Source organism: Patella vulgata, chromosome 3, assembly GCF_932274485.2.
Source record: "Patella vulgata chromosome 3, xgPatVulg1.2, whole genome shotgun sequence".
NCBI lineage: Eukaryota > Metazoa > Mollusca > Gastropoda > Patellidae > Patella > Patella vulgata.
In genome coordinates, this window is record NC_065881.2 from 44,478,841 (window position 1) to 44,599,929 (window position 121,089).

At 35.4% G+C, this 121,089-nt stretch overlaps 5 protein-coding genes across 6 annotated transcripts; 2 read left to right on the forward strand and 3 right to left on the reverse strand.

Moving 5' to 3' along the window:
• Nucleotides 1-2,092: 2,092 nt before the first annotated feature.
• On the reverse strand, nucleotides 2,093-30,022 carry LOC126815215 (fibrillin-1). Its single transcript, XM_056099269.1, has 17 exons — nucleotides 29,709-30,022; nucleotides 28,696-28,783; nucleotides 27,856-28,050; nucleotides 27,466-27,585; nucleotides 26,908-27,027; nucleotides 26,472-26,588; nucleotides 22,347-22,472; nucleotides 19,622-19,744; nucleotides 19,061-19,183; nucleotides 18,466-18,588; nucleotides 13,621-13,740; nucleotides 12,082-12,207; nucleotides 4,989-5,123; nucleotides 4,092-4,184; nucleotides 3,145-3,240; nucleotides 2,556-2,651; nucleotides 2,093-2,325 (listed from the first exon to the last, which is right to left on the reverse strand). The coding sequence occupies exons 1-17, from the start codon at nucleotides 29,820-29,822 to the stop codon at nucleotides 2,093-2,095; spliced, it is 2,148 nt and encodes a 715-aa protein (XP_055955244.1). The 5' UTR covers nucleotides 29,823-30,022.
• A 1,104-nt stretch (nucleotides 30,023-31,126) lies between these two features.
• On the reverse strand, nucleotides 31,127-36,936 carry LOC126815806 (cytochrome P450 3A18). The gene is made up of 11 exons (XM_050541765.2): nucleotides 36,857-36,936; nucleotides 36,567-36,663; nucleotides 36,373-36,425; nucleotides 36,075-36,171; nucleotides 35,063-35,182; nucleotides 34,249-34,492; nucleotides 33,989-34,101; nucleotides 33,282-33,545; nucleotides 32,026-32,252; nucleotides 31,662-31,824; nucleotides 31,127-31,426 (listed from the first exon to the last, which is right to left on the reverse strand). The coding sequence occupies exons 1-11, from the start codon at nucleotides 36,904-36,906 to the stop codon at nucleotides 31,334-31,336; spliced, it is 1,521 nt and encodes a 506-aa protein (XP_050397722.1). The 5' UTR covers nucleotides 36,907-36,936; the 3' UTR covers nucleotides 31,127-31,333.
• An 8,400-nt stretch (nucleotides 36,937-45,336) lies between these two features.
• Nucleotides 45,337-50,922, reverse strand: LOC126815803 ((E3-independent) E2 ubiquitin-conjugating enzyme UBE2O). The gene is made up of 7 exons (XM_050541759.2): nucleotides 50,739-50,922; nucleotides 50,053-50,184; nucleotides 48,901-49,102; nucleotides 48,451-48,640; nucleotides 47,922-47,970; nucleotides 47,077-47,279; nucleotides 45,337-46,249 (listed from the first exon to the last, which is right to left on the reverse strand). Exons 1-7 carry the CDS (start codon nucleotides 50,820-50,822, stop codon nucleotides 45,940-45,942), a joined length of 1,170 nt encoding a protein of 389 aa, XP_050397716.1. The 5' UTR covers nucleotides 50,823-50,922; the 3' UTR covers nucleotides 45,337-45,939.
• Nucleotides 50,923-51,157: 235 nt separating this feature from the next.
• Nucleotides 51,158-77,859, forward strand: LOC126815797 (integrator complex subunit 8). 2 transcript variants are annotated; one of them, XM_050541749.2, is made up of 29 exons: nucleotides 51,158-51,244; nucleotides 52,619-52,821; nucleotides 53,087-53,194; nucleotides 55,647-55,697; nucleotides 57,069-57,168; nucleotides 57,877-58,029; nucleotides 58,221-58,286; nucleotides 58,792-58,852; nucleotides 59,098-59,268; nucleotides 59,989-60,081; nucleotides 60,354-60,500; nucleotides 60,703-60,800; nucleotides 61,340-61,472; nucleotides 61,853-61,917; nucleotides 62,082-62,263; nucleotides 63,610-63,746; nucleotides 66,331-66,447; nucleotides 66,816-67,023; nucleotides 67,306-67,415; nucleotides 69,101-69,185; nucleotides 69,481-69,611; nucleotides 70,432-70,491; nucleotides 70,602-70,663; nucleotides 73,988-74,106; nucleotides 74,548-74,651; nucleotides 75,632-75,682; nucleotides 76,002-76,140; nucleotides 76,437-76,480; nucleotides 76,908-77,859. In XM_050541749.2, exons 2-29 carry the CDS (start codon nucleotides 52,698-52,700, stop codon nucleotides 77,025-77,027), a joined length of 3,039 nt encoding a protein of 1,012 aa, XP_050397706.1. In that variant the 5' UTR covers nucleotides 51,158-51,244; nucleotides 52,619-52,697; the 3' UTR covers nucleotides 77,028-77,859. The 2 variants fall into 2 exon arrangements, with proteins under 2 accessions (XP_050397706.1, XP_050397707.1); XM_050541750.2 differs by having other exon boundaries at nucleotides 52,677-52,821.
• A 17,887-nt stretch (nucleotides 77,860-95,746) lies between these two features.
• LOC126815808 (calmodulin-A) lies at nucleotides 95,747-119,509 on the forward strand. Its single transcript, XM_050541767.2, has 7 exons — nucleotides 95,747-96,164; nucleotides 112,190-112,229; nucleotides 112,727-112,870; nucleotides 113,773-113,882; nucleotides 115,341-115,431; nucleotides 117,130-117,186; nucleotides 118,221-119,509. The coding sequence occupies exons 1-7, from the start codon at nucleotides 96,051-96,053 to the stop codon at nucleotides 118,310-118,312; spliced, it is 648 nt and encodes a 215-aa protein (XP_050397724.1). The 5' UTR covers nucleotides 95,747-96,050; the 3' UTR covers nucleotides 118,313-119,509.
• The last annotated feature ends 1,580 nt before the right edge of the window (nucleotides 119,510-121,089 follow it).

Sequence of the window (121,089 nt, forward strand, 5' to 3'; positions counted from 1 at the left end):
AAATACCCTTTTAGATAAGAATTTTCCCGTTTACTTTAGATTTTCTACTTTTTACTGTTGACTTTCTGCTTTTTACTGTTGACTTTCTGCTTTTTACTCTAGATTGCATTTTGAACCCGATACCCCGCCATATAGGCTAACACTGTTAGATATACTAATACGGGTACCTATAAGCAGTGCACTCATCCCAACCAAATCTTCCACATTTAACTTTATAGGTTTCCCTCATTGGTTGACGTCTACCTCTCTTAGTAGTTTGTGTGTACGTTACCACTGGACAGTTACTATAATGTAAAACCAAACATTTAGACCCATATAAGACAGATGGTGCCATGTTTAATACATGAAAATATAAAAGTAAGCCGAACACATTTTGCGTTTAAACTAGAGTCTTCTACGTTCATGAAGTCTCATGAATTATATGTTACTGACCATATTACAATATTTTGTAAATCATATGTAACTGAAAATGTACCATTGACTATTTATTTATATATGTAGGAATGGGCTGTTAAATTATGTTATATCTACCTTTTCTGGCATCTACGACCTTCCGTACCGTGTATACAGGAACATTTGTTCCCCGCCAAACATGTTCCACCATTTTGACACGCAGGTCGACATGATGGACCCCCTCTTGCTGCCGTTTAAATTATATACATTAATAAAAAAAAGAGAAATATACGATAGATACAGCTAAAAATATTTGTCAAATTTTATTATGATTTTATGAATACAGTAGTCTGTGAAGAAATGAGTTGTACGACCAAATTACGGCCCAATATGATTAGAAGATCACAATTAAACTGAGTTTACAGCAATGGATATTATTTTCATGTTTTTATTCAAATATTTACATACTTTTAAGATTATTGTAGGTCTGCAGTGTGATGTGGTGCATATTCACAAGAATTGGCAACCATTGTTTGCGCTTTTGCAATTTTGTCCATATTTCTATATAGATCATATAGAATAGGGTTTCAGTCTAGGCGCTTTAATATGCTCGGAAATTAAATGAGTATGTTTTTCTATTAAACATACATTATGCAAGAGCTGAATCTGCCTATTGCAGGTCTTTCGTTAGGCCTGAAATAACTTTTAATTAGACAATAATTAACTTATCCAGATCATAAGCAACTCTCGATGACATCGCTAGCCTGCGATATTTACTGGATTTGGATACATTTTGTGATAAGTGATTTAACGTCAAAATGAATAATCGAGACTTTGTTTTTTTTATCGAACCGACTTTAGTAATGATGATCGATGCTAGGTCTAAAATTCTATCGTTAATATCTCGGTTCAGAGTTGAGCAATTTGACTGAAATTTTCAGCAAATTCTGTTATCTATTTTTTAACTATTATAGCGAGAATTGTCAGCTCTTTATCTAATTTTACCTCATGCCCCTTTAAAGAAACGAAGTTGGTACTGATTTATTTACACACACTATTAATTAAATGTTAAAGACAAAAAGGTCTACTAACAAAATTGACATCGGTTACCCCTGTAGCCTGGTGGACAACGACATCTGTTGATTCCAATACATCGTCCGCCATTCTCACAATGGGTGTTACATGTAGATGGTGCTATGATAGAAAATACACCAATTAAGTATACGAAAACAGTCCTTGAGAGATTCACATATCTCCTCATTTCGACCTATTTAATACCCAAATTAGACTTGGTGAGGTCCTAAGCTATTCAAATTTTGGAAGCCCCTGGTTAAATAGCTACATGAGAAGGTCTCACAAAGGGCATACCAAAACATGGCCTTGGATCGCCATAATTAATTGACGCCCCTGCAGATTGTGTGGAAACTGATCTTGTTTTGATGCGTCAGTAATGTTCTTATAAATCAGTAAAACATTAGAGATATGTTGTGAATAAAAGACTATTTTCTGGTAAATAAGACAACAGTGTCATCAATATCTGTATCCATTATATTCCATTTGTCCATTAAAAGCAGATTTATCAATCCCAAATAAAAGAATAAATCTATTGACAACATATACATTAACCAAACCATAAACAAAGTAATAATGGCATATATACACTAAATAAACCGTAAGCCAAATAATAATGACACTATTATTACTTACATTGAGAACATCGTGGCCCACTAAAACCATTCTGACATAAACAGACATTCGGTTGACGACAAATACCACCATTTCTACAAGCCGGTACACAAATAGCTGCAGTGTAAATAAAATTTAAAATGCATCTTTTTAAAAGCCTTGTGTAGTAATTTAGGTTATAATTTCTAATTAGTAATAGCGGATCACGTTTATGGGGCACAATATGCTTAGCCGGTACACAAATAGCTGCAGTGTAAATAAAATTTAAAATGCATCTTTTTAAAAGCCTTGTGTAGTAATATAAGTTATAATTTCTAATTAGTAATAGCGGATGACGTTTATGGGGCACAATATGCTTAGCCCTTTTCGAAACATCCGATGCCACTTTTCTAAAGCTTTCGCCAGTTAGAAAACCCACTTATTATAGCACAATGTTTTCTGGATATTTTTGTTACGTTAAAATTGAAGATACTTACGTGTTTCACATCTTGAACCAGTATAGCCAGTTTTACACTGACATGTTTTCGGTGCTATACATTTACCACCATTGAGACATCCCGGTCTACATACAGCTATAATAATCAAGTTGATAATATTGCATGCGATGCATCAGTGTGTTTTCACAGGTGATCCATTTAGACAGGTTAGATTAATTTGACATGTGGTGCTTTGGACGATGTCATGGCTTGATTCAGGTCTTACATAAATAAATGTTTGTATAAGACGCGATTTCACCAATTTGTTTTTCTTCGCCTGGTTTGGTAAAAATAACAAAGAATGTTATCTTTTATTGGTCATTTTGTAGTACTGGTTTGAATAACCTTGCGGGTCAATAATCTAACTTCCAAACGAAACATTTAGCTTCGTAAACAGGGAATAATTCGGGTCTCTATATGTTTGAAATCTCGAAACTCCCATTTAGACTAAAAGGCTGTCTGAACTTCACTGTCACTGGGAGGGGGTCTAACTAAAGGAAGATCTGGTTTACAAAGGAAAAGAACCGTGGCACATTGGGTGGCACTTTCCTCTCCTCTTATTGCACAAGAAGCAATAACTAATACGAACCTGTCAGACAACCAGGATCAGTCCAGCCAGGTTGACAGATACATTGGTTGTGACGATGACATGCTCCACCATGAGCACAAGCTGGCTCACATCGAGCTGAAACAATAGTCAACGTTTAAGAAAGAGATACCGTGCCCATGAACATGTCATAGAAATACATATATTTAGGACATTTGGTTAATTGACTGAATAGCATTGAATAACGTTTTGTAATTGATGATCATGGGGATTACCGATATTTTGTTCCGTAATCGATATAATAGGCAGAAATAGACGTGGGCTTGCAATGTAACAGCTAAATCGTCCAAGCTTTGAACAATTCTATCAAGAATTCCTCCCTGTGACGATCGATCTAGTTATTTTATTACCTTTTAAATATTCTATGACAATCTGATGAAGCCTGCTAAAGTATTGATAAGAAATTGTGGAGCCGCGATATGAGTATATAATAACCAAAACTAAAATCTATAGTGTTAACACGGAATAAGCAGAACATCTAACCACTGACTAAACGTAAGGAGCATTCGGGAATATTGCCCCTAATTCGTATAGACAGATTTATGCCCAAATGGAAACTCGGCTGTATAAAACTTTGCAATGAAATGGGTTGTAACACAATACCTCGGACATTTTCAGACGATCATAATATGGTAATTTTTTTTTTATGGTTTGCGAAGATAGGGGATTTCCTCTGCACTTCCGCTTTTGTCATCTGCTATGGTTTCTTTTTTCTTGCACGCAAGGTATACATATGGATCTAGGCAGACTTTCCTTGAATGACGGGCTTGAAAAATCCCGGAGGTTCGTCCCATACCCCTCAGCAGCAGCGACCCCCGATAGAAAATTGTTCATTATTAAATAGGCATACCAATGGTCATTCTTAATTACTATATTAAAGCTTGATACTTGAAAGAAAATCGGGGTTTTTTTTCATTGTCAATACTTACCGGTACACCGTGGTCCTGGATAACCGACAGGGCATAAACATTTATTAGGTGCAACACATTTACCATTATTTTTACATTTTGGTTCACAAATAGCTTAAAAAAACAGTTATAATATACTAACACCATTTAAAGTAAAGATGAAGGTTTGATTATAATCGATAATACCCCACTTACAGGTATATAATATAAAGAAGGGGGCGTGAGGTTGAACGCGTTCACTACATATCCCGGAGTCATGTGTTCAAAGGTTTCTAGTTTCAGAGAAAAAAAAATAACGCAGCACAGCCGGTGTGTTGTTTGATAAACAAACACATTAAATATTTCACACATACCTCGCATTAGAATCTGCCTTAAATATATATAGAAGTATTTGTATAACATACAACGATAAATCAATTAAAGGCTAGCAGCCCTAGGGATGCAAGCATGAAAGTAAATAATAGTTGAATAGACTATATATCTATTTAATAAAACAAAACTATACAAAAAATCTTTAAAAAATTATATCCTGTTAAACAGATTGTGAGATATATTGTTTTGAAGTACAATTCCTCGCCAACATGCTCTGTACTAACATTATAAAAAAGAACAATTTTTGTTTGATCTTGTAAAAATAGATAAAAATATATATTTATCCAGTCGCAAGTGAAATATCTATAAACTGTTCCCGCCACCCCCCCCCCCCCCCAAAAAAAATCTTCTCTGTTAGTAATTATGTCATTTGCAAAACATCGCACCTATAGATAAAAGTTCTAACTTTTTGGAGACATTATTATATGATATTTCTTAATTGCAATTAACAGTAAAGTGGGCCATTAAATATTACAATACCACACTTGACATTTCTTATCATGGTATTTAAGTTCCGATTATAATTGGACGATGTTTATAATTTACCTTCACATTTGTCAACGTGATCTTTATTCACTAATTGTTTATAACCTTTGAAACAGGTACATTTATAACTTCCTGGCGTATTAATACATTCTTGTTCACATCCACCATTTATATACGTCTTACATTCATCTACATCTATAATAAGAATTATATTGTCAGTGGATATAAATAAAATGTACCGTTAGACGTATAATTAATCTACTAGAAAATCGTTGATCAAATTAATTCTGAAGATAATAAAATAAGAATGGTTTATATCAAGATTCCTTCGTCGTAAATAGAAAAATCCAATGTTAGCCAATTTTAACTAACATCACTTAACGTTGTATAGGATAAAACATAAAAATATCAAATTGGGCAAATTTTTCAGCATTTAGCCGTACACGTAATAGCTCTCGTTTGTTGAGCCGTCACACCAGTTTGATATGTTTTACAATAACCCACTTGATTGGTTAGGATTGGAATAATATCATCCTCAGATTTATTAGAACAATGCTAATTGATGTGTCGGTTGGGTTTTTGTGTATCCTTTGCATAGCAGAACAAGAAGGATAGGCACCTGTCAGGGTACTTAATATCAACCGCGTTTCAGATTATTTTCAAATTTACATAAAGTTTTATTATACAAACTGACACTAGTGATTGATGCCGTGCAAGAAAACGAAGAAGGCACGTTTACGCCTTATTTAAGGAGTTCAAACTTTCTCTGTATCTTTCTAATACCAATTCTATTTTGTTTAACTACTTATACAAATAGTTTCTAATTACAAGCATAAGTTTCAGAATAACAAAGGTTTCTATCTCAGATAATTTGTATTGTATCGCATAGAACACAATACTTCAAATAAATTTACAGTTGTTAACTCTAAAGACTAATTAGTTTGATTTCATAAGAGAGTCCTAATAATAAGCCATATTTTATTCCTTCCATCTTTTCAAAATGTATCAATGAAAAACATTGCTGAAGTTAAAGAAATAGAAATATTAATTTGATGTATTCAGCTAAAAGTTTATGTGATCTATAGGTCTTGATCTTTGATATATTATTATTTCTGTTGAATATTTTAAAAAGTTGTAGATCAATGTTACTAAATACTAAAGTGTACTGAGAAACACACACGATATGCATTACGTGTTGTGAGGGCAATTTATCCAATAGACAACCAGACAAACAGAAAATATATACGATTCATTATTTTTCAAAACCAATTCATAACGACCCGCATAAGTACAGAATTTCAAGCATTGGCCTGTTAAAATAACTGTGCGCGCTTTCTCACGGCTTAACATACGCTAGTATATTACTTACTCAACATATAATTTTTAAAAAATCAAAACATGAATGCTAGTTATATCCCCGGCGGCTCGGATTTTTACGGATTAAAACAGGTCCATCAAAACCTAAAGATGGTACTCGAATCTAATTGCATATAATTCAGAATTAACCTATTACTGCTAAACGAAAGGATAGCTTTGAAGGAAAAGACCCCACTGTTAAGGATGCGCTTCAAACGCCACAATGTGATTGTACTTGTTTGAAAGATTCAACTGAAAATATTTTGCCGTGAACTGAACTTTATAGTTATACAATGATACATAATAGATTAATTTCTATAAACTTGATAGAACAATTATTTGATTTTGTCCCGTCTTCATTAGCCCAGTTGGAACAGAACTGTGGGACGTTAAACCCCATTTAGTTTCATTTCGTTTGATTTCGTATTTTATGTCGTTAATGAAGTAAAACGCCATTTATGATTAAGGGCACTTTAAACTAATTGATTTATTACAAACATATTTTCCGCTGTTCAAATTTCAAGTGTTTGCATGAATTGTTGTCCTTACAATTTTCAACAATTACCTGTTATAGATTGTATCGACAGTATTAATGGTAATGCATACTCAGGCGTACTGTCTAACGTGTTATTGTATAGAGATATTACGTTCCGATGTTTAGTCATGTATACATGCCTTATCACACCTCCTCGAAAAGGCTTTTCCTACAGAGCTCATGTATATCAAAAAGTTGTATAATTATTGAAATATTTAGTTCTCATCAAGATCCCTTACTCAACTTTTATTTAGTTAGATCCGCAACATTAATTGCGGTTTCCTACAATCATAGGTATTTAGACTAAGTTTAGAAATTAAGAGGATTAAAAGTTAACACTGACGATAAGGTTATATAAGAACCGTTAGGTATATAATAATATGGGAGTGAGCCTTGTCTCTCTTCACTCACGTACTAGTCCGATCGTTAATGTAAATCCGTCGGCTTTTCGGGTAGAAATCGTGGAATAAGTTTTATTTTGTAGGTTTTGATGTTTGATTACAAAAAACCAATGTTGACATTTTTTTGAGTAGGTCTTCATAGTATGGGAGGCCATTATTTGAGGGTAGCCATTTTGCGATAATATTCCAAATTATTTTTTATTTTCACCTTATTTATAATGTTATCGACATATCAACTGTGATTTGGCAATGTATTAATATTGGCGGCATTCATGACCATATTTCAGATTGTTTTCCATCATTTCATGATGATATTTCCAAGATGGCGCTCATTTTTAGCGGGAAAATCTGTCGATGCGCTGATTTCGATTAAGTAGTAGTGTTTGGTGTCAATATATATGTTTTCGGGGTCACAGATTCCATTCCTGACATTTCGACCCTGTAAAATGATCACATGTTCATATACTTAGCATATTACCAAGATGGTGGGCATTTTTGGCGGGAAAATGAGACGATGTACAGATATTTAGTATATTTCCAATATTGCTGCCATTTCTGGCGGGAAAATCGGACGATGGGTTGATTTCGATTAAGTAGTTGTCTTTGGTGACAATATAATATGTTTTCGGGGAGGCAGATTCGATTTCTGTCATATACAACTACATAAATGGTCGTATGTTCACCAATTTAGCATATTTCCAAGATGGTGGAACGTTTTCTAAACACATTATTATTATTTATTTATCATCGATTTTCCTGGGAAAGCAAAGCCTATTCCTGGCATGAAGGCAAAAAGAGCATAGGGGCAGCGTGGTGCTTACGCCACGTGCCCATTATGCGCCTGCCACGACCACACCAAGCGCTTACTACAAGATCTTACTACGCTCATCACCACACTTTAGTGATGTGCCTACCAGGCGTAAAGCGTCCTCTCGCCACGCCTATAGAGACTGTGCCATGCTCACCCGTCCTCATTCACTTTCAAAGCAGAGAACAACCAAAAGTCAAGCAAACAAGAACATTTCATAGTTTTCTTGAGGTTTCCTCTTTGGGTACTAGACTGGAGCAGATGGACGAGGCTCAGTATCTTCCCTATATAAACATAAACGTCGTAACAGCGTAGAAAGTATATGGCCAGGAGCTTCGTTCCAGCCTGGCAGCAAGGTGGAGGATAGTGGTGGGGACGTGGCTGTAAATGAAATACTTGCTAAGAAGCCCTCATAGCATAAATTATGTTATCAACTGATTTCCAAGATGAATGTAGAACGAGCATGTGGAATGATATTGCGTTGGAAACATAAAGTATGTCACCACGTACACGACGACGTGGCTGGCTACTTTGACATCACTGTCAGTGGAGATGGCAGAGATGTCATAAATAACGGGTCACGGCGTCGTTTAAGTGGTGATATAGTTTGTTTTTCCAACGCAACTGCAATCCTCTGAACGATTCCTTCCACACGCATCTTGGGGTCAGTTGATAATATAACCTATGCCATAAAGGTTTCTTATAGCAAGTATTACTACTGCATTTGCCGTCCTTGTTTTTATTTCTCTGCATACCACTTTATATTTAATATCATACATTTCTGTTCTACTCTTTAATTTATTAATTACCTTTTCAACAGTTGTAAGTCACACATTTTTAATCATAGTTGGACATAATCTGAAAGTCTCGATGGCGCCACCAAGTCTTAAAATCAGACTGGAGTTCAACTACTACATATACCTAATATATGGATAATATACCTAATGGGTAAACTTTGAACGGGCTTCCAGGAACATGCTGCAAGCTCATACATAGCAGAATTGGATTCAGAAACCTTTTCAGTAATGTGTTCAGAAAACGTCCTGCCACAAACAAAAATATGCTGAATGTGTGTACATACCACCATTTCACGCAGTTGTAAATGGCAGAAATCGAATCTGTGCCCCCGAAAAACAAATATTGACACAAAAACGCGACAACGTAATCAAAATCAGCACATCGTCCCAGTTTCCCGCCCGACATGAAAGCCATATTGGAAATATGCCAAATATGTGAACATGTGATGATTTTACACAGTTGTAAACGGCAAAAATTGAATCTGCTCCGCAAAAAAATATATCCTGGTACCATAGACGACTACTTAATCAATATTCGCACATCCTTACATATTCCCGCCAAAAATGGCCGTCATATTGTAAATGTGCAAAATAATAATTTTATACACAGTTGTCACTGACCGAAATGGATTCTGTTCCCTTGAAAACATATATAACTATTCAAAAAAAGTAGGGGATATTTGATTTTTAAGTGTTATTAAAGTCACCTAATGAAACTGACGAAGAAACAAATGACAAAATGAAATGAAGTTCACATTCATCGATTTATTCCAAATGATCGTTAGACTAAGTAAGGCACAGACTGACCATTATAAGGGTAAAATGATACCCGGGGTCAAACAGCAAAGTTACCACAGCATCACAACCAAGTCAGTAACGGGTAAATCCTCCTCTGTTTGCCAAACAAGCATTGATCCGACGTGGCATACTCCTAATGAGACGTCTAAGGTCATTTTGGTCCAGATTGTCCCATTCCTGTTGCAACGCAGCAGCAAGTTCTTGGACATTGGCAGGACGTTGTTGACGTTGACGTAACCTCTGTCCAAGCATGTCCCAGACATGCTCGATTGGGGGAGAGGTCGGGACTCAGTGCTGGCCAAGGTAATGTGGTGATGTTCTGTTGTTGGAGGTAACCTGTAACGATCCTGGCCCTGTGACATCTTGCGTTGTCATCCTGGAAGATGAAACGGCGGCCATGACGTCGTGCGAACGGCACAACATGGACTGCCAAGATGTTGTCCCGGTAGTACTGGCCTGTAACACGCCCTGCAACAACATGTAAAGCCGTTCTTCCAGCAACAGTGATGCCTCCCCACACCATAACAGAACCACCCCCAAATCGATCATGTCTGATGACGTTAACGTCTTGGAAGCGCTCGTTTCGACGACGCCACACCCTCCTACGTCTGTCCAAAAAATCAACAGTGAACCTTGACTCATCTGAAAACATCACATTGCTCCAGCGTCGATTATCCCAGTGTTGACGATCCCTACACCAACGACGTCTTGCCTGAATGTGATGATCTCTCAAACAAGGGATCACGCGAGGACGTCGGGCGCGAAGGTGACCCCTATGCAGTCGATTCCGAATCGTCTGGCCACTCACTCTCACACCAGTGTCTGTTTGAAGACGAGCGCTGATCTGATTTGCTGTGATGACACGATTTCTCAAGGCCAAGGTACGGATAAATCGATCCTGGGCTTGAGTTGTCGCCCTTGGTCGACCTGAGCGTGGTCTGTCCTGTACAGATTGTGTATCACGGTATCTGGACCATAGCCTGCTTATGACAGACTGAGAAACATTCATCGTCCGCGCCACAACCGCCTGTGTTGTGCCGATCTGTAGCATGCCAAGGGCACGTAACCTTTCATTTTGGGTAAGCCGACGCATATCAAAATTTGTTTTCTGGTCACTAAAACAATTAAACTGATGTTTCCACCCTGGAATTCAATGCCACAATGACTGTAACATTCAAAGTCAGAGTCGTGCAAATCTTGGGTTGGACCCCCATGATGATCCCAAGCATCACCTGCATTCCATGCGGTAGCTATTGGTGCGTTTGGGCGTCACATGTAACTGGAAATGTTTCTTCTGTTAGGTTCTATAGTGACTTTTTTCGTAGTCATTTGCATATGTTAGTATTATGCCCCCAAAATCAAATATCCCCTACTTTTTTTGAATAGTATATGATGTAATCAAACATCAAAACCTACAAAATAAAGCTTATTCCATGATTTCTACCCGAAAAGTCGACCGATGGGAAATATGTAACAAACCGAATCGAACTATATCGAGCTGGATTTTGCCAAAAACCTGGTTTGTGTGTAGGACTGTACAAATATTCTTTTCCCTTAGTTTTTAGACGCTCCAGTACCACAGTCACCTCCTAACGACAACGTATCGTCATATATTTAGTATTGCTGTGGGACAAGGGTTTCCCGTTGCGCATTATCGGAAGACGTCCCTATAATATATTCCCGAGGCGCCTTATTTCCAACGGATTATTAAAGTATCCTCGTGTAAGGACGATCGATAATCGTAAATAACCCCCATTGACAAAAGTATCAATAAAAATGTTTAAAAAGCATCATCATCTAACCACAGGAATCTAGCTTCACAATCAAATCCATTTATCTTATAAGTACTTGATCGATTTTTGTTTAAAACAGCCAACCGGTTGTAAATATGGCCGGTGTATAATATCCAACTAGAATATGCCTACGTTTCATCATTGTAGGAAAAATATGTCGTTATATACCCTTATCCGTGTATTTACTTTATAGATCGCATTCAGAATATTTCCCCGAAACCCTGAAATACTTGGTGTGATATGTTTATATGCTACAAACTCTACCATTAATATCTACGACTCCTTTACAATAACATATTACATACTTTAAATACTTGTTTGAAATTATATAGGATTAGTTAGTTAATCACTGCCTTTAAAAATGAAAATGGTAGAATTGTTCAGTTGGACATAAAGAATAACCCTATCCCACAAAAACATTTGTTTTGCCATTCCCCGTGTCATAGAAAACTAGCACACACTCAAAATATCACCTATTTTTGTTTGAATGAAGTAATTGTTTCGGCGATTTGCATGACAGCAAAGCTTTAGGTTGTATCTACTTGATAGAAATAAAATGCTGGGCAGCATATTTTCGTGTTTCGTTGCATGACAACGCCGTGTTTTGTATTATGATCATTACTGCTATTATTACTATCTAAGTAGAAAAGTATTGTTAAATCTACCATGACAGCTTTTTCCATTATCATCTAATAAGTAGCCTTCTCTACAACTACATATAATAGTTTCATCAGTTCCATTACGGCATCGTTGATCACATCCACCATTTTTATCATAGCAAGATCTTATAGCTGTATACATAAAAACATAAAAAATTAATGCATCAGATTTTTATTAGATATATCCATGTACCTATGTTTGAATCCCCGTTATGTGAAAACTATTCTTTCAACGGACCGTTTCGCCTGTTTTGAATTTAATATCTCGCTGGTAAACCGGTTCTGGTTTGATTGATTAGTCAGAATGTTTTATTTCAAAGGAATCACTACATGAAAAATCCACTATTCATGATTATAACGATCTCCATTTAAGCGGATAATGTTCATGTAAAATGCACAGTTAAGCCACGTGAATCGAAACAATGCCAGTTGACCCAATGACAGACCTTATGATACAATGCGCACGTGCTAACCATTCGCCCCCCCCCCTTAATTTGACAAAGTTTATGTAATTATACTTCGTTACAAATGTCAGTATTTCTGTAGGTAAATTTACTGCTCTAGGTGCATTCAGATTTTCAATAACCTTTTTCTCTAAAATAGACTAAACTGACTGACAGATCAGTAAATATGTTGCACAAAATTCGATATGTGGTCAAAGGGGGCATAACCGATGTGACCACTATTTGACAGTAAATTTACAATTTGCTATACAAATAATATTTTAAATGGCATTTCTATTGATATACAGCTCACTGGCATAATACGGTTGTATTTTTACATTATGTTTGATGTAATCTTACATAAGCCTTGTATTTATTTACATCGTTTTAAATGTAAGTTAAAAAACCACGTGATCTGACAAATCGGACACTATACTGTAAGACACCCGGATGAGTGCAGGCTATTTCCTTAGAGTCGTCGTTTAATTAAGGCGTTAAACATTTATAATTGGTATCTTATGCCTTGACCTATATAAAATGTGTACGTATGAGAAATCTAATTGGTTGGATGGAAGATTCGCATTACTGGCACATGGATTATTACCGATATGCTAACGTGGTAATTTAATTTGAGAATTAATAATAATATTAATAGCCTAAGCTCATTATTTCAAACGAAGAAAACGAAGACATCCAGTTCCCCCGTTGTCATCTTATTGCAATAATCCGGGGTTATCACCAAAAATTGTAGAAATCTACGGTACTTGTTTTGAGAATATACAATTAAATAACTATCAAAATAATTAACACCCATGCATTAAAACTATTAGTGCAAATGTAATGGAACAAAATACATATTACATACTGACAACCGATTCCTTAATAAATATTGATACAATGTGAATTTATGACAGGTCAAACAACCATTAGACACATAGCAAACAAGCAGTCAATGAAACCCTAAATATATAAATGTATATGAAAACAAATCAGATTCACCTTTAAAAATTACATTTTAAATCAATATGGTGGTCTAGATAAACATAATAATACAATACTGTAAATAAATAATAGTAATAATAGAAACGGAAATTATAATTACGTCTGCAAGCCGAGTCATCATCGAGAACTCTATCTTCAAAACAAGAACAAACAAATGATCCATTGACATTTGTACAGTTTTCAGAACATTTACCATTATCTATCAAACATTCATTTATATCTGTAAAAATAAGTTAATGATGTCAGTGAGATTATAAACCACTCTTTCAAGTTGTATCGTAATGGAGACCAGGGTTAATCCAGCTTCGCGACCGCCCCATTTCTTTCGAAGACTATGCGTTAAATGACTTTGGGTAATCTAATTTTAATAAGGTACAAAGATGAAACATCGGTGTGAAATATGTTCATATTTGTTTAGTTATTTGGCTCTAAATGCCACGGCTTGTGCATCAGTAAAACGTGAAAATATGTAATTAATCTTGGTTCAATTTGTACTCGTAAAATCATCGGAATAAAACCATCCGATATTTGGAAAAATGTCATTATTTTATTCTCAACCCTGGTTTTTCGGGAATTTGTATATTAATGATGTGTCTTATATTTAGAGATGCTTCATTATAATCATTATAAACTGTATTCTTGTGTGGATGTAGCTCGCAGTGTCTCCCTTTTAGTTGGATGGAAAATCATTATTAGGACCAGGATAATTTATTTTTAAGCTAACAATATGAACTTCCAGGTTTTAAAAAAAATTATTAAGATAAAACAATATACTCCACAAGGAACTTGCCTACTGATTGTGTAATATATGAGAACCATGATGAGATAACAGTAAAATGTGTGGAATATTAGGAATTAACGACATAATGTAGTTATGTCCCTTGAATTGCTTTTGTTTAAAAGATAACACCATAATAATGTCCGCATATATGTCAGCCGATAAGACAGTATCATTTCGCGCTTAGTTCGTCCCCTGATAGGGAAAAGGTCGTAAGTGACATTTTTCACTTTTCGAGAAAATCGAGTTTAAAGGTTTGAAAATGGTCCTGTAAAATTGTTTATTTATTGTTTTTTCTAATATTTTGTACAGTATGTTATGATTGGGAATAGCTAGAAATGCAATATAAAGTTTTCAGTTATCAGGTGTGGTAACTCGGAAAGGTCACTTACGACCTTTTTCTACTCTCTACCTATAACCAAAGATACATACTTATTGCTGTTTACGACCTTCTGTGATTTTGCCATGGGGTGGAAGTTATATTGGTCTTACGGGTACGCTTTGGATCTTAAGGTCTGTAATTGAGTTAAGTGGCATGGTTAACAGTATGGTAGCCTGCTCAACCTCGTTGGGTTTTCTCCGACTTTCTATCATTGATACAGACCCCTACGCGCAAGCAAATTATTGAAGTAAAATTATGGCCTAGTTTGTGTTCAGTGGATGTTATACCCCTCTCTAACCCCAGGCCCCTCTTCCCTCTATCCCTCACGCTATCTTGATACCTTTCTCTGGCTCTCGCGCGCACCCTCCCTGTCAAGCCTCACGGTATCGTACAACCTTCTCTCTATCTCACTCTCTTCACCTCTCTATCTCGCCCACTTGTTATCTCGCTCTAGTCCCCACTCTCCCTTGCTGTGCCCCCCCCCCCCTGCTCTCCCTTCTCTATCGCTACTCCCTACCCTTGCTAGCTCCCTCCCTACCACCCTCAGCCTTTAGCTCATTCTCTCTCTCGATCTCTTCTATCCTTCTCACAGTAGATTGATAGTATCATCACATCGCAGGCTTATCACTATTTCTCTCTAACCCCCCACCCCCTCCGCCCCTCACCCACTAGATTGCTCTCCTCATATCGATAGTTCTCTTTAGACCCCGCCCCATCTCTCCATCTCTAGCTCTCGCCTTCTATCTCGCTATCTTCCTAGGTCTCTATCTCACGCGCTCTAGCTTTCTCTCTAGCTCACGCTCTCTCTCCCGATCTTTCTTGCTCTTTCTCTAGTTCTTTATCTTGTGGATTCTCTCTCTTTCTATCTCTCTCTAATAGTCTAAGCTTACTCTCTAGCTCTCGCCCTTCTCTCTAGCTTGTTCTCCCTCGAGGTCAAGCTCTCCCTCACCTTATTCTTTTGCGAGCTAACTCCCCCCCCCCCTTAGGTTGTTCTCTGTAGCCCCACCCCCGCCCTTCTCTCTCTCTCTCTTCTCGAGGGACAAGTCTCATCCCTTGGCAGCCAACTCTCTAGCGCTTTTTGCCCTCCCCACTCGCCCTCTAGCTATCTCTCTCCCTCTAGCTCCCTCCCCCCCTTACCGATAACTCTCTTAAGTCCCTCCCTCACTAGCCCATTCTGTAGCTGTCACTTTCCGTGTCGCTATCTCTCTAGCTCTCACCATCTCTCTCTTTCTCTAGCTCTTTCCATCTTGTTTCTTATCTTTCTCAGGGTGTGTGTGTGGGGTGGGGGGTGGATGGCCGAACGGTTAGCATGTGCGTGCTGTATCATAAGGTCTGTCACTGAAACAACTGGCGTAATTTCGATTCCCCGGTTCTACGTGACAAGGAGTATGATTGTCTGTCCAACCTCGTGGGTTTTCCCCGGGTCCTCCGGTTTCCCCACTGATAAAAGACCCCTACGCGCAAGCGAATTATTGAAGTAAAATTGAACCAAGTGGACGTTAATCCCCATCTCTCTCTCTCTCTCTCTACTCTTAAGCTCGCTCTCTAGCTCTTGTCCTCTCACTATAGCCCTCGTCCTCTCTAGTTCGCTCTCTCTAGCCTTCGCTCCCGCTAGCTCTCTGTCCCTAGCCCGCCTCTCTAGCTACCCCCCCCCCATCTCCCTCTCTATAGCCCTGTCTCTCTAAGTTACAATGTGGATCTCTCTTTCTCGCTCTCAGCCCCCACCCCCCTCTCTCTCTCTCTACTCCACTCTTAAGCTCGCTCTCTAGCCCTCGTCCTCTCTAGTTCGCTCTCTCTAGCCCTCACTCCCGCTAGTTCTCTGTCCCTAGCCCACCTCTTTAACTACCCCCCCCTCTCTAGCTCTCTATAGCCCTATCTTTAAGTTACAATGTGGATCTCTCTTACTCTCTTTCTCGCTCTCAGACCCCCCCCACCCATCGCTCCTTCTCTCTCTCTCTCTCTCTCTCTCTCTCAAGGGGCGTCTCATTGCATCACAACCCTCTCTCTATCCCTCTCTAGTTCCCATTCGCTCTAGTGTGTACGCATACCGTACTACAGTCCATTGAAACGGCGAACGTGGGGTATTAAAAGCGTCTCTTACATGCAGTATCGCAAAAAGGCCCCCCTACAGCCCCGTTCTTTGTGTAGTCTACTGTGAAAAAAAAACCACAACACAATTTATATCGAAAAAACAATCACTGTTTTGTACACATATAGCACGACGTTTCGACAAGTATCCCCTTATTGTTATCAAGCACAAAACGACAACGATAAGAGGATACTTGTCGAAACGTCGTGCTATGTGTGTACAGACCAGTGATTATTTTTTCCATATAAATTGTATTGTGTTTTTTAATGTGCCCAATCCCTAAATGTCACTCAAGGATTAAAGTCTACTGCGGGTTGATCAATTTTAAACACTACTATCGCAAAATGAAATGTACACAGGCTTTTGTGGGAAAGCCAGAAAGAAGTTTGCCAGAAAGAAGTTGCTACTGCACATATTTAAATGTCACTTACGACCTTGTTACACTGCCATCAGTGTACTTACTACCTTTCTCCGGTGACATCTTGGTAAAGTTTTCCACTTACTACCTAATATTAATTACCCATATTGTAGTTTGTATCATTGCAATTGTCACCATTGTTTGTTATAACCTGGAGGGGTCAATTTATAAAGTTTTGGTGCAAAAATATCAAATTTGCCTGTTTTGTCACTTGCGACCTTTTACCTCTCAGGGGACGAGTTTCTGTCTCATGAGTTCAGTGATCAAATTGTCACAAATCGGTATGAAGACCGATGCTCTGAATTGATCTCTCGGATTCCTGTTCATGTTTATCTGCTGCCTGTTGACTTTGTACTCAGAAGTACCTTTTTTCCCCAACCAATTCTCAGGCACTCAAATCCATCTCGTCGAATCTATTTCTGAACTCCTGTGTCCAGGAATAGAGACTTTGGTAAAGATCGTTGGTAACACCCAAAGTGCAGTCTGCAGACTGAAACGCCTTACTAGTAGCATTAAAACGCCGAAGAATTGTAACTACACATACAGCTATTTCGAATTTCTCAAATTTCTTGAGAATGTTCCTTGAGTCATTTTGAGTCACTCTTGTCTCATCTGTATCTGACGCTAAACTTGTCAAACTGAGCTTTATTTCTGCATAATTTCCTCGCAAAACATGAGTTGCATGAGATCTAGCCGACCACCTGGTTTCACACAATTTTTTCCCTTCGGAGTATGAGTTAGTCCAGGAACAGGTTTATTCCATCTGTTCGTCGAGACCGAAATGAAAGTATAAAAAGACAGTCTGAACGATAAAAAAAAACAAAAACAAAAAAAACCCCAAAAAAACAATCCGAGAAGTTTGAGGGATTGCAGACTCACCCAGTCTCCGACCATCGCGCCGTTAGAAGCCTAGACCGATCACCGAGTGGAACTTCACAGGGAAGGTTGATGGATAGCTCAGTCTCCGCCCTCGCGCCGCTAGATCGATTACCCTGAAACTATCATCTGGAATTTGAATTTTTTCTCTTTTTGATATGAATTGCTTTCCTGACAACGGTTCTAGAAACATTGTTAATGGGTGCCAAATGTTGATGGTTATACATTGTTATCCCTCAAACCAATTAAAACACAGATCCTATTTAGTTGTATTTTTATAGTTTAAAATTTTGTTTTACTGGTCTTTCCCACATCATGTAGTGAAGGCCATCGAAAGTATAAAAAACAGAACGAAATATAGATCTGTATCAGAATGCAAGCCGCGTTAACGACTTCACTTACCAACACAAGTTCTACCATCGATATGTAAATTATGTCCCAGGCGGCAGCTACATAAATAAGAACCAACCAGATTATGACAATTATGTTGGCATTGCCCATTGTGATAATTACATTCGTTGACATCTAGAAATATAAATATAATGGACATTGTGAACAAAAAATAACTATTTTCTTTTGATATTTTTATAACCATTCAACGCCCTTGACCCCCACCCCCACCTTGTAAGACCATTCTAGAAGTTGTTTCCAAAATTGTCCAGATTATTTTGTCAAATTGCATTTGGAACTTCCGTGTGATCCCAAAGACTGCATTTGAATATCTGACAAATGTAATAAAAAACAAACAAAAGGATTTTTATGGAGATATAAAACCAGCCGTAGTGGGACATACATGATAAAATATGTAATTTACCATTATACAACTTTTTCCTTTTTCTCAACTTATTCCAAAACATTTGTTAATGGTACAAAATACAAAATCAAATTTGACTGCTATGTTAATGCCTCCATTAGACATGTGTTGAGTTAAAAGCCATGGTTAATTATAACCAAAATATGTTCGGACCTTACGAGCTGGGGTAAATAGCCGACCTACCTATACATGATCTACCATCTGTATCTAGAGTAAAACCAGATTCACAGGCACATCTATAATGTCCAGGATAGTTCACACAGGTATGTTCACAATCGCCATTATTTCTTTCACATTCATTTACATCTAGTAAATAAGTAATACCTTTTAGATCCAGATAAAATAAACTGTTGGGACACTGGTTAGAATTCTTTGACCGTGGGATTTCATGTGCATTATGGGGTGACAATCTGTCTTCGTGCAAAATTTTACTTCGGCAGATAAAGCACACAATCGATTTCAAAAACAAATCTACACACCAAATTCAAGAACATCGACAACTTTAGTTTTCTACCAACAGCCAAAATCTTATGTTAATTTAAAAAATCAAGAATGAATACGGATATGGTCTGGTGTAAACGTGAGCAGGCGATTATACAGTCTCATAAAGATTAACGTATCAATCGGTAATGGTTTTTGTTTTGGGATATTGCCAACATTTAAGTTTATTTATAATATTTTTCTATCGTAAATAACAATTGATTATCTGAAATATACATAAATTCTGAGAAAAAAAATACTTACCGAAACATTTGACACCATCTCCAGTAAAACCTTTACTACACTGACAGAAAAACGTTCCAGGTACATTACCACAATATGCGTAATGATTACAGTTATGTACTTCTTCTACACATTCATTAATATCTACAAAAATAAACATGGATAATAGTTACCAGTATGTACTTCTTCTAAACATTCATTATTATCTACAGAATTAAACATGCAGATAACAGTTATGTACTTATATTCTACACATTCATTAACATCTACAGAAATAAACATAGGTAACAGTTATGCACTTCTTCTAAACATTCATTGATATCTATAGAAATAAATATACAGATAACAGTTATGTACTTCTTCTAAACATTCATTAATATCTACAGAATTAAACATACATATAACAGTTATGTACTTCTTCTAAACATTCATTCACAACTACCAAAATAAACATAGATAACATCTATTTACTTCTTGTACAGATTCATTCATAGATAACAGATATGCACTTCTTCAACACATAGGCACTCAAAAATCCATGATGGTGTCCATTTTCAAGATGGTTGACTTTCAGTCAACGAAATGTCATTTTTGCGATAGGGGAACACAAATATATATATATATTAAGTTTCATCTAATTGGGAAAAAAATTGGGAGCTCTTGAGGGTCCACAAACTTTGTACAATTCAAATTTTACGTAAAAGGTAAAGGTCATAACCCAAGAAGTTGCGGTCTGATGCAGACCAAAATCGAACTCCCCCAAAATCGTTTTATCATATATCTGGAGTGTCCATAACCTTTGTACACATTTCACAATTATACTAAACAGAAAAAAAAAGAAAAAAAGCGTCAGTACGATTTGAAAATCAGAGAGGCACTTTAATCAAATCATTCTAGAAAACGACTTTTTTGTGAACAGTATGTTGACACATTAGTGATTAATTCATCACAATTCCAAGACATTACAGTTTAGAGTCTGTACACCATTTATACACCAGTATCTGGTGTGTCCACCGCAAGTGTCAATAACAGCAGCGCAGCGTCTGTACATGGAGTGGACCAAACGATTGATGAACGCCATTGGCACCTGAAACCACACTCTCAGAAAAGCTTGGCGCAATTGTCTCGGTACGACATTATTAGGTCTCCTCTGAATTTCATCTCAAAGATATTCAATCGGGTTAAATCCGGACTAAGGGCTGGCCAGTGCATAGCGCTGACACTGTTCTGCTGTAGTAACTCTGGCGGCATGGGCACGGGCGTTGTCATGCTGGAAAACGTTGTTTCGATGACGTGCGAAATGTGGTATGACGTGAGGTCTGAGAGCTTGATCGATGTAGCGCAATGCTGTCATACCGCCTCTTCTCCCTGGAGCAAGATTTTGGAACACCACAGGACCCACTCTCTGGTTCAAGACGATTCCACCCCAAACCATTATCCTTGGACCTCCCCATGAGTCTCGTTCCATGACACATTGGTCAGAATAACGCTGGCCATGTCGACGCCATATTCTGGTCCTGCCATCTGCAGTTGATACGCAATACCGACTCTCTTCTGTGAACAGAACAGTTCTCCATAGCCTGTGTAGCCAGTTCTGGTGTTGTTGTGCAAACTGTAGACGTTCACGTCGATGGCGAGGGTGTGGGGGCGGTCCACGGTAAGGTCTACGGCAATGGATGTATTCTCTGGTGAGACGTCGGCGCATTGTATCGGTACTGATGGGTCTTCCGTGTGTTCCCACTGTCCGACGAGCTGTCTCAGATGCACGTGCGGTCTTGTCGTCTTGTGGTAACCTTTGGGGGCAATTATCCGTGGTGTTGGTGGCCCGAAAGCGTTGCAGTGTGACCAGCTTCGAGTCTTCCAAGCGCCTGGTTCCTCTGAGCTGTCGTGAGTCGTAGCATGCTGCTGACGTTGTAGTGTGAATGATTCAACCAGGTATGGGGGGTGCATATTATAGGGCACGTGCAGCATGAGTTACATGGAAATCATGGAGAACACATTACCATCTCAGAAGTCGGGTTGCGTTTTTGAGAACATTTCCCGAGTTCAATTCTGTGTTTGGGAAGGAGCCTTTATTGCTCAGGTAAAGTTGGAGATGTGGTCACAAATATACAATAAAAACATTTGGAAAGTTTTTTTTAGGCAATGCGTCTATTCAGAGTAACATACCAACATGACGCTTTTTTCGCTGCTTAGTATATATGTAAACGATAAGAGGTCATAATGCAAGAAATGGCGGTCTTATGTGCACCTAAATCGAACCTGTTCCAGATATGTTGGACATAAACATATATTGTAAGTTTCATCAAAATCGGATACAAATTTTGATCTCTAGATTGTCCGGACTGACGGACGTGAATGACAACATAGTACGTCAACAGAAAAATATGGGCGAATAAAAGCCCCTCTTAATCGGTACAGTGGTTAAAATTATGTGTAAGAAAAGCCGAAAAAGGCAACCGTCTTGGAAAATGACGGCCATTTTGAAAATAAACGATATGATGTCCTAATACAAAAAATGGCGGTCTGATGCGCACCCAAATCGAACCTGTCCCAGATATGTTGGACATAAACATATATTGTTTCATCAAAATCGGATACAAATTTTGACCTCTAGATTGTCCGGACTGACGGACGTGAATGACAACATAGTACGTCAACAGAAAAATATGGGCGAATATTAGTAGCTAAGGACTAGTTAAATACATAAATGTCAACAATCAAATTATTTTAAAGATGTTTATACCTGTACATCCGTTACCATGTTGTCTATAACCAAGTGGGCAGAAACAATGATATGAACCTTCCGTATTATAACATAACATTCCTCTGGGACATGGGGTATGTCTACTATCTCTACACTCGTTGACATCTATATACATGTATAAAACAGTAAAGTTATGCCATTCAAAGATATCTTCACCCCCACTACTAATTAGTTCGCAAAGTATAACTCTTTCTCCATTTTGTTTTTCATTACTTGACCGTCATATAATACCCACCAATGTAACAGAATTCTTCAGTTTTACAGTAATAATGTTTCTTACATGACACCACTCAATAATTATCCGGCAATACAAAATTGGGGTCTCAGAAAATGGAGCAGATTATTTATTAGATTGATTTGTCATTAAATATATATATACTATTCAAAAAAAGTAGGGGATATTTGATTTTGGGGGCATAATACTAAAATATGCAAATGACTACGAAAAAAGTCACTATAGAACCTAACAGAAGAAACATTTCCAGTTACATGTGACGCCCAAACGCACCAATAGCTACCGCATGGAATGCAGGTGATGCTTGGGATCATCATGGGGGTCCAACCCAAGATTTGCACGACTCTGACTTTGAATGTTACAGTCATTGTGGCATTGGATTCCAGGGTGGAAACATCAGTTTAATTGTTTTAGTGACCAGAAAACAAATTTTGATATGCGTCGGCTTACCCAAAATGAAAGGTTACGTGCCCTTGGCATGCTACAGATCGGCACAACACAGGCGGTTGTGGCGCGGACGATGAATGTTTCTCAGTCTGTCATACGCAGGCTATGGTCCAGATACCGTGATACACAATCTGTACAGGACAGACCACGCTCAGGTCGACCAAGGGCGACAACTCAAGCCCAGGATCGATTTATCCGTACCTTGGCCTTGAGAAATCGTGTCATCACAGCAAATCAGATCAGCGCTCGTCTTCAAACAGACACTGGTGTGAGAGTGAGTGGCCAGACGATTCGGAATCGACTGCATAGGGGTCACCTTCGCGCCCGACGTCCTCGCGTGATCCCTTGTTTGAGAGATCATCACATTCAGACAAGACGTCGTTGATGTAGGGATCGTCAACACTGGGATAATCGACACTGGAGCAATGTGATGTTTTCAGATGAGTCAAGGTTCACTGTTGATTTTTTGGACAGACGTAGGAGGGTGTGGCGTCGTCGAAACGAGCGCTTCCAAGACGTTAACGTCATCAGACATGATCGATTTGGGGGTGGTTCTGTTATGGTGTGGGGAGGCATCACTGTTGCTGGAAGAACGGCTTTACATGTTGTTGCAGGGCATGTTACAGGCCAGTACTACCGGGACAACATCTTGGCAGTCCATGTTGTGCCGTTCGCACGACGTCATGGCCGCCGTTTCATCTTCCAGGATGACAACGCAAGATTTCACAGGGCCAGGATCGTTACAGGTTACCTCCAACAACAGAACATCACCACATTACCTTGGCCAGCACTGAGTCCCGACCTCTCCCCCATCGAGCATGTCTGGGACATGCTTGGACAGAGGTTACGTCAACGTCAACAACGTCCTGCCAATGTCCGAGAACTTGCTGCTGCGTTGCAACAGGAATGGGACAATCTGGACCAAAATGACCTTAGACGTCTCATTAGGAGTATGCCACGTCGGATCAATGCTTGTTTGGCAAACAGAGGAGGATTTACCCGTTACTGACTTGGTTGTGATGCTGTGGTAACTTTGCTGTTTGACCCCGGGTATCATTTTACCCTTATAATGGTCAGTCTGTGCCTTACTTAGTCTAACGATCATTTGGAATAAATCGATGAATGTGAACTTCATTTCATTTTGTCATTTGTTTCTTCGTCAATTTCATTAGGTGACTTTAATAACACTTAAAAATCAAATATCCCCTATACAGTACAGGGCCACTAGTAAAGTATAAGAGTAAAAGAATGTAATTCTCCAGCCAATGTATTGAAGAAAAAACCCCTCAATTATGAATAAAAAACAGCGGCTGCCAGGCAGGATACGCCCACATTTTGCAAGAGATGGACAGAGAACAAGCTAAAAACAAAAAGGATTTTTTGTACAATCAGGGGCCATAATCCAGAAAGTTATGGTCTGAAATGCAAAAATATCAAAAGGGACTGGAATTTTTGGAATATAAAGATGTGTTTTAAGTTTCATCAAAATTGGATAAAAATTGTGACCGCTAGAGGGTCCATAACCTTTGTATTTCATACTTATACACAATTTGAGTAGAAAGAGCGGCCATTTTATCGGGCAGTTTCATTTTGATTTTCCCGAAATTCCAATTTAACCTTTATTATGGTGGAATGGTGATATATCTAAACGGTTTTTAAAATCGGAAAAAAATTGTGGCCCCCAGAGAATCCACAAGCTAAAATGCAATTTTTCGACTAATCAGGGGCTATAATCCAGGAAGTTACTTTCGGATATGTGTGATTATGATAAAAACATATATTTAAAGTTTCATCCAAATCGGATAAAAACTATGGCCTCTAGAGGGTCCACAACCTTGATATACCATATTTTTTACACTATTTGTGTACAATTTTTGTCCGATTTTCACGAAATTCGAACTCAACCATCATTAGTGTATAACTGTGATATATTCACACGTTTTTTTTAAGTCGGATAAAAATTGTGACCTCTATAGGGACCACAAGCTCAAAATGCGATTCTTCGGGAAGTTACGATCCGATATGCGCGAATATCGAAATGAACCAAGATCTTTGGGTTATGAACATACATTCCAGGTTTCATCAAAATCGGATGAAAATTGTGACCTCTAGAGGGTCCACAACCTTGATATACCATATTTACACTATTTGCGTACAAGGAGCAGCCATTTTGTCTGGCAATTTTGGTCCAATTTTCACGAAATTCGAACTTAATCATCATTAGGGTGTAACGGTGATATACTAAAACGTTTTTTTTAAATGGGGGAAAAAATTGTGACCGCTATAGGGACCACAAACTCAAAACACAATTTTTCGTACAACCAAGGGCCATAATTCAGGAAGTTACGATCCAATATGCGCGAATATCGAAAGGATCCAAGATAAACATGCATTTCAAGTTTCATCAAAATCAAATAAAAATTGTGACCTCTATAGGAGGCCCACAACCTTGATATATCAGATGTTCACACTATTTGCGTACAAGGGGCGAAAATTTTGTCCGACAGTTTTGGTCCGATTTTCACGAAATTCGAACTCAACCATCATTACGGTCTAACGGTAATATATTCACACGTTTTTTAAAATCGGATAATAATTGTGACCTCTAGAGGGACCACAAGCTAAAAACGCGATTTTTCGTACAGTCAAGAGCCATAATTCAGGAAGCTACGATCCGATATGCGCAAATATCGAAAAGAACGAAGATCTTTGGTCATAAACATGTCTTTCAAGTTTCATCAAAATCGGATCAAAATTGTGAGCTCTAGAGGGTCCACAACCTTGGTATACCATATTTTACACTGTTTGCGTACGAACCGCGGCCATTTTGTCCGGCAGTTTTGGTCCGATTTTCACGAAATTCGAACTAAACCATCATTAAGGTGTAACGGTGATATATTCGGGCGTTTTTTTTTAAAATCAGATACAAATTGTGACCTCTATAGGGCCCACAAGCTAAAAACGCGATTTTCCGTACAATCAGGGGCAATAATTCAGGAAGTTATGGTCCGATATGCGCGAATATCAAAAGGAACCGAGATCTGTGGGTTATAAACACACATTTCAAGTTTAAACCAAACTGGATAAAAATTGTGATCCCTACAGTGTTCACAAGCTAAAATCGTAATTTTTTGTACAACCAGCGGTCATAATCCATGAAGTTACGGTCCGATACATGCCAATATCGAGATCTTAGGGTGATAAACATATATTTCAAGTTTCATTGAAATTGGATAAAAAATGGTGACCTGTAGAGTGTTCACAAACAATTGTGGGCGTATAAAAAACCGAGCAGTTATAACGTTTATTCAAAAACTAATTTGAAATGCTCAATTATTGTAAATAGTTTATCATTTAAAGGGTGAGTTTACAACTTTACACAACGCCCAAAAACAAGTTCTATTACGTGTTCCAATTCTTACCCTGGCAACTTCCGCAGACATCCTGATAACCTGGTGCACATTCACAAAAATAACCACCCTCTGTATTCCTACACATTTTCCTATCTCCACATTGAACTAACAGACACTCGTTAATATCTGAAGAAAAAACAACCCAATAGGAATGCAGTTTACACGGACATGGTACCAAAGTCAAATGTCAATAAATCGTGAACTAAGAATAATAACCATCTTGAATTATGGTTAAATCCTGAACTATGAATAAATTATGAAATATGATTTAACCATATTACATTGTGAATTTTGATTAAACCGTTGATTATGAATAACCTGTGAAATCTAATTAAACATAAAACTCCGAATCCCGTCATATCTATATAAGTCGAGAAATATGTATACACCGTGAACTAAGGACAACTTGAACAACTGCGCAAACAGACAGTTTAAGATATAATACCTTTGCATTTGCCGTTGATATATTCATAACCAAGATCACAAACACATTGATAGGAACCAGGAACTTCCATACAAGTACTACCTTCACCACATATATCGTCATCTATACAATCTGGTAAATCTGATAAATAGAAAACAACAAAAAGAAACATTACTACACTCTAAAGGCAAGTTCAATCAGTAATGTATGGCTAGCGGGATACTACCGACAGCCACGGGGATCGATGTTACTCCCTATGCTACTTAATTCGAATAAAAAGTATATCTTATCTAGGTTTTCTTATGTAAAGTGTCTCCCTTTCTCACATTTCAGAGTACTATACTTTACTCTTGGGGCATAGAAGCAAAGAGTTTGCCAAATCTCTGCAGTGCACTGGAGGCGACACTCTAACCGTAATAAATCGTATTTCCGACTTACCCCCCCCCCCCACCACCGCTTCTTCCACCACTACCTAACCAAACTAACACAAACTTAGTAGGTCCCAACCGTGATGGCGGAATAGAGCTTTACGTACAATTGATAAAATAATATTTCTGTATACCGTGCACTGTTACATACCAACACACTGCCCTTCTGCATTCAAATAAAAACCTCTGTCACAATTACATATATAGGATCCTGGTGTATTGGTACACACACCATGATTTAAACATAAACCATTCTTACATTCATCTATATCTGGTAGAAAAACATAACCTTAATATTAATTTTACAAAATATATTTGCAGTTGAGAAAAGCTAATTTTAGAGTAAATAAGTTAGGAATCAAGCCAAATGTGGTACCTACGATTGGGTGGATGTAGTTGGAAAATTTTAATTTTATTTCTGGCAAAACATCTGTATTAATCTGATATTAGAAATAAACGCAATGAAATGGATTGGGGCTAATGAAGTCGGCAGAAAACCCCCCCAACATATCCTGTGTGCTCAAAAGTATGGACAATATACCTTTGCATGACGTTTTATCTGGTTGTAGAATATAGCCAGGGTTACACCAACATACAGGTTTATTATCACTTAGAGCACCCAAATAATACTGACAATATTGTTGACATGGATTCAGATCGGGGCATTCAGATATGTTTTCATTTTCATCATCACCCGATATATCATTATCTTCTTCATCATAAACAGCATTATTTACTGAAATATTGATAATTATCTTCTGCATCATATACAGTATTATTTACTGAAATATTGATTTATAATTAGGTTCATCATATACAGCATTATTTACTGAAATATTGATATATTATCTTCTTCGTCCTATACAGTATATTGATATAAATATCTTTCTTCGTCATATATAGCATTATTGATACAATAAAATAAAACCAAGTACGAACAATCCAAACCATTAGACAAAATTCGAAGTCCTAAAAAAACGGTATAGGCAAAATAGTGTAATAGTGTATTTACGGAAATATTGATATATATTTATCTTCATCATATACAGCATTATTTACTGAAATATTGATATGTATATTATCGTCTTCATCATATACAGCATTATTTATTGAAATATTATTATATAATCTTAAAAAAATATATTATCACGGACCACTTTCAGGCCAACATCAGATGATGGGTTAAGGAAAAAAAGATTATAAATTTGTGAACGAATAGACAATTTTGCTTTGATTTTGAAATCATTAAATGACAACCAAATATTTTAGGCTGCGTACACATGTATGTTGATCGTTTAAGCTATATATTGAAGATACAGTTATGCGAGTCATTCGGGCTGGAGATTTAGAAATAATTTTGTTTAATTAATATATGCTTTACCACTTGAGTCTACGGCGTTCTCCGGCCAAAATACCTGAGGTACTGGTCCCGTTCCAGTTATTTCAAATTCATCTCCATAATCATAATCCTAAAAATATAACGGTATGTGGAAATCAGAAATCAGAACTCATTATATTTAATATATTAACCTGATATAATGATTATGTACAGGGTCTATAAACTATAGCTAATCGAAGTTATATATTAACATGATATAATGTACAAATGTACAGGGGCTATGAACTAAAGTTAATCGAATTCCGGTATCAATATGATATAATGTACAGGGGCTATAAACTGAAGTCAATCAAAGTCTTGTATTAACATGATATAATGTACAGGGGCTATAAAGTATAGTTAATTATAAAGTTAATCGTCGAAGTCTTATGTTAACATGATATAATGTACAGGGACTATAAACTAAAGTTAATTAATGTCTTGTATTAACATGATTTGGGGTATATTCTATGCCCGAAATAACTTGCAGTCAGAAAGTCGGGGGCGGCTTTGGATATATACAGGGAAATTTGGGGTAATTCTTCTGAAAGTTTTTCTTTAAACCTGTACCGGGTTATTCTTCCAGGGTAGTTTTTTTCCATAAGATAACATGATATAGGGTTTTTCTTACGGGAATTCTGGGATATTCTCAACTTGCGTACATGTAAACATAGACGGTTTATAAGCAAGATAAAGTCCTCGACTTCAGTTATGCTGGGCATAATCCCCGGTCTCGTGCTTTATCCTACACATAACGTAAAGGGACTGTAAACTCAGTTTAACCCAGGTTTTATATTAACATGATATTATGTACAGGGGCTAAAAACTAAATTAATCGAAATCTTATAATTATTAACAATTTTAACAGAGGGATTTATTAACACCTTGAAACCACATTCAGCTTCGTATATTGTGACCTGGTTGCAGTGTGTGGACACGAACGGTATCCCACGTGACGAATTTCCTATCTCATCATCACTATAGCAATAACAACATATTTAAAAAATATTTTTTACCTTTTCCAATTTATCTGTTTCCTTGCCAATCGTATTGGTTATTGCATCTCCATTAATTCTGTGAATTGGGAAGAGCACAAACGCTGCTAAGAAGTACAATACTAACGACTTCATTGTTAATCCTTTGTCTTAATGGTATGTAATTTGAAAGCTGTCTTATTATCTTAATTGTCTATACGAGACATCGGGTTTAAAGACAATTAGATTATAATATGTTAAACAAGGTCAATTTTGAATGTTTTTATACCACAGCATATAATAGTAATTATGTAGATAATAACGACAATTATTCTGTAGGGTGCACCAAGACTAATTTCTATAGTTTATGTTATATCAGGATGTAGACAATTACAATAATTGAGTGTAAGGTCAGTCGTCACTAAATTTAAAGTGAACTTAAAGTGTATTAGTAATGTATACGTTGTTCTATTTACTGCATGCGATTGTGGGGATGGGGCGGGGGATATGAGAAATGAGGTTTACCGTCGACCATCACAAACTAGTTCATTTCAGGACTAACATATATCTTTATTAAAATATGCACTGGCGCACATGTGTGGGTGAGTCCGCGAGTGTATGATGGGGGCTTAACCATAACCATGGGAACTTCTCAAATAGTTAAGAAGTAGTGTAATATTTTGTATGTTCAAGAAAGTTGAATTAAAGCATAACACATTTCCCATAAATCTTCTGATTTTCGACTTGAAAGGCAATAATCATCTTGAAGTATCTTCATCCCAGTTATATACTATCTCGTATTTCTTGACCCACATGTTCTCCACGTTTGTACCTAGATCAGTTGAAATAGGGGGTCCATGGGGGTAGGGGGTAGGGGTACCGGAACACAATGCGGGGCCGAACTAATTGTCAGGGGATGGTTTCGAAATACATGTAGAAGGTCCCTTTTAGCGCTGTACAAGCAACAGATCCTTATAAGTATGTCGCATTGCATCCTAAGGGCCAGGGCGGTGGCGGGGGACAACTTCTTAAACCGTGCTGCTACGTTTTAGAAGACAAAACTAGTTCAAGTTAGTGTTTTTTTTATAACAAAATCTGTTTGGTCCACTAGAATTTGTATAACTAGTTTACTTCCTTATTCATAAAACTAAGTTATGTATAGTATACACAAAAAAAAATACTATAAGTAAATTTCTAATTTTATTGAACATCTAACACTCATACTATTTTAACATTATAAATAAATTTACATAAAAAACAAACAAAAAATATTGTAAGATTTGATTATCATTGGTACGTTATACATGTCTACTGTTTTTATCTGAATCATATATCTTTTGAAACATTTTAAACAGAATAGCACACAGTCTACATTTCCGCAGTAATTTTTGTCTATTATAACACAATTACTGAACAGAGATTCTTTTTAATCATTCCACGAGCTTATTTCAAACTCTGTGAATGTCACCGATCTTGGTCCAAGATGACGTTGGATTGAAGTTAATTCGTGAGAATAATCTTGGGTTTCAATCTTTCCGCTGCCTGAAGTTCATGGACCATGTCGTGGTTTGGAACTCAACGATGGAATCACCATCTTAGTACAAAAATGAGTGGCTCTAGAAACCGTAGCGGCGATGAGATCTTTATCCTGTATATCACTATATAATTCAACAGAAACCAGAATTTTCTCTTGGTACCAATCGAACGTGAATTCCATTCTTGGGTGAGAGTACGGGGTTTAAAACAGTTTGTAATGGCACCTGTAAACAGAATTAACTTAATAAACTCATATCTTCAGAATAGTCTTGCATATCCTAGTGAATTTCAGTCTAAATAATATATATATAAGATAGACATGTACTTCATTTACTATACTAAAATTATAACTGACTAAATTTAATTATTATTAAAAATTCAATCATATATATTATATTCGTTCCCCAAATTTATATTATGGGGCTACTTTTTTTAATGAAAAAAGGAGATAATTTTTACCTCGGTCTGATTAGTCTGAAGTATTTGATATTTTCTCAATATCTGAACGACTGCCAATTTACACTGCATTAAACCCAATCTTTTACCAACACAGTTTCTGGGACCATCTCCGAATGGTAACCACGTAAAAGGATGACGCTTTTCGCATTCTGATCTAGAGAACCTGCAACAAATATATAATATAATATAATGATATTTCAAAGACATTCGTTCTGATATCCTTTTTTGTGTGCTAACTCCGAAATTTGAAATGTCCTTAGGACGAGACGATACAGTACCTGGATAATCGCTAGTAGATATTTGATGCATTGTAAAATCTTGGTAGGGTAACGTTTGTAATGATAAAAGTATCTTTACAACATACCTTTCGGGAATAAATTTCTCTGCTTCTGGAAAGATGGAATCGTCTGCATACATAACACAAGCCATGATTTTGATGACAGTTCCTGCTTTGAATTGGGTTCCATTTATAACGGTATCTTCCACGCATGTTCTTGCTACTCCCGGGGCCACGGGAAAGACTCTAAATGTTTCATTTATAACCATATCCAGATAGTTCAGTTTATATAATGTATCATAGGTTACATCTTCCTGAAAATTATTATAAAAAATCAGGAATCATGATTGAAACAGAAACAACGATCTACTATCTGAAATCGAATATGGAAAAGTAATTAAATCCACAGTTTTCCACTCATCACACTGTAAGTCCTAAAATGTTTCATTTCTCTCTTTTAAGACCAAGCCAGTATATAATCATCCTCGGTATTCCCAGTGGTATCAATCCGTTCTACTAAACTTACCCTGGGGTCCATTCACGGGGGAAGGCATAGTCAAATTATCCGCCCATGATAACGAAGGGAAATAACTCGCATTTTGTTGAAACTAAGCTCGCAGAATCCTTGTAGTAAACTTTGTCAAAATACTTTTGGACATCGTTTTGTGTGCATGACACATCTCTAATATTCAATTTCTTTTGAAATTTCTCATAATCAAACACACAACTGCTGCGTGTGGTGAACATAAACAATGATGCTAAGACTCGTATGTAATCTGTTTTTTGATTGAGTCGTAGAAACAACCTACGTGACCAATGAAATCATCAAGGGCAGATAATTTGTTGAATTCGTGAATGCCGTGACTATACCCAGCGGTTAGTGGAGCAGAATGGAACGATACCACTGTGGATACCGGGGATGGAATTTAATATTGACTCGAGAAAACAACGGAGCTTCGATTCCAATCGGATTACTTTAGTTGTCGCCCTTGGTGTAGACTGGAATTTATTTTACATGTTAGCTCTTGAACTGATTTCATTGGAAACAGTTGTCGAAATAAATCAAATTTCTTCAGTGGCCATTTTCATGATCTCGGCGCACGTGCATTTTTGTTTTTTTATTAGATTTACCTGAAGATGGACAGTTTCTTGAAACGTTATAATAATACAGAGCCGGATTAAGCTAGCGCGGGAGACTATATACATGTAGTTGCACTTATGACGCCGGAGTTTTTCTTGGTTCTGACCAGTTAAACAATCCTAACATGCACTAAATTGATTAGATATCAGATTATTTGGACAGCAGGAAAGTCGATATAATTAATTATAAATGCTTTACTTACGTTGTCTGTGATATTCAAGTTGATTTCTTCCATAACTTTCTTTTGTACGTCTTGATGAATGGCCAGATTGTAAACTAGAAAAGACATGAGTGCAGAGGCTGGTCCAATACCACCACCAACCATTGACGTCACTTGGGCTAAAATTTCTTCATCAGAAAGATATCTCTTGTAGATATTGCTGTTTTCATCATGGCATGTTGCTTTAGTTGTTAATAAACTCTGTATAAGATTTCCATGTTTACTTCCTTCATGAGAACGAGAAACCTATAAAAAAATACATGTATAATTTATTCAGTCTATTTATTTATTAGTAAAATATACGGAAATATGTCACATTTGGATGTAGTGGTAGGAAGTTTCGGGTTCGATTCTGGCGTTGGTCGAGAACGTGGTGCAGGGCGAAAAGCCTGACAATGAACAGTGTCTAGTCGTTCGGATTTGACGAAGACCGAGATTGCTTGTACGTAAAAATCCCTTGACAGCTGGAATTCGGATTCAGTGATCTTGAAACCTAAAAAAGATCTCTTACATCACACTATTGATGAATCACATTACGTTAATTTCCGGTTTCTAGAATATATAGAGTATTATTTTCCCCATCTTCACTATGTCAAGGTAGCAATACATTCTAGTTATAATGTCGTAATAACGTGATACGATAAAGATATGTTTGTTCAACAACTGGATTATCTTTAGTGTGTTCTTACCACTCGTTTTTCTTTCTCCAAGAAGGTCATCACTTGTTTAACGTGTTTATCAAGGGCGTTGCGAAGTTTTCCAGTAAATAACTGACAAAATGGTGTTAGACTTGGGAACAATCCTGAAAAAAAAATATACGTGCCAGAATTTAGACGTAATTCAAAAAATGTGTTTGTACTTGGTGTGGCTGTGGGGATGAGGTAGGGGTGGGCACGATGGGGTAAGTGGGCAATATTTATTGATACCCTGACTTATAAAATGTACTTACTAGCTAACCCAGAACAAGGATTTTCAGTAGAAGCTGAATAATTGTATTGTTGAACATACTCCAACAAAATTTCGTCATCGTTATTCAAACTGTCGGAATTGTAGTTGAATGCACCAAAAGCGAGGGAATCCAACATGTACCGTTCTATGATTTCAGTAACATTGTGGCTATCTGGTTCTTCACGAATTTTACATTCTAGTTTTTCTATTAGTGATTCCGATTTTATCAACATGTTCGGCAACATCTAAAAAAATGAAAAATGGAAATACATGTATCTACATACATCCTTATAAACTATCTTTTCTCTTTTCAAGTCTTATAGGTATTGTGATGGTTTAAAACTCATTGTAGGCCAAACCAAAGCCTCTGTTATTTGGCTGTTTAAAGATTTTGTTAGACTGTCATGTAATGTCAATGAAAACAAAGCGAAAGGGAATGAGTATGATCTAAAATCGGGTGATGTGTAATTTGTTTCAACGGTTTCGCCATGACAGGGTATATTGAAATAGTCAAATGAAATTATAGCTATATATATATGATTATCACCCAATAATACATTCTACAGTAGATATCGCTTGTGTGATATATTTCATAATCTACTGCGATATCTCCTTAGGAGATATCGCTTTACATGAATTTGATTGGTGAGTTGAAAACGTTTTTTAAATTAAAAATGAACTATTGTTATTCAATTGACCTTAATGGAAACAGACAATGTTTTTTGTTACTTTATCAACGTGTGTTGATATTTTTTGATATCAAAAAAGACTGGTAGGAGATTCTCTATTTACCAAAAGCAGTATAATGATCCCACCTGTTTGATAGACAAGGTACTAAAACCACTAGCAACTACATGTCTCTGTTGTTTCCATAATTCACCTTTTGTAACACCCAGACTTAAATGCATAGGATAGAAGACAAAGGGGGTACACAGCTGAAATTTAAATTTTAAAATATTATGAACATTGTTTCTAATACTGGACTCAGACTGAACTGTAAGTTAAATTTGCTGAGGTATAGCTATATACATGTGTGGTACAATTTGTTGTTATACCAGAACAATTATTTCAGTAAGGAAACGAAGCACCCTGCACGTTTCAAGTCAGTAGCTTGAAGCGTATATATGGTATTAGTGTCAGTGGCTTGTGGCACGAAGTAACAGTATATTGTCGCATACATAATATATTATGTCAACGCTTGGGCGACATAATATATTGTGTTGACGCTCCAAGCGTGTTAGCATATTAGACCTGTAGACTCAGTGGAATGTACGCGTCATCAGAGCGGATCCAGGGGTTGGACCATGGGGACCGGTCCACTCCCTTAACAATAGAAAGTGTCCCTGTAAATAAAAGAGGGCATCCTTATCATAAAAAGGGCACCTGTGATGTCAGAATTTCAAAAAAGGGCACTTTTCTTTCGGATTAGGGTTAGGGTTAGGGTTAGGACACAGAAAAGAGAGAAAAAACAGAAAAGAAAAAAACAATCGAAACTAACCGATTCCATGATGGAAAATACCGCCAAAATATGTCTCCAAAGCATTCATTGGTTATCAAAGCGCCAATTAAATCTATCGTTGCAAGTTCATGCCTAGTCACCTCCATCCTAGTTCCAAGCGTTGACATAATATATTATATCGCCCAAGCGTTGACATAATATATTATGTATGCGACAATATACTGTTACTTCGTGCCACAGGCCACTGACACTAATACCATATATACGCTTCAAGCTACTGACTTGAAACGTATCGCCTGAACGAAGAATGGAAAGAAGAGGAAGTTCATTATAATTTCAAATCAATCCAATAAATTTCGACAACTTACCGGTCTATCTTCAAATTTATCAAAGTCTTTAACTAATATATGACGAATAACGTCAGGGTCAGAGACAACCATACTAGGATTAAAACCTTCATAATATCTGTAAATAAACAAGACAAAAAATTATTTTCGACATACCTTGTGGTTTGTATTTGTTCAGTTTTTCTTTTTATAAGTATATAAGTTTAATAAAATTTTAGAACTTTTTTGCGAATAAGATTTAAATGTGCAGTACTGTGCAAACTTATTTTAACCCGTTTTTTCTTTTGTTTTAATTTTCAGGAATAATTGTTTTACTTACCCATAAACGTTTCCGTATATGCCTGCCCATTTCTTAAAGACATCCAGGGGACTCTGAAAATAGTAAAACGACGTGGAATTATTTATTAAATTATATTTACAAGCACTGATGCCATTAAAATTGTTTGATTGATAGTTCCATCAAATTTAATAGACTACTACTTTCAGTTCTATTAAAATATGTCGACCACATACCTTGTCCTTAAACTCGGCAACATTTCCAAAGACGGGTATCGGGGATGGTCCTGGAATACCCAACTCTTCAAACAATTTGTAGCACCCTTTTAGCTTCCTGTAATGATAGAAGCGTTGAATCATAAATGCACAAATTAAATTATTAAATATCTAAGGACATACTGCATAATATATTTTATTTTAACATTAATATTAATATTAATAGAGTGATGAGTATTAATTGTTTTGATTTCGAACGACAAGAGTTTTCAGCGATCTGTGCGATACGGTTTTTTTTAAACTACACTTACCAATAAACAAACAGTAGAGCTGACACGGTCAATAAAATTAACACCAACATTGTTTCGATATATTTTCGATAGTACTTAACGTCAATCTAAATATCCGTCTGTATTAATTAAAGCCGTGTACTTCTAGGGTTTTATATACAAATCTTCTATCGCTAGTCCACTCCTACGGACCTTGCTTTTAACCAATCAAAGTATTTAATTTGGTTACCTAATTCCGTTATCGTTTTGGTTATCTCATTAGTCTGAACACCCTTCTCTCGTGGTCATAGTCTCATCCTGGTGTACTTTTACCAAAATTTGATTTCAAATGTGCACTTAAGAAGGATTCGCGTTTCTTACATGAAAAATTAAATTTTATGGCTTACTATAAAACTGGTATTATTCTTTTTACAAACATATTTCTCCTTTAACCTAAGGTATCATTGCTCATTCAATAGGTGGTTGAATTAATAAAAGCCTATGCATTGCCTTTTTAAAAAAAATCAAATGGGATAATCATACATTACAAAACAAACACTCATTCAATAGGTGGTTGAATTAATAAAAGCCTATGCATTGCCTTTTTAAAAAAATCAAATGGGATAATCATACATTACAAAACAAACACTCGAACCTAGTGCAACACCCAGTTCCACTGGTTCTGATATCATTCAAGAATACCCAAACTTTGAATTTGGCTCGTTTAGGGCTAGATATTATCTCTCGTTAATATGTTCTTTTTACCATTGTCAACTACTCACAGATTCAATAATTTAATAATTTTAGTCTAACTACTCTAAATCCTGTGCAGTACAGAAAACAAGGAGTGTTTGCTACAGTGACTTATGGTTGTCGTGTTGGATAGATACGATAGGTGTCCGAGAAAGAGGCCAAAGTGATTTGCTAATGATCATTTGTGTTTCAAATTAGATATATAAATGAATAGAATATGTCTATGATATGTGTGATTTGGAGACTAACAGATGTTGTCCATGGTTGTGCGTTAAATACATGTAAGACAGAGGCAATGAGCCAAGCCGATTTCAGCTGTAAAAAACGACATTAGCTCCAAAAAATATAATACTGATTTTTGCTTTCACCATGGTAACAATATTTCCCCCCGATGATAATGTATTTAGGCCTTCTGTATTTAATCTGTATTTTTTTCCCAATTTTCATCTGACCGATATTGTTTCCAGCTGGCTGAAAGGTATTTTTAAATAATTAAAAGTATTTATTTTCGGTCTTCATCTAGTTGGAAGTGTTTCATTAAACATTTTTAATTTGATCAAAATTGTTTTCAACTGGATGTGATTTATGTTCATTTCATTTTATTTACTTTTATATTCATTTTTCAATCGCCTTGGTGTGAAATCTTTGCTTTTCCCTCCACACACTCCCTTCCAAAAACACCATGATTGGATTTATGATCCATTCATATAATAGATTGACGAGTACAAACAGCTACGTCTGGTGATTTTGAAGAGCAACAATTCTAAGAACTTCATCTGAGCAATCTAGAATAAGCACTATCCACGTAACATATCCGACAGATTTTTAATAAAATCCATCAAACGGTTGCCCACACAATATGCACCATCGGACCCCAACTTCAACTTTATTTGAACAAATCGCAGTATTGACTACCCAATACCTGTATTCAAAATAAGTAGAAATTTGCTGTTTTGCTGAAATCTGTCGTGGTAAATGTGCGAGAAAGGTTCTGAATTTTCTGCGAAAAAATCTGAATTTTCTCCTAAAAGGGTCTGAATTTTCTGAAATCTGTCTGCAGTTGAGCAAGGATGTGCCGTGTGAACATACGCTTGTTATTCAGAATTCAGTATAAAGTGTATCAAAAAAGAAAGCGATTACGAAATAGGTATACGATTGTTTAGTTAGACCAATGTTATTTTTAATTCCTTCCATGAAAAATAGAATAGTAACGAAGCAATGCAAAATCCTAATCACAAGTTTCTTGTAACAGTGGTTATATACTAGCCCTTCCTGAGTCCCAAATCTCCAGCAATGTTTTCTCTATCGTTTGATACTCAATATGACGGTTGTCGGTAATTGGAGATTCAGAAACATTATTAGTTCTGCTTTTTGGGAGTTGTTTTCCAAACACCATGTCGATGTTTCGAAAGTTTTCATTAACATTCAAAATTGATAAGCACTATTTACAACGTACATGTACAAACAAGTAAAACCGTTTGGAATATATCTCTGGAAAGGCAAATACGTTCGATTAATCTACTATAGTTTCGGATTGTCGGGCCTATAAACATTTCATATACTAACCAGATCCAATCAAGTCACTAAAAAAAATTACGAGTTCGCGGAAAATAAAGTAAAAACAAAATCCATTCGAGGTTGAACGAATTATATAGTTAATGAACATCGTCTTTATAGAACTACATTGGGTAAAAACAGAATCATGCATAACTATAAATTCATTAGGCGTGTAAATTATGACAATGATAACGATCATGTGGGTTTAGAAAATAGGACAATATTATTTGTTCACACATACGCAAAAACATGTATGATATTGTACTTTGACTGTCGACCACCTTATAAACGACCTTGTTATTGTTAAGAGAGATATTAATATCTACTGATTTTTATTGAACTGATAATTATGTTTAAATATAGAATATTGATATCAATCGTATATATAAAAGGGTGCTACACGGCTGATATGACTGATAATGATGCTAAATTAGGATACTAAATATCTCTATTTAAATCAGTAGATTAGATATAGATATGAACTATTTATAACAAATCTAATTACACATACCTAGGCTAATGTACTTACTTTGTTGTCTACTATGTTATTATCAATTATCATAATAATTTTCTTAATAGTACAACTTATCTATATACTCATCTTAAAATTGGACACGTGACTTACCTAATTAAAAGGCAAATATTTAGCCACCACGCGATATTTGCATAAAGTTACCGCCAGTGCGCACTATAGAACAACTAGAATGGGGGGGGGGGGTCAAAGAGTTTCCCCCCCCCTCACACCCTCCCACCCCCCTCCTTGAAAAAAATTGTCGACCATATAAACAATAGATATACATTGTCCGTCAAATTTAGAGCGCCACTTTTTGAGGGGGGGGGGGGGCAAGTCTACCAAATCTATAGATATCTATTGGCAGTCAGGCAACTGTGGGGCTAGGCTATTTACAACGGAGAAGAATAACTGGAGTAGAATTTCAGTGTTGAAACCCCCATATAAGCCGAGAAAAAATCTCAAGCTTGGTTTCCAAGATGAAAGATACCTGTACCGCCGGCTATACAGCTAACAAGTTTAATGGGACTGAGTTTCGTTTCAACAGGTCCATGCCAGACAAAAATGGCGCCATTTTTTAGTCAAGTTTTTCTCAGTGCATTTATATACTTTAGAACATACTCTTTCAAATAGGCTTGGGAGCCACACTGAAATTTGCCTTAAACATATCCAAGTTGAGAGTTGTTTTTACCAATTGATGATCTTTTTTCAACTGATTGTGGCCGATTATGATGAAGAAAGATGGCCGGCGTGGCAACTCTCATATTACGTAAATTGCTATAACTCCAGTTCTGAGCGTGATATGATTGTAATTTTGGTGCCCAGTCATAGGTTTTTGGGGTCAAGGAATCCATATTTGTACTTTTTTATTTCACTGAAATCATTGGTTCATACAGAAATCCAAGATGGCCGACAATGCTGTCCACCGATATAGCAGATTCAGTCATGTCTTACGCTCCATAATAGATAATACAATAACTTTTGATTCATGCCTAAATTATGAATCTCAGAGAGAGAGAGAGAGAGAGCGAGAGGGGGGGGGGTAACGTCCACTCGACACAAACTAGGTCAATTCGGGACTAACATATGGTTCAATTTTATTTCAATAATTCGTTTGCGCGTAGGGGTCTTTAGCAGTAAAGGGAAACCGGACGACCCGGAGAAAACCTACGAAGTTGGACAGGCGACCCAACGCCTTGTCATGTACAACCGGGGAATCAAAACTAGGATTTAAGGCACATTTCAGGGTGGCCCACAAATTTATTTGAAAGATTATGTTCCAAAGTATATAAATCCGCTGAGAAAACCTTGAGCAAAAAAACGGCGCCATTTTGCCTTGCATGGGCTTCTCTATAAATGAATAAATTTTAGGCATTTTGTTCCAACTTACTTTTCCGATTTTTAATATCTAATTGTGATATGTTCTATATCTATTTTCATTTGACTTACATTTGAATTCTGTATATTATCTATCAATCAATCGCCCATAACATTCCTAATGTCTTAAAACAGAAATGACTTTCAAGATTGCCAGTCACACAGGTTACAGACCTTTAATAGCCCACCCATCTTGATATAAATCTAGATACGATGTTGTTCTAGAAATAGTATTTTTAATCAGTCAATAAACTGAAAAATTCCAATACGATAAAAAAATATGCAGCGCTATCTCATTCTTTAGACAGAAAGTCGTACACAAAGCAACCATATTGTTATTTTAAATTTATAAAAACCAACCCTGTCTAGTCCAATCTTTGCATGTAGGTAAAACACACTATTATCATCATCTACAGTCTTTTTGAATCTCACGAACCCATACATATTTTTTTTTAATGAAATGTTTCAAAAATCGAATTCTTAATTTTGATTAAATTTAATACCGGCGCTTATAAACTGTTAGCGTTTGTAACTTAATATGAACATCCAACAATAAGTATGATAAGCCGAATATATTCTGACTTTTGCATTTCTTAATCTACAACGTCATTCATTATGGTCGCTGATTAGTGCCACGGAAGTATAGACTAGAGATACATTTTTTTAAAGCACTTAGCCAATATCAACAGTTAAATCTAAGATGAATATAAATGCCCGGATAGCCTGTCAGCTAGATAATTGCACATTGCTAAATATTTTAGATCTATACGAAAATAAACAATATATTAAACGTTTGTCCTGTTCATAATCTTTAAAAATTGCCTACTCATAGCCAATTATCACCCTAAAAAATATTTTAAAAATATTGACATATGATTAGCGACAATATAAGGCCAGTCTTTTCTACATTTGCATTTGATATGTAGAAATTACACATATTTTTTTCACACGTCTGAGAATTTGATCTGTTTACGCGTGAAGAACCGTGTGAGCAACTGGGGGTACGTCATGTAAAATGATCAAGTCGGTTACACTATAGGAAACTGACCTTGAATCTTGAATAACAACAACAATTTGAAAATTTGATGATTAAATTTTGAAGGATTCTTTGCTTTCTACATTTCCTATTCAAATGAAGACCATTATACATTTCCTGTAATATGATTCTAGAAAATCAACCGGGACTATGGACAATTAAACATAGAAGGGGACTTGGCAGGGCTCATTATACGTCCATTACCAGCAAGAGTCGTCCGTTTGTAGTATCGTGGGTCTTTCGACAGATGTGGAGAGCGGGCCGTCAAATTCGGTCGCCACATCCTACGTATGACCCATGCATCTTTTCTTACTACATATCTTAGTAGCCTTGTGATCGTCTAGAATTTGTCTCTAGCTGTCTTTGCTTCCCCTTCACGTTGTGTATTTTCTTCTTACTGTTTTCTCAGTAGTTATAACAATGCAACAGTTCGTTTTTACTTTTTATATATCATAGCCGGATACATGGAAACAAGCATAGTATAGATTACAATACTAAAATCATTCTCAAACACTAGCCAGCCAGACTGCTGATAGAAATTGCTACATCTTTTCCCTTCTGGAATCAAGCTGCTGTCTGACGAATTCTCACAAGTATGACAGTTTTGTAGCTTTGGATTTTGAACGTTCAATTATCTAATTGGTCAAATATGATGTAAATAATTAGAGAGATTGGTTAATTGAGCCAAATGACGTCGAAACCCACCCTTATATAGATAATGGAAATTTACTGGAGAAACTTTCCATGAGATATCTGTTAACAACCTAGAATTGAATGTTTACCACATTATGACTCTTTTTTTATGTAACCATCTGTCACTCATTCGCTAACTTGATTTAACTACAAATATGTGAATCTACTAACTTACCAGCGATATTAATTAATACAATATAACGCTATCCTTAATTTAAAGAGCAAAAATTCTAGTAAAAGTCTTACACGTTTTAAATTTAAAATCATTGCCAGCAAATAAAACTAAGCAACTGTTAAAAATCTATTAAGAACGCTGCACTGAGCTTTCAAGGCAACAATGTGAAAGAGGCATGGATCCCGCGGTTTAGGGGGCCCGCGGTTTATGGCAAAAAGAGAAAACATTCAAATTCCAGATGAAAGTTTAGGGGTAATCGATCTAGCGGCGAGAGGACGGAGACTGAACTATCCATCAACCTTCCCTGTGAAGTTCCACTCGGTGATCGGTCTAGGTTTCTAGCGGCGCGATGGGCGGAGATTGGGTGAGTCTGCAATCCCTCAACCTTCTCGGATTTTTATACTTTCATTTCGGCCTCGACGAGCCGGTGGAATAAACTAGTTCCTGGACTAATTCCTGTGAAACCAGGTGGCCGGCTAGAGCTGACGCAACTCATGTTTTGCGAGGAAATTATGCAGAAATAAAGCTCAGTTTGACAAGTTTAGCGTCTGATACCGGTGAGACAAGAGTCACTCAAAATGACGCAAGGAACATTCTCAAGAAATTTGAGAAATTTGAAATAGCTGTATGTGTAGTTACAATTCTTCGGCGTTTTAAGAACTTTTGATCCTTAACACAAAGGTCCACAAACATTTTGTGTAACTAAAAGTCAGGGGCTGATACGCACGAAAAAAATTGAACTCAGCCAAGAACTAGTGATACTCATTTGAAGTTTCATCTGAATCGGATAAAGTTGTGACCTCTAGAGGATCCACAACCTGGGTATTACATGCTTTTATTACACTGCCAGCGTAAAGGGGAGCGGCCATTTTGTCGGGCAGTTTATGTCTGATTTTTACGAAATTTGAAATCAACCGTAATTATGGCGTAACTTTGATATAACTAAACGGTTTTTACAATCAAAAAAATCTTCTACAGGGTCCACAAGCTAAAATGAGATTTGAAATCAACCGAAATTATGGTGTAACTAACTTTGATATAACTGAACGGTTTTTACAATCAAATAAAATCTGTGACTTCTACAGGATCCACAAGCTAAAATGTGATTGTTCGTACAACCAGGTGTCCAGGGGCCATAATCCAGGAAGTGTTCACAACTTGGTATTATTATGCATATATTTGTCAAGTTCAGCATCACAGAATTAAACCACCATCGACTGTGTTTTCATGGTAAGGGAATTAGAAAAGAAATAAGATTTCACTTCATTGCTGAGTATTTTTATTAGCCAGAAATCGCCCCTGGACTCTCGCCTAAAGACCTACATGTAGGAAGGTAGCGCCCCCCCCCCCCCAAATCAAGAATTGCTTCCGCCAGTCCTGAAAGGTACAAAACAATGTGTTTTCTAACCTAAACCTGCTTGTTACATTGTGATGTAGTGTTTGCTTGGGACAATAATAAAGTTATGAAGGCTCCACAAATGGGACCCAAAAGGGATTATTTTGAAGATCTTCGGAGTTCGTTCAAAATATAATTTTCGATTTGCCAAGATTTGACTATGTGCTCAAATAATATAAGATTACACAGAGAATTTGGGATTGATTTGCCATGACGAGAAATAGACATTTTAAGGTCATATTTTTAAGGGTCATATTATAACAAGTTGTAAATAATATAGTGTTTTCAAAGGAGTTCAACACACAACTCTTGTCCTTGGTTTTTCAATAGAGACATGTCTAGGGCACTTGATGTAGATAATTTACCTTATAATATCAATTTATATTTCAAACAATTAAACCTATATGAGTGATTATAGCACTATAGAATGCCTTGCAAGCTACAGTATTGTGAAAGTTGAATCTCTAATAAGAATATCAGTCCAAAAATGGTTCAATTCCCTTCAGTAATTCCATAGATCCATCTATTTATGCTACTCCCATGTAACAATGTCAGTGGTGCAGGACCGAGGGCCTGACAAGGGACAATGTAATGTATAGTCATTTGGATGGGATGGAAAACAGAGGTTCTGTGTACACATTGGCATGCATGTAAATTTAAAGAATCCTTGACAGTTGGAATTCAATACAGGAGTAGACCGTAGCATTGCTGTCAGGGCAAAATTTTCCTTATAGCACATTGCATGGCGTATGCCCGTCTTCATCAGCCCAGTCAGTAGAAGCAGAAAAGTAGGATGTTAAACCCTGTTTCATTCCATTTCATATGTAACAAGACTTTCATTTTTGAGGTTCAATACAGATCCATCCATATATGTACTGCATAGGTTTGTCACAATATTTCATTTAGAAAGATTTATTCAATTAATCAGGAAAATTAGATAGTGTATGAGATATTGTTTCTGAACATGTTTATTATTCTCTACATACATGAATATATTATATACAATATCTACATATATATACAACCATGAAATAAATTAACTGACATGTTTAAATGAATTTCATGCATGCATTTTTGTTAAGATATAACATTATTTGTATAATTCAGATTTGATTCATTTTACTATTTAATGCCCTTTACAGAATAAATTTACAATTCTCTTTTAATCATCCTTAATAAAACTTCAATGGAAATAAATATAATCACCATTCAACAGATACTGTGGTATTTACAATCACTAACAATTTTAAATAATGCATTATTTACAAACATGATGAAAAACTGGTCACAATTCCATGGATTACAATCACTGCTTTTTACAGGGTGACACTTCGACTAGTCTTTATCAAGCAATAATGTGACATGTGAAACCAGAATAGGTTACATGTTTGTTTACAGTGAACAACATTTCAATTCATGCTTAGGGTCATTAACAAGCAGCAACGCACATTCAGTAAGTTTTTAATATGAGTTTATTGCAAGATTTATATTGACCAGCACTAGGAAACATTTTTAAAAAATAGCCCTGAAAATACACTCCATTGTACATATTATAATTTCACTGGCCTACATGTTCTTCTCTCCGTTTTTATATACAAACACCAATTTACACATTGTTACACTTTCTTCATACACCTTTTAAATCTACTAAACATGGCATCATAAAGTCATGCATAGCATATTTCCATGTCCATCTCCTTGCAATACGATCAAACTCAGATCTTTGTGAACTATTCACACGTCCAATTGTGGGTTCCATGCACACGTTAATAAATGGATCCGTTAACAAAGATTGTATACTGATGAGAACTTTTGAAATTGTTAGTGCCAAACTCCAGTTGTGATGGATTGAATCTAGTCCAACGTCACCATGACGACTGATATTCGGATGAAATATCTTGGTAATAAATCTGACTTTTGGTGGTCTCATGGGATAGCTAGTTAAAAAAAAATGTTAGTTTTTCAAGTTAATTATAAAATTAGAACTGAATTATTTAATTTAATTGATAATGGCATGCTAGTTAACTATCGAAACCTGCTCAAAACATCGGAGATGTAGAATGTAAAATATGATACCTTTTTACATTAGAGATGTTTTGTACTAAACAATAAAAAGTGCTAAGAGTAAACTTTAATGTGGTTTACAGTTATTTAATTATTTCTACTGAGTTGGGCTGTATATATATAAAGGAGTGGGATGAAACCACAAGATTATGCATGAAGTCCAAACTACTAAGGAAGGAACATGTGTATCTTTGTAGGGAGACAGAAACAGTAGAACGGTTAAATAGTTATATTCTTAATCAAATATTGCCTCTTTGCATGCCACTCTATCTGGATGTCAAATCCTTGTGTGCTTATAAATAAGACATTTTATCTTTCTATTCCAGTCTACCCAGCTGTAATGGGTAGTGGTAGGTTAGAGGGTTACATCCTTACACAAAGACATATTGTGGCATATACACAGCATAGTTTTAGCAATAGAAAATATTTTTTCAAGGATCCTTGAAACTACAGTAATAATATACAGTAGCTCTGGGATCCTGGTGGTGCAGAATTCAGCTCATTATAAATGTTCTAATTACTACTAATTAATTCTGTGCAAGGTAACATCAATGTAGCAGACTTTTAAAGCAATGTTCTGTGTCCTAAAACCTGGGCAACGTAAAGCAATCCTCAGAAGCCGGATAAAATGATGATTATTGGACCAAACAGACCTAAGCTTTTAGACCACTTGGTGGATTTATATAGATTTTCCACTAACCTTTGTGGTATCTGTAAATAGAGTAAAAATATTCCTCCTTCATATGGACTACCATGTGGACCTGTTATAGAAGCCTGCCAATGACAACAATGTCTATCTAATGGTGTAGCTTGTATACCTTCAGGTGGATCCATTTTTAATGTTTTTAACTCACTTCTCAATCGTCTGTGTCGCCATGAATTCTCTTCTATTGGCGGGGTACTCTATACATAAAATAATTTATATTTCACTCTAGTCTGGAGGTTCAGTGCGGAGAGGTGTCCATCAAATGGGCACAAAACCAGACCCAACTTTTCTATAGTAAAATTTTCGCGTAGAATATGAATGATGCTGGGTGGTAATCAGTCCGCCATTGGGGCGTTTCGAGATATTCAGGGTCAAAGGTAAAATGATTTCATTTACACTGAAAGTGAATACACAGCCATTTTTGTATCATGAAAATAAGCTGAAAATGATCGAAAGTAATCACCCTTTCAATAAAAATGTGAACTTGCTAAATCCACCTTTTGTGCACATTTGATGAACACCCCGACACACTGAGCCTTCGGTCTACTCCTATGTTCAGAGAGAGGGAACGGTTAACAATAAATACAATATTACAACAAAGAAATATAAGTATTACGATTCACATAGGTAACATTATTGATATACAAATATTTCAAAACTCTGAGACTCATGTATTTTATGAATATACTTGTACTGCTAAATTTGAGGAAATTATACCAAGGCCTGATTCCATATTAAGTAAATAAGGATTATTTCCAGTATTCAACAAAAGAACTATGCCCTTAACGCAGAAAGAATTGAAACTCAACAGGTTTTAATGACAAAAGATTGAAACTAACCTGTAACATCATACTCTCTAAACAATAACGACATGGTGAACTATTTAATCTGAAATAATAAAATATAAAATCTATTATTATTAACCACACAAAATCTATTTTCATGTCTAATACAGTGCAGCACAAACAACCCAAACCCAACAATAACACAGACAACTCAAAAAACACCACAGATATACATTGTGCCTCGGCTGGGATTTTAATCTACAAAACCCATATTCTTCAGCTTACCTACCTGTAGTCTGTTATTTTATACTGTCATTTTAGAACTTTGATCAATTGGGTTGCTGTTTTAACCCTACGTAACTATGAGTACAATTGTTTGCATTATAGTCGTGTGGGTTTTCTCCCAGATATTTAACTATTACTTTAAGTCCCTGTAAACTTACACAAGAAAATTTGAAAGTTATGTTGAATAAACATAAAACCTCATATTGCTATGGCCTTCTTAATTTAAATATAAATCTGCTGTCATTTAAACTAAATCTTTGGATATATTTTGTATAAAACATGTTACCCAATCACTTACAAATTGGTGTAGATTATTTTCCAACATTTGACTTTATACTGTGGCATAAATAATGGCCAGCGTAGTTGTATAAAATGTTTCCATTCTTCCTCAGATGTTTCACCATCTAGAATCTGTCTCCATCTTCTACACACATTACCAGCTGTCCATAGAGATATATCATCTAGATGTTTAAATACAACCAATAATACTGAAAATAACAAATTGTATGTATTTATATTCACACCATTATATCCCAAGTAGCGGTAACAAATTCTACAGTACAATAACATGTCTAAAAGTCATACAGGTCACCAGCTGACACAAAAGTATCTCACTACAAACCATAATTGGCCAAATGAGTGCCTTTGTGCTCCAAAATATTTATAACAATTATCCATTATCCAGAGACAGTTTATCATTTCTCACAGTTTTCGAGTCCTAGTCCTAGTTTTATTTTATTATTATTACCTTCAGGAGGAAGTGAATCAATTAAACCTTCTGGAACATTTCCCCGATCTCTAGCTACAGTTAAACATGTTAATCTCTCAGCCAACTTATCTGCTTTATGACTAACAATAGCCCTAACAGTTTTAACACCTAGTTCAGGTTGTGTATAAAAATCATCTTCTGCTCCTGGTTCTTCTGTTCCTGAATCATCAGAATCAGCTTTCTAAAAGAAAAAAGGCCAGACAGTTAAATTACTGAAGACAGACAAGAGAAAAAGAGAGATATGGGGCTTAATGTCCACTCGATACAAACTAGGTCATTTTGGGACTTCCACATGGTTCATGGTTTATTTCAATAATTCGCTTCGCGTAGGGGTCTTTGGCAATGGGAGGAAACTGGAGAACCCGGAGAAAACCCATGACCCTACTCCTTATCACGTACAACCGGGGAATCGAAACCACATCAGATGACTCAATGACAGACCTTATGATACAGCACGCACAGTCTAACCAATCGGCCAGCCACCCCCTCCTCTATTACTAAAGAGGGGGGTTGGATGGCCCAATGGTTAGCATGTGCGCGCTGTATCACACGACTTAACCAGATTTTTCATGTGGACGACTTTGCTTGTGGATGACTTGACTGGCATTTGAATGGAAAGATAACCGACCAGTGATCTAATATGGAGCATGGTAAGTAACAAACTTATAAACACCTCCCGTTATTTCTCTTTCCATCATATACATGACACTACTGCACTACTTAAAACTGAATGTGCCATGAAATGCCATAGAGGTATGTAAATTAGACAACTTAAAAGAGCTAAGCCGCTATGATATACATGTAGGTAAAAAGTAAAGTATTGAATTGGGTTAATCTGATGTGTTTTTTCGATTATTGATGGTGAAAAACTCTATATAATTTATTTTTTGTGAATGTTTTTAAAGTGGAAGTCATGTTTTTTACTTATTACTGCTTACCTGTACTGTGTCAACAGTTCAAAACAAAATCTGCAATTACATCTCAATGCTAAGGGTTGATTTTTCAACAGAATAAATGTTTTGACTCGAATCAAAGAGGTCTAGTCATTTTAAAGTTAGTAACATTTATCAGTTTTAGAACTTCCTGATTAAATGAGTAACATTTAAGTCAAAGAAATATAATAAAATCTACCTCAACAAAAACCTCTGCTTCTCCATCTTCATTGTTGATATCACCAGAGAAAAGAAACAGATGACATGTACTACAAACTGGTTGTCCAAAACTACCACCATAAAAACCATTACACATCATACAACAGTCAAACTGAAACAAAACACAGAATGTAGAGAACTATATATATGTATATGCTTCCATGAATAACAACATACTCACATATTCGTTACATGATGTTGATGATCAAATAGGTATCTTAGAACTGATCGACTTTGAATAGGGCTACCGGTTCCAGTATCATGAGAATTGCGAATACTGTAACTCCCCCCCCCCCCCAAAAAAAAACAATTAAGTATTAAAAAAGTGTAGCCTAATGGTCTATTGGTACGCATCCGGTCTCATCGTTTTCAGTCTTCAAAGCATTAGCATGCGCTTACTAAATATGAGAATATCTCAAGAAACCACATGATAAATATGATGACAACTGAAACAATAAACACATTTCGATGTATTTGGCTACAGCCCTACTCTATTCTGTGTCTTTCAGCTACAGTATAATAATTCTATCAATTTGGAATGATCTAGACTCATAATCAGGCATCCGATCAAACACCGACTGAGAATGATTAAATAAGACAATAACATATATTTAGCTTAAGGAATGCTGAAAGCTCTACAGTTTCTGTTTTTAGCCTAAAACTTACTGCATTTTTAAGAAATTGATCTATTTCAGCCTTTTCTTCATCTGATTGAACACTCTTTTTATTTTTCCTTTCTTGTAATGACATTCTTTATTTCAACCAGAATAAGGAAATATGGAGATATAATTGTTTTATCTCACAAAATGTATTCTGAAACCTGTGAAAGGCTATTATTAAATTATTTACATACAAAATTGTAAACATGAAGTAAATTTTGAGAATCGTTGATAAACTGTAACGAAATATAAAATGTTAAGCTGACGTTGGTATGGCTATCGTTTTAAATGTTACTAGAATTAACTGCATTTCATAACAATACTATAAAATATACAGTAAATGATATTCATAAATAAATTATTATTAGTAATATTTGTTTTCGTCTTTTGCATAACTAAGCCTGCTAATATATTTTGAATAATTCATTAAGAAGGAACTTCCGGTGCGGCGATAACAACAGCGAGTTACGAATTTATTATTGGCAAAAAACGTGTTTTATTTTATTATAAAAGGTGCATTAAATTATACCCATATTACCATCTCTACTATTTTTGTTTTGTGTTTGTAACAGATAAACCAGATTTGCTCGTGACAATGCAGTGTGTGTCGCAGACAGTGCTTATCAACAAAACGTCGGAGTCCTATTTCAGACCGAGAGAGAGAGAGAGAAAGAGAAATGGGGTTTAACGTCCACTCGACACAGACTAGGTCATTTCGGGACTAACATATGGTTTAATTTTATTTCCATAATTGGCTTGCACGTAGGGGTCTTTAGCAGTGGGAGGAAACCGGAGGACCCGGAGAAAACCCACGAGGTTGGACAGGCGACCCTACTCCTTGTCACGTACAACCGGGGATTCGAAACCACACCAGTTGACTCAATGACAGGCTTAATGATACAGCGCGCACGTGCTAACCACTAAGCCATCCAACCCCCCTATTTCAGACCGAAGTCCGAGGTTTAGATACAGACATATAATATTGTGTTCCTGCAGATCTCACTTTTAATTCGTACATGCTAATTTTAAGATAAATATGTATGATTGATTCACAAAAATTAAATAATTTGTTAGGTTCTGGGAACATGTCTTTAGGTCAAACCTAAACTTTTAAAGATTAAATATCATTTTTGACCAGAAAATAGATGTAATTATTAAGCCCATGATGTCTAAAACTGGTGTCAACTGTTAGTTTGATCTTTCGAAAAGAATTAACTAGTATGATATAACTCGATATAAAACTGGTCTCAGAATTTTCATCTTCATCAGCGAGTCTGTGGTCATTGTGACATGTGTGCATTGAAAGTCCAATACATTTGACCGTAACAAGAAATTATGATACACACACAGTAAATTATACATGTACATTTCGGACTTTGGTATGAATATCCATACAGCTAAAATGGATAATGCTTTCTTTCTACTCCCTCTTAGTCTAACGAAGATAACTTCTTCGTACATCGTAAATAACACTGACAGCAGAAGAATATAATATATTTCATATTCAAACTAACTGTAGACTTATCTAATCCCCGCGACTGACTGCTTACTCACTGGCCTTCCTATAAAAAACATCACTATTGGTTCTACCAAGTACAAATCTAGCAATAAGAAAATAGGATGAGACAAAATGATTTCTTCCCCAAGATTTTATGTTAAGGCAAGCACCATGATTTGTACCATATCCAGGTTGAGTGAATGGTTTGTCTTGTTTCCTACTTATTAAAGTAAGTTTAATTAATGGGGGCGTGTGATCCCTCTCTTCTGGCAGGGTCTGAAGGGATGTGCAGTGTTGTGAAAATTATTATGGAAACACTATAAAATCTGGGACTATTTGCCCATATTTTTGCTGTACTAATTTTTCAAATGTTTTTAATGTTATTGCAGATGCTGAAGACTTAGGAATAGGATACATGTGTATGTACTGGAAGTTTTAATTTTTCAGTTGCCTACATTAACTGTTAAGATGACTGATGTTCAAGTTCCAAGAGGCAACTGTCCTGGCACTGTGTCATTACCATCAATTACTTGGTTTGAGTTTCTGCTAGATCATGAATTATTGCAGAGACACTTGGAACAAGACAATCCTGGTAAGCAAAAACACTTTAAACTTACTGCCACAAAACCTACATGTATATTTACCAAAAGGGATAATAAAATTGATTGAAAACAAATATTTTTTGTTACATGAACATGTACTATAGAAACTATATACTGTCAAAAAAATGATATAAACTTGTTAGCTACATTTTCAGTGTATGCAGTCTAAAAGAACTCTAATAATACCTGTTTTGGTAATTATGTTAGAAAATTTGTATGTATTTATTATTTATCATATAGTAAATCTGATTTTAGACCCTACAGCTGTGCAGCTTATTATACAGTTCCTACAACAAGCAGAATTTGAGATGATGAACATAATACAAAATAAAGACATACATCCTCCTACCCCAGGACAATCAGGTACAATAACATTAAATGTTTTCCAATTCCATGCATAGTGTCAAGTATCGTCAGATTGATTTAAGTCATCTAAACCTTTTACAGAGTTCAATGATATATAGCAATTAGTAGCTTATAAATGCTGACAGTAGTCAAAACAATAATGTGACTGAGCTGATTTTTATACGCCCCTGTCCATCATCCGTCTGTTGTCCACTTTTAACAAAGGTTACATTAATCCATATATCTTTATATGCCCACATTTTCATGTGGACGTATATTGTTGTCGCCCCTGTCCGTCCGTCCACAATTTGTTTGTGGACACTCTACAGGTCACAATTTTTATTCGATTTTGATGAAACTTAAAATATAGGTCTATCTCCCAAAGATTTCGGTTCCTTTTGATATTGACATATATTGGACCATAACTTCATGGATTATGGCCCCTGATTGTATGAAAAATGACGTTTTTAGCTTGTTAACACTTTAGAGGTCACAATTTTCATCTAATTTTGATGAAACTTGAAATGCATGTTTATAACCCAAAGATCTTGTTTCCTTATGATATTTGTGTATATAAGATTGTAACTTCCTGAATTATGGCCCTTGATTGTACGAAAAATCATGTTTTAGCTTTTGGTCACTCTAGAGGATACAATTTTTATCCTATTTAAAAAACCTTAATGGATGTATCACCATTACACCCTACTGATGGTTGAGTTTGAATTTTGTGAAAATCAGATCAAAACTGCAGGTCAAAATGGCTGCCTCTTGTACGCAAACATTGTAACATGTTGTGGACCCTCTAAAGGTCATAATTTTGATCTGATTTTGATGAGACTTGAAATACATGTTTATATCCCAAAGATCTTGGTTCCTTTCGATATTTGTGCATATCGGATTGTAGCTTTCAGATTTATGGCCCTTGATGCCCTGATGGTTAGAAGAATCACATTTTAGCTTGTGGCTTCTGGTCCCTCTAGAGGTCACAGTTATTATCCGATTTAAAAAAACGTTTGAATATATCACCATTACACCCTAATGATGGTTGACTTCAAATTTTGTGAAAATCGATCTAAAACTGACGAACAAAATGGCCGCCCCTCGTACGCAAATAGTGTATATCTATGGTATATATCAAGGTTGTGGACATGTACAATTTTGTACATGTAGTGTGGAATGGAAGTTAATCGAAATGAGGTTTAATGTCCATTCAACAACTAAATGGGTTATATTGGGTCAAGCTCAAGTTTCATATTTTTATTTAATGGTTAAAGGTGCAATGTGTTAAATTTTGCCTGTGTGTTAATTGTATTGTATCTCATACATGTCTCATTCTGTTTAAATAGTAACTTTAGCCTAGGGCGCCCACAGAATTTTTCAATTTGATCAAGGACCATAACTCTGACAGTAATTACCGGAAATTATTGAAAATCAATAGGATTCTTCATCACATAAACTTAAACACTGTGTATAAATATAAAGTCAATTGGATATTAACTTTAGCCTCTTGAGCACCCACAAGAATTTTCAAAGTGATCAAGGGCCATAACTCAACAAGCAATTTTCCACAAGCAATTGTGGACGACATAGGGATGGACCGATGGACGAACGGGTGGGGGCGATGGCAATATACGACCACATTTTTATCTGGGCGTATAAAAATTGTTTGCACCATTTTGGGGTAATCAGCCCTGTAGTGTGGGGTATGTAGCCCAGATATAGGCGCTATGCCCCGAGCAGTAATGGGCTATTTGCCCCACTTCTACCACTCACGCAAGTTTTAAAATGGCCGATATTCTGTGGACGTTAGATAAACAAGGCTTGCACCAAATCAAGCATTAAATACTGATGTTATTATCAATATAAATTTGATTTCTATATCTTTCATAGCTACCCAGCTAAACTCACATCTACAAATTAAGAAAAAGTGAAAGTCACACATAATACATACATTTTGGAGGACACACGCTGACATTAAAATCCTACTGTGTCATTACACGTGACTCTCTACTGCCAATCATATCATGGTGGGCCCTTAACCCCACGTAGGCACTTTATACGACGTTACCCTATCTCTAGAGGTCATAATTTTTATCCGAGTTTAAAAAACGTTTAAATGTATCACCGTTACAATTTTGTGAAAATCGAACCAAAACTTCCTGACAAAATGGCCGCTCCTTTTACACAAATAGTGTAAAAGTATGTAATACTAAGGTTGTGGATCCTCTAGAAGTCACAATTTTTATCTGATTTTGATGAAACTTAAAATGTATCTTTATATCCCAAATATCTCGGGCCATTTCAAACTATAACTTCCTGGATTATGGCCCGGTACGAAAAATCCCTTTTATTTTTAGCTTGTTCTCTATCCATCTCTTGTAAAATGTGGGTGTATCTTGCCTGGCAACTACTAGTTATATGAAGTATTAATAACAATTAGTATGATAATGTAAACTGTATATTTTTTTAGAAACTAATATTGTAAAAGATGTTACTGTGGAAAGAAAAACACCAGATTCAGGTTAGTAATCACTGTGAATCTTGTTCGTTTGTAATTAAATGAAATGGGGATTTATCGTCCTACTTTTATCCAACTGGGCTAATAAAGATGAAGATACGCCATGTACACGGCTCAAAATGTTTGTTTGTTTACTTTTTGCCGATAGGCAATTTTTAAATCTGACATGTAGCAACTAAATTTTCCTTGATGTTCAGTAAATTGTCTTAAGACCACAATACTCCTTTATTACGTCACGTAATAACCACGGAAATACCACACTATTTGCACTACATGTATTTACACTTAGCTATTTCGTACGGTATAGTTACTCACAAAGTTTTAAGTCAAATCGCAGCCAATTTTGTAACAATAAATTTGACACAGTCTACATCTGTTTTCATCTGTTCGACACTAGTTTATAGCATTATTAAGTATCTACACATAAATATCTAAATATATTAGCCCCCCAAGTCATATGACCTAATTCTACCATAACCACAGGGGGATATAATGGCAACCACACCACCCACGGTAAATATTGTTGTTGCTCAAATGCGCACGGCTTGTTGTCTGGTGTATTTAATCATTTAAAAATTGAAGACAGTTTCTATGAATAAAGTCTATGTATAATCTACTGAAAAATTTGACACCATGAAATAAGTAGGTCAGAAGAGTATCTCGTAAATATAAGTTTTAGTGTAAATGTAGACAGGATGTGAAAAAAAAATTTCAGGGGGTGTTACCTGTCCATCACACAAGGTAAATATAGTGCTATGCACAGGTGATATTCAATTTATTACTGATATTTTAGAATCTAAATTTACACACTTCTCAACGGCGGAGTCCTTAGCCTTTCTATTCAATTTAAAACATAAGTTTGGTACATATTTGATACTTGGCAAAATTCACGATAAATCGGATTATAATTTAGACTAGAGAATTGCATGAATCTCTTAGTCGCTGAGCCAAAGCTGATTTGAGGACTTGCAAGAATTTTTACCGGAAATAAGGCTGTTTCATATTACGATATATCATATTCATATGATCAATGTATATACGTAAGGACCAAAACAATTTAAGAGGTGTCTGTGTGAGTGTTTGTGTACCTATGGATAATGTGTGACGTGATTGATATTGGATAATTGAGAGTGGCAGGTTAGTCATTGAAGCGACAAGTACGAGGCCTGCATGCAGTGTGCTATGATGAGGGAGATTTTGATTTGACCGTAACATTTCCCTCAATTCTTCGTTGCCAAGGACTTGTGCATGCCACTGAGTACATGGAATATCAAGAATTTTTTTGGTTAAAATTCTGTTGTTAATATTGTCATTCAGAAAAAAACACTGTATTTAAAATGTGTTTATAAGTTGTTTTTTGTAAAAATATTCTAGATTGTCCGACAGAAGAAACCAGAAAAGTGAGAGGTTTAAAAGTCTTGGCATTGAGAGTTGCTGCACATTTGAAATGGAACCTTGCCCAGTTTGACCCAAGGTGAAAATAAAATGATAACTTCTTTTTGTTACAGTTGTATAGTGGTTGCTATAGGACGCACCAAATCAAATGACTGTAGGTAGGACGGCAACGAGTAAACCAGCTGGGGACTGTGGAGAATTGTAAGTCCCTGAAATTTTGCTGGTTTGAATTCGTTTTGTATATACATACAGTTCTGTCCCTAGCTATCAATAGAAGTATCCTTTCAGGAAATAGTCAGTGGCATGGAAAAGGGTTTAACGTCTTACTTTTCTGGATCTAATGGGTTCTTCTCCATTTCGACCAATCATGTGTCATTGCCAAACACTGCCTCCTTGTAATTTATCAACTGATTTTTAGTCATCTCAAAAGATTAAGTCCCAATAACCTTACATACCAGTATTTCAGATTTGCTTGTTAAAGTTTAAAGTTATATAATTTAAATGACTTTTATCCGACTCTGCAAGTTAGTGTTTCTACAGTTTGTCTCCTACTTTAAAAAAATCTCTCTGTGCCAGCACATTATTGAAATAAAAATACACAATAATTCTTCCCCAAAATACCTAGTTAATGTTGAGTGGATAAACACCAATGAAACCTTTTTCTTAATCTTACACTTCTTTACCCGGGCCTAAGCTAAGGTCACAGGATGCTAACAATTATTATGAATAAACGAGTACAGTAACCTCCTCTTTCACATATTTTTATTTACACCAATTTTTCCAATAGAAATTCTGTTCCGTTACCGACGATGTTAACGTTGTTAAAAGAGTTATTAAGTTTATGTATAGAGGGTGGTATTGATTCAGCTATGAATGTAGATATAGATGTAACCAAATTATCAGATCTAGGCAGATTTGCTGTTCAACTTTATCACAGATGGTAAGTATTTTACATAATATCCTAGAAGCAAAGTATTATTATTTAAATACCTGATTATAGAATATCCATGTTTTAACTCTTTATCCTATTTAATTTACAAAATAGATTTAGGATGATATTCTTATCACAGCAGATATTGTTTCCGAATGTTGTAGATTTTGTACGTTATCTAAATTTATTGATATTTTTAGGGTTGTAAGAAGTGTTATTAATGACAGTTTTCCCTCCAGACCTCTGAAGCTTAGTTTTACTGTGCCGTAAGTTTCTGTTTTGTGGGGGGGGGGGGGGAGGGGGCTCTGTTAGTACAACGATCAAAGCACTAGGTTTTTAACTAGAATGTCTCTGGTTCTGATAGGTGGCCCAGCCATTACTTGTTAGAATTACCACCATCAAAGCGGACCAGGAAAGTGTGTCTCGTTATTCACATGTAAAGAAAATGAAATAAAATGGAGTTTAACAGGTTAGTGACCACAGCTCCCGCATGTCAAAGAACCCATGAAATATGTAAATTTTTGATGTTTGAAATTTCAAAAAACCTTACTGATCCACATTAAAAAGGAAAAAAAAAGTGTATTTGCATTGGAAATATCTTTAGGATTATGCAGATACTTTCAGGCACCTAATATTGGCTGCTTCTTTAAGGATTAATTTTCCGTCCAGACATGTAAAGATATACCCTAGTTAAAGAGATTTAGTGGAAAAAAAAAATCCTTTCAAAATAGAAATTGGATTTATATATTAATTTGATTGATTTATTTTCAGACCTGGTCAAATAGATCCAGTAGCAGCAATGGTAGCCGCTAATGAAGTTGTCATAAACAAGGTAAATATTTTTACACGTATTAGATTAAATACTGACATATAAACTGACAAAAGAATAAAAAACAACGATGATAACATAATATTGAATTGATTTGTGAATATTACTTTTGGGACTAGGAACTCATACCCAAGTGCTACTCATTTTGCTCGGCCAATTCAAATACGATTGACATAAAGCTTGGCATGCTTGTGCTCTTGATATGTCCACTTGATATTGGCCATGATCATTGTTTCTTTCTATTTCAGTTAAAAGAAGAAAAGCAGACATCCATTACAATTTTACAGAAATTTTCACAACATTCAACCAAACTAGACATGCCCACTCCTGATGTATTTATTATTCCTAATGAATGTACTGAAGTATTATGTGATTGGTCCAAATGTACTAAGATTTCATGTGAAGAGGTCAAATGTCAGGTAAGTTAAACATAAAGAGTAATGGATGGACAATCATATCAAATCAATAATACATGTATAGGGTCGATCATGTTAAAGCTTTGAAACTGATCTAAATCATAATTTAGGCAGCATAATGTAGTTATTATCAAATAGTTAATAAACCATTAGTGATAAAGTTCACACAACACTGGGATGTTAAAAAGTTGAAATGGTTGGCTGTGTGTCGCATCTCAAATGAAAAATTATCGAATAATCACACAAGTGTTTCACACGAATTATCAGGTCTTGATGATTGCTATTGAGGCCCAGGAGAAGCATTGCAGTTTATGCACCAAATTTTGACTATGCAATTCTTTTTACAAATTTTGAGTTTAATTCACCATATGTTGATGTCCGATTGGTAATATTTGCTCTCAGGCTTTTGCCAATATTGGTGAACATGTCCTGAATATATTGACTTAACTAATTCAGTATGTTGAGCCTCGATATTAGCAATATTATTAAACATTGAGACAGAGCAGTTCATAATTTACCAACAAATAAAATCCAACTCTATCCAGCCATACTGGGTAAGGATAATGATAGCTACGATAAGGTGTCAAAGAAGTTGTACAGTACCCAAAACAATAGACGTACCATTATAAAACAGGTAAAAACTTGCATCTTGTTCAGATATAATGTTATCTGTTATCACTTTTGGTTTTTATGTAAATAATGATAATAATGTATGTTTTTCAGTTGTCGTTTGATTTGGGTGTGGTATATTTTCATCAATCAGTCTATACAGAAGCTTTCGAGATGTTTAAACAAGCACAAAAAATGCATACACAGGTAACAATGCAAGAAAAATAGAGGAGCCAAACAAAGAACCAAAATTAGGGTCTAAAAATTGTCGAAAGACAATTAAATTACTGTTGATTAAAGATGTTTTCTGTATTTGATTAGTTTTAAGAGATCCAGTATATTGTACATTAGATGTATATAGATTGATGAGATAATGATTATTTTTTTGATGGTTTGTTTTTTTAGTTAAAAAATCTTGTATATTGTACTTTAGATGTAGATAGAATGATAAGATTTTTTTCAAATGTTTTTTTTTTAAGTTAAAAGATCCAGTATATTGTAAACTAGATGTAGATAGACTGAGAGGTTATTTAACAAGTTGTGCTAGTTTACTTGGTATAACAATGGATGCTCATCAACCCACTCTGTTTGAACAAGTTGAAGTCTCCAGAAAAAATAATTATAAAGTATGTAAAATGTCAAATAATTGTGAAAAACTGATAAAAAAAAATTTGATACAAATAAACACTGCCATCAAATCATAGAATAAACATAAAATAGGCACCTAAAATTAAAAATATCAAAGTAATTTTTCCTGTTAATTGTTTGAACAAATTACAAGACAATGCATCTATATAGGTTAATTAATAAGTAATATTGTTATTACAGGACATAGTTAATATATTATTAGAAGATAATATAAAACAAGAATTAAGTTTAGTTTATAGAAGTAATTTGGAGGATGATATCTCAAAACAAGGAAAAAGGTTGGTATTATTATTTCCAAGCTATGTTTTAACTAGTCTTTATTTGATGGACATTAAAAATGGCCATTCTACATGTAAGCCACTTTGCATACTAGAAAATTCAAATATTCAAATAATTACAACAATACAAACTGAAATGTAGTCCTATTTTGTTAAAACAGGTCTTATTTCTTAAATTAAAATAAAAAAATAAATGAGAGAGTCACATATCTATAGAGTTTTTTAAAATTTGTATGTTGTTATTGTCGATCAAATGCTTCTACATAACAAAGACTGATGTTGCCTATCTGACCGGGTGGGTTTACTCATGGTACTCTGATTTGCATTCATGCAAAATTTTGAAATAAAAAATGACCTATTTAATGTTTGTTGTACGCGAATCCACATTTCCCCTCTGGCAAAACTAAGACTTTTGATTATTATACACATCTTGAACCTTGTTATAACCTTTGAATGAATTATGTTTTTAAATATTGGCATATTGTACAGTGTACAGTACAGTTATAATGAGTTATTTCTTTGATGTATATGTTTTACAGTTATAATGAGTTATTTAGTCAAGTATGTATATGTAATGTTGTACGAGGTGTATTAGAAGGTAAAGCTCTAGTATCACCTATAGTAGAAGCTTTAGAAGCAGCCAATCCAATACTTGTTCAGTTCCTCGTACAGGTAGGATATTTGAATTATATATACCCAGGGTTGATGCCAAGCATATATTGTACTCCAGGCACGACCAATTACTTACATCCCCCCCCCCCCCCCCAAAAAAAACCAACCCAAAACAAATATGACACATTTGACTTCGGTAACAGTTGTTTTGTAGAAACCGTGACCTTCAAAGGTCAGTATTGATAGCCTCTAAACCATACACATAATTTTTGATAGACTCCATCAAACATAGGTCTATTAAAAGATACAAATGAATTTGTTACTATTTCAGTTTTAACCAAATATTAATTATTTGTTCTGAAGCCAATTATAAAATCTGTTTGTTTACCTTTAGCAATTTCTTTCATATGTCCTAAAACAATTTATTTTAACATTTATAGGTTTTATCTGACGCAATCAAAAGTGCCTCATTTTCTCAACGATCTAATTTAAAATGTTTTGTGTGGTAAGTTCTTTTCTTTATTCATTTCACATCTATTTGACTAAATTAAGTAACAGGGATTGGTAAAATAGTCTAATCAAAGATATTAGAAAACTGTATTAGCTTACATGAAAATAATCTGGTGAATTTCTCATAGAAATGGATTAATATGCATGTTGTATTTGTAGGCATATAGCTGAATTAGTACCACAAGAGAGTGGTTTTATACATGCTGTATTAAAGAGTGAGATAGCATCATATTTGGATGCTGATGAATGGGGTGAAATGGCCGTTGTTGATAATCCTGAACAATTATATTTACAAGATATAGACATGGAAGAAGAAGATATAACATTACCAGCTGTTAGAGGTAAACACTATAACTACATATTCAATACATTACCAGCTGTAATATACTATAAGTACACACTCTGTACTTTACCAGCTGTTAGATGTAATGCACTATCTCTGTACATCATTAGCAGTACATGGACATTTCTCTTCAAATCAGTGAAATATCGGCATATAACCTGCAAGAATCATTGATCACTTTCATATCAACAGTTGTGCATGCACATTAGATCATACGGTCTGTCATTGAGTCAAGTTGCATGGTTTTGAGCCTCATTTTTCTCTCCCTCACCTCTACAGTTATGTTTTATTGTCCCCCACCTTTCAAAAAAAAAGCAGGAGTTTATTAAAATGGGTTTGTCCATCTGTCTGTCTGTCAGTTACACTTTTTGGGACGCAATAACTCTCCTTCTAACTGAGCTAGAATGTTCAAAATTGGTATAGGTGTTTATTAATAGGTCAATACCTTGATGGAGTTCGAAGATGAGCATTTATTGGGACACAATAACTCTCCTTCTAGTTGAGCTAGAATGTTCAAAATTGGTGTAGGTATTTGTTTGGTCGATCAGTGCCGTGATGGAGTTCGAAGATGAGCATTTTCTGCTTAGGGTAAGCAGAGCGATAAGCAATTTGATTGGTCGAGACTTTGAAACACAATAACTCTCCTTCTAATTGAGGTAGAATGTTCAAACTTAGGTGAATGCCTTGATAATAGTTCGAGGATAAAAATTATCTGCTTACGGTAAGCAGAGATAAGCAATTTAATTGGTTGATGCTTTTGGGCACGATAACTTTGGGTCTTTGGTTATAAGTAAGTGAGAGCTATAAAACTCTGAGTATAGATTCATTATATCATTACCTTGACTAAGTTTGATGAGAATTTTCTGCTTAGGCTAAGGAGCAATAAGAATTTTGGTTGGTTGAGACTTTGGAAAATAACAACTCTGGTTTTAATTGAGGTAGAATGTTTAGACTAGATGTTCATTAGGTGAATGTCTTGACTGAGTTTAATGATTAACATTTTCCACTAAAGCAAGCAGAGCTAAGCAATTTCCTTGACTTTTGTTTTATCTGATAGAGAGTGATGAAACTCAGTTTGATTGCTCGATACTTTTGAAAAAGATACACGTGCAATCAATTAATGTGTTATCTATTTATTTCGGGATTTCGGCAGGGGACATCAGCCTCACTGTTGGCTTGTTGTTCTTCCATTCATTGCCTGAATGTATTGAACATGAAAAAAAGATGTAACGAGTACATGTAATTTAGAGACTCCAACTAAACCTGCATAATGATCCAATAAGTTATTATAGAAGCTGTTCCCTATGGAAAGTAGAAGTTTTGACAATAATTTGTATTTTTCAGAACCAACATATGATATTAGTAATTCTGAAGGCAAGTTATTAACTGTGTATGATCCTGATTGTATACAAGAATTGGTATTAGAACTTTGTCAGAAATTTAATATGACTCCAAACCAAGTCATTCACCTAAATGATAAGGTAATTATTGAGAATCTTATTTAAAGATGAATTATTCAAGAACAAAATCTGCCTAATGCAGATCTTTCGTTTGGCCTCAGATGTTATATAAATCATTAAAAATACATTGCGCAAGAACTAAATATGCCTATTGCAGGTGTTTCTTTAGGCCTGAAATGTTATATAAATTGTTAATTAGACATTTATTAACAAAACAAGACCATAATAACTAGATTAGAACGGTTCGCCATTTAGAAATTTAATTATGGGAAAACAAGACTAAGTCTCGAATATACCAGTGCCCTGGTTACCACAATGCACACATCGTGTCAAAACTACAAACAGTGATAACTTGGCTCAGAATGAAGTAATTTGAATGAAATTTTCAATATTTTCATTTTACATTAACTATTTTTGAGCTATTATAGCAAGAATGGTCAGCTCTTTATCTAAATCTTACAGAATGTATCTTTAATTAGACATTTATTTACATGCCAGGCCAGTGTTCTTTATCGGCTGTTTTTTGTTGGCTTTAGCCGATTGATGTTTAATCTAGCCGATAGGTAGAACATTGAACCAGCCACTGTGGTATCATAAATCAGTCTACTTTCAGCTAAATTACAGCGGTTGATTATTACTTATTAATTAAGAAGCCAATCAACTTGCTTGTCGACTACAACAACAGTCATACCTTGCAGAGAATCGGCCATGGTGGTTCATAATCTGAGTAGCCTAATTAGCACATTTAACGGTAATTTGGATAAAACAAGCTTGCTGATTATTCATAACAGGTTCAGTAAGCTGCTTTTGTAAAAATAGCCCACGTGGTGAAAGAAGATGATCTTGGCATGATTTGCCAATCGAGCGTCTTCCATGCTCAGTATGAATTCCGGGTACCGGTAGATATTAAAATAATAACTGGATCATACATTGATGGATTCACTGACCATTTGTTAGGTAAAATTATGACTTCATTGAATATAATCCTCCCATAGAACACCAAATACACCGAGAAACAGTCATTAATAATATATTTTCCCAATAGAATCTCCAATGCGGAATTCTAATGACAGGTGACATATCGGTTGGAATTAGGTCAATAAACCAGTTTTAAATAGCGTTTACCATTATGATTTTTTAAATTCTATACACATTCTGACAAAGGTTTAATTATAAAAATATTGTCGTTTTTACTGAAGGCTATATCATAATCGTATAGAATTTTATTTTAAAGCAATTTCAATTATGGTAGTCACGTTACAATTGTGTCATTTGTCCATCATCGACAAATGAATAAAAACTTTTGCAAGTTACAAAGACAGTAATTTATTCGGGAATATTACTGCCCTGAACTTAAAGCTGGTATGTGAATTGTCGTCATTTTTGTGGTAATCACATTCATTAGAATACGACATTCTCCATAACAAATTACCAAGAATTATTTTTGTTGAATTGAAGTCTGGTTATATTAAAGGGAATGGAAGCTTATAATTAACCCATTTCCTACCAGGACCTCATTTGACCCAATTTTGGCCGCTTCGCTTCAAAATGGATTAAGAAACCTGTGCCAGGCCCATAGTCAACTTTTTGGAACTTTGGATGATTTTGATTTTCAACAAATTTGAATACGATTAGCAGTTAATGATTTAATTTAAAAATGGATAATCGTAAAAACATTATTATTATCGTAAAAACACCAGCAATGACAATTCATCTGCAAACGACTATAAATCTGCTCAGAATGAAGTAATTTGACTGAAATTTTCAACATATCTATTTTTTAACTATTATAGCGAGAACTGTCAACCCTTTGTCTAAATCTTACATAATGCATCTTTAATTTATCTGAGAACTTAAATTTGTCTGTTGAACTTTGAAATTGAATAGGATATGGATAAGGTCAGTAATAAATAAAATAGTGTGGCTTCAACCCATACCTCTGTTCAGGGTGCCTGTGTCTCTATTGAAAATTTAGTATCACAAATCCAGGAGGTATCAAATTAATGGCAAATTAATATTATAGATTGGGATCTTGGATTATTCCTTGCAGTTTTTACCTTTTTTATCCCCCGCCTTTCGAAGAAAGCAGGGGACTATTAAAATGGGTTCGTCTGTCTGTCACGATAACTTTGGTTATAATTAAGTGAGAGCGTTGAAACTCTGAGTATAGATTCATTATATCATTACCTTGACTAAGTTCGATGCTGAGAATTTTCTGCTTAGGCTAAGGAGCGTTAAGCAATTTGATTGGTCAAGACTTTGGAACATAACAACTGCTTTTAATTGAGATAGAATGTTTAAACATTAGGTGAATGTCATGAGCTAAGCAATTTCTTTGACTTTTATTCTGTCTGATAAAGAGTGATGAAACTTAGTGTATAGTTGATAATCAGTTTGATTGCATGATACTTTTGAAAAAGTACAATGTGCAATTAATTAATATGTGTCATCTATTTATTTTAGGATTTCGGCAAGGGACATCAGCCTCACTGTTGGCTTGTTTATTTTCATATTAAAAGCTACTTGTTTATATTTTCTTAGATAAAAGAAACAAATAAACATGTTACTTTTTCTATAGATAAATTTATTCTCTTTTTTTTTGAAGTGGAAAGTTCCTAGAGAAATAAAGAAACATCTTGATATCTACTCACCACAGATGAATCCTAAACAGGCATATGTATTTGTATTGATCGGTAAAGCTAGACATTGTACAGATCTAAGGGTTAGTACAGTTGGTATGATTCTTACACAAACCTCATAGAAAACTGCTGATTAATTCAAATAAGACTATGTTATAGAAATCGCTGATTACTTCAAATGATACTCAGTTATAGAAATCTACTACATTATAGAAAACTTTCCTATTTAATTCAAATGATACTATGTTATAGAAATCTACTGATTAATTCAAATGATATTAAGCTGTTTCATTGGTGTTTACTGTTTTTTAAAAGGTAAGTGGTATATATATATATATACACACATGTAAACAATATCTGGATTAATGATGACCATTCAGAAATGTTGCCCGACAGTAAACAACAATTGCATTTCATGTGTGTTTGGTTTTTTTTTTTGGTTTTTTTTTAGATATTTGAAAGAGCACGACAGTTATTAACAGTAGCTGACACAGCTGTAGCTGATATATCCTACACATTATCAAAACACATACGATGGCAGATACTACTAACTGATCTTAAACAGTTTTATTTAAATGAAACATTTGGTGAAGGCTCGTCTTTACCAGATTTAAACAAAAAAACTAAAACCTGTCTTACTAGTGTTAGACTAGCTCAAGGTAAGATTGCATTTCTATTTGTATACTCTAATGATTTAAAGAAATAGATTGGTTTAAATCCTGTCCATCTCCATCCATTTTGTTCTAACAGCTGTGTCTAAACTAAATCCTTGTTACAGGTTAAAAACAGAATTTGATAGCTAGCCAAAAAGTAAAGGGAGATAATTTGCTCTCCATGGTGTTGTCTCCCTTTTTAATATGTTAAACTGATGATTGAGGGTGTTTTTGTATCATTAAGATGTGGATAAAATACTATAACAATATGATTATTAAATCATTCAGATATTCAGCCAAGCTCAGAAGTTTTAGAACATTGTACTGGTTTTCTTCTGAACATCCGAGACTGGGACTATCTTACAAGTATGGAAAATACAAGAAATGGATATATAGAGGTATATATTCAATAATCTATAAGGATTAATTACAGTTTAATTAGGGTTTTTGTAAAAATTCTTCTTCTTATTATTTTTTTTTTCTCCACTTGAGCATTTCTCAGAAACTACTTGTTGGATTAATTCGATGTCTTTGGTTTAAATGGGAAAGTGGGTGTGACTTAGAGATTAAAGCTATTTTAAACGTTCTGCGACAATGCGAAATGTCTGAAATCGCCGAAGTTGTTGTTTTTTGAAATATTGCCATAATATTGTTGGATTTTAGCATTTGATACATTTTGACATAGCCTGAGACAGAGCACATAGCTCCAGTAGTTTAGATTTTTGATTTTTCTACGAATCTTCGCAGATATTAGGCGCCGAATTTTCAAAATTTAAATTTTTACAAAATTTTTTTTTATTTATGAATATTTTTTGATGGTATTCCGACAGGATTAAAGGGTCTTCGGACTTGAGCAAAAATATGAAAAAAACTTCTCTTAGTACTTTGCGCTAGCCGTTAACGATAAAGTTTTCTGTCGGCACCGAAAGTGATGTAATTTTGCCAAAATCTACAATTTTGACAGTTCGGAACGCCTTTTCGCAAGTAAATATTAATTTTTAGAAATCTGCGAGATCAAGATGAATGCCCCTACTACAGGCGCAATCTCTGACTCGTTTTTTTTTAATTTCGGTTTTGTATTTGCGCCGTTTCGATTTAAAGGGTGTAAAATTATGCAATTTACAACCCATTCAGGATTTTCATATTTTAAAATATTTCTATGTAATGTTCATAAACTTGTAGCATATATCTATACGAAGACAATCTATGCCGAAAGTAGTTTGTAATATGAGCAGTTGCCAAGAAATGGGCAACGTTATTTTGCCTGTAAAAGAGTCAATTATTAATGGATTTCCATAAAAGTGATACCATTTGATGCATATTTTTTTAAATTGGTAATTACTTGCTAGTATTGAAAATGTTAACTTTTAGTTTAAATCAACATATAAAATAAACGGATATGGCCTTATAGATATCAAAAAATTGTTTCTAACTTGTTCCGTTGCGGAGAAATGGACAATTATCTACAAGTCGCTTTTCAAGGTTTTGGGTCAATAAAAGTTTCAATTTTTAAGCGATTATCATAAAATTTTCCCCCTGTGATGCCTTATGCCATTTACGATTTTATTACACAAATTCAAGATTTTCATTATCACCGAAAGTAATGTCATTTTGGAAAAAAATTGTTTCTAACGTCTTCCCTTGCCGAAAAATAACCAGTTTTGTCAGTATCACTTTTTAAGATTTTTCGCATTTTAATAAAGCTTTTTAAAGGGTTAATTTTGTTTAAATTTTAAATTTCTCTAATATCCAATTTAAATATTTTGTTGATAACGGAAGTGATGTCATTGTGTCGAGACTTCGTTGTATAAATGGAAATGACATTGTTGGATTTAAAGGCTAATTCTGCGTCCATTTTAAAACACGTCTGCAATGCAAATGTGGAAATCTGTTTAACCTTTTCATTGTTTTGGGTAGTGACGTTAGTTGAAGAATAACGTGGTACCAGTGGAACCCGTCATCACTGCATCGCAGTTCTAGTTGAAAATCATAATTGTTTTATACTAATATCTTTTATTTGTTTAGTATTTTGTTATTATTATTCTTCATCAGAGTTCCAATCAGAAAATTATTTTATTTATAGTTGAGTCGTCTGCTGTCATGTACTTGTAAAGAATTACAAAATATAAAAACTGCTAGAATCACTGCCAGAGAATTATGGGAAGCGGGTAATTACTTTTTAATCTTAAATATCATGAACCTTAATCATATATTGCATTAGACTAATACTTTTTGGGAATGCATCATTTCTTTTGCGCGTACATTGAATATTTTATCCTAAATAAATTCATTAAAACATCATTTTAATAAACAAAAATCCCCCATCTCAATCTTATAGCTTTTCTGAGTTGGTGTGCAATCTCTTCTTGTACCGCCTTTATTGTTTTTATTGTCATGTGCAGTTATCCTGCATAGATTATTATACTGGTAGTGTTTTAACGATAGTTTTGTTTATATTTTCAGTGTTGAATATATTTACTAATATAACACAACATAAGAGAACATCTAGTGGTAGAGATAGTACCATGCAGAGAGAATCTAATAGTGGTTTATTATCTAGAGATAACTTTATGAGTTTATTTAAAAAATTAAAGGTAATTAATTTTTGTCTACCCACATTGAAACGTGGTTGTATATTGTCTCATAAACGGAAGCTATTGGTTTTAAACAATTTCTAATCATTACTGAAAGAGTTACCGCCCTTAATCAATTTGAAACTCTTGTGGACCCCGAGAGGCAAGAGTTATTACCTGATTAATTTAAAATTTATACACAATGTTTATGTTCATGAGATGTTGATCTTTAAATTACTCGAACAGTTGTCATTTGATTACCGGTATGTGTTTTTTATAACAAACGTTAGCACTAGGAAGAACTCCATGGGTTATTAGTGAATGCTTGTAGTCCCCATTATATCGAATTGGGGGAGAACTTATCATTGGCCCTCAGGATCTGTAATCATGAAGATTTAGGATCATATGAGTTATTACCCTTGATCAGTTTTTAGTGTCTTGTAAATGCTCCCGTTGACTACAAAGGAATGTGCGTTCGCCCTTGATCGTTATGATCATTGGCAACAAAAACAAATTTTCTTTTGCTATGTCTGAATAACCTCTGATTCTAGGTGATGAATTGTTTGATGTGATTCCTACTTTTAGTCTGTTTTTCAACTGCATCCAAACGATGAAATTTGCAAGCATCACAGCGAAAACTTCGCTTTACATGAAAAATTTGCTAAGTGGACAACGGAAATTAGGATGAAATATTGTAATTATTCAGAGAATTCTTAAACAGTTTTCTAGATTGTAATCAAACAATACAAGTGTATGTCCACATAAATGTGGATGAAATGTTTTAATATACATATAGTACCAATTTTGAAATGTATTAATATGATATATATATTTTCTATAGGAGCCCACTATTCTATCATTACTTCTGTCCATGTTTACTAAACTATTTACAGTTTTAAAGGCAAGTACAATTATTTATTTTTGTTCAGTATTACTTTGACTTTGACATCTGAAAATGTATTTGATTATCTTGGTCAAGAAGATTAAAACATATGGGTATTTATTTTATAGGATGATGTTACCACAGAAATTACAAGTGAATATTTAACTCTGTGGCCAACAGCTATTCTAAAGTAAGTCAGTTTAATCTATTTATATAGAGAAAAATATTGAATTTAAAAATGATCTATATTAAGGAAAAGAGTTAAGTAAATGATAATAAAATAATTAAAGAATCCCCGCTCATCAGTAGCACAACAGACTTGGTAGAAGTGAAGATTTTTAATCAATATAACGTTTTGGGTTGAGATACCCTTTATCAAATATAACAATTAATAATCCTGTGGCGCCTTTATATACAACAAAGGTGGTGACGTCAAAGGATTTTAAAATTTATTGATGTACAAATGAAAGATTGTTAAAAAAGAAGGATTGTTAAATTTAATCGATTCAGGTGTTGTTTCCCGTGGTAAAAAATAAACTAAAGAGATAGGTGAAATATATATATATATATATACAATATTGGAAAATTAAGAGTTTAAAAAAATTAGAAATAATGATAAATATGAATAGAATAAGAATAAAATATGAAAAAATGGGATGTACAGACACAATTTAATTATTTGAACCCCCTCCCCCCATTAAATATTAAACGCCGACTATCATCAGGTGACTGTTGTCAGGTTGTCGTAACAACATGGCGGTAATTTCATGTGAGATGAATACGTATAGTCTCGGTCATCCGGAACCTCCTAGTCTTCAAACTTGCAGAAGTGGAATGAAAGTCTAGAATACGTATGGAGTTTTGTAGCACCATAGGTCTTTTGTCTGACGTGGAGAGTGGGTGATCCTAAAAATCGGTCACCACATCCTACGTACGAACCATGCATCTTTTTTTACTACATATTTCTGTAGCCTTGTGATCGTCTAGAATTTGTCTCTAGCTGTTTTTACTTCTGCTTCACGTAGTGTATTTACTTCTTACTGTTTTCTTAAGACTTTTGTCTTACCAAGAATAACAATGCAACAGTTCGATTCTACATTTTATATACCGTATATATAAAAAATAACACACTAACATGGATATACTACTTCTGAATTTTATTAACATGCTACGTTTCAATACTCATACAGGTATCGTTATCAAGCAAATAATGATTAATTAACAAAAACGTAGTGCAATATATAGATAACTACTTTGGAAGCCATTTAGCAGATACAACAATAACAACAAAATAATTAACAAGATGAAAGATATAATATGTAGACAACAGGTAGAAACCATTTAGCAGACAACACAACAACAACAATTAATTAACCAGATCAAAGATCACAATTTAAAACAATTTATACAATAAACCAATGACCACAAGTAAATGGCTTCCAAAGTAGTTATCTATATATTGCACTACGTTTTTGTTAATTAATCATCACGATCAGACGGACTTGGCATCTAAACACTATTCCACCAAAAACAGACACCAAACCTACAGAATGGGATAGTGGAGTAAGGGGAGGTCATGATAAGACGGGCCTGGCACCTAAACACAAACCTAAACACAAACCCCACAAAGATGACATCTACCAAACTAGCAGGATAGTGGAGTAAGGGGGAGTTACGGTCAGACGAACTCGGCACCTAAACACTATTCCGCAAATAAAACTGATACCAAACCCAGAGAGTGGGATAGTGGAGTAAGGGGGGGCCACGATAAGACGGGCCTCCACCTAAACACTAAAACGATGACATCTACCAATCCAGAAGCAGACGTAATCCTCCACCAAACGATATGTTTTATATTAAATAAAGGGAAGAACTTCCCACTAAACCAAATCCATGGCCTAAGTCCAAATGGAAAGATTGCAAAATCATATTCTAAAAAACAGGAATCAGCTTCGGCTCTCCTATGTCTTGTCTGCGATATCACTTATGTGGAAGCAGACGTTAAACACCAAGAACGAACGAACGAAACATAAACCCCACAAAGATGACATCTACCAAACTAGCAGGATAGTGGAGTAAGGGGGGTTTACGGTCAGACGAACTCGGCACCTAAACACTATTCCGCAAATAAAACTGATACCAAACCCAGAGAGTGGGATAGTGGAGTAAGGGGAGGCCACGATAAGAGGGGCCTCCACCTAAACACTAAAACGATGACATCTACCAATCCAGAAGCAGACGTAATCATCTACCAAACGATATGTTTTATATTAAATAAAGGGAAGAACTTCCCACTAAACCAAATCCATGGCCTAAGTCCAAATGGAAAGATTGCAAAATCATATTCTAAAAAACAGGAATCAGCTTCGACTCTCCTATGTCTTGTCTGCGATATCACTTATGTGGAAGCAGACGTTAAACACCAAGAACGAACGAACGTTAATTAATCATTATTTGTTTGATAACGATACCTGTATGAGTATTGAAACGTAGCATGTTAATAAAATTCAGAAGTAGTATATCCATATTAGTGTGTTATTTTTTGGTGAAATCTATTTCTATATGTCTTATAAGGATTACCGTATATATATAAGCATAATATATAACATAACAATACAAGCTAAAACCATTTCTCCATCCTAGCCAGCCTCGCGGCTGTCTAGGAACTCACATGGAACCTCTCTGGAATCTAATGGAAGTCTGCTTGAAAGTTTCAAATAGATATCTTATATAGCACTCACGTATATCACGCATAACAAAGTGTGTTCATGGCCCTGAACTTGTGTAATTTCTGATGCAATTAGAATAATTCCACTCGCGTGTAATCTGGTGGTATTTTATTGACACATACAGCCAGCTATGTTTTGGTTCTGTAACTCTTTTTATGTGTCAACTGTCAGTTACTCACTAAGTTGACTTAAGTACAATTCTACATATATGTGAATCTACTGACTATATTGCTACAGTTTGCTGCGATTGGTCTCATGGTTGCGTGGTTGGCGGAGTATTGAATTCAAAGGAGTAGTTTCGTAGCTGGTTGTTCAACACTTTGTGGATCGTGAAATCGGTGATAATGATGGGTGGTAGATCGTATTCAGGTTAAATAGAAAGGTTGTTGGTCACCTCTATGAATAAAGTTTCTGTAGTTAGAGTACCACAGGAGAAAAATGTACGAAGTAAAGATAAGGTAGTTGAGGCTTAAAGGTGAGGTTGTCCGAAAAACAGTTTGTGTAAAATCTATCGCATAAACGAATGCTGTAAAAATAGGGTGTCAATTAGGTTTCAATAGATATTCCTCGATCTGGTGATATTTATTCTTCTTAAGGATGAAGTTAGGTTTTCTAAATAAATTCCAAGTGATAATAATAAAGTAGTATTCCAGAATGTCAATTTACTAAAAGGTCATTGACTTTAAGCAATATTTTAATGCCATTTGTAATTTTAATGTTGTCTATAACAGGATTAAATAGTGTAATTTATGCATTTATAGTGCTAGTGATTTATGTATTTATAGTGCTAGTGCTATTGATGGTGGTTCTATATCAGATGTGTTAACACAACTAATGCAACATTCCCTAGAAGTTAATCCTACACAACCATTCTGGCTTAGAACACAAGCAGATATTTATTTTGGTAAGATTAAAATCTGAAATGACTATTATAGTGTTTAAATATCTTGGGAAGGAACAATTATTCTGATGGGACAAAAAAAAAACTGAAGTCCTGTGTATTTGTTGGCATACACATTTTGTAGTTGGAATTCGATAAAGATTAGGTGGAAATGACACTGTCCAGGCAAAATTTCCCTGATAGCACAGCATGGTGTATGTTGTCCTCATTATCCTTGTTGGTGTAGATAAGTAGGATGTTAAATCCCATTTCAATTTATTTCAATTGATTAGGATTATATCTTCAACTTTATAATAGCAACTAGGATTCTAAGATATTAGTCATGAATATCATGTATTTGGCAGGATATGCTTCATACAACTTTGTTTTAACGGACAAGTCCAATACATAACATACCTGACAATTGTGTTTTGCTCCATATTTATATATTTGTTTAATTTACAGCACATAATCAGTATTCATCAGCTATGAAGTATTACTTAGAATGTGGTGTTGTAGCAACAGATTATTTCTCTAGTCCTGTACCTAAAACACTTTATGATGATCAGGTACCAGCAGTCTTTACATTTAACAACAAATATCATTCTAAACTTTTATTTTACTAAATGGATTTTCTTACGTATCGACAAACAAGAAATATAGAACTTGTAGTTAATACAAATATCTTCTACTACTCAGAGATGGGAACTTGTGTCCCGCAACTCATTCTAGAATTCAACTTAGGTCACATCAAAGATCTGACTTGCAACTCAACTTGAAATATTTATCAAGACGCGACTCGGACTAGGTGGTCTTGACAACTTGCGCTGGATATAACTCTAACTTGCCTTATTTGCCATGGCCTCATTTGTCTTGCAGAATGATTTGTTGACTCATTTGATGATCTAGTGACATGAACACGATTTGGGCTATGGAAATACTTGGGACTTGACTTGGTACTGTAGTCAGCGACTTGGGACTTGACACGGTCTCGAGGTCCCACGACTTGTTCCCACCTCTGCTACCTCTTGATAACTAATATAACATACTAACTTGTTATGTTTCTTACTCTAGTCTATGATCTAGTTTATATTGTTTATATAGTAAGCCAAACCATTACTTTGTTATATATAATTTTCATTGTTAACTACATTGTGTATATCATATCATTGTGCTTGATAATGATAATAGACCATTGTTCTGATTGATAAATAAAAATCCTTTTTAAAACTTTAGGGTTAATTGTGTGTAGCCATTAAAGAATATATATTGTATTTATAGGTTTAGGGAGGTTGGATGGCCGCTGTATCAAACGGTCTGTCATTGAGTCAACTGGCGGAGTTTCAATTCTCCGGTTGTACGTGACAAGGAGTAGGGTCGCCTGTCCAACCTCGTGGGTTTTCTCCGGGTTCTCCGGTTTCCTCCCACTGCTAAAGACCCACAAGCGCAAGTGAAGTATTGAAATAAAATTGAACCATGTGTTAGTCCCGAAATGACCTAGTTTGTGTCGAGTGGATGTTAAACCCCATTTCTCTCTCTCTATTTATAGGTTTATAGAAAGATGATTAAATGTTGTTCATATCTCCAATGTCATACACAGGTTAGTTAATTCCTTGTCAATTATAAACAGTTTAACACGAATATATGTTATTTATATGCCCACATCACCCCCATCGTCTCTTTGAGTGAAACTGAATATTTTAGTAATTTATATTTTTTGTAAATGTCGTAAAATTAAATAGATTAGATACTGGTGTCGTTGTGTTCTTTATCCATATTATATAGCAGAAATCTGTAATAATCTTTAAACAATATTTAACTGAATTTATTACTCTATAATATAATGATACACATCCTTATTATAGTCTTATAATGTAGCACAGAAAAAATAAATAAACTTGATGTTTATGTTATTACAGGTAGCTGTATTATGTGGGTTTTTAGATGAAGTAGATTATGGTACAGCCTTTAAAGCACTACAAGAAAGAACATGTTATGATGCTATGGATGCCTATTATCCCTGTATATGGGATATGGCTATATTAGAACATCTTACTCGTATCCTTATTATCTATTATAACTAGACTAGATTATATTAATTCCTGTACAAAACATCCTGTTTTCAACTTGACATTCTGTATTTTTTGTCTATTATGAAAAGGTTAAAACTGTAGCAAGTCTAGTTTGTATGGGTCTATGGTGTTTGATAAAATTTTATCTGTTCCCAAGTATTGTCATAACTGGAACAACAACGACAGACATGAAATATTTGTATTTTATTATATTTTGTTCAAGTGTAGTTAGTTTTTCTAATGTAACATATATGACAGTATTTTTCTTTAACATAATGTTAGATTTACATACTAAACGCGGTGAACTAGAGAAGTGTAAAGCAGCAGTAAGTAATATGTCAATACCTTTTTTAGTTATTATATAAATAAATTATCTAGCTAAAACCATATTCTTTCTGTAACCAGAAAACTGTGTTCACTAATCCACTATTTAAATATGTTATTTATTTATTAATTGAATTAATTTGTTTTCATATGATGGTCTTTGTAATTTTGAAAATGGGGTGAGGGCAGCCAAATGATCAATCGCATGCACTTTACATCATAAAAACTGTGGTCGCTTGCTAAACCTTGTGGGTTTCCTCCAGGTTTCTCAGTTTCCTCCCGCTGATAAATTGTACCATATGTTATTCCCAAAATGACATAGTTTAAAGTGAATTTTAAACCCATTTCTCTGTCACACTTTTAAAAATAACATGCTTCGTTTTATTTGTATTTAGTTTGTTTAATTATGGATGCATTTATTAATTATAGATGAAAGCTATTGGACAGATGGATGTGAATTGTAGTAATCCAGAAGAAACGTTAAGAAGAGCTGTTCTTACTAGAAAAACTAAATTTCTGCGAGCTTTGGCTAAACAGTACATTACATGATCATATTACAAGATATTTTTACACAGCTTTAAATTACCTTTACATGGAAGTTTACAAGAATCATACATACTATTTTATCTGGATTTATGAAAGAAATAGAATTTAGTTTTATGATTTTTAACTGTTTTCATTTTGAATAACAGATACTGGGAACAGATTAACTGAACTTAATTATGAATATCTCGTAAGTGTCAATTAAGTCATAAACTTTATGATTGTTCATCACTATATTGCTGGAAACTTTAGAATACCTGTTGATTTTTGGAAACTGATGTATCTTGCACATATTGATCCAATAAGAATATGTCACATCAAATACACAATGATGTCATTTTTTCCAAGAAAAGTGTCACTCAATCTGAGGAAATTTTCATGTAGTGCAAAAAATGTACCTACAATTTAGTTTAGATGCCTAGAATCAAAAACATAATGAAGTAGATAATGGCTAACCTCCACAGGGCATAAAGAATATATTCTAAATATTTGATTTCCCTTGTAGTCACAGATATGCCATTTCTTTCTACAGCTAATCTGTGTTTAGTAGCTGGTTTAAGGGTTACTAAAATATTGTCTAGTGATGAACATAGTTGAAATGAAAGGTACACATATTTTGATAGTTTAGAAATAATGAAAAGAAAAAACTCAATAAACAAAGGTCTTAAATCTGCTATTGCTTATTTGATATAAATAGGTCTATATTTTATTTTGTTATGTATTTATGGTGTATTTGTTACAAGACTATCAGCAAGTGCTGTTATCATTTTCTTTATATATCACACTCCATTTATTTGTTATAGATATTATCTGAAATAAACTGCCGTATATAAACATACACCAAGATTTCCATATAGTGCCTTCATTCATATTATTTTGTTAAAGATGTTCATGGCGAATCTCCTCTCACAGGTGGTTATAACTGTCAGTTTTATTCATTACATGGTAAGGGTAACACTTACAGCAATTGTTGTATTCACTATCGTCTTCCTCCCCAGTTCACACATTTATTGTTTTAATTTCATTTCTGATGGTCTTAAAATGTATACCAGTAGCTATATCTGAATAAGCATAAACAGAAGTAAAAAATAATTTGCATTTAATGATTCTGCCCACCTCATGAACTGTGTTTGGTTTAGCCATACAATTAGACACCTGATAGTTTTACAATTGTATTGCAAGGTTGAGATTGTCAGTTTTCTTACGATCAGTGTAAGGGGGCATACAAGCAAGTAGTGTAGGGAAACTTCAAAGCTGTTACCTCAAACAAATGCACAAAGGGCTATTATCGAGGTGGTAATTGTCTTTACCCTAAACAGACCAGTCAATTTATAATGTTCTGATAACCTCAATATACATTTATAGGGAATAAAGCCAAAAGTTTATATGGCTATATGACACCATACTACTTTTAATGGGGCCATTTGACACTTGGATAGCATATCCCAATATGTTCGTAATAGATATTGGTCACCAACCGTTCAGGATTTTACCAATTTTTACCGCATTCCGGTGTCCGAAATATGGTAAACTTTTGGGATGTTATAAAGTAGGCAACAGCTAAATAAACGCAAATTCCTTACCCGTCTTCATTAGCCCAAACATTAGGAGCAAAACAGTAGGACGTTAAACCCCATTTCATTTCATTTAATGATTCCTTACACATCTATTTGCTTGTCTTGCTTCACTCATTGTTCACGACAGCAGGTTATGGAGAGGGGTATCCTTCCAAAACATATACATAGTAAATATGCCAATATTTGATGACGTGGTATAAGGGACTTGTTAACTTAACACCCCTGAGAATATCTTCAAATGAAATATTGACCCCAAAACATTAATTCAGACACCAAATTTACTATAGTATGACGAGGCAGCGCAGAGTTATGCCTATTCGTAAATTTGGGTTTTCGGTTGCGGGGTAGGGGGACCTGAAAATGGTGTAAGGCACCAATTAACACCAATGGGAATATCCGGTACACCCATTTCGGTAAACTTTTAGGATGTCATTCAGTACATAACACTACCATAAACCACAGGCACTTGAAGGGATTAAAATAAAACTTCTTACTACTGCTTGACTATTGAAGGGATTTATAATATATAGTCAAGCGGTAGTAAGAAGTTTTATTTTAATCCCTTCAAGTGCCTGTGCCATAAACCATCAAAAAAACATTCCTTGCAATTCTGTAGTGGATGACCCCCTTTTTTCATAACTTGAATGGTTTAAAATAGTAACATATTGGCACGGTTGAATCTAATTTATTTAGCATATTGACAAGCATTTAATCTAGAGTTTGTAAGTTAAGTTCCGGGGCTTTTATGGGATCTTGGTCATTCATTATTGTCTTTGAGTTCTTCGGTTTGGGAACAATCCTATACATGCTGTTAAGACTTTATAACAAGGAGTGTGTGTTCAGTGAATTTGAATGAAATCCAACAAAAAACAAGTTTGCATCTTTCTAGTTTTACACGTTACAATACAACTGTCTTTTTTGGGTTATTTAATTTACTGCAATGATTTCTATTACCTAGAAACTATCCATTCTGTTTTCGTCACCATAAAATTGGAGAAAATCAGAGCTGCTCTAGTTTTAAATCAGCTTTTATGATAGGTACATTGTTGGCTGTAACAAACTAAATTACATTACACTAACATTCGTCGACTAAATGTTCTAAAAGCATTGATCATTTCATTTCCACTGGAGCAATATTGCTGTACTCTAATCATTACGGATTTTATATTGATGGCAGACCATGGCACACATTGAAGCAAATAAAGACGGGAAAACTACTCTGGTTTGCTAACCAGAGTAGTAGTTTTCCCATCTTTAGAATAACTATATTAGTATTATTAGTCCGATCCTTAATGTAAATCCGTCGGTTTTTCGGTAGAAATCATGGAATAAGCTTTATTTTGAAGGTTTCGATGTTTAATGACAAAAAAACAATGTTGACATTTTTTCTGAGTAGGTCTTCATGGGAGGCCATTATCTGAGGGTAGCCATTTTCGATAATATTACAACTTATTTTATTTTTTATTTTCAGCCTATTTATAATGTTATCGACATATCAACTGTGATTTGGCACTGTATTAGTATTCACAGGGGTCATGACTATATTTCAAATTTTTTCCCATCACTTCATGAAGTTATTTCAAAGATGTCGGCCATTTTTAGTGGGAAAATGTGAAGATTTTGTTTAAGAGTAGTGTTTGGTGTCAATATATTTGTTTTCGGGGTCGCAGATTCCATTTCTGACATTTACAAACTTGTAAAATGATCACATGTTCACATAATTAGCATATTTCCAAGACGCTGCCATTTTTGGCGGGAAAATGTGTCGATGTGAAGATTTTGATTAAGTAGTAGTGTTTGGTGTCAATATATATGTTTTTGGGGTCGTAGATTCCATTTTTGATATTTACAACCTTGTAAATTGATCACATGGTCACATTCTTAGTATATTTCCAAGATGGCAGCCATTTTTGGCGGGAATTGGGACATGTCCAGAATTTGATTAGGTAGTAGTGTTTGATATCAATATATATGTTTACGGGGCGCAGATTTCATTTCTGACATTTACAACTATGTAAAATGATCACATGTTCACATATTTAGCACATAGCCAATATTGCTGCCACTTGTGGCGGAAAAATCGGACGATTTGCTGATTTTGTTTAAGTAGTTGTCTTTGGTGTCAATATTATGGAGTTCTCTCTTCTTTCCATTACATTAAGAAATGGGAGGCTGCTGTTGGTTTCATTCTCCATTGTGTACTTCGTTCTTGGATGTTGGTTGTTCACGTGATTCAGGGGGACGACAGTAGCGTCTTCTTTTTGTAACATGACGAAGATGTTATCCATCTTTCTGAACCAGAAAATAGGTTGAAAAGGAGCGGTTAGAGTGCCTTCTTCTGGTGACATCATGTAAATTTCAGAAATCGGCGGGTATAAAGGATTTCCCATCGATAAACCATGGATCTGTTCATAATAGTTTTCCCCCATGTGAAATATGTGGATTCCAGACATTGCTTGATCAAAGGAATTATGGCATCAACTTGTAGTGATGTATCCAGTGGTGTAGAAAGTTATCGAATACGGGTTTCAAGAACTCTGAAATCAAGGCTTCTTCTCTTGGCACATTAGTGAGTAGGTCGACAACACCGTAGGAGAGCAATTCATTGGAGTCCTTAATGAAAATATCACTCTGTCTGGATGATCTAGGAATATCATGAGTATGACAAATCTTACAGATTGTATTTAGGTGAAACAGAATGGACGTCAGGAGCTTTTAGGGTCATCAACTAAATCAGCTCCCTTCTCCGAGTAGCCGAGCTATATAAAACCCGTACTAACCCGTGGACAAATAGTGAAACGTTTAACGAAAAAATTAATGTAGAACGCAGAAGTTGAATTAACTCATCTCTGATGGGGCTGATGGGGCTAAAGGGGGCGTTCTTAATGGGTGAAGAATGGGTCTGGAAGCAGAGTTTTTGATGTTATCTGAGGTAAGTTTACATAGGCAGGAAGGATGATATTTGTAGGCTGAAGTTAACTTATATCGTCGGTTTCGGCCATTTCACCCTGGGAGGAAGGAAGGGCCGTGGGTCTTCTTATGAAGTGTTTTGATTGCATCTGAGGTTGGTCGACATATGCACTAAAGTTGATCGTTGTACGCAAAAGTCGAATTAAATCGTCATTTCTGTCATTTCACCCATTCGTTCCCCGTTTTGTCGTTCTTATCCGAGATAGAAGGGGATTTCGCGTTCTTAAGTTAGTGTTATGTTCAAGCAGACCAATTGTGAAACTTTTAACGAAACAGGGAAGTCGAATTAACTCCTCTCTCAAGGGTGTGTTCCTAAGGGAGGAAGGAGGGTCGGGGGTCTTCATGAGCAGTGTTTTAGCGACATCTGAAGTTGGTCGACGTATGCACGAAAGTTGATTGTTTTACGCAAAAGTCGAATTAAACTCGAAATTTCGACGTTTTGTCAGACACCCCTCACCCCTCACCCCCCCCCCCATGGGAAGGGGACCCGCAACTTAAGGATCAAGGTTCAGAGTATCGGATACCACTGTCCACTCATCTAGCACAGCAGAAATTTTGTACGAGATATTGATAATACATTTATAGGGTCTAACATTGATAGTTTTTGCGATAGTGACTTTTTTTCTGATTGGTCGACCTTGACGTTTGACCCCGCCCCAAAAATCTTCCCCAAGCGATCATGATGGGTAATTTTTTTCTGAAGTACCTACGAACCCCACCTTTCATTTGAGACCAATTTTGCTTTGATGGGACTTTTTTCCAGGAAACACATAAATCTGTGTTTATCCGGCAGACTATAGTGACTGCGCCATGCTCACTCCGTCCTCATTCACTTTAAAAGCAGAGAACAACCAAACGTCAAGCAATCAAGAACATTTTTTAGTTTCTTGATATTTCCTCTTAGGATGCTAGACTGGAGCTGATGGACGAAGCTCAGTACCTTTCATATATATATATATATATATATATATATAGTAGAATAGTTAATTAAAGCTGCTCTTTGGTAATATATAATTGAAATTAAAGATGGCAAAATAAAACTACATTTTTATGCTAACGTTTTCACCAGCGATAGGGGCTCTTCAGGCATTTATTAAACAATAATTCAATTAACAATAGTCTATGACGTCACAATGTCATAGTTACATTATTATACAGGCAAGGGTAGTAATTTCTTAGCCTACAGACTACAAATATTCAATCCCACCACGGTCTTTATTTTATTTAATTTAATTTAATTATTCTCTTATTTAGAATTAAGTTTCGGGTGGTACTTCTCAATAAAATAGCTTTCTTTTGCCTCCAAGAGGTCGTTGTTTTTGCTAGTAAGTCTATATAAAGGAAAAACACTAAATTTACCCCCACCACATACTTCAAGATGCTCACTGAGCGGGATCATCCTGTATTTTGGTTGAAGTATGTGCTGTCGATGGAGGTTCATTCTCAACCTAAGCATCATTTGGGTCTTCCCTATATACCTTCCCTCGCATCCCGGACACGCTATAAGGTAAATTACATAGTTCGATTGGCAATTCATTGCCTGTTTGATATAAAATGTATTATCATCATTAATTTTTATGGATGATCCCTCAATAATAAATGTATTATCATCATTCATTTTTATGGATGATCCCTCAATAATAATGTCACAGGTTTTACACTTTGAATTAACACATTTCGAAACTACTGGAATTGAAGCGACTGAATCATATTTAGAAGATGTTATAATCCTAGCTAAATTGGAAGGTTGCTTTAGACTGTTGATTATATTTGTTTTTCTCAATATTTTATCCATCGTTTGGCTATTTTTAAGGATATGGATGTAATTTTCAATGATAGACTTCCCATTTTCCTGGGACGGATTGAATGTAGTAACTAAAGCAACGTTCCTTTTATCAGAGTCTACAGGAACTTTAGGTTGTCTTAAAACGCTTTGGTCCAGACTCAATGCTCTTTGGTTAGCATCGTCTATTAATTTACCTGGATAGTGTTGTTTTAATAAGAAACCTTTTAGTTCGTGTAGTCTCTGAACTTTGACATCTTGATTGGACACAATTGTACAAATTCGTCTAGCTAAGTTATATGGGATGTTTCGTTTCGTATGAGGTGGGTGACAAGAATTAAAATTTAGATATTGATGTGTATCGGTTTTTTTGTAATACACATCAGTTTCAATAGAGCCGTTTGCGTGTAGCTTAACTGTGACATCCAGAAAATTTAATGTGGATTGACTCTGCTCAATTGTAAACTGAATACTGTCATCTAAACTATTTAACATTTTATGAAGCTCTGAGATGATAAGAGAATAATTAAATTAAATTAAATAAAATAAAGACCGTGGTGGGATTGAATATTTGTAGTCTGTAGGCTAAGAAATTACTACCCTTGCCTGTATAATAATGTAACTATGACATTGTGACGTCATAGACTATTGTTAATTGAATTATTGTTTAATAAAATGCCCGAAGAGCCGCTATCGCGGTGAAAACGTTAGCATAAAAATGTAGTTTTATTTTGCCATCTTTAATTTCAATTATATATATATATAAAGGTCGTAACAGCGTAGCAAGCATGTAAATGAAATACTTGCTAAGAAGCCCTCGTGACATAGATTATGTTATCAACTTACTTCCAAGCTGAATGTGGAACGACCATGTGGAATGCTGTTGCGTTGGAAACATAAAGTATGTCTCTACTTACACAACGACGTGGCCGGCTACTTTTACTTCACTGCCAACGGTTCTTTCAATGGTGATGGCAGTGATGTCATAGATGACGGGTCACGTCGTCGTTTAATTGATGATATAGTTTGTTTGCAACAGCATTCCTTTGGACGACTCCTTCCACACGCACCGAGGTCCCGTGTACACATTGGCGTGCACGTAAAAGATCCCTTGGCAGTTGGAATTCGATATAAGAGTAGGCCGTAGTGCCGCTGTCCGGGCAAAATTTCCCTCATAGCACACTGTATGGCGTATGTCCGTCTTCATTAGCCCAGGTTAGGAGCAGAACAGTAGGACGTTAAACTCCATTTCATTTCATTTCATTTCCCTTCCACACGCAGCTTTATGTCCGTTGATAATATAATCTATGCCACGAAGGTTTTTTTTTTATAGCAAGTGCTACTGTTTCATTTGCAGTCCTTGTTTTTATTTCTTTGTATACCGCTTTATTTTTAATATCATAAATTTTTGTTCTCCTAATTTTTAATTTATTAATTACCTTTTCAAAAGTTGTAAGTCTCACATTTTTAATCATCGTTAATTTTGTATCTATAACCGACAGACAACATAAACTGAAAGTCTCGATGGCGCCACCAAGTCTTAAAATCAGACTGGTCGACCAAAATGCACTTTTTTCCTGGAAAATCGATACTAGCTTAGTGGTCAACTCGGATGAGGAATTTTCATCGTTGGATAATATGCTACAAGCTTATACATAGCAGAATTGGATTCAGAAACTGTGTCAGTAATGTGTTTAGAAAACGCCCTGCCACAAACGGCAGCCATCTTGGAAATATGCTGAATCAGTGAACATACCATCATTTCACGCAGTTGTTAATGGCAGAAATCGAATCTGCGTCCAGAAAACATACTGACACAAAACAGGACTACTTAATCAAAATCAGCACATCTTCCCATTTGCCCGCCACAAATGTCAGCCATGTTAGAAATATGCTAAATATGTGAACATGTTATCCATATTACTCAGTTGTAAACGGTAGAAATGGAATCTGCGACCCGAAAACAGATATATTTATACATAAAGACGACTACTTAATCAATATCAGAACACCGTCCCATTTTCCTGCCAAAAATGGCCACCATCTTGAAAAGATGCAAAATAGATGAACATGTGATCATTTTTTATACGCCCACATTTTCATGTGGACGTATATTATCGTCGCCCCTGACCGTCCGTCCAAAATGTTTGTAAACTTGAAATGTATGTTTATAACCCACAGATCCCGGTTCCTTTCGATATTCGCGCATATCGGAAATGTCCTGAATTACGGCCCCTGATTGTACAATAAAACTCGATTCAAAAAGCCGTTTGAATATATCACCGTTACACCCTAAGGGTGGTTGAGTTCGAATTTAGTAAAAATCGGACCGAAACTGGCGGACAAAATGGTCACCCCTCGTTCGCAAATAGTGTATAATATTGTGTATAAAGGTTCTGGGCCCTCTGGAGGTCACAATTTTCATCTGATTTTGATGAAACTTAAAATGCATGTTTATAACACAAATATCTTGGTTCCTTTCGATTTTCGTACATATCGAATCGTAACCTCCAGAATTATGGCCCCTGATTGTACGAAAAATCGCGTTCTTAGCTTGTTGTCCCTCTAGAGGTCACAATTATTATCCGATTTAAAAAAAAAAAACGTTCGAATATATCACCGTTACACCGTAATGGTGGCTGAGCTTGAATTTCATGAAAATCGGACCAAAACTGCCGGACAAAATGGCCGCCCCTCGTACGCAAATAGTGTAAACATCTAGTATATTAAAGTCGTGGATCCTCTAGAGGCCACAATTTTGATCCGATTTTGATGAAACTTGAAATGCAAGTTTATAACCCAAAGATCTCGGTTTCTTTCAATATTCGCGCATATCGGATCGTAACTTCCTGAATTATGGCCTCTGACTGTACGAAAAATCACGTTTTTAGCTTGTGGTTCCTCTAGAGGTCACAATTGTTTCCGATTAAAAAAAACGTTCGAATATATCACCATTACACCGTAATGTTTGTTGAGTTCGAATTTCTTGAAAATCGGGCCAAAAATTCCGGACAAAATGGCCGCTCCTCGTTCGCAAATAGTGTAAACATCTGGTAAATCAATGTTGTGGACCCTCTAGAGGTCACAATTTTGATCCGATTTCGATGAAACTTGAAATGCATGTTTATAACCCAAAGATATTGGTTCCTTTCGATATTCGCGCATATCGGATTGTAGCTTCCTGAATTATGGCCCTTGATTGAACAAAAAAATCACGTTTTTAGCTTGTGGTCCCTGTAGAGGTCACAATTTTTATCTGATTTAAAAAAAACCGTGTGAATATATCACCATTACACACTAAGATCTTGGTTCCTTTTGATAATCGCGGATACCCGAACTTAACTTCCTGGATTATGGCCCCTGATTGTTCGAAAAATCGCATTTTTAGCTTGCGGATTCTCTAGAGGTCACAATTTTGTTCCGATTTTAAAAACCGTTTAAATACATCACCATTCCACCATAATGAAGGTTGAATTCTAATTTCGGGAAAATCGAAATGAAACTGCCCGACAAAATGGCCGCACTTTGTACGCAAATTGTGTAGAAGTGTGTAATACGAAGGTTGTGGATCTTCTAGAGGTCACAATTTGTATCTGATTTTGATGAAACTTAAAACATATCTTAATATTCCAAAGATCTCAGTCCCTTCTGATATTTGCACGTTTCAGCCATAACTTTCTGGATTATTGCCCCTGATTGTACACAAAATCGCGTTTTGTTTTTAGCTTGTTCTCTATCCATCTCTTGCAAAATGTGGGTGTATCCTGCCTGGCAGCCGCTGGTACACAGTTCTACCTGGAAGAAATGGAATCTGTGTCCCCGAAAAGATATATATTGACACCAAAGACGACCAACTAATCAATATCAGCACATCGTCCCATTTTCTCGCCAAAAATGGCCACCATCTTGAAAATATGCGAAATAGTCTACATGTGATCATTTTACAATTACACAGTTGTAACTGGCAGAAATTGAATCTGTGCCCCTGAAAACATATTTTTTGACACCAAGCACTACTACTTAATCGTCCGTTTTTTCCGCCAAAAATGGCCACCATGTTAGAAATATTATTGAAATATCTGAAATATTATTGTCACGATCCCTGCCAATATTAATACATTGCTAAATCACAGTTGATGTGTCGATAACATTATAAATAAGGCAAAAAAAAAAAAATAATAATAATAATAATGGCCTCCCATACTATGAAGACCTATTCAGAAAAAATGTCAACATTGTTTTTTTATCATTAAACATCAAAACCTTCAAAATAAAGCTTACTCCACGATTTCTACCCGAAAAGCCGACGGATGAGAATTATGTAACAAACCCAATCGGACTATATACTGTATGTCTTTGCATCAAGCAACCCTGAGTTGATAAAAATGGGACAGATTTATTGCAATAAACTTTTATTCTAGGCAAGATATATCAATAACTTCATGTTTCCCTATACAAAAACTTTAATAAAGCGAACTTCTTTTCACTATCATATTCTAGAACCGCGGCGTCATAAATGTCGTATGTTGCTTATAGGCAATTTTAATGAATCAAAAAATTTCCTGATACGAACAATTCTGAAAGAAAACTGATGTGGTGTCATTTATACTGACAAACGTATCAAATCAACCACATTACTTTTATTCATTTGTGTCTAGATTTTGTTATCATGGGCGTGTCCAGGATTTTTTCAGCAGGGGAGGGTTCGGGTTGGGGACAACGTCAAGTTTGGCGTGCGGTCTGAGGGATTACCCGACAATTTGATAAAATCGTAAGTTCTGAGACAACATTTCTTCTTATTTAGGTGCTTCGCATGTATGTTTGTTTAACGTTATTTTGATGAATGTACATGTAGGAGAAAAAGATATGCTCTGCTCCCCACCCCCTTCCTGGACACCCCCCGGTTATAGCATAGATAGGGATAGTCAATAAAAGACATGAGCATTAAAGTTTCTTTTCGCTTTTTACCATCATGTAAGCTACACTGTTAGAAATAAATGTTAATTTATCGTAAGAATGTGGAAAAATATTTACGTAGTTATATGTTATTTTACAAATGTATGTTTTATTACACCAAACAGGAGTGATAGTACAAATAGTCGTAAAAAAACATATTATACAGGTGATTTTACCGTGAAATAATTTATTTTTACATACGTAACGTCAAAATACAGTAATGTTCAGTGTATTCAAACTATAGGAAGATGTACCGTAGCCCAAATTGGTTGTCGTAAAATGTTGAAATCACAGAAATGTTTTATTCAATAGTAATGAAAGCAAACCTTGAAATATTTTTGTTAACATTTCTCAACACACAACCAATTAACAGTGACCGTTGAAGTCCACAACCAAATAGCAAATGATGTTACGACAACCACCCGGTAAACTGTCAGAAAAGTATGTAAAATTACAGTAGTACAAGGGTTTTTTGTACCTCAATTATCGGTATATTTTACAACATATACTACTTTTACCAAGTCTAATGTATTTTTACCGAGTTCAAGTATGTTTATCGAGTTTCATGTCTTTTTGACAATAAGTGGCGATGGAATCAAGGACATATTCAAAATCCTGTAAAAATACATATAATGTAATAAAATTGAACTGAAAGTAACGCAGCAAGCGTGCTACTTTACAGATTTTACGTTTGTTCACATTATTACGTAATTTACTTTTAGGTAAGAAATATATGTAAAATTACAGCAGTTAAAGAATTTGTTTTTGCCTTAAAATATTGAACGGAAAATAACATAGCCAGCATGTCATTTTACAGACTTACGTTTATTCACGTTATTTTGTAAATTTACTTATTCGGTAAATTTACTTATTCGGTAAATTTACTATCTCTTATTGTATTTTAGTATTCCATAGAAACGAAACATTCCTAATAAGTATCTTCTTATGGTATTCATTTCAATTTATTTACCATGATATGGACAATCACATCTTGTAAATTTAGTATATTGCATGTCATGTATATCTAGTTTCCATTATTTATAAGATCTATAAAGTGTATTGATATTTAGCGTACGTTAATCAGTTTGTAAGTATTTTCTTAAATGCATAAAGAAAATATTTTGACTTTCTGGCCGGACTGTCTGTAAAGCAGGGTTATAATGCCTGCAAATAGATAGTACCGCGAGCTTACATCTGAAAGCCTGGAACCATGCTCTCGTCTACCAAACAGGATTATCGATATTCAATATATATTGAAGTGATATTAATACGAAATATTTTACACCGGGGCTATTGCTCGAATCTTGCATGTAAAATTACCAATATTAGTATTTTTAACAAAAGTGTAAATTAACAGTGTGATGTATTTTTACAAGAAATGTAAATTAACATTGTGATGTATTTTTACAAGAATTGTAAATTAACAGATATGTCCTTCTACAGTAAATTGTTAAATAACTAATGGTGTAATTTTACCTATGATTTAGGGGCAACTTTTGCTGCCCGTAATTTTAGGGTAAAATAACCAAAATATTTCTAACAGTGTAGCACCTTCAAGCTATGTCTGGCCCATTTCGCAACGAAAATACTACCCCACAAGAAATAACTGATCCATCCGGGATCGTCTGATTTTCAATGATGAAGAACCGTCATATTATCCCGGCCATGGTAGCCTTGGGATGTTCTCACTGACAGACAAATGTCAATTTTACATTGTAGTAAATCCTTTTTTTAGTCCATTCAGATTACCGATTTGCAGGATTACATTCAAATAGAGCCCATTACAAACATTTTCAGCAATCATTAATGACGTCATACCCTTAAAATGTGAATTTCTTTTAATGTTGTATATTAAATCTATCTACCATACTGACATACAAATTGCTTTTGTGTAATTGTAACGGACAATGACCAGAATGCTCCCTTTTCACTGTTGGTGCAAGGGCCCCAGTGACATTTTCAGCCCGTGCCCCACGCAAGGTTAATCCGATCATGAGTATCAGGAGTCGTGAACCATTATAACACTCCCGTAATAAAACTCACACACCTCATTAAAAGATCGATTTAACAGGCTACTACCCCCCCCCCTCCTCCCAATCAAACAGATATCAGTAGTTTATTAAAACCTCTTCAGGTTTCTCCTGCTGGGAACACAAATAAAACGAAATTAGAACTATAAAAATGAAACGATGTAGGGTCTGTGTTTCAATCATATTGCAATTAAACTCATAACGCCACTCATATTGAAATGTAACTACATCTACATGTATACATTTCCGAAAAATTTCAAGTTGTATCGCCTATTTGCCTGGTTGACAACATAACTGTGAGGAAATGGTGCTGATGAGATCAGGGCCCTTGAGAGGAAATAAATGTGCTGGGTCGGGAACTCCCCCCCCCCACCCCTTTCAACACTAGTCATATCTAGATGATTCAGTAGCACTATATATTATGTTCTGAGGAATATTTATATAAGCTTTAAAGGAACAATAAAAAAATTCATGCATAATTGCCCATTTCAATTTTGAACTTTGATATTCATGATATTCTCGTGAGGCCTAGATGAGATCGCAATATTCGTTGTCATTTCTGTGAAGTATACTAGATTCTAGGTTGTCATGCACGAATGCAAACAAATATTAGTGAACTAAAATGATTATTTGATATAGGGCTATAAAAATTCAGTTTTGTCTTCAGGTCTAAAGTGAAAAACAGTTGTTGAACATGCGATCAGCTGATGCGATATATATTTGACGTGGAACTGTCAAGAATTTAACTGTGGAGTGACTATGAAAATTATCAATCATGTCAGTCAGGGGCAATAACTACATTTGCAAAAATTTGCAATCAGTACATTTAAAATTATTTCTATCCTGAAAATAGATGAAGAATTGAGATCTGTAAAGCGAGTATACGAGTACGTACGTTTAACAACAATCGTAAATCGGGGGCATTGCAGCTACTTTTTGGACGATGTTCAACATCGATAGGAGCCATCTTAACCCCGGTACTAACAAATTTCTGAATTAGCCACTGAGAAAGTACGAAACTGGTAGTCGTATCAGTCAGGAGCTACCTTATTGTAACCGGCCAGAATCGATACAAAACATCTTTACCCCAATACTATTTCAGTCTTGAGCAAAACCGGCCACATTTATCCCCCACCCCCACCCCTACTGGCACTTTTCGTATGTCTGGGGCGTGAAGTGATATGGTATTTTCAAAACTAACCCCGTGTTTTCAGAAGTACAATAGTACCAGGAACAGAGCATGACGTCATAGAAACAGTTAAATTCGGTCAATAAAAATAATAGGAACAATAGCACTGGTTATGAATTAGCAAGTGTAATATGGGATCTGTAATAAAACCCGATTTCTGCCACTTCTTGAAGCTCTATATTATGCAGTTTTGTATCAGAAAGCATACTTCTAGTTGTTATCGTGTGTTTTTATATGTTTTGAGATGAATCTTATGGTTGCCGTTAATATGAATGACCTGTAATGTCGCTCATTATTTTTTGCACGATTAGAGGAGTATGAAGATTTGTTTGAGTTCCAAAATTTTAGAAAACCACTACTTTAGCATTTCTTATGATATCCGAGTGGGCGATGGTTGAATATGCAATCTTGTCTCGAAGTGTAATAAAGTTAACATTTAATTCATGGATCCTATTATGAATTTTAACTCAAGAAAAATAACTTAAGATTTTTATCGAAGAAAGTCTTCAAATATGTCAAGAACACACGGCTGCAAATGGTTTTAGTTAGACGTTATATGTGTCGACAAAATCATCTTGAAATCAGACATCTGCGTAAATATACAAAACCTGTAATATCACGAATTAAATCATTGAAAATCAACAGGCTTCTTCGTCTCATGGTCGTAAACACTATATAAATTAGGTCCAGGACGGCGCGTAAAATATCCCCAAAGAAAGAAGAGCTAACCGCCCTGTAACCTTTAAATATAATCACAATTTTCTGTTTCTCGAAATAGAAATGATGATTGATTGTACATCCGGATGAATATATTATATGTATGTGTAAAATTGTAATCAAACCTAATTGAATTTATGAACTAATGAAGATTAGATATTAAATGTTTTTTTTAGTGGTAATAATTAGATTGAATATCCTGATTGATTATATGTGAGAGAGAGAAATGGGGTATAACGTCCACTCGACACAAACTAGGTCATTTCGGGACTAACATATGGTTTAATTTTATTTCAATAATTCGCTTGTGCGTAGGGGTCTTTGTCACGTACAACCGGGGATTCGAAACCACGCCAGTTGACTCAATGACAGGCCTTATGATACAGCACTTATGATACAGCACGCACGTGCTAACCATTCTGCCTTCCAACCTCCTTGATTATATGTAAATGTATGATGTTTATATAAATATAAATGGAGACCAAAAAGCTATACAATCTAATTAAAACAAAGATCCTATTTCGTTTCATTTTTTTACAGTTCAAAGTTTCGTTTTACTTGTCTTAACTACACTGGAATCTGGAAGAATTGTTATATAACCCGCGTTCTGGATGATGTGAGGGATTAGCTAATGAAACGGTCTGTTACGGCGGTGCACGGAACTGTGGTTAACCCACTAGAAACATCAACGCTGATTGGTTAATTAAATGTCTGACGCCATAGGTTCAAAAGTCGTTCGTATGACCTCTGACGCAACCTTCCACTACAACCGGTCAGATCTTCATGTAGTAGAGGCCATAGAAAGTATAAAAAACGAAACGAAATATAGATCTGTATTTTAATCAGATTGCAAGCAATACTGCATCTTATCTCGTTGTGCCTCAGACATTGGGGATCCGCGGTGGTTCGATGAGTAAGACGTTGGCTCTCTAACATAGAGGTCCCATGGTTCGATCCCGGTGTTGGCTGATAAAATTCATCGGGGTTTTCCGGCGTGATTCTCCCTTGTCAGTGGTGGGCTGGGGAAGGGACAACGTATAGTCGTTCGGATGGAAGAAAAACCGAGGCCCCGTGTACACATTGGCGTGCACGTAAAAGAACCCTTGACAGTTGGAATTCAATATAAGAGGAGGCTGTAGTGATGCTGTCCTGGCAAATTATCCCTCATAGCAAACTCGTTGGCCCTGCAGTCGGTGCAGAACAGTAGGACATTAATCCCAATTTCATTTCTCAGACATTCGGTTGAAGCGGATGCCATTTCACACATAAATTATTTACACTTCTCTTCATGCGTGAAACCGGTCAGCAATTGTGAGTATTTAGAACAATTTCGGCTTTCAGAACATATATTATTATCAAACTGATATAAAGTCCAACCACAAACTTCCTGGTATATAGACCCCTTTTATTGATAATGAATAAAGCTTACAAAAGAAAGGAGAAAATTCCACAAAAGATGGTTATTTCTATGTACTTTATTGATTTTAAAACGTCTGTTTAGTTTTCTTTGTAAGCGTTCAATTAAGAAGAAAAATAGCTTTATACGTTACGTTTTATCTTTGTATAATCGATAGTATGCCCACTTCTTCCAGTTCTTCATATTATTGATAAATTGACTGATCTTCAACAATCTAGGTTAAAGATGCTTTATCATTATGTAAGATTTAGATAAAGAGCTTGCTATAATACTATAGTTAAAATATAGATAATGCAAAATGAATATATTTAAAATTTCGGTCAAATTACTTTATTCTGTTTGAAGTTTTGACAAGATAGTCTCTCAATCGTCAAGTACCATTAACGATAACCCATGATAACATAACATTATTACAATGGCATGAGTGTTATAATTATAATCCATTCAATATCACGGCTATCCGATGATCTAGAGAGTTGATTATGTGCTTGTCATGTGAATAAATGTCTAAATAATAGTTTATATAACATTTTAAGCTCCAAAAAGGAACTGCAATAGGCAGATATAGCTCTTACACATTACATCTTTAAGAACGCATGTACGGATTATGTATCATTAATTGTATACAGCCATAAATGGATTCGAGTTACTTGAGGCAAGGAGGGCGGGGATAGATTTATGTCGTAATGTGCAAGGCTGTGAGAAACATTTTACCCTGATTGGTAGAATTTCCTCTCAGAAAGTCTCGACACCCTTTAGTCCAATAGCGTTGATTTAGCGTTTTTACATAGTTTTTGTTAGTAATTATATAGTTTTTGTTTTCAAAGATCAGTATCTAAAATATAGAGACCACACTATCACCACACCATAATCGTGTCGCTAACCACATTAACCTATGTATATTTAGTATTTTATACATTTTCATCAAGTGAGAATAAATATGTTTTGCTTTTGTAATTATAACCTTATGTAAATTGTGATTGTAATTATAAACAATGTATTTATATATCTGTAAATAATTTATTACGGGAAATGAATTTATATAAGTTCCGGCTTGTTTTCAGATCCCATAATTAAATATTGTCTCTTTATAATATGTAAATATTGATCGAATAAATATTGTTAAAAAAAAAAATGAATTGTAACCAAGCTTAGGTTTCCTGCTATACAGATTATATACAACTGTTTCCATTGCCACTAACTTTGAACTGTAACATGTACTGCCAAGCTACAGGTACATTGTGTGATATCTAGTCATTATGTCACCATCAATAGCAGATGTTTTTTTTCTGTTTGATGAGATCATATCGCACACCAGTGAAATACAATGAGCGTTAAAACGGCAAATACGTCATAAAAAGCAGGGAAAATACTTAAGGCTGAGTCAGAATATAAATCAATATCGATATCTACAAAACTCTACTCCCACCGTCATAATCAACGTAGTTATTGGCACCATCAGCAAAACCTAGTTGATAACATATAAACCATTCCATGTTTTATGATAGAACCGTGGAACTCTGCAACTACGATAATGTCCATATAAAAGCCATGAATGTTAGCAGATGTGTCAACGTAATTGATTTGACTGAAATTGATTACTGGCAACACTGAACAAATGACATCTACGCAACGGACGGCAGACTAACCACTCACAGTTTGTTTCATTCGATGGCTAGCTTTCTGTATTGAGCAGGAATTTGAGCGCGCTTTTCTGTGTACTTGAAGCCGTCGTCAACCAGGCGAGCTGAGGTTCAAGTCACGTGCGGTATAAACCACCAAACAACTTTCATTTGTAAAAATAGTAGTTGAAGAGAGACACTATATTTACACGCGATCAGAATATTGCGTTTGAAAGTTTACACAATGACAGTGAGTATGCAAAAATTTTCTTTAATTTTCTTATTTCCCCTGACCTGAAGGGCTGATGCTGGTTAATTTTATTAGTGAGAAAACTTCAAGTTAAATCACTCACGTACTGACTGTAATTGCCAATTTCCCCGTTGATTGCTTGATTTGTTTAATATTTAATAAGCAACAGACACTCTACGTGCATTGTGTTACATCGGTCGAGGTTTCTTCAATGAGTTTCTTATTAGTTCCCCAGGAAGATTTATTCTGTTACCACCAAAACTAATTTAACAGCCAGGTTTCCAACCTGAAGCAAATTATTTATTTAATTATGTTTGAAGTAAAGAATGTAGCATGTTAAGCTTACAGGATGAGAAAACGACAGACAGTACACATAGTGTGAGATTGATCTCGGATTTAATAAAAGATTGAGAATTCCCCGAGTTGGGACGGACATTTCAACATCAAACAAGTGGATTTCGTCTTCCTGAAACATTGGGTTTTATAGAGTTGTGTCTGTATTTGTCTCTCTGTTCAAAATGTCGCATAGCATTTATAGTGAAAACAGTCTGGATGACTCAATGTCGGATCTTTCACCCGAACACCAACGAAGGAAACGTTTAAGACGAATGCGGGGTATGAAAGAACTGTATGTAAGTAGTTTGAAGTAGGTGTTTTGTTTATTAAAACCAACAGGGACTATAAATAGTCAAGTTTGTCTGTGAACGCCCAATAGTTTCCGTATATTTACTTGATTACTGATTAACCAAAACTGGCTACAAAACTTTGAAATAGGCTATGTACTCAAGTTTATTGTATGGTAACTTTAAGTTTTATTTGAAAATGAAAGGTTGGATAACATATTATAGTTTTGTGCTATTTAAACATGCATTATATGCAAGAGCTAAATCTGCCTATGGCGGGTACGTCTTTCTTTAGGCCATAAACATACATTATGCAGGAGCTAAATTTGCCAATTGCAGGTCTTTCTTTAGGCCTGAAATTTTATATAAACTATTAATTAGACATTAATTAACGTATCCAAACCATAATCAACTCTTGATGTCATCTTACGTGTCGGATTTTCACTGGATTGGAATCCAATCTGCTGCCCATCGCTCATTGATGATTAAATCCAAAAATGGATAATCGAGACTGTTTTAATCGTACCGAATTTAGTAATGATGATCGAGGCTAGGCTTAAAATTCAAAAGCTAAATTCTCAGTTCATAGTGAAGCTATTTGACTGAAATTTTCAACACCTTCTATTTACGTTATTTATTTTTTTAACTATTATAGCGAGAACAGTCAACTCTTTATCTGATCTCCCATAATTAATTAGACATTAATTAACTTACCAAGACCATAATCAACTCTCGATGCCATCGGATGGCTCCGATATTTAGTAGATTTGAATACGTTTTGCGGTTGATGAAATAACTATAAAAATGGATAACCGATGCTTTGTTTATTATCGTAAAAATTGTAGAAATGACAATCAAGGCTACAGTGTTATTGTGTCACCAATATTTAGGGACAGAGTGAAGTAATTGACTGAAATTTTCAACATATTCCCTTTTCATTATGTAATTTTTAACTATTATAGCGAAAACTGTTAGCTCTTTATCTAATGCCCATTTGACCTTTAAAGCGATTTTATCTTGTGCTTTTAAAATGTTTTCATAGTGCTATATGTTAATATTAAATTGAACATGTGTGTCTACACATAATAGAGAATCATTCAGCTGAACTGCATAATAATATACATTAGATTTAACACAGTTCGTATATATCTAAAGGTCAAGGCATATATTATATATTGAAAAGATACATTTTGCTTATAATATAGTAAATTTGCATGTAAAGATCTTCGAAAACAATACCGCATCTGGTATCAGTAGAAACCGAATCATTAGCGCTTGTGTATAACCTAGTGATTTGAACTACTTAGAAGAGAAGTGGTATATGGTGTTCTAGAAAGAGTAAATTTAACATTTTTGCGCGAAGCCACGTATATTTTTAACGCTTTTAGTTGATACGCAAACCGTTTGAAATGAAATGGAGTTTAACGTCCTATTTTCTGCCCCGACAAGGCGAATGAAAACGGGCTTACGTCATTCAGTGTGCTATCAGGGAAATTTTGCCCCGAGAGCAGCAATATACGGCCTAATCTTAATTAGAATTCCAAAAGCATAATAGACCAATGACGTTTTTTATTTTATTTTTGCCATTTAATCATTATAAAGAACATTTTAGCAGAGCCCCTTCATACTACGTAAGGGACCGTGTTATACCGGAAACCAAGCTAAACCGTCACGACGCCATTGTGTTACTTGCTTCATGTGTAAAAGTATAAAGTTGGTGGCAAGAACATAAGAGCAAACAAAATCCTGTCGACGTCACTAAGTATCTATAAATAATATCTCTGATTTCCTGTTGTTTCCTTGGATTTAATTAACCGATGAGTCATTTTTGCTTAAATAGTGTCTTCTGGGGTTTTTTTTGTTCAGTTGTTATTCAAATTATTTGGCGTCTTCGGAATGTCTAAAAGATAATTTCATTCATAAAATTCATGAACTTCTTGCCAAAAGCTCGAGCTATTTTTGTACATAATTCAATCGATGTTATATGTGTGGGAGAATTAGATTAAATCATTAGATATATTGGGCCCATAAAAGTAATACAAGTATCGTGGATATATGGACGTATTAATTACTATAGAAACATATTTTTTCACATAGTACGTAATAGTTCCTTTAGGAACGGTCTCTCATCGGACGCATACTAAACTTAGGCGGCCTGTCTAAACTAAGCTCCGCTTGAGAACAGACACTAAACTAGTTGACTGACATTTTAAGTCCTTAATCGAGGATTTTAGTCGAAAACACTAAGTATATTTCGAGAATTTTGAGAAGTGTATATTCTGCTTTCATTTAATAAAATTGAAAAGGTTTAATTGGTCACATCCAGTCTCTTTATTGTACTTGTCGTTTTCCAAAAGGTAATTCCACAGAGAGTAGATTATAAAAGCTCCATGTTGGATTTCCAATTTTAAAATAATTGAAGAGAAACTTTTGCAACATTGGGATCGATACTCTCAGTTATAAACATCACTGTTCTTATATCACAGTAAAAATTTGAAGGACATGTTCAAGGTAATGTTATAAAAACAGCAAAAAGTAAAATGAAAACCCCAAACCCAATCTAGTTTGATTGTTTGTCGTGTATCCTGTGAATCTCTTACCAGGGACGCAGGTGTTCATGATTATCAATTAAGTTTACAGAATTTGTACTTCCTCCCTAGATATTTTGAATGTTTTTGCAATTAATTTCTTTTTATGTAGTCAGGTGATGGATTGTTCTGTGATGGAGTTTGTAAATTTATAATTCAACCAAAAAATACGCAGCCCTTCTGATGTTCATTAACAGCATGTTTCTTTGTAAGAAGGACTCATGCAGTACAAACATCGTGAACGTCAATCTCATTAAGCCCAGCGACATTTCTGTTGTGTATTCTCTACATCTTGATCTAAAGACATTATCTGACCCGGTAATGCTCGGGATGCGATTGTTAGACTCTAGATCTCCCATTCAATCAAAACCCTTGATAATGACAATTCCACGAAATCTTACATACTTGGATTATCCAGACATCCAAAACGAATAGAGAAAATAGCTATCTACTGTTGGGTCGAGTCAAACTAGAAGACGTATAAACAGGTCCAGAACTTCATTTTCTTAAGCATATCCTTAGATGTTAATACAGAAGGAATAAACGAAACGAAAGTAACATCTAGGTTTTAGATTGCATGAACGTTCGTTTTTTTTCGGCCAAAATGTAATAAGTTTTATATATAATTGAATCATCTTAGCGTGGACAATCATTCCTTGCAATATTCACTTTAAATAAACACGTTAACATTCTCATGATAAATTATATCTGCCATTATTGTCATTACCGGTACTCAAGTTACTATAAATGTTTTAGTTTCTGTAAAATTTCCATGGTGATTAGATAATATTCATGATAGTGCGATATTTAATCTTTACTTAATTAATATCACTGATTTCATAATTTGCTGTGAATATTCAATGAATTAAGTGTTTAAGTAAAATGAAGGTCAAGTAAGGTGACTGAAGCATAACAATATACGGGAAATAAATGGAGCTTGCCTAATGATAAAAATATTTTTTATTGAGAGCTGTAGGTGTCAGTCGGCTATGCAGGTCCATCAATTACAATTAGTGTTCCCCATGCTCACCAAGTCTGTGGTTAATTTACACCATGTACACCAAGTCTGGTTAATTTCCCCATGTTCACCAAGTCTATTTTTTATAGTCTTCATCAATGTTCATAATAGAGTCTATAATTCTCACCATGTTCATCAAGTCTAGTTGTTGTTTTTCTTAAATTAAGTATGTAAGTTAGTTTTCACCAAGACTAGTTACTTTTCACCATGTCCATCAATTCGACATGTAGTTACTTTTCACCATGTCCATCAAATCTAGCTATTTTTTTTACCATGTCCATGAAGTTTACGGGTAGTAAGTTTTCACTATGTCTATCATGTCTAGTTTTTGATCATGTTCATAATACATATGGTCTTAATTAACTTTCATCAAGTTCATCAAATCATAAAGTCTGCTTAGTTCTCACCATGTTCATCACGTGTAGCTACTGCTTAGTTCTCACCCTGTTCCTCAAGTGTAGCTAGTTTCCGCCATGTACATTATGTCTATCACTTTTAGCTTGTTTTCACCATACCCAATAAGTCAAGTTGGGGGACGTGGTACTCGATCAGTCAGGGCACTGGAATCTCGACTAGAATATCTCTGGTTCGAATCCCGGTATTTCTCGAAACCAGCCTACACTAATCAGATGGGATGTAAGCCTGTGGTCCACCCTTTTACAAATTGCCAAGATAATCCTTTAAAGTTAGAAATCGAAGATGAGTAGGCTGAATCTTCGCAGTCCGGGCAAAACTGTCGTGCCTCTCATAGAAAACGTAACTATGGTAATAAAGATTACCGTTGTTTATCTCAAAATGGCCGTAGTAGTTTTTTGACGGGATATTAAATCACATTCCATTCAAATCTAATAGTTTCATTATCATTTCATGTTTATAAGCAAGGATCCCTTGGCAGTTGGAATTCGATATAAGAGTAGGCTGTAGCGCCGCTGCCCGGGCAAAATTTTCCTCAAAGCACACTGTATGGCGTATGTCCGTCTTCATTAGCCCAGTTTAGGAACAGAACAGTAGGACGTTAAACCCCATTTCATTTCATTTCATTTCACCTTACTATCAATCTGATAATGTTGTATAGGTGTGGTTAATTATAATGATGCCATATGGAAAATCTCATACTACTTGTGTACCGTCTTGTGCAAACCGCTACACTGCTGCTGTTATTATTAAATATTGTTCACAGACGTGCCAGCAAGTATAAAATGCTGATTGAAATATATTTCAAAGTCTGACACAGTGAAAGGGTTATAGAGTTAAATAATTTTATATTTATATTGATCCAATGTTTTGTTTAGTGTGTCTATTCATTTAAGCATATTCATGTCAAAACATAGCAATGTTATTAAATATTTATTTTATCAACATCTGCTTGGATCGATATTTTACAAATAATTTGCAATACGAGGAATAACTCAACGCCTATGATAATATAAACAATATTTACATTGCTCTAACAAAAGGGGAAGTTTGAATTCACATTAAAGCGTTGATTTGGTTTCAGTTGTATGTCAGTTTCTTTTTATAGAATCAATTCTTTTCAACTGAGAGCGTCAGACGTTCATGACAATGGGCGTCCTAGTCCTAAGATAGGACGACAAAGCGATGCCCAAAATGACTGAAAATATGGAATGGGGTTTAACGTCCTACTGTTCTGCTCCGAATTGGGCTAATGAAGACGTGCATACGCCATACAGTGTGCTATGAGGGAAATTTTGCCCGGACAGCAAAACTATGGCCTACCTTTATATCGAATTCCAACTGTCAAGGGATCTTTTACGTGCACGCCAATGTGTACACGGCACCTCGGTTTTTCGTCCCTTCCCAACGACTAGTCAGCTGCGTCCTGCCCTGCGTCCTGCATCACTGACAAGGGGGAACCACGCCGGAATATCTGGATGAACTTTCTCGGCCAATGCAAGGATCGAACGCCCGACCTCCAGGCTAGTGAGCCAGCGTCTTACCCACTTAGCCACCGTGACCTCCCAACATGACTGAAGTATCGTGTTGATTTTGCGTTAAACCGCATTCCTCCCTGTCGTTAAAGGAGGGGGATGCGGGCATATTAATTTATAAAATATTTCCGCCAATTATGACCCATAGATGGGTTTGAAATAGTTCGAATGCTTGTTTAAAATCCCGAGGTATAATCAACACATCACTGAGTTGTGCTACCTGATTGTTGTAGTTTTTGTAACAATCCAGATCGTATCTCCAAACGAATATTTAAACACCATTTTTTCCTACTATTTTTCAAAGATACCTTTCCAACGATTTATATCACTTTACAGTACCGCAAAAGTGGTTATAAATGGTTGTATATAGGTTAATAGTTTTGGACGCAGTAGCCTTTCTACAAATATTACAAATGCCTCGTGGGAGAGGTAAATGACGACACGCTTGATAAATATATTACATATCCAGGCCCAACCAATCATTAAAATAGCCACCAAAAAGGCAGGAAATAACGTCAACCACTGGAGATTTTTTTATTATTATTAATGCAATCTGTCACTTGTTTTGCATAATTTGTTAATATTCAGTTTGCTTTAGAACGAAAAAAAAAATGATTTCGTATATACATCAATGCGAAATTATACTCAAGTATTTTTTTAAAAAGAAAATATAGTCTGTTCTTTGCTGTTGTGTAACATGGTTTATATCGATTAGACCTGACAATAAACTCTCGTCTCCTGCTTCTATAATGCCACAATTTACAATAGAAATGTTGGTATCAAGTTTCTCTTTACATTATGTTTTTTTTTTAAATTCTAAATACGGATTGTATGTAGGGATAATGTTTTCCTTATGGAAAGTGAAATTTTGCGCGGTAACTTGTTAATTATCTGTAATAATAATCGATCTACAATGGAATAACCGTACATCACCAATATTTCTACATAATATACGTACACATTTAACTTTACAGATCTGAGTTTATAGATTTAGATGGGATAACCAGCTCATTCTGAGAGCATAAAAGCCATATGAGATTCATAATTTAACATGGCACATCCCGGAAATAATATAGTTCTATTACAAAATCACAAAAATATACTAAAAATAGCAGCAATGATTAGCTCTCTCGCGAAACTAGAAAACATAAAGTAACATGTTGAAAGAAAATCTTCTCAGATCGCCTTGCTTCGTAATACTGAAATATACATCGCCTTTTGTCCTACAACATGAAATCTGAATTTTAAAGACAACGCGAAATTAATTTAGTTCAGAGTCTAGACATTGTAATAACATCATTACTCTATTTGATTGTGATTAAAGGAATCAATCTCTTCTTGTTTAGATTTCTTCTCGAAATAGCCAAGATCATGGTGTCTTTGACCAACCGAGTAGTACTGAAAGTCGAATATCTAACAGAATATTTTTTGATATGGTTGGATATGTTATATAATTGTCCCCCGCATTTTTCTTCCCCGCCTTTCGAAGAAAGCATGGGACTATTAAAATGGGTTCGTCCGTCTGTCTGTCCGTCTGTCCGTCCGTCCGTCCTGGGAGCCACGGTGGCTGGGTAGTTAAGACGCTGGCTCGCTAGCCTGGAGGTCGGGTGTTCGATCCCTACATTGGCAGAGAAAGTTCATTCTGATTTTCCGACGTGGTTTCTCCTTGTCAGTGGTGCAGAACGGAGGGCCTGACAAGGACAGCTGTCTAGTCCTTTGGATGAGACGAATACATTAGAATGCACGTAAAAGATCCCTTGGCAGTTGGAATTCGATATAAGAGTAGGCGATAGTGCCGCTGCCCGGGCAAAATTTCCCTCATAGCACACTGTATGGCGTATGTCCGTTTTCATTAGCCCAGTATAGGAGCAGAACACGAGGGCGTTAAACCCCATTTCATTTCGTTTCTGTCAGCCCGTCTGTCCGTCCGTCACACTTTTTGGGACACAATAACTCTCTTTCTAATTGAGCTAGAATGTTCAAACTTGGTGTAGGTGTTTATTAGGTCAATGCCTTGATGGCGTTCGAAGATGAGCATTTTCTGCTTAGGGTAAGCAAAGATAAGCAATTTGATTGGTTGATGCTTTGGGACACGTAACTTTAATTCTAATTAAGTGAGAGTAATGAAACTTGGTGTATAGTTTCATTACATCAATATCTTGACTAAGTTCGATAATGAGCATTTTCTGCTTAGGGTAAGCAGAGCGATAAGCAATTTGATTGGCCGAGACTTTGGAACACAATAACTCTCCTTCTAATTGAGCCAGAATGTTCAAACTTAGTGTCTGTGTTTATTACGCCAATGCCTTGATGGGGTTCGAAAATGAGTGTTTTCTGCTTAGGGTAAGCAGAGATAAGCAATTTGATTGGTTGATGATTTGGGACACGACAACTTTGGTTCTAACTAAGTGAGAGTGATGAAACTTGGTGTATAGTTTCATTACATCAATACATCGACTAAGTACGAAAATGAACATATTCTACTCAGGGTAAGCAGAGCGATAAGCAATTTGATTGATCGAGACTTTGAAACACAATAACCCTGATTCTAATTGAGTTAGAATGTTCACACTTGGCGTAGGTGTCTATGAGGTGAATGCCTTGACGAAGTTCGAAGATGAGAATTCTCTGCTAAGGGTAAGCTGAGATAAGCAATTTGATTGGTTGATGCTTTGAGACACGATAACTTTAGTTCTAATTAAGTGAGAGTGAGGACACTTGGTGTATAGCTTTATTACATCAATACCTTGACTAAGTTCGATAATGAATATTTTCTGCTGGAGGTAAGCAGAGCGATAAGCAATTTGATTGGTCGAGACTTTGAAACACAATAACTCTCCTAATTGAGGGAGAATGTTCAAACTTGGTGTAGGCATTCTTTAGGCGAATGCCTTGATGGAGTTTGATGATGAACATTGTCTGCTTACGGTAAGCATAGATAAGCAACCGGATTGGTTGATACTTTGGTTATAATGAAATGAGAGCGATGAAAATCCGAATATAGATTCATTATATCATTACCTTGACTAAGTTCGATGGTGAGAATTTTCTGCTTAGGCTAAGGAGCGATAAGCAATTTGATTGGTCAAGACTTTGAAACATAACAACTCTGCTTTTTATTGAGGTAGAATGTTTAAACTTGATGTAGATGTTCATTAGGTGAATGTCTTGACTGAGTTCAATGTAACTGGAGTTCAGCTTTAACGTTTCGAGCTGAAGCTAAGATGAGCTAATCAACTTCATTGGTCGATGCTTTTGGACAAGATAATCTTGATTCTGTCTGATAGAGAATGATGAAACTTAGTGTATAGTTTGATTGTTGGATACTTTTGAAAAAAATAAATGTGCGATTAATTAATATGTGTCATCTATTTATTTTGGGATTTCCGCGGGGGACATCGGCCTCACTGTTGGCTTGTTTAGCTTGTGGTCCTTCTGGAGGTCACAATTTTTGTCCGATTTAAAAACGTTTTAGTATATCACCGTTACACCCTAATGGTGGTTGAGGTCGGATTTCGTGAAAATCGGACCAAAACTGCCGTAAAAAATGTCCGCCCCTTGAACGCAAATAGTGTAAAATATGGTATTTCAAGGTTGTGGACCATCTAGAGGTCACAATTTTCATCCGATTATGTTGAAACTTGGAATGCATATTTATATCCCAACGATCTTGGTTGCTTTCGATATTCGCGCATTATATCGGATCGTAACTTCCTGAATTATGGCCCTTGATTATACGAAAAATTGCGTTTGTTTTGAGCTTGTGGTCCCTATAGAGGTTACAATTTTTATCCGATTTTAAAAAAAACCGTGTGAATATATCACAGTTATACACTGGTTAAGTTCGAATTTCGTGAAAATCGGACAAAAACTGGCGGACATAATGGCCGTCCCTTTTACGCAAATAGTGTAAAAATATGGTATATCAAGGTTGTAGACCCTCTAGAGGCCACAGTTTTATGCGATTTGGATGAAACTTTAAATATATGTTCCGTTTGATAATCACACATATCCGAACGTAAATTCCTGGATTATGACCCCTGATTGGTCGAAAATCGCATTTTTAGCTTGTGGATTCTCTAGAGGTCACAATTTTTTTTCCCATTTTAAAAACCGTTTAGATTTATCACCATTCCACCATAATGAAGGTTGAATTGGAATTTCGGGAAAATCGAAATGAAAGTGCCTGACAAAATGGCCGCTCTAGCGGTCACAATTTTTATCCGATTTTGATGAAACTTAACACATATCTTTATATTCCAAAAATCTCAGTTCCTTTTGATATTTGCGCATTTCAGACCATAACTTTCTGGATTATGGCCCTGATTGTACAAAAAATCGTTTTTGATTTTAGCTTGTTCTCTATCCATCTTTTGCTAAAAGTGGGCGTATCCTGCCTGGCAGCCGCTGGTTATTTGGTACCGCGACACAGGATAGTGTCACAATCGTATATTATATCAATACTCATGTCGTCCAACTTCGATATGGTACAGATCAACCCATTCAAAATTCAGTAGGTCTACAACACATTATTTTCTAACGAAGTCTTTTTCTCTATAGATCATAGTTTATTAGTTTTATATTTCCAAAGTTAATGAGATTGTGGTCTTGATATAAGAATTAACCGTGTCAAAATTAATAATTCAACGTTGGTTAGTACTAACGTGGGCTTTTGTTTTGTCCAGATCATCTAAGTTAATAACCCACATTTTTCTGGTGGTTCCATGTTTTTTTAACAGTCTGACTAAAGCAACAAATCATGCCTGGTGAATCCATTCGACGCCTTTCTACCAATCCAAGACACGACTATTCATATTCAGTAGCAATAACAAAAAGCTGTAATACTCAGCATAAACTAGACAAATTACAATTTATAGCCAATCTTTTTGCATTCAGTATATTTTGAAAAGATTTATTGTGTTTGCTGGATACAAGAGGCTTTAGTCGTGGAAGTAATTTCAAAAGCACACGGAACAACAATATTGAAACTATCGATTTGATAAAATATTAGATAATCTAAGATGCTATAGAAGAACCGTTACTCTATATCAGTTATGGAATATTCAGCAATGGCTGATATAAAGGACAAATGTAACGAGTCTTATTAATCTCGTGTCCCTTTATGTACATCAAATTATTGACTATACCTTCTGGTCATTGTGTCTTAAGGAAGTGATTTATTTGCCGTACTCACACTTCCAACAGAATCACTTCTACACCACTAAATGACCTCATTAACGAATAAAGAATTTTGCTAAATGATTTAGTGCTTCTTTCCATTTCTTGTTAAGACATTATAGAATCTCTATAGAAACCACGTTCTTTTATGTTGGGTTTGAGTAAAGGGATTAGACGGATAACAAGTCTTGAGTTCCCTTCATCACGACCTGTGTTTTAGTAATGGAGACAAGCACATAGATTCCAATGCTTTAGGGCTGCTACATTTTATTGGCATTACACTGGCATGGATGCAGAAAAAAGCTATTTCTATAGATGATTTTATGTTTGTGAGAAACACTCCCACATTCTTATTTTAAAATTTATGTGGAAGCACGGGTAAACGGATGTGTGTGTGTGTGTGTGTGTGTGTGTGTGTATGGGTGCGTGGGTGGGTGTGTGGGTGTGTGTGTGTGTGTATGTGGTGTCTAAACCTTGTTTTAATAAGGCAACTTTAACTCGCGTATCGAGTTCTATACTTCTATAAAGGTCCTTTTTTTTTTACAAAATACAGTAAACTTCGCATGAGTCGGATCTAAGTGGTCTAACCAATTTTATCCGAGTTAACCGAAGACCAAAATTCAGTCTTAGCTCGATTAGAAATAAACTGCAAGAGCCGGGTAATAATTGATTCAAACTCACATTTCAAGCTTTTGTTCGTATGTGCGGGTAGATAACTTCCGTTTTGTCGCCATCTTTGAAAAATGTCCTAAATTTCCCCGGAAAATGTCTCGTACAGCAGACAGCAAGTTTCAATTTTTCCGGGAATGAAAGGGGAATGTATTTTGGGACTCTGTGCATGGAATACGAAACTAACTTAGTCAAATTCTGAACATACTGCCGATCCGACTTAGGCGAAGGAAAAAAGTCGGAATTAGATCAAATAGACCGAACATTTTGATCCGAGTTGAGCGAAGATCCGACTTAGGAAATCCGGCTGATCTGACGTTGCCGTGTCCCAACAGTTCCCCTGGCAGTAGCAGTAGCTGACTTGAACCTGTTGCGCAGATGCTGTAATCGGATGTGGCGATCTTGAGCAGCGGTTGTTACAGGTGGCGCTCCAGGTCGGGGTCGATCAGCAACTCTTCCAGTGGCGTGGAAGCGTTGTCTGAGGAGAGCAATGGTCGATTGGTGGACATTAAAGTGTCTGGCGACGGCTACCTGTAAAGCCCCCTGATCCAGCATGCCAATACCTCTGTTCCTCTTTTCTTGTGAAAGGCTGGGCATTTTTCCGAAGTGATGAATGTTGAAATTTTGATCTGTCTTTAAAGGGACAGAGTGCAGGGAATGCGCGTGCAAAACATGTGACACGGGACTGCTTAGAATCGTGAAAAAAGACAAGTGTTGCGTTTGCACGAACAAAGTTCATTACCGAGAACTGATATTGGGTTCAAACCCAGAACTCCACAAAAAGAGCCCCATCACAAGTTTCACCTATGTGCCATAAGATAGGAAAACCCAAGAAAACGTTTACGGTTTACCAGAAATATTTCACGAATTAGGCATTGCGTTTTTATAATGGCTTTGAGTATATAATCACTGTAGTTGTTTTCATCAGTTCCGTTTTTACAAAACATAATCACTGTACTTATTTTCATCAGTTCCGTTTTTACGTCTCGTACTATACATATATGAAGATAGTTATTTTTTTCAAAACATAATAACTGTAGCTATTTTTATCAGACAAGAAATCTAATACATTTTCAACAATATCCAATATGTAGTTCCAGAGTTATTGTCCTTGACCACTTAAAAAAAAAACCTGTGGATATTCAAGATGAAGTCTGAAGTCTGTTACGACCATGTGTCTAAATCCGATTTCTAATTCCAGGCAAATAACCGCCCACTGTCACTGGTCCCAACGATGGTACCAGTCGAGAAAATGGTTTTAGAACAGCTCCTCAAAGTGATCGAATTTTTTGAATAAATCTCTTTGATGTTCTTGTATTAGATCATTTCTTTTTCTATATATACTCTTCAAAAAAAGTAGGGGATATTCAGAAACAATACAAAACTACAGAAATGCACTGCTGTTTTTATTAGAGGTAACCAGTGTATGTTAATAACAGGCCAATTGCCTACACATGAACATAAACAGTTCATATAGGCGACTTATCTGACGGCCCCATTTGACTCGCAAAGAGATACACCGTCAAAAATGAAAATGGACGTTTTTGATTTTTGTCTTAATAATGAGTAATTTCTCCACAAATCCTCACACCTTTAGCAATTCGTCGTGGCATGCTCCTAATCAACCGTCCAATCACGATTTGTGGAAATCTGACCCACCCCTCTTGCAGTGCCACGACCAATTCTTGCAGTGTTGTCGGTTGACATTGACGCCGACGAACACGTCTCCCGATCAAATTAAACGTAACATACTAAAGCAAAGATACGCTAAACAGTAAATCTTATGCAAGAATCGGTAGGAAAGGAAACATGGATAGATAAACCAGCATGCGGCAGTTTTCATCAACCCTTCCTTGAAGTGTCAAATTTGACAAAGAACCCCTCCCACGTGTATGGCGCTACTGCGTGTCGCATGTGCAGCTTAGTGGTTTTGTTGGGACGATAAGTTCTTCAGCTGTCTGTGAACATACTCTCAAAGCATGTCAAATGTCCATCCTGCCATGACTATTTATCATATCACAACTTGCATAGGTATTTGCATTTCAAAATCCCCTAGTATAGTTTGATTACCTGCATCTTGTATCTTAGATATCTTCGTCGCTAGGGGACGGTTTGACAAATCTGCAGATTCGTGCTCAACAGCCTCGAAAACATAAAACACGACATCTTTACCTGCCCTAGAAGTGAGAAAAATCGATTTTTTAAAAATATTTTCCCCACCATTTTTGGCCACAATCGTAGATATCTCGGTCTCTATGGGTCGATTTGGCAATTAATCTACTGTAGATTTGTGGTCAACAGCCTCGAAACATATAGTTTGGCCGCCGTCTTGGATATCTTGCATATTCGTGCTCAGAAGCCTCGAAAACATATGAAATGGTATTTTAATGCCTTAGTAGTGAGAAAAGCGAATTTTTATATTTTTCTCGACATTTGTGGCCGCCATCTTGAATTTCCGAGTTTCCCCAAGGGTGACATGAACACACCCACCATAGAAAAATTGGAGGGATCCTATACACAATAATCCACCGAGAAAAAAAATGTATATCAAATAAAAGTGGGTTAGCTGCCCTGGCGCCCGGATTATTGGGAGTAAAACAGCATGAAATACGAAGTGAGTGATTTGATACTAAAATGATTTCACACTGATCAGGAGTGAATATTCGCTATGCCCCTACAAGAAGAAAGTTTCCGCAATACCTCTATGAAACAGATTGAAATGATTTAATCAGTAAATTACACCATTTGGTAGAATCAGGAAATTGGTAAGATATCTGCCTGATTTGATTATATTATCACGTTTATTATTATGTGTGTAGAATATTGTTAGGCGGTGGTTATCTGATAAGATATCCCCATAAAACCCAACACAAATTAATCATACAAAATACACAGTTTTATTGCCAAATATTTGACAAGCTTATTAAGGCGCAAATCAATTAGAGCTATTTTGTAAGCTAGTCATGGGGTATTTGTATCAGAAATCTTTATCAAGACATTCTACAATCGATCTAATCGCTGCGGAAATATTGAATTAGTTAGCCATAGTCATGATGAATTTCAATAAGCTATTGCTGATGACAAGAAAGTAGTTTTACTGTCGATATCTAAGCTTGTATAGTAATATTATTATTTTTTTATGTTCACAATATTCGATATATATAGATCTTTAACTGACGGTATTATCTATTTTTCTGTACTTTCACCTCTCTTATATGTGATAAAATACGCGGATGATTTGTAACTTACAGTAAGAAGATGAAGTACCATTCTTTATTTTAAAAGGGGTCAGTCACCCAGAAAAAATAAATAAACCGGAATTGTGTGGACACTTACGGCCCGACCCCATTCCCTTGGGACTTACAACGTGCGCTTGTTTCCAATGTTTGCCTTTTACGCATCCAGTTGTTGGTATTCTCTGGTCCTCCTGTACTCAATATTTTATATAATGTTGAATTCAAACAGTGCACAGTTAAAAATAATAAGGTAGTTTACACTAATTCGGGTGGAAACTAGTTGACACCTAAATAGGGGCAACTCCTAGCCTTTAGTGGTGTAAACCGATAACACCCAACTAGTGTAGAACATTACACCGATTCGGGTGAAAACTAGTTGCCATCTCCAGTAGTGTAACTTGCCTAATGCACTCAGAGTGTAATGTTACAATAGATTATACCCGTGGGTGTAGATTAAGCATTACCTCTCAAGGATGTTTTCTAAATTACACCTCCCTTTTAATTTGTGTAATTTGTTTTGTTGGATATTTATTTCAAGCCAACGACTTCTAAGTTCAGAAAACTTGAAATTGGTTATCGGTCTCTATGATAATTAGTATGGGGCGTTTAGCCCGACCCAGATTACATACTTCGCTTACACTGACATTAAATTGACACATACCCATCAGACTGATTCAAATTCAACTGCTGTTGGGCAATTAGACAATCTGTATCAATTTACAATGAATTTAAATGATGAGGAAAAATCAATACACATATCCTTACAACTTAGCTGAATAATGTGGTTTATTCATTTATGCACCTCACCTGCATTAAGAATTATTAATTAAGATATTGTACTTTAGAACATTTACACACCTTTAAGTGTATGCAAGCTAAAGTAATCTATACTTTACTCGTTATGAATAAACATTCTTAAATGAGTTATAGTTGTGTTACTAGTGCAATTAACGCCATATTTTACAAAAATATGCAGAGGCGAAGAGGGGTAGCTCATCCCAAACACACTTTAGCAGCTACAACTACACCTATCCTGGTGTTCAGTACTCATGAATATCGATTACTGTAAAATTAACGCTGTTCCAGAATTTATTATTCCCCAATAATAGTTACACCCTGTGGTGCACATGCAGTATAGCACTGATAGTGGTGTAGCCTATCCAAAACACTCCACAATTACACCTATTCAGGTGTTCAGTAGTCATGAATATCGGTTACACTTGTTAGATGTAGTTCTTTTAGTTGGTTACCCTTGGAAAGTTATTACATTTAAATAAACGCTAGCTGTGGTGTAAAGTTTACACTTAATTAACACTGCTTATAGTTTTTAATTACACCCATTTTTAACAGTGTGGATTTTTACAATTAAAATTGGTTGTTTCTTGGTTGTTTTCAGAGTAGTATATTAGACAAGTACAGTCCAGCACAAATAAGGGGTAAGTTAACACTGATTTAAAGTCTAATGTTCAGAAAAAGGTCATATCTATTTTTTAAAAAAGAAACAAAACCTAACATATAGATGAATGGAACACTGTTCTTGATTTCTGTTAAATAAAAAAAAGAGTTCACGACGAGAACAACAAGTGGTTAATGGGTGTATTTATGCAAAACACCCAACATTTGTCATTTCTCAATAATCTGTGTACGATTATACTGTATCTGGAGTCGATCAAGAATGTTAAACTGAGACTAGACCACTGCTCAGCTTGAAAATAACGTTGTCTGTTGGAAACTATATTTAGGATGTTTGTGCTTAGCTGTATTGTCACCAATATTTTCAGATAAATTAATTGAATAAAACTAGACCTATATGATGGTTGTGTGGCATTGCAATTTATTTGTACTGACTACTCCAAATTTAAAAAAAAGTTATTTTTGGGGTCGTGGGCTCCATCCACTCCTGAGTATTAATCAAGATAATTTCTATATACAGAATTGAAAGAGGCATTCCGGTTATTCGACAAAGATGGCGATGGATCCATTACAACGGAAGAATTGGGAACCGTCATGAGAAATCTTGGTCAATTTCCCTCCATAGACGAATTAAAGCAGATGATACAAGAAATTGACATTGATGGTAAGCAGACGATATATTGTATTAGTCCACGTCTTGTAGTCGGTTTATTTATACTAATGGGTGGGAACGAGTTAATCAATTATCAATCAAAATGCGTTTGCAGACGTCATCATGTAGTCTACAGCTTGATATTTATGTCACCTGATCTAAATAAATACATAGTGCTAATCATATGTTGTCGCATGGTAAATGCTTGTATTAGTCAAAACCTGCTGATTAACATCAGATTTGTATCACAGATATTTAGTAGCCCTTATCAACGTATGTAGGCTAGTGTTTATTTACAAATGACTGGTTGTGGCTAAAGCTTCCTATTTACAGTTCTAACAAGATAATCAGGAATGCTTCCAGGCTTAGCATCATGGTGAATGAGAACTAACAGCACTGGCCGTGGTTAATCTGGGTTTTAAACAATGGCTCTCAATTTTTCCTATCCATTCTAATAGCAGGCAATCATCAAATTTGATATAATGTACGCTTGTATGATTACCAGGGGTTTACACACTCAATGAAGTGTTCTGAGTTCCATATTAACAGACGAAGTTAGTAAATGATCTCACCAATAAGGCCTTTTCAGAAAATATATTCTTTTCAGCGTCGATTAAACTTCGCATAGGGAACTGAAATGTGAAATGAAATGAAATGGGGTTTAACGTCCTACTTGTCTGCACCGACTAGTCTAATGAAGACGGGAAACTGAAAGATGGAACCCACAAGAGAATAATTGCGTGTACTATTAGGATGTCCTTTCTTTTACCTTTTACCATTACCCTTTGGTCTTTTCCCATCGGTGCTAACATGAAGAGAATGTATTTCAGAACAGACGACATGTCAACACCCGTCATATTCAAGTTTCAGCTGACCACTGAACCATATTTTGAATATTTTGTCTATTTCTTAAGGTGATGGTTTGTTTAGCTTCGAAGAATTTGCCCAGGTTATGGCGAATATGGGTGGAATCAGTGAAAACTCCGAGGAAGACGAAGAAGAAGAACTAAGACAAGCATTTAGAGTAAGGGTCTTCCCCTGTATCTCGTGATACTTGCATACTTAGCCAATGTCAATATGTTCAAAACGCCTATCAGCATTTCCTGTTAAACGGCGGCAGTAGAAAGTTTACCGTGGTTGTCGGAATGTCCTTCTGTCTGTTTGTTTGTCCAGTATCTTTCTTGGCAACTGATCACGCAATATTAATCTAATAGGGCTGGTATGTAGAATTGGTGATCTAGCAGTGTCCCGTACAATTCGGTTGCAATCCACAATCATCAGGCATCAATGGTCAAAAAGTGCATTTTTTGTGGAAATCATTTTGTTGAGAAATGTTTCTAGAATATAGTTTTGATATGATGTCACGAAACCTTGACACTATATTCTACTGATGCAGCTTAACAATCGCTGGGGCCATAAATGTTAGAATTTTGTTTTTATTTCCAAATGCCATCTTTCAAAACCTGCATTCGTCTTACCATTATATTGACAGTAGAGCAGCCATTTTCTTCCTGAAAATAAACGTGTAGGTAACGACTACGTTAACAATCTTTGGGACCATATGCTAGAATTGTGTTTTTATTTCCAGATGGCATCTTTCAGAACTTGAGTATATTCAATGGATTAAAAAGTGCTGCCAACTTTGTCTAAAGAACTTCTTTGTTACTAAAATGTAACGTTTTGCATCGGGCGATCGAAGTTGTGGTCGTCTTACCATTATATTGACAGTAGAGCAGTTATTTATTGTCTTTTTGAAAATAAACGTGTAGGTAACGACCACGTTAAATTAACGGTTAGAAACATTTCTCAACAAGAAGAAATACCTCCCCTGTTTCTATTAAGGACGTGACATTAATCAAGTAATGTGTGGTAGTTACATTTACAGACACATACATCCATGTAGAGCTGTCAAACGAATACCGCAATCTCTACCACATTACAGGAACATGTCTGATCGACTCTGACATTATTACACTAATCAAATTTTCAAGAGCGTCAGGCTAAATTACTGTAGACAATGTTTATTCTGATATAAAATAGAAATACAAGGCGGACTAGTATTCATACTAAGTTAGACTGCATATTATACTCAATGTGTATGTGTAACTAAGAAATATTTTTATTCTTAGAATACAGCATGAATTATTGGATAACCATGTGTATAATTGTTAGACTTTTACCAAAAATATAAATGTTTCATCGGCTTGCTGTATAAATACTAGTAGATAGACTAGACGATTGGTTTAGTGAAAATCCAAGAACGAAAACCCCGAGAATACAATCCTCTTTGTAAATGAGGTTTAAAGGCGCTAAGCCTCTATGTAGAAAAAAAGTAAAGTATTGAAATGGGTTAATCTGATGTGTAATTTCAGTTAGTGAGGGGCGGACAGATATTGTGATACTACAAAACAAATCAGCATTTAAAACCCAATGAAATCGGTAATTTCTATTTTTGATTGTAATTTTTTTTTATTGAATTTAGGTATTTGATAAGTCAGGGTGTGGTTATATAACACCGTCTGATTTAAGATGTGTGTTACAATGTATGGGGGAAGATTTAACAGAAGAAGAAAGTAAGTTTAATTAAATAATTTCTTTACCATAGCAAATGGTAGATGGTTATTGCACAATGGCTAATATATATATAATTGTTATATGTGGTATTGGCCACACAAGGATTGGTGGTTTGTCGTTGAACATTGCTGTTGTTGGCCCCCATGAGGCCATGACACCGACATTTTACCACAAAATTTGAAATGTGATCAGAAGGGTAACTCTGCAAAACGCGTTTGAAACTTAGGATCAGAAAATTTTGAAATGCGGTGTGGTTCTTATTGGACAATTTCGTCAAGCTTTAGAAAATTCCGTCGAGAACTTTGTCCAGTATCCTGTTCACGGGTTTTATGAATTGTGGTGTAAATGACCTGGATAACTATACCGCCAAAATCGGTTTTGGGATAGGGTATTATGTCCAAGTAAACAGTCTCGCCAAGTTTTACAAAATCACATCAAATAACATGTATGGACTGCTTTCACAGTCAAAATGTGAACAGAAACATTACTCAACTAAAAGGGTTTGAAATGTACGATCCAGATATTTTGAAAAATAGGCTTGCCTTCTCCCTTATGCACTTTAATGAATAATACCACCATGTTTTAAATAATTCAATGAGAATTCTTTCCTGTATCACGTTCACGAACCAAACTTTTGAAATTTGACGGGGTTCATCATTATATGTCATAATCCCACGAAGCTTTGAAAAATTCTGTCTAGAACTTTATCCTGTATGGGGTTAATAAAATTCCATCAATCCAACAGTAATTGAGAATATACCTCTGAGATTATGACAATTAAAAAATTTTGAATTGCGTTATGGATCTTGCTTTTGACCACATGAACAATTACTGGAAATTTGGAAATAAAACAAGAACTGTAGCATAGAGCGGTCACAAGAAAAGTTAACGACTAAAATAAAAACTCCAACGTCCGCTTTAAATGTTGGCGAAAATAAAGCACTTGGTTATAGTAAATGACACTAAAAGATCAAATATATATAAAGTTAACCAAGGGGATTTCACGAAATCAAGAAACCGTGCCGGACAGGGTATCAAATGAAAACACGACACTGGTTTAGTCTAGAAACACCCATTGTTCTGATTGTATTATAGTCCAGGGCCCTTATTCACGAAAACTTTAACTAAGTTACAACCGAAATTTAAGAAATACTGCAACTTCATTGGATATATGCAAATTGATTTTACTGGTCAGCCAATCGAATTGCAAGTATTTCTTAAAACTTCGACTGTATCTTAGTTTAAGTTTTCGTGAATAAGGGCCCAGAATACATGTATACAGAAGTTCGAAGACATCTCCTTTGGAACAGTTCGTCTGTCATCTAATTAATATTTATAGAATGTAGGCTGAGATATAATGCCATATATGTTCTAGACTAGTCCAAGAATTCTGATCTGTAAAATAATGGCCGAATTTATTATATTTATATTCTAAAAAAATATATCAATCACCATTATTTACAGAGGCTTGAACAACGTCCAAAATTAAAGCGCATGATGGAGATGAAACAGGCGTGTTCGAACCCAGCTCTTACTTTCTTTTTATTTTACTGGGGATTATTCAATCACATACTGACCTGATTAAAATAAACATAATCATTTTATCATGGTTATGAGACATTGGCATTATTTGACCTTATTTGCGTAGATTGTGAAAAGATAAGAAATTAATTACTAAGATATTCTTCTTCTTGTAGTTGATGAAATGATAGCTGAGGTGGATATAGATGGAGATGGAAGAATAGATTTTGAAGGTATATATTTTTAACAATATATATATATATATATATATATATATACATACGTGAGTGTTTGGTCTATATGAAGATAAAGACAATGCAATCTGGTCATGTTTGCAATATTAATAAAAGTTTTTAAAATAGATGATGATTAGTGACTAATTTCGGAAGGGATAGTCAGGTCCCTCCTTTGATTGCTCGAAATATGACAAAAATTATTAAAACTGTTGTGGTTTTAGCGAGAAAGAGGGTATAAGACCTGTGAGATTATGATATATGATACATTTTATAATCTGCAGTGCGATAAGAATTTCTCTAGAACATTCTTGGATTTTCCACTTTCAGCACATATTATACATGAACGACCAATCTATGCGCCGGGGGGGGGGGGGGGGCATGCTAGCTAGGTGGGTAGGACGCTGGCTGGCTTGCTAGCCTGGAGGTCATCGGTATTTTCCAGCGTGGTTTCTCCTTGTCAGTGGTGCAGGACGGATAGCCTGACAAGGAGAAACCACGCTGGAAAATACCGATGACCTCCGGGCTAGCGAGCCAGCGTCTTACCCACCTAGCCACCGTGACTGTGATTCACAGCGACAAGCTGCTAGATAGAGCTATAAATATAGTACCTGTCCTCATCTGGAGACACGCAGGGTCGAGAGATGGGTTACCTTATAATGTAATTAAAAAGACTTATTGCCAAACTGAATTATGTTTTTTTTTCTTTCTTTTTCAAAAGAGTATGCCAATATTGATAATAAACATCCTAATGATCTGGACCACCTGATAAATAAATACCGCATCCTTTTAAGTACACGATGATATAACTTTAAATGTCATGACGCAAAACTCGAGGGATATAGTGTCTTACTCTTAGCTGATCGGTTCACCCACGCAGTCAAATTTTAATTCCACACGCTTTGAAATAATGTAGTATAATCGTAGATCACTTTTTAGTTTGATAATGTATTTTCTCCGGCGACAACAGACCCATTAAAAATTCATTTTAACCCGATTTTAGCGAATTAAACTACAAAATTGATACATTTCAGAATTTATAACATGTATGAAAGAACAAGATGAAGATGGTGATAAAGATAGTATTGGTTCGCCTACAGATATTCCACCCGATCGTCTAATATAGATATATTATATACATTATGACAGTGCTGCTATTTTTGGTGTAATTAACTAACATGGTTGGATGTACATGCGCCAGTTTTGATGATCTGCTTATATTTCGAGTGGCTATTGACATGGACAGTGAATTTAGAATATTACAAGACAAAGGGTCTCAATATGTTATTGATGGATCATCTTCAACAAGGACTCACAAAATATACATATTTTTATTTATTTATTCATTGCATATTATATTGAAACCACAAGCCGGGTTAGTATTTATCAATATGAAAGTAAAATAACTGCAGCGACGAGTTTTGAAAGCAAATTTTAATTTAAAAAAACCTTTATTTTCACTTAGAACAATTGTTTTACAAAAAAGGCACCTTTTTATTCACCCACATTTGCTTAAAGGACCTACGCACTGTCGTTGCGTACGCCTGTCGGTCTGCCAATTGTCTTTATATATATTTTGTTTGTATATGCAGAGTTTTTAACGTTTTTGTTTTCAAATTTGCCCAAACAGTTGATATGTTTACAGGTATATGGAATAATGCTGTAAACAATCCATTCACAAATCGCAAAGTTTAAGGGCGGACCCAGAGACCATGGATATGGGGGGCGGGGGGACGCACGGGCGTCCATGTGGCCTCCCTCGAAATATTTCGAACACTAGAATCCCGGAAATGCCATTTCCAGTGATCTAAGACGAGAATTTGATTCTAAAATAATAACAGAATCTTTCAACAGCAAACTGTTTTAATTTCAAAGCACAAAAACATGTTTTTCTGAACGTACTACGGACTAGAAACAAACAGCTTACGAAAATTCAGATTGTTATAGGACCCAGTTATACTGACTGTGATAACCAGCACAATGAGCTTTGGTGGGCGTATGCATGTAAATATATTTTGGTTTATTTTATGGTGTTTTATTGAAATTATTTGTTTATATCATTATGTATAGTTGTTGTTATTTGATTATAATAATTCACAGACACTCGAATAAAATATCCCATATGTTAGAAATAACAGATATTTATTGGAACGACTTAGCATTTAGTATATAAAATCCACTGGAAATGGTATATTATGTTATTATTTCATGATCGTATATAATGGCTTTAATAAAGCTTTTTCTCTGTCTCATTTCGTTTTATGATAAAAGGCCATTGTTGTTGTTTATCTTGATCCATACTTCTAATAAATTTACATGTTTCTGGTGGTTTTCAAGTGTTTATTATTTATTGTCGTATAATAAAGCAACAATGTTGAAATAGCCAGTTACAACTATAAAGCTGTGTCCTAGTTCCCGTATTCGAATTTCACTTTAGTCAGGAAAAGAATGGTGCTAAAATACCAATCCATCAAATATATTTGACACGGGTCTATATTAGAATTGGTTCAATAACTTTCGAATTCGATGTATGTGACAAAGGGTAGAGTCACCTGCCCAACCTTATGGGTTTCCTGTGGGTCCCCTGGTTTCACCCCCACTGTTAAAGATGCCTACACGCAAGAGAATTGCGACATTTGCCGTAATAATTGACATCGCAAAGATATAATTGATTATACACAGGCTTAAATCCATATCATGTGAACGAAAGGCTTCAATTCATTTAGCCATTTTACATCTTGACAATATCTTCCATTTAAATCCAGTCTTATTCAAATATGTAGGCCAACACATACTAGACCCAATTGCAATCTAAAAAAGATCAGAATAAATAGATGTAACATTGTTAGATTTAAGCTGTTTGTCATTTTAATTTTTCGAAAAATATCAAATATTCAGATTGACAACACATTTATCTATAAAACAAAATCAAAACATCAAAGAAGCCCGTCAAAATGTGTTCCGGAGAGACTACGCATACCGTGCTTTGTAGACGACACAGTGATACTGTTTTCTATACAAAATAGTCACATTAGTGTGCATGTTGTATAATATTCAAAAATAATTGTTCACTGTACGCTCCTTATAAATGAAAAAGTGGTGCCATGTTATGCGGAGAGAGTTAAGATATTATCCAACTTGGTAGAAGATAATATAACACTAATTACAGACATAATGCTGAACACGGGGAGGAAATAGCTACTTGTTATTATTAAAAGATAATGGCTAATATGATTATATATCAATAATAAAATAATGGTAATAATATAGAGTATATATACATTCTTCATGTATAGCTATTGGTGGAATGCAAAACAAATATCGATGCACGAATGGACAAAAATATTTACAAACAAGGCGTCAGAAGTTTACGGTAAAACCATCTATAACGAAAAGTGTACACCTTAAGATTGTTTTCGGACTCAATGGCTAAGACCCCGGCTCACTCTAACCAGGACATCCCGGATTCGATCCCGGTGTGAGTTGAGAAAGTTCCTTGTGATTTCTCCTTGTCTGTGTTGAAAGGCGGAGGGTTTGGCAAGTAACAGCGTCTTGTCGTTCGGATAGGACGAAAAAAAAACAAATTCCAGTATCTATATCCTAGAGTTGGAATTAGAATTAAGTGTAGGCCTATCGCCAATGTCTTGTTAAAATTTCCCTCATTGCAAACTGCTTAGCGTATACCCATCTTCATTCGCCCGACTGTTTCAGAAAAGTAGGACGTTAAATTTCACTTCAATTCATCTTGTTGCATTTCTGCATTTTTATTAGGTGTTTCAAGAAGAATTAATTATAGAACAAGGCAGTAGCCATTAAAATCGCTGTAATAAGATTGTTTTGTATGTAATCACCCCATTAGAGGCAGCAATAAGACATTAAATACATGAACATATCATATGACAA

Excerpts from the sequence above, each read along its gene's own strand:
- LOC126815215 (XM_056099269.1), bottom strand. The coding sequence starts at position 29,822 with ATGAAGTCGTTAGTATTGTACTTCTTAGCAGCGTTTGTGCTCTTCCCA. Across the intron at positions 18,589-19,060 it reads AGATGGTAGATCATGTATAG|ATGTCAACGAATGTAATTAT; the intron begins GTAGGTCGGCTA and ends TTATATTTCTAG. Across the intron at positions 13,741-18,465 it reads CGATGGTAGAACTTGTGTTG|ATATAAATGAATGTTTGATA; the intron begins GTAAGTGAAGTC and ends TTATTTTTACAG.
- LOC126815806 (XM_050541765.2), bottom strand. The coding sequence starts at position 36,906 with ATGTTGGTGTTAATTTTATTGACCGTGTCAGCTCTACTGTTTGTTTAT. Across the intron at positions 36,426-36,566 it reads TTGCCGAGTTTAAGGACAAG|AGTCCCCTGGATGTCTTTAA; the intron begins GTATGTGGTCGA and ends TACTATTTTCAG. Across the intron at positions 31,825-32,025 it reads GAGAAATTTATTCCCGAAAG|GTTCTCTAGATCAGAATGCG; the intron begins GTATGTTGTAAA and ends TATTTGTTGCAG.
- LOC126815803 (XM_050541759.2), bottom strand. The coding sequence starts at position 50,822 with ATGTCATTACAAGAAAGGAAAAATAAAAAGAGTGTTCAATCAGATGAA. Across the intron at positions 48,641-48,900 it reads TGATTCACTTCCTCCTGAAG|TATTATTGGTTGTATTTAAA; the intron begins GTAATAATAATA and ends TGTTATTTTCAG. Across the intron at positions 47,280-47,921 it reads TAGAGAGTATGATGTTACAG|AGTACCCCGCCAATAGAAGA; the intron begins GTTAGTTTCAAT and ends TTTTATGTATAG.
- LOC126815797 (XM_050541749.2), top strand. The coding sequence starts at position 52,698 with ATGACTGATGTTCAAGTTCCAAGAGGCAACTGTCCTGGCACTGTGTCA. Across the intron at positions 53,195-55,646 it reads TCCTACCCCAGGACAATCAG|AAACTAATATTGTAAAAGAT; the intron begins GTACAATAACAT and ends ATATTTTTTTAG. Across the intron at positions 63,747-66,330 it reads TCATTCACCTAAATGATAAG|TGGAAAGTTCCTAGAGAAAT; the intron begins GTAATTATTGAG and ends TTTTTTTTGAAG.
- LOC126815808 (XM_050541767.2), top strand. The coding sequence starts at position 96,051 with ATGTCGCATAGCATTTATAGTGAAAACAGTCTGGATGACTCAATGTCG. Across the intron at positions 113,883-115,340 it reads AACTAAGACAAGCATTTAGA|GTATTTGATAAGTCAGGGTG; the intron begins GTAAGGGTCTTC and ends TATTGAATTTAG. Across the intron at positions 117,187-118,220 it reads TGGAAGAATAGATTTTGAAG|AATTTATAACATGTATGAAA; the intron begins GTATATATTTTT and ends GATACATTTCAG.